Raw genomic sequence first — 144,179 nt, 5'->3', positions numbered from 1 at the left:
GGAAAAACCATGGGCTTTTTACGTTAATACTTATTGAGAGATTCTGCCATCAGCCACTAGGGGGAGCATTCAGTAGAAGCTTACAGAAGAAAACGCTTTGCTAAAATCCTTGAAAAACGGCAGTGCTGCAAAGTCTCCAGACATCCCCTGTTAGTATGTTTGGTACCTACCTGCCCCGGTAATACCACATACAAACAATCTACTGGGGAATCATTTAACCATGAAATAAACCCAATAGGACTGTTCTGCCCCCAATAAGGGGTAATTATATCTTAGTTGGGATCAAGTACAGGTACTGTTTTATTATTACAGAGAAAAGAGAATCATTTAACCATGAAATAAACCCAATAGGGCTGTTCTGCCCCCAATAAGGGGTAATTATATCTTAGTTGGGATCAAGTACAGGTACTGTTTTATTATTACAGAGAAAAGGGAATCATTTAACCATTAAATAAACCCAATAGGGCTGTTCTGCCCCCAATAAGGGGTAATTATATCTTAGTTGGGATCAAGTACAGGTACTGTTTTATTATTACAGAGAAAAGGGAATCATTTAACCATCAAATAAACCCAATAGGGCTGTTCTGCCCCAATAAGGGGTAATTATATCTTAGTTGGGATCAAGTACAGGTACTGTTTTATTATTACAGAGAAAAGGGAATCATTTAACCATTACATAAACCCAATAGGGCTGTTCTGCCCCAATAAGGGGTAATTATATCTTAGTTGGGATCAAGTACAGGTACTGTTTTATTATTACAGAGAAAAGGGAATCATTTAACCATTAAATAAACCCAATAGGGCTGTTCTGTCCCAATAAGGGGTAATTATATCTTAGTTGGGATCAAGTACAGGTACTGTTTTATTATTACAGAGAAAAGGGAATCGTTTAACCATGAAATAAACCCAATAGGGCTGTTCTGCCCCAATAAGGGGTAATTATATCTTAGTTGGGATCAAGTACAGGTACTGTTTTATTATTACAGAGAAAAGGGAATCATTTAACCATGAAATAAACCCAATAGGGCTGTTCTGTCCCAATAAGGGGTAATTATATCTTAGTTGGGATCAAGTACAGGTACTGTTTTATTATTACAGAGAAAAGGGAATCATTTAACCATTAAATAAACCCAATAGGGCTGTTCTGCCCCCAATAAGGGGTAATTATATCTTAGTTGGGATCAAGTACAGGTACTGTTTTATTATTACAGAGAAAAGGGAATCATTTAACCATTAAATAAACCCAATAGGGCTGTTCTGCCCCCAATAAGGGGCAATTATATCTTAGTTGGGATCAAGTACAGGTTCTGTTTTATTATTACAGAGACAAAGGAAATCATTTTTAAAAATTATTTGCTTATAATAGAGTCTGTGGGAGACCTTCCCGTAATTCAGAACTTTCTGGATAACGGGTTTCTGGATAACGGATCCCATACCTGTATATATAGGCCTATATATATGACCAACTTAACATGCAGTATATGGAATAGCCCAATCAGATGGGGCTATTGCGTTTCCATACACTGGAGCAGTAAGTAGCTTGTAATGATTTCCCCAGGCCTCAGACCCCGGAAGTTTTTGGAGATAAAAAAAAGCTTTCGGATAATTCTCGGATTTCTGCATTTTCACTTTGGGATATTCCGCTGCCAATTAAGCAGAGCTTGTCGAACAAGAGGCAGAATTATCTCCGCGCTTAATCCTGCCGGCCCCCGTTTGCCCTCTCCTTCCTCCTCATTAAAGGCAGAGCAGGTATCGGAGCAGAGCCGAGAAACATCTGTTGCAGGAAGCCTGTTCTCTGCGGGGACCTTCCACAAACATTGGCTGCCTGGGCCCCTTATCCTGCCAGCGGGGGGGGGGGGGGGGGTTGCACGGCATGATGGGAATATCAGGAGCAGGAAGTTAATAAGAGCTGACACTTATTAAGACTTCGCCGCTATCATGGGTGGGAATACCAAGACTACTATAGTTTATATAAATACCCCGCTGTGTAGCCCCGGGGCAGCCGTTCCTGCACTGGTACAGCTGGGGTGTTTGCTACAGAAACCCTACTATAGTTTATATAAATACCCCGCTGTGTAGCCCCGGGGGCAGCCATTCCTGCACTGGTACAGCTGGGGTGTTTGCTACAGAAACCCTACTATAGTTTATATAAATACCCTGCTGTGTAGCCCCGGGGGCAGCCATTCCTGCACTGGTACAGCTGGGGTGTTTGCTACAGAAACCCTACTATAGTTTATATAAATACCCCGCTGTGTAGCCCCGGGGGCAGCCGTTCCTGCACTGGTACAGCTGGGGTGTTTGCTACAGAAACCCTACTATAGTTTATATAAATACCCCGCTGTGTAGCCCCGGGGGCAGCCATTCCTGCACTGGTACAGCTGGGGTGTTTGCTACAGAAACCCTACTATAGTTTATATAAATACCCTGCTGTGTAGCCCCGGGGGCAGCCGTTCCTGCACTGGTACAGCTGGGGTGTTTGCTACAGAAACCCTACTATAGTTTATATAAATACCCCGCTGTGTAGCCCCGGGGCAGCCGTTCCTGCACTGGTACAGCTGGGGTGTTTGCTACAGAAACCCTACTATAGTTTATATAAATACCCTGCTGTGTAGCCCCGGGGGCAGCCATTCCTGCACCGGTACAGCTGGGGTGTTTGCTACAGAAACCCTACTATAGTTTATATAAATACCCCGCTGTGTAGCCCCGGGGCAGCCATTCCTGCACTGGTACAGCTGGGGTGTTTGCTACAGAAACCCTACTATAGTTTATATAAATACCCCGCTGTGTATCCCCGGGGGCAGCCATTCCTGCACTGGTACAGCTGGGGTGTTTGCTACAGAAACCCTACTATAGTTTATATAAATACCCCGCTGTGTAGCCCCGGGGGCAGCCATTCCTGCACCGGTACAGCTGGGGTGTTTGCTACAGAAACCCTACTATAGTTTATATAAATACCCCGCTGTGTAGCCCCGGGGGCAGCCGTTCCTGCACTGGTACAGCTGGGGTGTTTGCTACAGAAACCCTACTATAGTTTATATAAATACCCTGCTGTGTAGCCCCGGGGGCAGCCGTTCCTGCACTGGTACAGCTGGGGTGTTTGCTACAGAAACCCTACTATAGTTTATATAAATACCCCGCTGTGTAGCCCCGGGGGCAGCCGTTCCTGCACCGGTACAGCTGGGGTGTTTGCTACAGAAACCCTACTATAGTTTATATAAATACCCCGCTGTGTAGCCCCGGGGGCAGCCATTCCTGCACCGGTACAGCTGGGGTGTTTGCTACAGAAACCCTACTATAGTTTATATAAATACCCCGCTGTGTAGCCCCGGGGGCAGCCGTTCCTGCACTGGTACAGCTGGGGTGTTTGCTACAGAAACCCTACTATAGTTTATATAAATACCCCGCTGTGTAGCCCCGGGGGCAGCCGTTCCTGCACCGGTACAGCTGGGGTGTTTGCTACAGAAACCCTACTATAGTTTATATAAATACCCCGCTGTGTAGCCCCGGGGGCAGCCATTCCTGCACTGGTACAGCTGGGGTGTTTGCTACAGAAACCCTACTATAGTTTATATAAATACCCCGCTGTGTAGCCCCGGGGGCAGCCATTCCTGCACTGGTACAGCTGGGGTGTTTGCTACAGAAATCCTACTATAGTTTATATAAATACCCCGCTGTGTAGCCCCGGGGGCAGCCATTCCTGCACTGGTACAGCTGGGGTGTTTGCTACAGAAACCCTACTATAGTTTATATAAATACCCCGCTGTGTAGCCCCGGGGGGCAGCCATTCCTGCACTGGTAAAGCTGGGGTGTTTGCTACAGAAACCCTACTATAGTTTATATAAATACCCTGTTGTGTAGCCCCGGGGGCAGCCATTCCTGCACTGGTACAGCTGGGGTGTTTGCTACAGAAACCCTACTATAGTTTATATAAATACCCCGCTGTGTAGCCCCGGGGGCAGCCATTCCTGCACTGGTACAGCTGGGGTGTTTGCTACAGAAACCCTACTATAGTTTATATAAATACCCTGTTGTGTAGCCCCGGGGGCAGCCATTCCTGCACTGGTACAGCTGGGGTGTTTGCTACAGAAACCCTACTATAGTTTATATAAATACCCCGCTGTGTAGCCCCAGGGCAGCCGTTCCTGCACTGGTACAGCTGGGGTGTTTGCTACAGAAACCCTACTATAGTTTATATAAATACCCCGCTGTGTAGCCCCAGGGGCAGCCGTTCCTGCACTGGTACAGCTGGGGTGTTTGCTACAGAAACCCTACTATAGTTTATATAAATACCCCGCTGTGTAGCCCCGGGGCAGCCATTCCTGCACTGGTACAGCTGGGGTGTTTGCTACAGAAACCCTACTATAGTTTATATAAATACCCCGCTGTGTAGCCCCGGGGGCAGCCATTCCTGCACTGGTACAGCTGGGGTGTTTGCTACAGAAACCCTACTATAGTTTATATAAATACCCCGCTGTGTAGCCCCGGGGGCAGCCATTCCTGCACTGGTACAGCTGGGGTGTTTGCTACAGAAACCCTACTATAGTTTATATAAATACCCTGCTGTGTAGCCCCGGGGGCAGCCGTTCCTGCACTGGTACAGCTGGGGTGTTTGCTACAGAAACCCTACTATAGTTTATATAAATACCCCGCTGTGTAGCCCCGGGGGCAGCCGTTCCTGCACCGGTACAGCTGGGGTGTTTGCTACAGAAACCCTACTATAGTTTATATAAATACCCGCTGTGTAACCCCGGGGCAGCCATTCCTGCACCGGTACAGCTGGGGTGTTTGCTACAGAAACCCTACTATAGTTTATATAAATACCCCGCTGTGTAGCCCCGGGGGCAGCCGTTCCTGCACCGGTACAGCTGGGGTGTTTGCTACAGAAACCCTACTATAGTTTATATAAATACCCGCTGTGTAACCCCGGGGCAGCCATTCCTGCACTGGTACAGCTGGGGTGTTTGCTACAGAAACCCTACTATAGTTTATATAAATACCCCGCTGTGTAGCCCCGGGGCAGTCATTCCTGCACTGGTACAGCTGGGGTGTTTGCTACAGAAACCCTACTATAGTTTATATAAATACCCCGCTGTGTAGCCCCGGGGGCAGCCGTTCCTGCACCGGTACAGCTGGGGTGTTTGCTACAGAAACCCTACTATAGTTTATATAAATACCCCGCTGTGTAGCCCCGGGGCAGCCATTCCTGCACTGGTACAGCTGGGGTGTTTGCTACAGAAACCCTACTATAGTTTATATAAATACCCCGCTGTGTAGCCCCGGGGGCAGCCATTCCTGCACTGGTACAGCTGGGGTGTTTGCTACAGAAACCCTACTATAGTTTATATAAATACCCCGCTGTGTAGCCCCGGGGGCAGCCATTCCTGCACTGGTACAGCTGGGGTGTTTGCTACAGAAACCCTACTATAGTTTATATAAATACCCCGCTGTGTAGCCCCGGGGGCAGCCATTCCTGCACTGGTACAGCTGGGGTGTTTGCTACAGAAACCCTACTATAGTTTATATAAATACCCCGCTGTGTAGCCCCGGGGGCAGCCGTTCCTGCACCGGTACAGCTGGGGTGTTTGCTACAGAAACCCTACTATAGTTTATATAAATACCCCGCTGTGTAGCCCCGGGGGCAGCCATTCCTGCACTGGTACAGCTGGGGTGTTTGCTACAGAAACCCTACTATAGTTTATATAAATACCCCGCTGTGTAGCCCCGGGGGCAGCCATTCCTGCACTGGTACAGCTGGGGTGTTTGCTACAGAAACCCTACTATAGTTTATATAAATACCCCGCTGTGTAGTGATGGGAATGTGGGAAAGTGGGCGGGGTTTAGGCACATTGGGCGCCAGGGTATTACTGCGAGGGGGGAACAGGGTTGTGATCTAATTTATCGCTCATTTGATATTTCAGAGGTAAGGGTGTAATATTGCTAATATTGTTTCCTTTTTATGCCCTTCAGCTGTTTCATTTGATTTTTCAAGATATAAGCCGGATCATCCCAACCCCAGGGGGGGTTCTGCGCTATAACCTTGTGGCGCTGTTGGTTTGGGCTCTGGGCCGGATGCCTTTCAGAGACATGACGGGTGATTCTTATCTGCCTAATAAGCTGCTCTGACAGATGAGCCCCGCTCAGTACTAAACACAAGCAGCGAGGGCAAAGGGGTTTGGCAAATAGTGAGGCTGAGTCTCATCCGGCAATGTGAGTCAGGGCTGCCATTAAGGGGGGTACCCCTCAGTCACTGAGGGGTTCTGTGTCCATATAAAGGCACAAGGCTGCAGGCTGAGTTATACAGGGAACTCTGAGTATCACTCATGTATTATAAGGGATAATGTACCCCCTACTGTAAATGATAAGGATATTAGCAGTCACTGAGGGGTTCTGTGCCCATATAAAGGCACAAGGCTGCAGGCTGAGTTATACAGGGAACTCTGAGTATCACTCATGTATTATAAGGGATAATGTACCCCCTACTGTAAATGATAAGGATATTAGCAGTCACTGAGGGGTTCTGTGCCCATATAAAGGCACAAGGCTGCAGGCTGAGTTATACAGGGAACTCTCAGTATCACTCATGTATTATAAGGGATAATGTACCCCCTACTGTAAATGATAAGGATATTAGCAGTCACTGAGGGGTTCTGTGCCCATATAAAGGCACAAGGCTGCAGGCTGAGTTATACAGGGAACTCTGAGTATCACTCATGTATTATAAGGGATAATGTACCCCCTACTGTAAATGATAAGGATATTAGCAGTCACTGAGGGGTTCTGTGCTCCCCATATAAAGGCACAAGGCTGCAGGCTGAGTTATACAGGGAACTCTGAGTATCACTCATGTATTATAAGGGATAATGTGCCCCCTACTGTAAATGATAAGGATATTAGCAGTCACTGAGGGGTTCTGTGCCCATATAAAGGCATAAGGCTGCAGGCTGAGTTATACAGGGAACTCTGAGTATCACTCATGTATTATAAGGGATAATGTACCCCCTACTGTAAATGATAAGGATATTAGCAGTCACTGAGGGGTTCTGTGCCCCCCATATAAAGGCACAAGGCTGCAGGCTGAGTTATACAGGGAACTCTGAATATCACTCATGTATTATAAGGGATACTGTACCCCCTACTGTAAATGATAAGGATATTAGCAGTCACTGAGGGGTTCTGTGCCCCCCATATAAAGGCACAAGGCTGCAGGCTGAGTTATACAGGGAACTCTGAATATCACTCATGTATTATAAGGGATACTGTACCCCCTACTGTAAATGATAAGGATATTAGCAGTCACTGAGGGGTTCTGTGCCCCCCATATAAAGGCACAAGGCTGCAGGCTGAGTTATACAGGGAACTCTGAGTATCACTCATGTATTATAAGGGATAATGTACCCCCTACTGTAAATGATAAGGATATTAGCAGTCACTGAGGGGTTCTGTGCCCCCCATATAAAGGCACAAGGCTGCAGGCTGAGTTATACAGGGAACTCTGAGTATCACTCATGTATTATAAGGGATAATGTACCCCCTACTGTAAATGATAAGGATATTAGCAGTCACTGAGGGGTTCTGTGCCCATATAAAGGCACAAGGCTGCAGGCTGAGTTATACAGGGAACTCTGAGTATCACTCATGTATTATAAGGGATAATGTACCCCCTACTGTAAATGATAAGGATATTAGCAGTCACTGAGGGGTTCTGTGCCCATATAGAGGCACAAGGCTGCAGGCTGAGTTATACAGGGAACTCTGGGTATCACTCATGTATTATAAGGGATAATGTACCCCCTACTGTAAATGATAAGGATATTAGCAGTCACTGAGGGGTTCTGTGACCATATAGAGGCACAAGGCTGCAGGCTGAGTTATACAGGGAACTCTGAGTATCACTCATGTATTATAAGGGATAATGTACCCCCTACTGTAAATGATAAGGATATTAGCAGTCACTGAGGGGTTCTGTGCCCATATAAAGGCACAAGGCTGCAGGCTGAGTTATACAGGGAACTCTGAGTATCACTCATGTATTATAAGGGATAATGTACCCCCTACTGTAAATGATAAGGATATTAGCAGTCACTGAGGGGTTCTGTGCCCATATAAAGTCACAAGGCTGCAGGCTGAGTTATACAGGGAACTCTGAGTATCACTCATGTATTATAAGGGATAATGTACCCCCTACTGTAAATGATAAGGATATTAGCAGTCACTGAGGGGTTCTGTGCCCATATAAAGTCACAAGGCTGCAGGCTGAGTTATACAGGGAACTCTGAGTATCACTCATGTATTATAAGGGATAATGTACCCCCTACTGTAAATGATAAGGATATTAGCAGTCACTGAGGGGTTCTGTGCCCATATAAAGTCACAAGGCTGCAGGCTGAGTTATACAGGGAACTCTGAGTATCACTCATGTATTTCCCACACCTATAGCATTCCTGTTACCTGTAATCCCCCCATAACTGTCACTATATAACAGGAAGGCTTTATTCCCGTGGGAGCCCCCCCCCAGCTTGGGCACAGAGCGTATCTGCTTGCTCATTGCTTATTCACACAGTTCCGTTAATACAATGTATGGCGCTACAGTAACAGCCAGGGATGTATAAATAAGCAACAATAATAGGAATAATATTTGAATTCATTCCGAGCTGTAGGCTGTTAGTCAGCGTGTGGGGAAGCCATTTTAATTTGCGCTTTGTCACAAATCTGTGATTTCTTTCCCAGTCATGTTGGTTTGGAGCAGCGATTGCACAGGATTAACCTGGGTGGCCCGTAGCAACCAATCACTGATTAGCTCATACTGGCCTAATATTGATAGAAATATATAAACAAGTCACTGATTGGTTCTTATGCCTTGCTGAAGTGAGACCAGCTTTCCCCTAGCAACTCCCTGTTGCTTTCTGCTCTATTGATGCCATGGGGCCCCCCCCCACCCGGTGGGCCCCAGCCCAGACCTGATCCCCGCAGGGCACTATGCCGAGCCGCCGGTCTCCCACCTCCCCAAATGCACTGACCGTTAGTTTCATTTAGGCTCACTCGGGGGAGGGGGTCAGACAGGTGGGGGGGGGAATTTAAAGGCTGTGGTGGGTGCCATTGGGGGTGCAGGGGCCCCTGAGGCAGAAGCCACGGTGGGCTCTGCAACCCCATATTTTTCCTTCCGCAGGTCCCTCCACGAACCCTGATTCTACCCTTATCTTTCCTGTTCCTTGCAGAATCTGACCCATGACCCACCCATTACATCAGAAATCATGGGGCCCCTCACAACAAAACTTTCTGGCCCCTCCCCTCAGCCCCTCCATTAGTACAAAGGGCACACAGACAGACTCCTCCGGCATCTTCTTCCTTCTGTGACTCCTCAGACATCTTCTTCCTTCTGTGACTCCTCAGACATCTTCTTCCTTCTGCGACTCCTCCAGCATCTTCTTCCTTCTGTGACTCCTCCGACATCTTCTTCCTTTTGTGACTCCTCCGGCATCTTCTTCCTTCTTGCGACTCCTCCGGCATCTTCTTCCTTCTGCGACTCCTCCGGCATCTTCTTCCTTCTACGACTCCTCCGGCATCTTCTTCCTTCTTGCGACTCCTCCGGCATCTTCTTCCTTCTTGCGACTCCTCCGGCATCTTCTTCCTTCTGTGACTCCTCCAGCATCTTCTTCCTTCTGCGACTCCTCCAGCATCTTCTTCCTTCTTGCGACTCCTCCGGCATCTTCTTCCTTCTGGGACTCCTCCGACATCTTCTTCCTTCTGGAACTCCTCCGACATCTTCTTCCTTCTGCGACTCCTCAGACATCTTCTTCCTTCAGCAGCTCCTCCGGCGTCTTCTTCCTTCAACGGCTCCTCCGGCATCTTCTTCCTTCTGCGACTGCTCCGGCGTCTTCTTCCTTCTATGACTCCTTCGGCATCTTCTTCCTTTTGCGGCTCCTCCGGCATCTTCTTCCTTCTGCGACTCCTCCGGCATCTTCTTCCTTCTGCGACTCCTCCGGCATCTTCTTCTTTTTGTGACTCCTCCGGCATCTTCTTCCTTCTGCGACTCCTCCGACATCTTCTTCCTTCTGCGACTCTTCCGGCATCTTCTTCCTTCTGCGACTCCTCCGGCGTCTTCTTCCCTTTTGTGACTCCTCCGGCATCTTCTTCCTTCTGCGACTCCTCCGGCATCTTCTTCCTTCTGCGACTCTTCCGGCATCTTCTTCCTTCTGCGACTCCTCCGGCGTCTTCTTCCTTTTGTGACTCCTCCGGCATCTTCTTCCTTCTGCGACTCCTCTGACATCTTCTTCCTTCTGCGACTCCTCTGACATCTTCTTCCTTTTGTGACTCCTCCGGCATCTTCTTCCTTCTGTGACTCCTCCGGCGTCTTCTTCCTTTTGTGACTCCTCCGACATCTTCTTCCTTCTATGACTCCTTCGGCATCTTCTTCCTTCTGCGACTCCTCTGACATCTTCTTCCTTTTGTGACTCCTCCGGCATCTTCTTCCTTTTGCGACTCCTCCGGCATCTTCTTCCTTTTGCGACTCCTCCGGCATCTTCTTCCTTTTGTGACTCCTCCGACATCTTCTTCCTTTTGTGACTCCTCCGACATCTTCTTCCTTTTGTGACTCCTCCGGCATCTTCTTCCTTCTGCGACTCCTCCGACATCTTCTTCCTTTTGTGACTCCTCCGACATCTTCTTCCTTTTGTGACTCCTCCGGCATCTTCTTCCTTCTGCGACTCCTCCGACATCTTCTTCCTTTTGTGACTCCTCCGACATCTTCTTCCTTTTGTGACTCCTCCGGCATCTTCTTCCTTCTGCGACTCCTCCGACATCTTCTTCCTTTTGTGACTCCTCCGGCATCTTCTTCCTTTTGTGACTCCTCCGACATCTTCTTCCTTTTGTGACTCCTCCGACATCTTCTTCCTTCTGCGACTCCTCCGGCATCTTCTTCCTTTTGTGACTCCTCCAGCATCTTCTTCCTTCTGCGACTCCTCCGACATCTTCTTCCTTTTGTGACTCCTCCAGCATCTTCTTCCTTCTGCGACTCCTCCGGCATCTTCTTCCTTTTGTGACTCCTTCGGCAGCGACAGGTCCTTCATCTGTGGCTCCTCTGGCCGCAGCAGCATCTTCAGCGAGAAGATCCCCTGAAGACGCCTCTTCACTTCTGTCTCCATGCAACAGGAGACAGACCCTCTTATCGGGTTGCCTATCAGATTAGTTGCTGACCACCAATAAAAATTTAAGATGACCAATGTTAAGGACATGGGCCCGTACTTGATTAAAGGGGTTCCCAGCTAATCAGAAAAATTTAGCACGGCCGTGCCCGGGACGACTGTCCCCCCTGTGCGCCCCTGATAGCGGCTCTGCATTACATCATTACTCCGCCTCATCACATCTTCACTCCGCCTCTTTACATTCTGCCACCCATAGCCCAGCTGGTACAATCCTTTCCGGAAAAACCCTAGCAGCTCCCTGGTATAAATGCCATTATACATAGAATGTTCTGGGCACACAATAAGCCGTACCCTTATCCTGTATCTGTCTAATGGAAACAAGATGGCGGCTCCCAGCCAAGTGTATTTCAGAGATGGAATGTTGTGTGTTTCCCCTTTAATCCCGGGTACAAACCAATCCAGCGAATGACTGGGCTGAATAAGGGGAATACAAGCGGCTGAGCATTCAGCCCAGGAAAAGCTTTGCTTGCTGTTTTTGTTGACTACAAGAAGTCTTATTTCCTCAGTGCAGAAAAGCGCCAAGGAATAAATCAGCGGTTTCGCACATTCGCCAGCTTTCTGCCTTAAATCACAACACGCGCTCGCTAACAAATGCCACAAACAACTTGTTTACTGCCATCCGCACCCAATACGCACTTGCCTTTTTTTTTTTTTTAATATATCAAATAAAATTAATTATCAGCTGTTACCGGGCAGATGGTCGGATCCCAGACGGCGCTTTATCATTCCCAGTCTGTCATTAAAATGATTTCTCTTACCTACGAGACTTGCTAGGGAGGCAAATGGGGGATGGGGAGGGGGCAGGGCAGGTGGGGATGTGGGGATCGGCACTGGGACGAGGGCATTGGGTCTGTTACAGTCGTATATAAAACCCTGCTTCATCTAAATAAACCATTTTTATATAAATATACTTTTTAGTAGTATGTGCCATTGGGTAATCCTAAATAGGAAACTGCCATTTTATGTACTAAGGGCCGCCCCCTGGGATCATAGGAGTCACAGTGCACACAAACAAGCCAAGGCACACATACATGCTAGGCCCCATCAGCCAATGAATGGGCAGAGTTCTGCCTTTTGCTCCAACACTACTTCCTGTTACAGTTAGAGCTGCATCACTTCCTGTCAGCTGATCTCTGAGGGAGCACACAGCCCATCACTAGTGATGAGCGAATCTGTCCCATTTTGCAACGGCAAGAAAATTCGCAAAACGGTAAAAAAAATCGAGAAACACATTCGTCGCTCGATTTTTTTTGTCATTCACGCTTTTTGCTGCGCCCGAGCCCTATTTTTGACGCGACCGAGCCTTTTTTTGGACGCAACCGTGCCCTTTTTTGACGCTACCGTGCCCTTTTGTTGATGCAGCCGAGCCCTTTTTTTGACGCGACCGTGCCCTTTTTCTGATGGACTGAGCCCTTTTTTGACACGACCGAGTCCTTTTTTTGACGCGACCGAGCCCTTTTTTTGACGCGACCGAGCCCTTTTTTTGATGCAACCAAGCCTTTTTTCTGATGCAACCGTGCCCTTTTTTTGACGCGACCAAGCCCTTTTTTGACGCCACCGTGCCCTTTTGTTGATGCAGCCGAGCCCTTTTTTGGACGCGACCGTGCCCTTTTTTTGACGAGTCCGTGCTCTTTTTCTGACGCGACCGAGCCCTTTTTTTGACGCGACCGAGCCCTTTTTTGACGCGACCGAGCCCTTTTTTTGACGCGACCGAGCCCTTTTTTTGACGCGACCGTGCCCTTTTTTGACGCGACCGAGCCCTTTTTTTGACGCGACTGTGCCCTTTTTTGACTTAACCGAGCCCTTTTTTTGACGCGACCGAGCCCTTTTTTGACGCCACCAAGCCCTTTTTTGACGCGACTGAGCCCTTTTTTTGACGCGACCGAGCCCTTTTTTTGACGCGACCGAGCCCCTTTTTTTGACGCGACCGAGCCCTTTTTTTGACGCGACCGAGCCCCTTTTTTTGACGTGACCGAGCCCTTTTTCGACACGACCGTGCCCCTTTTTTGACGCAACCGTGCCCTTTTTTTGACGCGCCCGCGGCCTTTTTTTGACTGATTTGACGTGACTGCACCCTTTTTTGATGTGCGATCAAAAAAATTCAGTGCAACTAATTTTTCCGCTGCAAATTTTCACGGAAGTTTCGCGAAATTCGCTGCAAATCCATGCCTGCCGAAAAAATTTGCTCATCACTACCCATCACAAAATGGCGGCTCAAGGGAAAGGATGCAAAAGGGCAATATTTACTGATATATATATTCCTGTTTGGGGAGATTCTTTAATAGGCCACTTAACATAATATAAACTGTCTGTTGGTTACATATTCATTCTGGGGGTATAGTTTCCCTTTAAAAAAAATACTTTTTTCACACAAGCTCAGACAGTGCTGCTCCATATTCCAGTTCTTGTACTGGAGACATTTTGTACCACAAAGTGCATTTCATGAATAAATAATCCGCTCGCTGTATTTTGTGCTAACATCGCTCCTTTTTCTCACTGCAAAACACAGAAATCATTTTGTATTCGGAAGATGAATGTCGTTGGCACAGGACTATTTTTAGGACAGAAAATGATATTTGTACCTGACGACATTTATTAGGGGTCGTTTCACATGAAGTGGGATATTTCAGGCATGCAGTTCACTGTGTGTTTCTTTTACCCCTAATGCATTGTTTTCCAGTGGAATTGCTACCATGCAAAAATTGTTGTATTGGGGATTGTGTTATTTCCAGCATTTCCAGCACTGCAGTGGGAACCCTGGAACTGGCATCACGTTCAGGGTGGGGGTGCAAGTATTTTTGGACAAGTGGGTGGTTGGATCTCGGCACCAGCGTCGGACTGGGCCACCGGGGTACCTGGGAAAAATCTCAGTGGGCCCCTGCAGTCCAGATTCGGTCCCCCCAGGGTGCTCCCATGACCCCCTCACGCAGGTAAGTTTCTTTTAGGAGCACTCAGGGGAGGGCGTCGGAGGGTGTTGGGGTCCCCTGTGAGGGGGGTGAAGGCAGTGGGGGCCATTGGGGGCCACAGGGGCCCCTGCGGCAGAAGCCCCGGTGGGCCCTGCACCCCCATGTCCGACCCTGCTTGGCACTTCAATCCCCCCCCCCACTTAGGCCACCTTGTGGGAAGTGGTGGATGGGCTCTGATTGAGAGAAGTTTTGCCATTAGTGCTTTCAAGCTTGGCCTGGCTTTAACCAATGGCATCAATACTCACAACTATTGTCTATTTGTGGTAGGTGCGGTAGCGATCATAAACGATTACCTTCTTTGGTAAAATATTTTTTTGTTCACTGAATGTGTTTTGTGCTTTCAAATTTCTAACTGTGGTCCGAAAAAGAATTTCGTATTCAAGGAAACAATTTTGAGTTCACGCACGTTATTGTGTGAGTAATGAGTATATATAGTGACGCTAAGAACTGAACTTTGTTATGAGTTCTGTTAACACGCATTCTGTGAATGAAAGGTACATATCTGCCACTACAAAATGAGACTATTTTGTCCCGACAATTAATTCTGTGAATATTAAAACGACTCCTGTTCACAGAATGTATTTGGTGCCAAGAATAACCATTTCAGTTTGAGCTGCAACTGTTCACTTTGAGACCTTGATATTCAGATTTTTGTCATAAAGTGCATGAAGCTGGCATTTTACAGAATGTATTATGTGAAACAAAATGTCCCGAGTCTGAAGGGCTGGAATTTGTACTTCAGCAACAGAAGGTTTGCCGGTTGGCCCACTCTGATGTAAAGTGCTACTGCCCCTACGTGCAACTCTTCTGCCCCCAGACATGGTTTGGGCTGCCCCTTGGCTTCTGAACCTCTGAGCGGGGGTGTAAGGGTTAATCTCTTTTTATCTCTGTCTGTGCTTCTCTGCACTGTATCTAAGCAGTCACGAACCGGTTCGACCCTATCAGGGGGGTCAGTGACTAGTTATAAGTATACACAGCAGAGCGGCTTCTCCCGGCACCTCTGGGCCAAGATGGACACTTGTCTTTACTCTGCGCGGTTCCTCGGAGCCTGACACAGGCAGATAATCAAGAAGGAACGTTGGATCAATGAGCTGCTGTCAGAGAGATGCCAAGAATCCCAAACATGGCTCAGAATGACTAAATCCCCCTTCTATCTGCCATTTTCCTGGTGGGATGGGGGGGGGCTTTATCTGGGGCTGGAATAAAGGGTGACCTTCAGCAATGTGCCAGGCGAGGCAGATAAGGTGGGGAGGTCAGGCGAATAGAAGGACTGTCCATTGATGGATAAACAGACGCTTGTGAAGATAATTGTGTTTGTTTAATAATATTCTACAGCCGCGGAGCCCACTCGTGTGGGAGGGAGAGTACGCACGCCGCCTGAATGCCAACGAGGGCGACTACAGAGAGGCCCTGTGTGTGTGCCGCGCTAATTAGTCTGTGCTCTCGGGGCCAATGGCGCACACAGGCCTTCCAGCCGCGGCACAGAGAGGCACCGGGACAATCGACGGACTCGAGAGGGAAGCAGATATCGGCCAACACATGCAAATGCACTATGGGCCCCGGAGCGAAGAAAATTCTGTAATGAAGGAACTGTAACAGCGGCCAAAAGAGTTCCACGGGGCATATTTATAAAGCTCACCGCCGTGCCCGTTAAATAGGGGTAAATCCCCCTCCCCGAATCAGTGGTACTGGCTGATACATTAGATAGGTACAAGGAAGGGGGGTTACAGGGGGGCTGGGAAGTTGTGGGATCCCCCCCTGAATCAGTGGTACTGGCTGATACATTAGATAGGTACAAGGAAGGGGAGTTACAGGGGGAGCTGTGAGGTTGTGGGACCCCCCCCCCCTGAATCAGTGGTACTGGCAGATACATTAGATAGGTACAAGGAAGGGGAGTTACAGGGGGGGCTGGGAAGTTGTGGGACCCCCCCCCTGAATCAGTGGTACTGGCTGATACATTAGATAGGTACAAGGAAGGGGGGTTACAGGGGGGCTGGGAAGTTGTGGGATTCCCTCCCTGAATCAGTGGTACTGGCAGATACATTAGATAGGTACAAGGAAGGGGAGTTACAGGGGGGCTGGGAAGTTGTGGGATCCCCCCCCCTGAATCAGTGGTACTGGCTGATACATTAGATAGGTACAAGGAAGGGGAGTTACTGGGGGGGCTGGGAAGTTGTGGGATCCCCCCCCGAATCAGTGGTACTGGCTGATACATTATATAGGTACAAGGAAGGGGGGTTACAGGGGGGCTGGGAAGTTGTGGGATCCCCCCCCTGAATCAGTGGTACTGGCAGATACATTAGATAGGTACAAGGAAGGGGGGTTACAGGGGGGCTGGGAAGTTGTGGGACCCCCCCCCGAATCAGTGGTACTGGCTGATACATTATATAGGTACAAGGAAGGGGGGTTACAGGGGGGCTGGGAAGTTGTGGGATCCCCCCCCTGAATCAGTGGTACTGGCTGATACATTATATAGGTACAAGGAAGGGGGGTTACAGGGGGGCTGGGAAGTTGTGGGATCCCCCCCCTGAATCAGTGGTACTGGCAGATACATTAGATAGGTACAAGGAAGGGGGGTTACAGGGGGGCTGGGAAGTTGTGGGACCCCCCCCCTGAATCAGTGGTACTGGCTGATACATTATATAGGTACAAGGAAGGGGAGTTACAGGGGGAGCTGTGAGGTTGTGGGACCCCCCCCCCCCTGAATCAGTGGTACTGGCTGATACATTAGATGAATGCGTAGGGGTAACTGTAGGGGTAAATATGACACAAGTTGGGGAACAAGGACTAAATCTCCCTTTCCGACAGCTGAAAACAAACCCATGCTCAGTAGGAATCAGGGAATGTTCCAGAACCCTTTCTAATATCCAATCCAATCGCCCCCTGTAAGATTAATACTTTCCCCGTGTCTCGTATTTAATTGGCCGGCGAGGAACATTCTAATCAGGGTTTTTACCTTTCAACGCGGAACGTTTTATTTCCATTGGAACAGCTGCATCCCATAAACTGTGCCGCTCCATTTAATACCTGTCCATAAACCATTAGCGTCCCGAGTGTTCCGCCGGAATCTTCTGTACTGAGCAGCGATTCTATGAGGAGGGGGGGTCCTGGCAATGCAGGAAAGCAGCCCCCTAGCTGCTGTGAAATACAACTCCCAGAATCCCCTGTTAGCTACCCTTGTAGAGTGTAAGCTCTTTTGGGCAGGGCTCCCTTCCCCTCCTGTATCGGTTACTGATTGCTTTATATGTTACTCTGTATGCCCAATGTATGTAACCCACTTATTGTACAGCGCTGCGGGATATGTTGGCGCTTTATAAATAAATGTTAATAATAATAAATAATAATAATAATAATAATGTAGAGTGTAAGCTCTTTTGGGCAGGGCTCTCTTCCCCTCCTGTATCGGTTACTGATTGCTTTATATGTTACTCTGTATGCCCAATGTATGGAACCCACTTATTGTACAGCGCTGCGGGATATGTTGGCGCTTTATAAATAAATGTTAATAATAATAATAATGTAGAGTGTAAGCTCTTTTGGGCAGGGCTCCCTTCCCCTCTTGTATCGGTTATTGATTGCTTTATATGTTACTCTGTATGTCCAATGTATGGAACCCACTTTTTGTACAGCGCTGCGGGATATGTTGGCGCTTTATAAATAAATGTTAATAATTAGTGATGAGCAAATCTGTTCTTTCAAAAAATCTGCGAAAAATTCGCGAAACGTGAAAATGTCATGCGGCAAAAAAAATTGTCACCCGCGACTATTCTTTTGTCACCTGCGGCTATTATTTTGTCACCTGTGGCTATTATTTTGTCACCCGTGGCTATTATTTTGTCGCACGGCTATTATTTTGTCACCTGCGGCTATTATTTTGTCACCCGTGGCTATTATTTTGTCGCACGGCTATTATTTTGTCACCTGCGGCTATTCTTTTGTCGCATGGCTATTATTTTGTCGCACGGCTATTATTTTGTCGCACGGCTATTCTTTTGTCGCCCGCGGCTATTATTTTATCACCCACGGCTATTATTTTGTCACTCGCAGCTATTATTTTGTCACACGGCTATTCTTTTGTCACCCGCGGCTATTATTTTGTCACCCACAGCTATTATTTTGTCACCCGCGGCTATTATTTTGTCGCACAGCTATTCTTTTGTCGCCCGCAGCTACTATTTCGTCGCGCGGCTATTCTTTTGACGCCTGCGACTATTCTTTTTTGACGCTGGCAACAATTTTTGGATGTGCGGCAAATTTTTCCGCGGCAAATGTTTTCATCCGTTTCACGAAACAATCCGCCAATGGTGAAACGCGGAAATTCGCCGCAAATCCATGCCTTGCGAAACATTTCGCCCATCACTATTAATAATAATAGTAATAATAAGCATGGGAAGGTCTAACGTGCCCTAAGGTGCCATAGGAAACAGTTTCCAGCTTTATTTCTCCCTGTTGCTTCTGGAAGATGGTTTTGCTAAAGGGGAACTTAAACCAAGCAGCAAATCTTGAAACATTGAGAGTCTCCCACGACTCACCATTGGTTTTTTTTTTACCCGCAATGCAGGGTTTTTCCCATAATACCAGTGTTGTTGCGGCCCTGAATGCGTAAAAATTCGCTTCTGTTGCGATTGTGGATTTTGGCAAATGAGATGTTGTTTGCATTCGAATGACATTGAAAAGTCGAAATTCTGCGTTTCACCAGCGGCAAATATTGCTGCAAAAATAAAAAAGTTGCCATGACAAATGGGGGTCACTGACCCCGGCAGCCAAAAGCTGCGGTTTTATTGTTATTGTTACTTTTTATTACTTCTTTTTGTATTCCAGTTGTCTCCTATTCCAGTCTCTCATTATAACCACCCCCTGGTTGCTAAGGTAATTTGGACCCTAGCAACCAGATAGCTACTCTATGCGCTTACAAATGTATTAATATTTCTTTTTATTACTTATCTTACTATTCAGCCCCTCTCCACTTTTTTCATTTAACCCACTGTTTGGTTGCTAAGGTAAACAAAACCATAGCAACCAGATAGTTACTGAAATTCCAAGTCTTGTTTACCTTAGTAACCAGACAGTGGGATAAATGAAAGGCACCAGAATGGCCATGTGGGGGCAGCCTTTGCTAAAGAGATATCCATACCCCGGCTGGTAGCAGACAGGCATTGTTCCGATACGCTCCAGTATCTGAGTATAGGAGAATTACATGGTTCTGTAGGGCAGAGTAATTACGGACCTTATAAGAACCCGACTCCGAGGGGCACAGGCTGTGCTTTAGTGTTATGGGCTCTTTGGCAGCCTGGCATTTTATAAGCCTCGAATGAGCTAGGTGAACTTTGGGATGGCATTTATTGCACCCTCTGCATGGGAAAGTGATGCCAACTATGATTTACCCACGGAGCCAGCACAGGAATATAATACAGTGCTTAGCATTTCATGTATTCTAGTGCCTAGCAACGCGCTTAGAGATGCCAACTCCCGGGCACCATTAACCTATTATTGTGCCTTTGGTGCCTGACGTGGGGGCTCCATACTCTACAACTGCCATTGGCCAGGCTTTATATCCAGAGACCCAACCTCCCGGGCACCATTAACCTATTACTGTGCCTTTGGTGCCTGACATGGGGACAACTGCCATTGGCCAGGCTTTATATCCAGAGACCCAACCTCCCGGGCACCATTAACCTATTACTGTGCCTTTGGTGCCTGACATGGGGACAACTGCCATTGGCCAGGCTTTATATCCAGAGACCCAACCTCCCGGGCACCATTAACCTATTACTGTGTCTTTGGTGCCTGACGTGGGGGCCCCATACTCTATAACTGCCATTGGCCAGGCTTTATATCCAGAGACCCAACCTCCCGGGCACCATTAACCTATTACTGTGCCTTTGGTGCCTGACATGGGGACAACTGCCATTGGCCAGGCTTTATATCCAGAGACCCAACCTCCCGGGCACCATTAACCTATTACTGTGTCTTTGGTGCCTGACGTGGGGGCCCCATACTCTATAACTGCCATTGGCCAGGCTTTATATCCAGAGACCCAACCTCCCGGGCACCATTAACCTATTACTGTGTCTTTGGTGCCTGACGTGGGGGCCCCATACTCTATAACTGCCATTGGCCAGGCTTTATATCCAGAGACCCAACCTCCCGGGCACCATTAACCTATTACTGTGCCTTTGGTGCCTGATGTGGGGCCCCATACTCTACAACTGCCATTGGCCAGGCTTTATATCCAGAGATGCCAACCCCTCAGAGATGATTTTCTGGAAGGTATCGGACCGTATCCTGTTATGCCATGACCACTCCCCAAATCCACTCCCTGGTATATGAATACGGGAGACCCCCTGATACTCCAGTGTACCCCCATAATGACACTGCACCCACGTGCCCCCATGTTTTGTAAGCACCCACAATGGTGTGGTTGCCTTGCACATAGAGTTCTAGGCAACAATAACCCACCATGCCTTAATGGTTCTGATCTAATTAGGACCGTTCCAAATTGCAGACCTCACCCCCAAAAGGAATAGGATTTACCAGATGTTGGTAGGGGATTGGGGCAGGTCAGAGGTGTGTTTAGGGGTGACCTAGATTGTCCCACTTGAGAGGACCATACATATTCTGAAAGCAAGATACAGTTCCCCTATGTAATAAACTAGACAAGAAAACAAAACCTATCTACCCAAGGAGTAAATATTTGAGCCTCTTCTTCTTCTGCCTCCTCCTCTCATCCTTCTCATGTTTAACCTCTGAGCAACCCCCCCCCCTTTATTCTCCTCATCCCTCGGCCCTGTACTGCTCCCCCACGGAACATCAAATGAATACAGGAGCACGTGTGTCTATTGGTCCTCTCTGCCTTGGGCGGCATCAATCCCAGCAGCACCTGGTAGGTCACTGGCCCATCTGCCCACACAGTCTCGTTGGTGTGAGCATTAAACTTTGATTTGAGGTTAATTTGCATTTTAATAACGCTGATCAGCTCCAGGGAGCTCGTGAGTAGATATGTCATGGAGGGAAGGTAAACGTGCCCGGCGACCGACAAATCTGACAAGATGCTTCTCGCCTAAATCCCGCCGGCGGGGCGACAGGGAGAGATATTTACTGCCATCCCTAGCATGGCGCTCATGATGTTGATGGGTTAAAGACTCTAAATAAGAAAGGATCACGTCTTTCTAATTTGGATTCTTCTCCAGTTGTGAAGGTTGGTGAGTTCTAACAAGGAGGCTCCCATCATAGAGGACAACTTGCTCGTTCTTCTTCTGATAGTAGGACCAAGAGGAAGAAACATCATATTCTTCTATTCCAGTGGTTCTCAACCTTTCTAGTGCCGTGACCCTTTAATACAGTTCCTCATGTTGTGGTGACCCCCAACCATAAAATTATTCCTAAGACCATTGGAAATATGTGTTTTCCGATGGTCTTAGGCGACCCCTGTGAAAGGGTCGTTTGGCCCCTAAAGGGGTCCCGACCCACAGGTTGAGAACCGCTGTTCTATTCTGATGGACTCCCCAAATCTCCCATTTTGCTGATTAAACCTTCTAAAGCAGTGGTTCTCAACCTTCCTAATGCTGTGACCCTTTAATACAGTTCCTCATGTTGTGGTGACCCCCAACCATAAAATTATTCCTAAGACCATCGGAAATGTGTGTTTTCCAATGGTCTTAGGCGACCCCTGAGAAAGGGTCATTCGACCCCCAAAGGGGTCCCGACCCACAGGTTGAGAACCGCTGGTCTAAAGCATGAAGGAACATTCCATCTCACCATGTAGTACACACCTACAAAGAGTGGCTACTTTGAAGAACATTGGGTTGACCTACAACTTAGTCCACTTGGAATTTTTCAGCTTGACGTGGGGTATTCCACTGCAATTGGACAACATTCCAGTGGGACCTAGGAAATTTCCATCAGGAACAGAACAACGTTTTTTAAAAATTCTACAACAAGAGTCCATCGAGCGGACCTTCTGGATTTAGGCGTAATGTCAATCTCCAGTTAGACTTCCTGCTATTAGGAGTAGGACTACGATGGTGTTGAGAGAAAAGAATAGAAGAGTTGGTAGGAGGTAATTAGCAATTTTCAAATTCAGGCTGCCCATTGGTTAGGCCCGGGCCCTTGTGGCCTGCCTAGATATCCAAGCCTACCTCTGCCCCCTGCAACTGCAGGGTCTGCTTACTCTGTATTTACACCCCTGTGCTGATTTTCAACCAGATAGGCCCATCAGAGGGCTCCATACACAGGCAGAAAAGCATTCACAAATTGGAAGCTCAAATCTGAGCCAACCTGGCCTTTTGCCATGTTACACCAAAAACAGCTGATGAAGCAAGAAGGATAACATAGGACACACTAAGGCAGACAAGGTCAAGACTTGAGGGCCAATTTATTGCCAATTCTTGATCCCTCTGACCATGTCCTCGTCTCATCAACATTTTCCTGCCCCTGTAGCTCTTTCTCTAGCAGCAGCTCTAGATTTGCTCCACCTTTAGCTTGGGAGTGTTTAGATATGTTCCTTGGCCACTTGTATCTTTCCCTGACTGCTATCCAGAAAGTTCTAGCTAGGAAGGAACATGTGCATTCAGTACCGTTGGGGTCTGATTTAGGAACACACGTTGCATCAAAAGGACTATGATTGGCCAGTGGATTTTGGTGATGAATACTTGGCCAAGGAACATATCTAATCACTCTCCAGTAAAGGTGGAGTAAATCTAGAGTTACTGCAAGAGAAAGAGCTACAGGGGTAGGAAAGTGTTGACGAGACAAGGACACATCAGGGGGATCAAGAAGGGACAGCGGGACACTAAACTGGCCCTCAAGTCTTGACCTTGTCTACCTCAATGTGTCCCATGTTGTCCTTCTTCATTCATCACCTGTTTTTGGGGTAACTTGACAAGGGGCCTGGTTGGCGCTCTATCCAAGTGTTATAAACGTGTTGCTCAAAGTGGTCAAGGTAGTCATTCCTACCATTGGCTTTAGACAGTATTGAGAGCAATAGAGTACAGCAAGCGCTCCATCTACTGGCTGTACAGCAAAGTGGACATTAGTACCCAAGGCTATTGTGATACTAATACCTACAGTTAGTATTAGTGGCTGTATATATAGTTTATGTATGTGAGTGTATAGATTGGTAGGTGTGCATTGTGGGTGCTGGGTTTACTTGGATGGGTTGAACTTGATGGACTCTTTTTTCAACCCTATGTAACTATTAAAGCATCTTCCAATATGGACGCTTCCCTCCCCAGGGAGACAATAAAGGCTGCTACAGGTAGTTGCTGTTTCTACTGTTGGTACAGTACATATCGGTGTGTTTTAATTAATTTTAGGGAGGGCCTGAGGCAGACTTGAACATCTGTAGGTGTTGAACTACAACAGGGAGTTTTTAGTCGACAGCTTAGCTTTCCCTTTATGTCATCGTAAGGACAGAAAGCAGCGGAGAGGAGCAACATTAAGCTTTGTGAGGGCGGAGAGCCGTCTCCAGTCAGCTGAGAAGGTTTAGAGCCTCACACTGGGATCTGATGAGCCGTTTATACAGTACAGCCCGCAGCGGAAGCGCTCTGTAGTCGCATCATATGGGAGCAGCTGATATAAATGTGCCTATTCATGGTCTGCGTGGCGTCGCCATCCCGCCGCCGGCCTTTCTCACACATAAACCAACCAGGGTCTCAAGGATCTGCAATCATCTGATTCAACTTCTGTACCAAAGGGTTAAACTTTCTTTTTCTGCTCGTATTTTAAAATAAAGGGGATGATTTTCCGATGGTGTCTATAGGGTTAAGTAACAAATACACAGCAAAGGGCCCCGCGCTTACGGCCTATGGCTAAAGCTGGTTTTCTATTGAAGCCGAAGCCTCGTTTTCAACTACTGTCCAGAACCAAAGGGTTAAACTTTCCTTTTCTGCTCGTTTTTTTAAATAAAGGGGATGTTTTTCCGATGGTGTCCATAGGGTTAAGTAACAAATACACAGCAAGGGGCCCGCGCTTACGGCCTATGGCTAAAGCTGGTTTTCTATTGAAGCCGAAGCCTCGTTTTCTACTTCTGTCCAGAACCAAAGGGTTAAACTTTCTTTTTCTGCTCGTTTTTTGAAATAAAGGGGATGATTTTCCGATGGTGTCTATAGGGTTAAGTAACAAACACACAGCAAAGGGCCCCGCACTTACGGCCTATGGCTAAAGCTGGTTTTCTATTGAAGCCGGAGCCTCGTTTTCAACTTCTGTCCAGAACCAAAGGGTTAAACATTCTTTTTCTGCTCGTTTTTTGAAATAAAGGGGATGTTTTTCCGATGGCGTCTATAGGGTTAAGTAACAAATACACAGCAAAGGGCCCCGCGCTTACGGCCTATGGCCAAAGCTGGTTTTCTATTGAAGCCGAAGCCTCATTTTCAACTACTGTCCAGAACCAAAGGGTTAAACTTTCCTTTTCTGCTCGTTTTTTTAAATAAAGGGGATGTTTTTCCGATGGTGTCTATAGGGTTAAGTAAGAAACACACAGCAAGGGGCCCGCGCTTACGGCCTATGGCTAAAGCTGGTTTTCTATTGAAGCCGAAGCCTCGTTTTCTACTTCTGTCCAGAACCAAAGGGTTAAACATTCTTTTTCTGCTCGTTTTTTGAAATAAAGGGGATGATTTTCCGATGGTGTCTATAGGGTTAAGTAACAAACACACAGCAAAGGGCCCCGCACTTACGGCCTATGGCTAAAGCTGGTTTTCTATTGAAGCCGGAGCCTCGTTTTCAACTTCTGTCCAGAACCAAAGGGTTAAACATTCTTTTTCTGCTCGTTTTTTTAAATAAAGGGGATGTTTTTCCGATGGTGTCTATAGGGTTAAGTAACAAATACACAGCAAAGGGCCCCGCACTTACGGCCTATGGCTAAAGCTGGTTTTCTATTGAAGCCGGAGCCTCGTTTTCAACTTCTGTCCAGAACCAAAGGGTTAAACATTCTTTTTCTGCTCGTTTTTTTAAATAAAGGGGATGTTTTTCCGATGGTGTCTATAGGGTTAAGTAACAAATACACAGCAAGGGGCCCCGCGCTTACGGCCTATGGCTAAAGCCGGTTTTCTATTGAAGCCGAAGCCTCGTTTTCAACTTCTGTCCAGAACCAAAGGGTTAAACTTTCCTTTTCTACTCGTATTTTATAATAAAGGGGATGTTTTCCGATGGCGTCTATAGGGTTAAGTAACAAATACACAGCAAGGGGCCCCGCGCTTACGGCCTATGGCTAAAGCTGGTTTTCTATTGAAGCCGGAGCCTCGTTTTCAACTTCTGTCCAGAACCAAAGGGTTAAACATTCTTTTTCTGCTCGTTTTTTTAAATAAAGGGGATGTTTTTCCGATGGTGTCTATAGGGTTAAGTAACAAATACACAGCAAGGGGCCCCGCGCTTACGGCCTATGGCTAAAGCCGGTTTTCTATTGAAGCCGAAGCCTCGTTTTCAACTTCTGTCCAGAACCAAAGGGTTAAACTTTCCTTTTCTACTCGTATTTTATAATAAAGGGGATGTTTTCCGATGGCGTCTATAGGGTTAAGTAACAAATACACAGCAAGGGGCCCCGCGCTTACGGCCTATGGCTAAAGCCGCTTTTCTATTGAAGCCGGAGCCTCATTTTCAACTTCTTTCCAGAACCAAAGGGTTAAACTTTCCTTTTCCGCTCGTATTTTATAATAAAGGGTCTGTTTTCCGATGGCGTCTATAGGGTTAAGTAACAAATACACAGCAAGGGGCCCCGCGCTTACGGCCTATGGCTAAAGCCGGTTTTCTATTGAAGCCGGAGCCTCGTTTTCAACTTCTGTCCAGAACCAAAGGGTTAAACTTTCTTTTTTCTGCTCGTATTTTATAATAAAGGGGATGTTTTTCCGATGGTGTCTATAGGGTTAAGTTAGAAACACACAGCAAGGGGCCCCGCGCTTACGGCCTATGGCTAAAGCCGCTTTTCTATTGAAGCCGAAGCCTCGTTTTCAACTTCTTTCCAGAACCAAAGGGTTAAACTTTCCTTTTCCGCTCGTATTTTATAATAAAGGGTCTGTTTTCCGATGGCGTCTATAGGGTTAAGTAACAAATACACAGCAAGGGGCCCCGCGCTTACGGCCTATGGCTAAAGCCGGTTTTCTATTGAAGCCGGAGCCTCGTTTTCTACTTCTGTCCAGAACCAAAGGGTTAAACTTTCCTTTTCTACTCGTATTTTATAATAAAGGGGATGTTTTTCCGATGGCGTCTATAGGGTTAAGTAACAAATACACAGCAAGGGGCCCCGCGCTTACGGCCTATGGCTAAAGCCGGTTTTCTATTGAAGCCGGAGCCTCGTTTTCAACTTCTGTCCAGAACCAAAGGGTTAAACTTTCTTTTTTCTGCTCGTATTTTATAATAAAGGGGATGTTTTTCCGATGGTGTCTATAGGGTTAAGTTAGAAATACGCAGCAAGGGGCCCGCGCTTACGGCCTATGGCTAAAGCCGGTTTTCTATTGAAGCCGGAGCCTCGTTTTAAACCAAAGTCGACGTTTTTTCCCTTAAATGTGACCTTTAATCCCGCGAGCAGCAGGAATCCTGCCTTTATTAGCTTTGCCCTCGGATTAAGTAGCTGAGAATAATACAGTAATGTTCCCACTAAAACAAGTCACTGCAATTATCATCGCCGACGTCGGCCTAATGGGGTTTTAACATTTATTGGTTCTGTTTAACGCGCGTCGGGCAGCGGGATGAGGCGGATGAACTGCGAGTCACTGCAGGCCCAACCCCATAGGGTTATAGGGAGGCACCCCAACATTCCTTATTCTAAAATAAGGGGGGTTGTATAAGTGTGCAAAGTCCCTGGACCACATGAGTGGTCTTGTTACCCATAGCAACCACTGTTAAAAGGGAATTAAGGCTTGCTGAGAACCCCAGCTCCTCTCTAAATGCCTCTCTCCCTTTCCAAACTGCACCACGAGGAGTCTCACAAAGCTCCTAACTCTGTACCTGGCCCCCATCATATGTCCCGCCCCTGTGACCCCCCCCAACGCCACCGTCCACCCCCTGCCCAGACTGCCCCAAACAGAAAGGCAGCAACCCTACCAGGGCAACCAAGATGCCCCCGGATAACTTCAGATCCAGGTTGGCATCTCTGAGCACCCAAAGTGGTGCAACCAACCCCACTTTGCAACTTAGAGTTGCTTAAACACATCTGGTTGCTATGGGTTACAAGACCTGGAAAAACTTAGCACCATTTACAGAGATATGTGCAGTTATGGGACCCCCTGGCAGCGCAGGAGGAGGAGGGAGGCCTGGGGTTGTCAGTAGGCTTTCATTTTCCTTTACGTTTCTGATTGGTTGCTATGGGTTACTAGACCTGGACAAACTTAGCACCATTTACAGAGATATGTGCAGTTATGGGACCCCCTGGCAGCGCAGGAGGAGGAGGGAGGCCTGGGGTTGTCAGTAGGCTTTCATTTTCCTTTACGTTTCTGATTGGTTGCTATGGGTTACTACTAGTAGTGATGAGCGAATCAGTCCCATTTGCCGAAAAATGCCAAAAATGATGTGCATCATTCTGCTCATCACTATTTACTAGACCCTGGGCAAACGTTGCACCATTTATTACAAGGCTTTATAGCTCTGTTTCTTAACCTTCGCTCCGCAGATGTTGTTGAACTACATCTCCCTGTATATCTCTGTTACCGTGACACAGTTGGAAGCTTCGCCGCAGCGTTTCCTTAGCCTGCCTTGCTCCCCAGTCGGCTCTCCATCAGTCCCATTATTCAGGCCTCGCTCGGCAGCTCTGCTGGATGGCAAACAAGGGAAGACATGACGGATGTGGCTTTTGTCAGTCGCCGAGCCGTGACTGCACCTGCGCCCCCAGCTTGCAATGTGCTAATGCCTTCCGGTACCGTGGCTTTAAGGGGAGCAGGCACATTATAGAGCTGGGATCATCTGGGTGCAACTGACAAGTGGCTCTGGGGGGGGGGGGGGTTGCTCAGGTTTCACAAATTGCCCTCCTACTCACTTCCAACAGCAGATACCCCCCCCCCCACTGCTGGAAGGGCATGCAAGGTTAAACATACAGCAGGGAAGGGGTTGTTTAATCAGAGGAAAGACTGGCCACCCACTAGCAGATATTGACTAGTGATGGGAGAAATGTTTTGCCAGGCATGGATTTGCGGTGAATTTCCGCGTTTCGCCATTGGCGGATTGTTTCCCGAAACGGATGAAAATATTCGGAGCAGAAAAATTTGCCGCACGTCCAAAAATTTGTGTGTAATACATTATACATTATACTATTTCATTGCGGCCAAGAATGGGGGGTGTAAGGGACAAATGTTCTGTGTTAATAAAGTTTATTAGGGCTCGTGGAGAGGAAACAGGAAGTGAAGGGAGGAGTCAGTTATGGAAGCCATAGGGAAATGAGCAGAGAAATGAGGGCTAGGGGAGAAATTGTGTTAGGAAGTGTGATATTGTGTGGTTTGGACCTACAGCCTTCCATACACCTTATTCAGTTCTACAAGGGGGGGCGCCACTAGCGCAGGTCTGGGTCACTGGGGTTTCCCTAGGGCTGCCAGTCAGCCTGTAAATCACCCGCTAGGGCCGGGACCGGTATTGGAAATACCAGCAATATTATTGCAGGGAGATTTGTAAATCGCCCTATTTTTAACGTTTCTCCCCCCCCGACCCCCTCTGACCCCGTCTTTATGACCAGGACCTTCCTTCAGACCCAACATGCAACTTCGCCACTAAGACACACCCACTCCTCACCGACACACCCACTCCCCACCCTGACACACCCACTCCCACCCTGACACACCCACTCCCCACCCTGACACACCCACTCCCACCCTGACACACCCACTCCCCACCCTGACACACCCACTCCTCACCCTGACACACCCACTGCTCACCCGACACACCCACTCCTCACCCTGACACACCCACTCCCCACCCTGACACACCCACTCCCCACCCCGACACACCCACTCCCCACCCCGACACACCCACTCCCCACCCTGACACACCCACTCCCCATCCTGACACACCCACTCCCCACCCTGACACACCCACTCCCCACCCTGACACACCCACTCCCACCCTGACACATCCACTCCCCACCCCGACACACCCACTCCCCACCCTGACACACCCACTCCCCACCCCGACACACCCACTCCCCATCCTGACACACCCTCTGACCTTTGCCACCCTAGGCCCAGGCCTGAACCTTACATTCTTATTCCCATGGGGGGGGGGCATAATAACGTCCTGCAGTCCTCCGCCTGTATAAATGTCTGAAAGAGGTCTGTCCCATACCCCGACACACCCACCCCCACCTGACACACCCACTCCCCACCCTGGCACGCCCACTCCCCATCTCCATTATGTCATCACCCCTCCCTCAACACAGGCCAATATACTAGGGGGGAAAAAGTGGCAACCCTATGTCCTGCCTGCCCAGTCCGACCCTGGAGGCGAGCGCCCATATGCGCAGAACACTTGCACCTAAAGAATCATGTTGTGGAATCATGTATGTCTATAATAATAATAACTTTATATACATAATACCCACCTACTATACAAGGGCACAATATGGCAGCTTTAACCCCTACGCATAGGGACAAATATATTAAAAAAAATATATAGCTGCAAATGAAGTTGTACAAGGAAAGTTCATTGTTCATTTATGGGTGTGAATGGGTTAATTGAGAGGCGCCAGTTTGATACCTGACATTGGCACAGGAAGGCACAAGATGTATGAGAGACCAGGCTGCGGCTGTGCGCTGATTTGCCTGCATAGGGAGCACGCTTCCCCCTGGGATAATGTATGCAGGAGCATTGATACACACCATAAATAAAGCAAATCCATCCCGGCACCGTGCTTAGCTGGCACTCAGTCCCCGCAGCTGCTGACACTTTGCTTTAGGAACCTTCCATCAATCCCCCAAGGCTGCAAAGCGTGGAACAGAGGTGCTGGTATGGGAATTATTCTGTTATTCAGATCTGTGGATGTTCTCAGGTTATAGGAGGGAGAAGGGAACAGAGCCGGGTACAAGAACGGAGCACAAAGAGTTGGGCAGTGCCAGGCTTTATGGGGCAATTCTGCCTATAGTGAGAGGTGGGCAACACATGACAACCCCTAGCTTGCTCATAAGCTGGGGAGCCCTATATTTATATTATTATATATATATTTATATATAATATTTTATATTATATTTTGCCCAAATCTATAGGTACACGAGCCCGGTAGCCTGATTTATACAATGAGATGTTACTGGAGCTTCATGCAACTAAATCCTCTAGGGGCTGCACAAGGCAAAGGTGACCATTACCTACCCACCATCTCTTTACCAGGATCTAGTGTTGGGCCTTCTTGCCCCCGCTATGGGACAGACCTATTTCAGACATATATACAGGTGGAGGACTGCAGGACGTTATTATGCCCCCCCCCCAAATGGGAATAAGAATGTAAGGTTCAGGCCTGGGCCTAGGGTGGCAAAGGTCAGGGGGTGGAGAGGCCGAGGGGCCTAGGGGTGTGTATATTTAAAATCCAGTCCTGGTAAGGTTATATTTGTGGTGTGGGGCTTCCTTAACTTCAATAAAGATTTTTTCTAAATGTTTTATAGTGTTTCTTTCTGGTTCCCATAATGTTCCTTATTTGTCCCTAAATCCACATCTCCTAACCATCACAGGGGGTGTGGTCAGTATGAAAAAGGGGCATGGCCTGATGGCATCAGAGGTGTGGTCAGTTGAATGAACTGAACTGTGGTCCAAAGCAGTGAAGTACATCCTTTTGCTCAATGGATTTCTAGTTCCAGATGACCCTCAAGGAGTCTCGTTTGGAGTCCAAAAGGGGCAATTGGACCAGTCCCTGGATCAACTACTACTAAGAGAGTTGATACTAATACTTATTATTAAATAAAAAGCCTATGGTGTAGCCTTGTGCAGCCATTTAATGCGCTGAATTTCCACCATTATTCTTCTGATTTAAGTGGAACACAGAACGTATTAAGGTTCCTCGGCTGCCAAACGCAACAGCTGCTACAGAGCCGTGTCAATTATCTCCGCAACTGAGCCCGGTGTGCGCCGTCCAACCAACCAATCCTACAGCTTGGGAGGGGGAGGGCCGGCATAATGGAGGCTATCAAACTTATCAGGGGTTTTAATGACACCAAAGTCATCAGGGATGTTTATAAAGACGTTATATAGACGGCAGTGAGGGCTGTGATTGGCACTTTACTCCAACACCCCATTTGGTGTCATCTCCCATGATCCACGCCCATAGGCAAAGGGTGGTTTTTATGTTTGGTGAGGCTAGCCAATCAGATTGTTCTCTCCCCCAGGGGAAGGTCCTATGGATTGGCTGCTTCTGTAATAGCTCCATGGAATGCTGGAATTGTGCCATAGGTTAGAATGGATTATGCCACTTTGGAGCACGTGAACAATGTTCGGATAAAAATAAAATATCAATATGAATTTTTTATACAAAAAAATAGAAAAATAGTTATTTTGCCCTAGGTTATAATGGTTTACACCACCTCGGAGCAGGTGGATTTCTGGGGAAAAAAAAAAAGAAACAAAAAAAATAATTTTGCAAAAGATTATAGGGGTTTAAGCTGAATCATTTTTTGGAAAATACAGAAAATTCAGAAAAAAATATGTGAAAATAATCAATTAATTAAAAAATCAATTCGTTATTATTAATTGTGTATAATAATGGTTTAAACCACCTTAGGGCAAGTTAACACTTGAAAAATGTACAAAGAAAAAGAATTATGTAATAAAAAATGGGGCAAAATTTGGAAAAATAGGTAAACGTTTATGAAAGGAAAAAACTAAAGAAATGGGAAAAAACTATGAAAAAAGGGAAAATATTGGACTAATATATCATTTTGCCACGGTTTATGTTGGTTTACACCCACCGTAGAGCAGGATAACAATATTTGGAGAAAAATAAATAAATACATTTGAAAACAAATTGCCCAAAATGTGTATTTTTTTTTCATCATTTTTTACTAGTTACCCTGACCTTATGTCTCAGCCCTCCCTTTTAGAATGTAAGCTCTTGTGAGCAGGTCCCTCCTCCTAGGGGCTGATTTACTAATCCACAAATCCGAATGAGAAAAATTCGGATTGAAAAACGAAAATGTTGCGACTTTTTCGTATTTTTTGCGATTTTTTCGTCGCCGTTACGACTTTTTCGTAACCGTTACGCCTTCCGTGAATTGTCGCGACTTTTGCATAGCTATTATGACTTTCGCGAGTTGTCGCGATTTTCGTATTGAGCGCTCGAAAAAGTCGCGACAATTCGCGAAAAAGTCGCAAAATACCGATCATTACGAAAAAAACGCATTCGGACGCTTTTCGGACGTTCGTGGATTAGTAAATGTGCCCACTAGTGTCTCCGACCCTCATCCAATGTAACTGCAAACCAATTTTGTGAATTGTTTATATGTACATGGTTACTATTATGTCTATTGTACCCCTCTATTTTGTAAAGCGCTGCGTAAATTGATGGCGTTATATATATAAATAATAATAATAATAAATAATAATAATAAATACAATCACAAGGTGAGTTTTTCCTTTACAAATAAAGTGTTTCCGTCTCTATAAAAGCGAATCCGTGTGCGTTTTTTCCCATCACGCCAGGGACATACAAATCCACCCACTTCAATGAGACTGTGTATAATGGGCACGGAAACAGGCAAAACTGCCCGAGGGTGGGAAGGTGCCCCCAGGACACGGCCGATGCCTCTCAGTGGGGCTACTTAACAACCTGTTCCTAGCTGCCCCGCGGTGTACATTGTTTGCGCACAGTTTGTTCTGCACGATGACAGCGGCCAACGGAGCTGAACAATTGTCACAAGTGTCACTTAAGCAGCGGCAGCTGACAGATAGAATGCTGCCCGTGTAAGGCTGATGGCGGCGGCTGGGGAGTTAATGTGCTCTGGATGAATATGATGTTAGCCGGGAATGTTTCCCATGTATTGGTGGGATCATAATTACATGGGACCTTGTACCTCTCTGTCTCTCTGAACCTGGCAAAAGGCACTCGGCTCTTTGTATTAGAGCGCTCTGCTCTCCGCACTCTCTGACCTTGTTCAGCTAACAGCACAGAGACAGGTTTATATAAGAGAATGGTCGAGAGCAAGTGCAGAGACTTAGCCCTGTGGGGCCAAGAAAAGCAAGGGATGATCCATTGCATTCTGTTATTGGGTTTCTGTCCCCCATATTATCCTGATAGGAACCTACCAGCAGTAATGTATGGAAATAAATAGTGAATAAAGTACCCCCTATTGTAAAATATAAGGGTATTATAAGTCACTGAGGGGTTCCATGGCCATATAAAGGTTATTTGTGGCTCCTGTATATTATATAGTGAATAAAGTGCCCCCTATTGTAACATATAGGGATATTATAAGGCACAGAGGGGTTCCATGGCCATATAATGGTTATTTGTGGCTCCTGAATATTATATAGTGAATAAAGTACCCCCTATTGTAACATATAGGGATATTATAAGTCACAGAGGGGTTCCATGGCCATATAAAGGTTATTTGTGGCTCTTGTATATTATATAGTGAATAAAGTACCCCCTATTGTAACATATAGGGATATTATAAGTCACAGAGGGGTTCCATGGCCATATAAAGGTTATTTGTGGCTCCTGTATATTATATAGTGAATAAAGTACCCCCTATTGTAACATATAGGGATATTATAAGTCACAGAGGGGTTCCATGGCCATATAAAGGTTATTTGTGGCTCTTGTATATTATATAGTGAATAAAGTACCCCCTATTGTAACATATAGGGATATTATAAGTCACAGAGGGGTTCCATGGCCATATGAAGGTTATTTGTGGCTCTTGTATATTATATAGTGAATAAAGTACCCCCTATTGTAACATATAGGGATATTATAAGTCACAGAGGGGTTCCATGGCCATATAAAGGTTATCTGTGGCTCCTGTATATTATATAGTGAATAAAGTACCCCCTATTGTAACATATAGGGATATTATAAGTCACAGAGGGGTTCCATGGCCATATAAAGGTTATTTGTGGCTCTTGTATATTATATAGTGAATAAAGTACCCCCTATTGTAACATATAGGGATATTATAAGTCACAGAGGAGTTCCATGGCCCATATAAAGGTTATTTGTGGCTCCTGTATATTATATAGTGAATAAAGTACCCCCTATTGTAACATATAGGGATATTATAAGTCACCGAGGAGTTCCATGGCCATACATGTTAATAATTAAGGTCACCACTGATCGCACCCCAATATTTCCCAAATGGCACCAATGACCATAAATGTAGTAAAGAGAAAGGAGAGTTAAGTGATTCTTTAGCCACAGCCAAGCTAGGGGGCAGTATTGTAGAAGGATATCAGCTCCAGGTATCTCCCACAGGTTTCTCACCAGGGATTCCAGTATATTGTTGGGAGGATCTAGTGTATTATACACTGTGTCACACTTTATCTATATGCAACCTCACGAGCTCTCACTGGCCTTTTCAATCTTCCCAGCCTTGTGCAGATCCCTTTGGGCACCTGTTTGCATTAGAAGGTCCCTCTGTACAAACAACCCCCTCCCTCCTAAGTGAACTGCACAGCTATAGGGCTCATAAACAGGGGATGAGTTATTTGTGTTATGACCCCACCAAGGCATACCCTGCCTTAAATTTCTCCGTCCCCTCCTTGGGCTTCTGCCTGGAGACCCAGACCATGTATAAAGGTTGGGCACGTCTCCCCCCCCACCCAAAGTGCCTCATTTTTACTGCATATATCCATGTTTCCAAACACAAATATCAGCTTTCCCCTGGCAGCCATTTTGACTCGTGTAAACATGTTTCTCCAGCAGCGTGCACAGCTAGAGCAGAGTTTCTATGGAAACCAGCTATGCCATCTCTTCATTGGCTGCTAGACATGAGATGAAAAATACTGAGCATGCTCAGTAGCCAACAGCCAAAGGGAAGGGGGAGGGGTTAGAGAAGGAGAAGGAATCCCAAGTGATTAAGGGGGTGCTACAGCCTTACTATTAACCTTTTAACACCCAGAGTGGCAGGTATTTAAGTATTTCAAAGAAGCTGGTCACTGATTACATTTATTTGGGTTTACATGTCCTTTAACTACATCAAGTGTAGAGTAGCTCCTGCTGCTCTGGGTTAAGCATAAACACTATGCACGCCACTAAGAACCAAAGTGGCATCGGGTCTGCCCAGGGTCGGACTGGGCCGCCGGGACACCGGGAAAAATCCTGGTTGGCCCCGGCCCTAGTGGGCCCAGACCCAACCCTTGCCGGCGCTCCCCCTGCCCGAATGTTGGGTGGGGGACCCTGGTGGGGGGTTAGGGGGGCCCCTGTTGGGGGCGGGGGAACCTGCAGGGCCTCTGGGGTGGGAGCCCTGGTGGGCCCTGCACCCCCCAGTCCGACCCTGAACAGAACTACATACTAGGCAGGAAGTGGGACATTCGGGAAGAATCCAGATTCAGGGCGGTTTCCAGATGACCGCGTCCGTGTAATCGCTCTCCGTAGTCGCTATGATTTCCGCCGGCTGTTGCCATTACCCCCTGACATATCTCTAATAGCCTGTGTGTCTGTGCCAGTTTAATCCAGGTTCAGATGGATCTGGAGGAGATGACCTCGGGCTACAAGGCGCCCCGGCTGCGGGATTCTATTTCCTTGGCTTTGGCCTCATTTTCATTCCGAGGAGTTTGCAATAAATAACACATCGGATGCCGCCAGACTCCTAAAGGACTTTTGTTCCATCTTCTGGCGGATTGTGAGTGACAGCCGCTTCCTGGTTTGGGGACCTTTGTAAGCTGCCTCCCTTAATGTTCCATCAAACGCTGGGGTCCCTGCTCCACAACACATTACTAATTCATGGCCGCCTTCTAAAGCCTTCTCCGAGAGCGCCTTCCAGAAATGAACTCGCTTTTGTTTTAGAAATTAGATCATTACTTTGTGTATGGAAAGAACGAGAGAAAGAAAGCGGGGCTCCGTAACTCCACCAGTCTAACACCTTGCTACCCAGCAGGCTGCTATTACAATCTTGTTAGCCACCACCTTGTCTTCTTCATCATCATTGAGCCTTTACATGACCAAAGAGTCCATCGTGCTGGGGGTCTCAGTGTGGCTTCAATAAATGCATCTTTTCAAATGTTCGAGAGGGGGCACCGGTGGGGGCACGTTTATGGTTAATTTATTTGCTTAGAGCAGTCCAAGAGGTCACATCAAAAGTCTCACCAAAGACTCGGATCAAGGCAGTAGAATCAAAGATGGATGAAGACCACAATAGAAGTCCACACGAGTGTAGAAGAAATATAGTTTTTTGATGATCAAGAGCTGGAGATAAGACTGAACTTGAACCCTGCTAATTCAGCAAGACCATTTCATTGAGGCTTCCAAAACGTTCTCTTGGGAAATACGCAAATACTCAAATGTCTTCCCTTAGCTGGATCTATTGCCCTAAGCAAAAGGGGCGTCAGACCTTTTGGGTTCAGGTTCCCCTTTGCAGTCAGATGTTTAGTGAAGCATCCCATAGCTCATAACAAATACTCCCCTATCATTCAGGGGATATATAGATAGTCTGTAAGCAGTTGTGTACCTTCAACATAGCTGGAAGGAAGCAATTGAGATGCACTGAGATATGATGAAATCAGGATGGACAGCAAAAGGTTCAGGGCAGGCAGCAGAGGTTTAGATACAGTGTATGAAGATAAGATCGGGGCAGGCAGCAGAGGTTTAGATACAGTGTATGAAGATAAGATCAGGGCAGGCAGCAGAGGTTTAGATACAGTGTATGAAGATAAGATCGGGGCAGGCAGCAGAGGTTTAGATACAGTGTATGAAGATAAGATCAGGGCAGGCAGCAGAAGTTTAGATACCGTGTATAAAGATAAGATCAGGGCAGGCAGCAGATGTTTAGATACAGTGTATAATGATAAGATCAGGGCAGGCAGCAGAGGTTTAGATACAGTGTATAAAGATAAGATCAGGGCAGGAAGCAGAGGTTTAGATACAGTGTATAAAGATAAGATCAGGGCAGGCAGCAGAGGTTTAGATACAGCGTATAAAGATAAGATCAGGACGGGCAGCAGAGGTTTAGATACAGTGTATAAAGATAAGATCAGGGCAGGCAGCAGAGGTTTAGATACAGTGTATAAAGATAAGATCAGGGCAGGCAGCAGAGGTTTAGATACAGTGAGTAAAGATAAGATCAGGGCAGGCAGCAGAGGTTCAGATAGATTGAAACTTTATGAGTTATAGGCAGGCAGCAGGATCTTAGGCACATTATAAGATTGCAGGCAGCAAATGTCTAGGTGTACTAAGAGAGTATAAGAACAGGACAGGCAGCAGATATATATGCACACCGTGATAGGCTGAGATCATGACAGGCAGTAGAGGTTTAGATGCACTTAAACAGGATGCGGTATGGGCAGGCAGCATAATATTGGATGCATTATAAGATTAGGGCAGGAAGCAAATGTTCAGGTGCACTAAGATAGAATAAGACACACAGCAGATATTTATATGCACTGTGATAGGCTGACATCAGGGCAGGCAGCAAAAGTTCAGATAAGTTTAAACAGACTGAGGTATAGGCAGGCAGCAGAATATCGGATGCATTATAAGATTAGAGCAGGCAGCAAATCTTCAGGTGCACTAAGATATAATAAGAACAGGACAGACAGCAGATATTTATACACACTGTGATAGGCTACATTCAGTTTCACCGAGAAAGAATAGGGCTGGGGAAAGCAGCACATGTTGAAATTCACAGAAATGGGTCAAACCAGAATCGTGAGCAGCAAAAGTCACACAAAGCTCAATACAAGTTGCCCCAGGGACTGGTCCCATTGCCATCTTGGGGTCAGGATAGAATATTTTCCCCTCTGTGGCAAATTAGAGAGGCTTCAGATGGGGTTTTGCCTTCTTCTGGATCAACTAGCAGTTAGGCAGGTTATATATAGGCATTATGGTTAAACGTGATGGACGTATGTCTTTTTTCAACCCAACTTACTATGTTACTATGTGTATGTTATCGGCACTCTCCCGCCGTAGACTCCTGCAGGTCTGTGGCAAATTAGAGAGGCTTCAGATGGGGTTTTTTCCTTCCTCTGGATCAACTAGCAGTTAGGCAGGTTATATATAGGCATTATGGTTGAACGTGATGGACGTGTGTCTTTTTTCAACCTAACTTACTATGTTACTATGTGTATGTTATCGGCACTCTCCCGCCGTAGACTCCTGCAGGTCTGTGGCAAATTAGAGAGGCTTCAGATGGGGTTTTTGCCTTCCTCTGGATCAACTAGCAGTTAGGCAGGTTATATTTAGGCATTAAGGTTGAACGTGATGGACGTATGTCTTTTTTCAACCTAACTTACTATGTTACTATGTGTATGTTATCTACACCATAGACTCCCGCAGGTCAGATTTAGTCCTTAAGAGGTCTGCGGAGGAAGCCAAGAAACTCCTCGGATCCCCCGGTTCAATCCACAATAAATCTGTCCCCCTATAATTGCTGTTTTCCGAACACCCCGAAACTACAAACACTCCAAGATGAACCCCACGGCTGTACCCGGCCATCTGTTCATTTGGCATGGAACAAACAAAGTGCAGCCGTCACTCAGCCAGCGCTCGGAGGCACTCGTGTTATTAGTATTTTTGGAGCCATTATGGGAGCTGCCACGCTCTGCAGTTGGGTCATTAAGATAATTACAAATTACAGTTACAGACAATATGATTACAAATAATAAGCACTTTCCTGCAGGCCCGCCCGCTCCTTTCTACCCAACTATAAAACCTTTGAACCTGTTTGATCTTTGCCTTTCTTTTATACACAGACATTTCCCATTAGCTGAAATGATTCTTTAATAGGAACGTGTCCCATTTGGATTTGCCATCTCCCCAACTGTGGGAAAGCTATTACTTTACTGCACCGACGTCAAGTCGCTAATTACTATTAATCTACTTGCTGTAAAGCAGCGCCTCCTACTTTGCACTTCCTTTGGCTTTAGCCCTTGACCGGTGACCGGTGAAGACTCTACAATAATGAAAAGAGCTGATACTGCCCAAAAACACATCTCATACATATATATAACAATATATAAAATTAGGAACCTTATCCTGACTCCCCCAGTATCTATAGAATAGGAACTATACCTTTTTATGAGCAAGAGACAAAAATAACCTATAAATGGTGATTGGTAATGTCGTTATAGGGTTAAGTAATTATCCTGCTGTGGGTTCTGGGGTATTATACATGGAATTGGCGCTGTATTTATCCTGCTGTGGGTTCTGGGGTATTATACATGGAATTGGCACTGTATTTATCCTGCTGTGGGTTCTGGGGTATTATACATGGAATTGGCGCTGTATTTATCCTGCTGTGGGTTCTGGGGTATTATACATGGAATTGGCACTGTATTTATCCTGCTGTGTGTTCTGGGGTATTATACATGGAATTGGCACTGTATTTATCCTGCTGTGGGTCTGGGTTTACATGATGGCCTGTATTTCCTGCTGTGGTTGGGTATTATACATGGAATTGGCACTGTATTTATCCTGCTGTGGGTTCTGGGGTATTATACATGGAATTGGCACTGTATTTATCCTGCTGTGGGTTCTGGGGTATTATACATGGAATTGGCACTGTATTTATCCTGCTGTGGGTTCTGGGGTATTATACATGGAATTGGCGCTGTATTTATCCTGCTGTGGTTCTGGGGTAACATGGAATTGGCACTGTATTATCCTGCTGTGGGTTCTGGGGTATTATACATGGAATTGGCACTGTATTTATCCTGCTGTGGGTTCTGGTATTATACATGGAATTGGCACTGTATTTATCCTGCTGTGGGTTCTGGGTATAACATGAATTGGCACTGTATTTATCCTGCTGTGGTTCTGGGGTGTTATACATGGAATTGGCACTGTATTTATCCTGCTGTGGGTTCTGGGGTATTATACATGGAATTGGCGCTGTATTTACCGCTGTGGGTTCTGGGGTATTATACATGGAATGGCGACTTATTGCTGTGGGTTCTGGGGTATTATACATGGAATTGGCACTGTATTTATCCTGCTGTGGGTTCTGGGTATTATACATGGAATTGGCGCTGTATTTATCCTGCTGTGGGTTCTGGGGTATTATACATGGAATTGCGCTGTATTTATCCTGCTGTGGGTTCTGGGGTATTATACATGGGAATTGGCGCTCGTATTTATCCCGCTGTGGGTTCTGGGGTATTATACCATGGAATTGGCGCTGGTATTTATCCTGCTGTGGGGTTCTGGGGTATTATACATGGAATCTGGCACTGTATTTTCCCTGCTGTGGGGTTCTGGGGTATTATACATGGAATTGGCACTGTATTTATCCTGCCTGGTGGTTCTGGGGTATTTATACATGGAACTGGCATCTGTTTATCCCGGCTGTGGGTTCTGGGGTATTATACATGGACTGGCACTTGTACTTTATCCTGCTGTGGGTTCTGGGTATTATACATGGAATTGGCGCTGTATTTATCCCTGCTGTGGGCTTCTGGGTGGATTATACATGGAATTGGCACTGTATTTATCCTGCTTGTTGGGTTCTGGGGTATATACATCGGATATTGGCAACTGTATTTTATCCTGCTGTGCGGTTCTGGGGTATTTATACATGGAATGGCACTGTAATTTACCCGCTGTGGGTTCTGGGGTATTATACATGGAATTGGCACTGGTATTTATCCGCTGTTGGGTTCTGGGGTATTATACATGGAATTGGCACTGTATTTATCCTGCTGTGGGTTCTGGGGTATTATACATGGAATTGGCACTGTATTTATCCTGCTGTGGGTTCTGGGGTATTATACATGGAATTGGCACTGTATTTATCCTGCTGTGTGTTCTGGGTTACTATATATGGTGTTAGCCCTCAAGGAATCAGCATAGACCATGCCTTTCATTAGCCCCTCCCCTCAAATAACAAAAATCACCCTCCTCCCCATGTAAGAATTTACCCCTTGGAACCCCAGCGTAGATTTTGAAGTTTAAATCACCACATCCCTTTGCCACAGCTCAATAGAGAGGTAATGGAAAACCTCAGAGCTTGAGAATACCAACGGCAACATCACTAAAAGGTTAACTTGCCCTTTATGCAGGAATATCAGAAATGACTGGAAGTTGAAGCAATATTCAGACTGGCCTGAGTTAATGGAACCCACTCCAGCCTCCCTCCTATCACTTTGGCCGGACCCCTTCGCTGTATGTATCACTATATGGATGCCTTTCAGATCCACTTAGAGCGATATCTCTCGGAATAAAGGGAAAGCGCCCACGTTCAGCGTATTAAGGGATTCCGCAATCTGCAGGAGGGAAGTGATTTTTAGAGAAATAAATGGCCTAAAACTGAAAGTGTAAGCCAGCCAGCGGCTGATCAATCACCTCTCACTGTAATGTTCCCCCGTCCCATCCATTCCCATGTCACAACACTGCTGAAACTTTTATGAATGCCATCAATCTCTCCCAAGCAGATTACTGTAACTGTGCGGCTAAGCAGCCTCCCTGCCTCCCCCTCAGCCACGTTCTGCCCATAAATCTTTATTTAGATTGGTCTGACTGTCGCTTAAAGCTGCCCCCGGTCGAACAGCGAGCACTTCCCTGGCTTCCCCATGTAATAGAGCCGCTTTTGTCCTTACTCATGATCCTATGTACGGGTATGGGATCCCTTATCCGGGCTGCCATTGGATAATCATGGTCCTCTTAATGTTACTTAGTTGACATGGCCCTCCTGCCCCAGCCAGGGACCTGGCTCATTAGCCTACTGCATCATGGGAAGGGAACCATGCACGCTAAATAGAATGGGACCCCAGTTTTGTTGACCCAAACACCTACCCTATCCAACAAAACTTGGCCGCTGGCATAAACAGATCGAATTAAAGCCCATAGGACCTGTGGGTTTACTTGTGGGTCAGGCTGGTTCAAACCAACCAATTAGCTCTAAAGGTGGTGGGCCTGACTCACCACTAGCCCTGCCCCTCTGGCTTCCCTAGCCCCGCCCTATCCCAACTCACTTTTGCAACTGCCCTACCTCCCCCCCCAGGAACTTTAGAGATGGGCAGGTCAGGTGTGGGTATATAAAGCATCACAATGGTGGACCAGGTTGGTCTTGGGTTGGGTAAAGGTGGCCATACATGCCCATGTATTGCCAGAAACGACGGACCTGCCCGACCAACATCTGGAATCGGCCAGATCTCAATTGGACAGGTTTGATTTTATCGCCCGATTGGGGGCGGCATTGGCTCGTTGAACCAATGGGACAACCTACTTTCACAGGATCTGCTGGTGGCCTTACAGGTAGGGTTACCCTCTCTTCCTGTGGCACAGCAATCAGCGATTGGCCAATCGTCACGTCAATCTAGGCAAGTCCTGCCCAGTTTTCCAAATTAGGAAAACCCAGCAGCCAGTTTTAGCCCTTTTGAAAACCAGATTGTCCAATCCAAACCGGACAGGGGGCAACCCTACCTACAGGTCTCCAGTTCAACCTTCCTTCCTGGTTGCCCTGGGTCAGTAGTGTTTAAAAAAACTGGTACCAATTAGAACATGATTGACTTTGGACTCCCCAGCACATCCAGCTGATGACTGCTCATTGGGCGAGGACCACATCTACCCCGTGTTCTGCACTGCTGGTTCTGACTCTTGAAAGAACAGACCCGTGAAGGAGAATGCATGGCATCGTGGCAACTGGAGTCTTGGCTGGTTCTGGTTTCTGCTACATGGTTTCAAGAGTCAGAACTGAAAGTAGAATTTTTTAATTATTGAATTATTTCAATTATTTACTTTTATTTTGCAAAACACAATGGGAGGGGCATTTCCCCTTTGATAACAATAAAACTTAATTATCAGTTAACCTTGTTCCAATATAAATAAGGAATATTCAATAACAGCTAAGGGAATGATCCCCCTCTTTCTCCCTGAGAGGCTCTGGGCTGGGCTGGGTGCCCTCTGTGCCCGCGTCGGAGAGCCGGCGTCACCAAGAGCCTTTGTCATTAGCCTGGGGGTTAAGGCAGAGGGCGAGTTCAGCTGACGCGTGGCAGATGGAAAACACTCGACCGTAGAGAGGAATAAATACATTTCCATTTCTCAGGGCATTTGTTTTTTCCCGTTCCGCCAGGCAGAATTATACGCGGCGCTGACCCCGGGGGCACGGTTAGATTTGAAGAGCGCCGCTGCTCATAGAGGGGGGGGGGCGGTGTCAGAGGTGCCACAAACATAGGGGAGAAACACTGTGCTGAGAATGTGAGAATGGGCAGGTGATTATCTGGGAGGGGTGGGTAATATTCATTTCTGAATTGGCTTGGGCAGTATTACTGGAATTCTGCCATCTTTGTTTGCCCATGGCGACCCCTACATTTCTTCATAGCCAATGGCACCTTAATATTCTATGGTATGTCTTTATAGAGTGACAGGACCCCTTGTCATTTACAGTAGGGGGTACATTATCCCTTATAATACATGAGTGATACTCAGAGTTCCCTGTATAACTCAGCCTGCAGCCTTGTGCCTTTATATGGGGGGCACAGAACCCCTCAGTGACTGCTAATATCCTTATCATTTACAGTAGGGGGTACATTATCCCTTATAATACATGAGTGATGCTCAGAGTTCCCTGTATAACTCAGCCTGCAGCCTTGTGCCTTTATATGGGCACAGAACCCCTCAGTGACTGCTAATATCCTTATCATTTACAGTAGGGGGTACATTATCCCTTATAATACATGAGTGATACTCAGAGTTCCCTGTATAACTCAGCCTGCAGCCTTGTGCCTTTATATGGGCACAGAACCCCTCAGTGACTGCTAATATCCTTATCATTTACAGTAGGGGGTACATTATCCCTTATAATACATGAGTGATACTCAGAGTTCCCTGTATAACTCAGCCTGCAGCCTTGTGCCTTTATATGGGGGGCACAGAACCCCTCAGTGACTGCTAATATCCTTATCATTTACAGTAGGGGGTACATTATCCCTTATAATACATGAGTGATACTCAGAGTTCCCTGTATAACTCAGCCTGCAGCCTTGTGCCTTTATATGGGCACAGAACCCCTCAGTGACTGCTAATATCCTTATCATTTACAGTAGGGGGTACATTATCCCTTATAATACATGAGTGATACTCAGAGTTCCCTGTATAACTCAGCCTGCAGCCTTGTGCCTTTATATGGGGGGCACAGAACCCCTCAGTGACTGCTAATATCCTTATCATTTACAGTAGGGGGTACATTATCCCTTATAATACATGAGTGATACACATATGTATATATAAAGATTTGGTCACAGAACCCCTCAGTGACTTCACACAAATACCGGAGGTGGGGAAGTCCTTATTATATTATTGATTATAATAGTTATTTATATATTTAATTGACAGTTCCATGGAGCTGGGAAGGCAATGAAGACACAGTGTTGTGGCCGTGAGTGGGTTACTAAGACAGGGCTAAGGGCCACCTCAAGCCTTGGATATAGCCGGCAGGCAGAGCTGCTTTATCCCTGATGTTATAATCATGAAGCCACACTCCCGTGCTGGGCATGTCCATTAATCAGGAGCTTGGGGGTGAATACTGGCCGGCAGATTAGTAAAGCCATTCACTAACCACCCATGTCACATGCAGGGAAGGGAACCAGGACTCCACAGTATCTGTAGCAGGCTGAGCGGCTGAAGTCCCGAGGCGCCGGAGTCCATCACTTTCAGGCATTATCCGGGTTCCCAGCTGCTGGGTATCGGGATCGAAATCTGCTGTTCCAAAAAAAGGCAGAGAAAGAAACAACTGTTGATGGAACCAGGATAAAAGGTCATCAATTTGGAGCAGTAGTTGTTGGACATAATCTGCCCAAGTCCTCCGTTGAGGCCCATCATTCATCTGTCATTCAGCCATAGTTCAAAGAATATTGAGGATCTTGCTCTTATTGTCCTCCAAGATGGGCTTCCAGGAGTATTTGGGAGAGCATACCATTAACTATGATAGCATTAATAGGCATTCTCCCCAAATCTCACCCCCACAAGTGGCCTTCAGGCTGGATACCCCAACCTTAGGAGAGCCAGCCCCACAGTTTGGAAACCATGGCTATAGAGGCATCTGAGGTCCTCTCCATATTAATAGCCATTCTCCGCAAATGTCACCCCCACAAGTGGCCTTCAGGCTGGATACCTCAACCTTAGGAGAGCCAGCCCCACAGTTTTGAACCCATGGCTTTAGAGGCATCTGAGGTCCTCTCCATATTAATAGACATTCAAATCTGTCCCTAACTGGCCTTCAGGCTGGGTCCACCAAGCAAAAAGTAAACCCCCTAGGAGAACCAGCTTCAAAGTTTGAAAACCATGGCTAAAGAGGCATCTGAGGTCCTCTCCATATTAATAGACAGTCTCCCCAAATATGTCCCTAACTGGCCTTTGAGCTGGGTCCTCCAACCAAAGAAGTAAACCCTCTAGGAGAGCCAGCTCCACAGTTTGGAAACCACTATAATAGCTAGGGGCATCTGACAAGTGGCCTTCAGGCTGGATACCCCAACCTTAGGTTGTAGTTTGGAAACCACTGCTATAGAGGCATCAGAGGTCCTCTCCATATTAATAGGCAATCTCCCCAAATCTGTCCCTAATTGGTCTTCAGGCTGGGTCCTCCAGCCAAGGAATAAATCCCCTAGGATATCCAGCCCTACAGTTTGGAAACCACAGCTATAGAGGCATCAGAGGTCCTCTCCATATTAATAGGCATTCTTCCCAAATCTGTCCCTAACTGGCCTTCAGGCTGAGTCCTCTATCCAAGGAAGTAAACCCCTGTAAGGTTACACGTCTTTCAGCGCATACGTCCAGGCAGGCGCCGCACTGGCGCTCAGGTAACGCGCGCAAAGTCGCGCGCACGGTTAAAGAGTGCGCGCGTAAAGCCGCGCGCCCAGTGAAAAGGCGCACGCGTAAAGTCACGTGTTCAATGAAACGGCGCGCGCGTAAAGCCGCGCGCAACGAAAAGGTGCGCGCGCACGTCCGCATGCTGCGGCGTGCGTCTTGACGCCACACGCTATTGCGGCCTGTAAATAGCCGCCATTCACAAGCCATCCTTGCTTGGTTATCAAGTTTTACACTGTGCCTGGCGTTTTCCCTATTCTGATCCCGCTATTGTGACTTCTGCCTGGAAACCGTTGTGAACCTGTTCTGCGTACCCCGACCCGGACCTGCCTGACTATTCTTCTGCCTTATCCCCTTGTTTTCGCGTATTGGCTCTCCGGCCTCTCTCCACTGCCGCGCTTCCTGTCCTCATCCTCAGGCAAGCCTCCGGTTAGTGTGAGACGTTTGTGGGCTTGCTGGCTACGACTGATCCTGCGTCTAGAGCTCCTCCTTCCCGGCCTGACAACCCCCTAGGAGAACCAGCCCCAAAGTTTGGAAACCATGGCTATAGAGGCATCTGAGGCCCTCTCCATATTAATAGGCATTCTTCCCAGATCTGTCCCTAACTGGCCTTCAAGCTGCGTCCTCCAACCAAGGAAGTAAACCCTCTAGGTCTAGGAGAACCAGCCCCACAGTTTGGAAACCACTACTATAGTATGTCCCTAACTGGCCTTCAGGCTGGGTCCTCCAAGCAAGGAAGTAAAAACCCCCTAGGAGAGCCAGTCCCACAGTTTGAAAACCACTACTATAGAGGGATCTGAGGTCCTCTCCATATTAATAGGCATTCTCTCCAAATCTGTCCCTAACTGGCCTTCAGGCTGGGTCCTCCAAGCAAGGAAGTAAACCCCCTAGGAGAGCCAGCCCCACAGTTTGAAAACCACTACTATAGTATGTCCCTAACTGGCCTTCAGGCTGGGTCCTCCAAGCAAGGAAGTAAAAAACCTCTAGGAGAGCCAGCCCCACAGTTTGAAAACCACTACTATAGAGGGATCTGAGGTCCTCTCCATATTAATAGGCATTCTCTCCAAATCTGTCCCTAACTGGCCGTCAGGCTGACTCTTCCAACCAAGGTCTTAAACTTCCTAGGAGAACCAACCTCACAAGTTGGAAACCACAGCTATAGAGGCATCTGACCTCCTCTCCATATTAATAGGCATTCTTCTCAAATTTGTCCCTAACTGGCCTTCAGGCTGAGTCCTCCATCCAAGATTGTAAACCCTCAAAGAGACCCAGCCCTACAGTTTGGCATCTGAGTATCTGCCCATATCAATAGAAATGGTCAACTCATTCACCAAGAGCACTGGATTTGTCCATTTGAGTATAATTCTACCATATTAATATGACAGTGAATGAAAATAGTAAAGCACTTCTTCAATGGAAGACTTGGTCCCATGGTGGTGTCCTATCTAATGGAGCAGAAGACAGTATTGTTTTCCAGTCTCTGTAAGTCTTTATAGATCTCACTAGGTCTTTATAGACATTAGCACCATTAATGATCCTAAGTTGTCCAAATATCTAAGGGTTTGAGCAGGAAAGAACAAACAACAGAACCATGATAGAGTAGAGGACAGTTACCCATATAGACTACTGTTGACCTGCAGCAGATGCCTTTCCAGTAGGAATGACCACCCTGGCACTAGGTTCTTGAGATGCCCATAGACGAGGCAATGTTTACCGGTTAGCAAGGCCAGATGGCAGGAAGTAGAAAGCTTAGTGGATCCATGTAAAGGTTAAGGCCAAGGCAGGCAGTAGACAGAATCAAGAAATGTCATAGAAGTGAATGTAGAAGGTCTACAGAAGACTATAATAGGTTGAAAGCTAAGGGAAAGCTAAAGGCTAAGGGCAAGATGGCAGCCGCCAATCCCACTGGACTACTCTGATTTGCAGAACAAGGAAGAGGAAAGAGCCATGTTTGGAAGGCGCTAAGTGTTCAGTTTGGGAGGGGAGCCCAGTTACTACTAAGGGTTTTGTTCTCCTTGAACCTGAGCAGGCAGTAAGAACAAGGGGGGCTCTGTGTTTTGTGCCTGCCATAGGAAATGATGGGCCCCACTTTGTCTTGGGCAAGGGATTGTGGGTAGCAGAGGATGCCTGAGCTGAAGTTGTGCCCAATAAGAACATCACACAACTCTTTGGTGGTTTCTTGCCATTCTGTGGGGTGAATAAAGAGCCACAAGCAGCCAGGTAATTACCACTTACCCCCATTTATTGCAAAATGACCTAAAGTTGAACATTTTCCCCCCATTAGCCAGCTCTAAGGGCTTCTATTAGCCGCAGGCTGAATGCTATGATGCTCCACAGTTGATCCCCAGGGGGGTGTTAGAAAAAAGCCAAAGGCTCTCCCTGCCTGGATGCTGGAACATTACGGCTAATAATGTGGCTGTGGATGCAGCGGGCAAGCTAATTAGCCACTTCCACCAGAAGCCGAGCTCATTTCCTAAGGTTTGACTCGCAGCAGCCTCAGCCATGGATACAGACCGGCTAATGGGATCAGCTCTCCCAGGATCCGGCATTAGAACAGGCAGTTACTGCCAACCTGCCGGCTCTATAAGCTCTACCTGCTGGATATGGTCCTGTAACCTCCCTGATAGGCCCTTCCCTGCTTCTCTCCTAAATACTGTATCTTTCTAGTCAGTTTGAGAGAGAAATAGCAGAATGTCACAGATAAAGGGCACAATAAACGACATTGTCTTGTTAAATTGTGCTTAGTGTCTTCTAATATCCTTATCATTTACAGTAGGGGGTACATTATCCCTTATAATACATGAGTGATACTCAGAGTTCCCTGTATAACTCAGCCTGCAGCCTTGTGCCTTTATATGGGCACAGAACCCCTCAGTGACTGCTAATATCCTTATCATTTACAGAAGGGGGTACATTATCCCTTATAATACATGAGTGATACTCAGAGTTCCCTGTATAACTCAGCCTGCAGCCTTGTGCCTTTATATGGGGGGCACAGAACCCCTCAGTGACTGCTAATATCCTTATCATTTACAGTAGGGGGCACATTATCCCTTATAATACATGAGTGATACTCGGAGTTCCCTGTATAACTCAGCCTGCAGCCTTGTGCCTTTATATGGGCACAGAGCCCCTCAGTGACTGCTAATATCCTTATCATTTACAGTAGGGGGTACATTATCCCTTATAATACATGAGTGATACTCAGAGTTCCCTGTATAACTCAGCCTGCAGCCTTGTGCCTTTATATGGGCACAGAGCCCCTCAGTGACTGCTAATATCCTTATCATTTACAGTAGGGGGTACATTATCCCTTATAATACATGAGTGATACTCAGAGTTCCCTGTATAACTCAGCCTGCAGCCTTGTGCCTTTATATGGGCACAGAACCCCTCAGTGACTGCTAATATCCTTATCATTTACAGAAGGGGGTACATTATCCCTTATAATACATGAGTGATACTCAGAGTTCCCTGTATAACTCAGCCTGCAGCCTTGTGCCTTTATATGGGGGGCACAGAACCCCTCAGTGACTGCTAATATCCTTATCATTTACAGTAGGGGGTACATTATCCCTTATAATACATGAGTGATACTCGGAGTTCCCTGTATAACTCAGCCTGCAGCCTTGTGCCTTTATATGGGCACAAAACCCCTCAGTGACTGCTAATATCCTTATCATTTACAGTAGGGGGTACATTATCCCTTATAATACATGAGTGATACTCAGAGTTCCCTGTATAACTCAGCCTGCAGCCTTGTGCCTTTATATGGGCACAGAGCCCCTCAGTGACTGCTAATATCCTTATCATTTACAGTAGGGGGTACATTATCCCTTATAATACATGAGTGATACTCAGAGTTCCCTGTATAACTCAGCCTGCAGCCTTGTGCCTTTATATGGGCACAGAACCCCTCAGTGACTGCTAATATCCTTATCATTTACAGTAGGGGGTACACTATCCCTATAATACATGAGTGATACTCAGAGTTCCCTGTATAACTCAGCCTGCAGCCTTGTGCCTTTATATGGGCACAGAACCCCTCAGTGACTGCTAATATCCTTATCATTTACAGTAGGGGGTACATTATCCCTTATAATACATGAGTGATACTCAGAGTTCCCTGTATAACTCAGCCTGCAGCCTTGTGCCTTTATATGGGGGGCACAGAACCCCTCAGTGACTGCTAATATCCTTATCATTTACAGTAGGGGGTACATTATCCCTTATAATATACACGTAGAACTTCTCCTTTGAGTTGGGAGGCAAATAACTCAGAAAGGAAATAAAGAAACACTCATTTATTCAGCATTCACCCCCAGGGGAGCCAATATTACAGAAATAACAATTATTCCCTTTATGTATAAGTTTATATATAGAGAGAGAGAGCGCCGCAGCACTTTACGTAGCTGAAAGGCATAATACACAGGGAATAAACACTCACAATACGAGAGGCGCAAAGCTTTAAGTCTAATTGGCTGAGAGAGACAAAAAGCAGCGGGCCCCAAATGAAGTGCCTATTAGCTGACAAGCAGCGAGTGGAACGGGCACGGCGGGTATTCAGAGTGTTAATAGTCTCAGGAGCTGCCATGTTAGTGCGGGTTTTAGGTTGGAAAGAGAATGCGGGTGAATACAGAGGAAAGGCTCAGAGCAAGCGGTCATGTGATCACTACCCGCGGGAATGCACCACCTGATTTTTAAAGGGGGGGGGGGGTTTCACCTTAAGTTACTTTATAGTATGTTATAGAATGGCCTATTCTAAGCAACTTTTCAATTGGTCTTCATTATTTATTACTTATAGATTTTGATCTATTTGCCTTCTTCTTCTAACTCTTTGCAGCTTTCAAATAGGGGTCACTGACCCCGGCAGCCAAAACACTATTGCTCTGTGAGGCTCCAGTTTTATTGTTATTGTTACTTTATATAACTTATCTTTCTATTCAGCCCCTCTCCTATTCATTTACCATCCTCTCATTCAAACCACACCCTGGTTACTAAGATCATTTGGACCCTAGCAACCAGATAGCAGCTGAAACTTCAAACTGCAGAGCTGCTGAACAAGAAGCGAAATGACTAAAGAACTACAAATAATAAAAAATGAAGACCAATTGCAAGTTGAATATTACTCTCTACATCCTACTAAAGGTTAACTTATAGGTGAACGACCCCCTAACTGCCAGGAAGCGCAGACTACATTACCCATAATTCCTCTGTTTGGGGGCTGGAAAGTTTGGGTGGAGCATGGAGTCACAAGTGCCTAGGAAATAACTGGAGAAAATTTCAGTATAGATGTTAATATTAAATGGTGGGGTAAAAAAAAATAAAAAAGGACCAACTGCATTTTCGGAACATCCTTTTGTCAGAGGGGTTGGACCCAGCAGCACTAGTTGGTAGGGATTCCCACTGCTTTGATCTCAATGTAAACGTTAAAGTCTTTTGGCCACTAGAGGGAGCTCTTATACCATCAAGCTGATTGCTCCTGTCCATCAGAGATCAGTGGGACCACCCTTATTTGCCAAGTCCCTCCCCCTTGCCTGACCATGGGAAAGAGAGCAGCCCAAGAACAAATAATCAGAACGTAAAATGAAAGAAAATATAAATCTAAGCAAATTTCCAATAAACATTGTTTGAAAACTTTATGTTACAGGTACTGTTTTATTATTACAGAGAAAAGGGAATCATTTAACCATGAAATAAACCCAATAGGGCTGTTCTGCCCCAATAAGGGGTAATTATATCTTAGTTGGGATCAAGTACAGGTACTGTTTTATTATTACAGAGAAAAGGGAATCATTTAACCATGAAATAAACCCAATAGGGCTGTTCTGCCCCAATAAGGGGTAATTATATCTTAGTTGGGATCAAGTACAGGTACTGTTTTATTATTACAGAGAAAAGGGAATCATTTAACCATGAAATAAACCCAATAGGGCTGTTCTGCCCCCAATAAGGGGTAATTATATCTTAGTTGGGATCAAGTACAGGTACTGTTTTATTATTACAGAGAAAAGGGAGTCATTTAACCATGAAATAAACCCAATAGGGCTGTTCTGCCCCAATAAGGGGTAATTATATCTTAGTTGGGATCAAGTACAGGTACTGTTTTATTATTACAGAGAAAAGGGAATCATTTAACCATGAAATAAACCCAATAGGGCTGTTCTGCCCCCAATAAGGGGTAATTATATCTTAGTTGGGATCAAGTACAGGTACTGTTTTATTATTACAGAGAAAAGGGAATCATTTAACCATTAAATAAACCCAATAGGGCTGTTCTGCCCCCAATAAGGGGTAATTATATCTTAGTTGGGATCAAGTACAGGTACTGTTTTATTATTACAGAGAAAAGGGAGTCATTTAACCATGAAATAAACCCAATAGGGCTGTTCTGCCCCCAATAAGGGGTAATTATATCTTAGTTGGGATCAAGTACAGGTACTGTTTTATTATTACAGATCCCATACCTGTATAGCAAGTGATTATTATTATTCTTACTGTATAGTAATGTATATTATTTTGTATTAACAATAAATATTATTACTGCGAGTCACATCAGACCACAAATTGCCACCGCATTCCGCGCCATTAGCAGAACACGCGTTCCCATTAACCCCCCGACAGCCGGAACACACTGCCGTTCGTTAATAATTAGCAATATAGCGCCAACACCTTCCATTTGTCAGAAGCTGAGCTTTAATTAAAACTCTGACAAGCAGTGAGTCATTGCTTCGCAATGCATTACCAATTATCGATTAACTACCAACGCGTTTCACACCGTTGATTAAAACCCCCGTGTCACAAATCCTTTTACACCGTGTAAACGACCCCCTTCCCCATAAAGACGCACATTAGAGACACATAAAAACCGTGAATATCTCTCAATGGCAGCAAATTATATCAGAGAGACAGGAATGTATTCGTCTGTAATTATCTGTATCAATCAACAGTGGGGGGGCCCGCCGCATTTCGCCGCATCAGTCATGGAATCCATCTATGCGTCTTACTGTATGTGTAGGAAGCAAAATCCATTAATAGCCCTTTATAAATCACATTGCACAGTGCTATTATAGTTTTATACCATTTAGTAGCCGGGGGTCCAAATTTAATGATATCCTTTTTAAAGGGGAAGTTATCTTTCCTGTTATTAATACAATGATAATAATCCAAACATCCAAACCTCAAACCATACTCACCCAAGGCCAAAATAGTTCCAAGTTTGATGAAAATCCCATCGTTGAGTCCTGTTGGCTCTTGAATATTTTCTTGCCATGAATATTGTTGCCCAAAAAAGACAAAACTTATTGTGCAAATTGAATTATCACGACAATTGCACCTTATAACAGTTATAATGATGGAGGTCATTTCAGAGAAGGCCTTCATTCTGCTAGGGGCACTTTCCCGGGCGTTGACATTGTTATCTAAGGAGCAGGTCAGACATTGGTTGATACAACCTGAGATGGCAGCTTATTGGTCCAATATTGGCCAGGTTTGCCCATTGGTGCTGTCCTCTCCCAGCAGCTCTATATAGGCCTAAATTGGAGTGATCTGATTGTTTGTCCACTAGGCCAATGGGCCTAGTGGACAAACAATCAGATCACTCCAATCTGACCTAGCACATTGGGGCCAAACCAACAAAAATATGACTTTTGGAGACTTTAGCCAATGGGCAGATCTTTATGTGTAGGTCTAGCACCGACTCCATATTGTTTTCTATCACTTCCAACTAATCCTATATCTCCCTGAGACTCACATTATCACTGCATTAAGGGCCGGCCCATCAGTCAGAACTTGATAAGGGGGCGCCAAAAGGTGCTGCCTTTATTCATGAGGGGCTCCCCCCCTAACTTGTGCATTATTTGAGGTGGGTAATGGGATGTGGAACATCTATCTTAGTCCTAAGGACTTGCAACGCCTCAGAAGGTGGCAATGGCACCCTTAATCTTACACTGAGGTCTTTAAAGTCATATTCCATTGTACTTCGGGGAAAGCGATCCATTTGGGCTCAAAAATATGCATCATTTAGGATCTCTAGTGGGCCCTTCAGCTGACCCAAGGGCAGGAATGTGCAAGTGTTTATCCTACTGGTTAAGGTGATCCCCATTCAATGGCTCAGGGGCAACATGTTACTCCCCAACCCCTTGGATGTTGCTCCCAGTGGCCTCAAAGCAGAGGCTTATTTTTGAATTCCTGGCTTGGAGGCAAGTTTTGGAGGCATAACTGCCAATCACAACCTTCTGTAGGCTGCCAGTCCATATGGGGGCTACCAAATAGCCAATCACAGCTCTTATTTGGCACCCCAGGTACATGCTTGTGTTGCTCCCCAGCTTTTTACTGCAGTAAATAAAATTGGGGACCCCTTTTCTAAGGTATAAAGCAAAATCCCTATTCTACAAAAGGGGGTGTGAGTTTGAAGAAGCTCGTTACTTGGGGGCAGGCGTGGGCCAAGCCGACCGGGCGCCCTAAGCAACCCGGTTGGCCACCCCCCCTGCACCCCCCACCCCCTTGCGTGTGCTTAAGCATTCGGCCACTCCCCCTCTCTCCGAACAGCACATTCGCGCCAAAGCAAATGCAAGGGGGGGATGTGATCCGATCGGACATTGCCTCATCCGCTAAGCGACGGGGGCAATGACAAGTAGCAGGACTAGGGGTAGGCTCCTGCCTGGTGCCCCCCAATCGTTGTGCCCTAGGCAGCTGCCTCTTCTGCCTAACCCTAGTTCTGGCCCTGCTTGGGGGCTCGTTACTTCTGCTCGTTAATCAGGCTGGCTCTTATTACATCTTTTTTACTCTTACCTGTTCCAATAATAGAGGAATAAACGAGGTGGAAAGGTTCAGCCGCGTCCCTATAGGTCCCCATACACCTTCAGAGATCTTCTCCCGATATCCCCCACCTCCGGGTGGGCAATATCGGGAGAATCCAGGCTTATTCCATTGTTTGGCCCTGGGGCCAAACAATCAAATATAATGGCGGGCATAGGCAAAGTCGGTCCGGGGACCGCATCAGCGAGCCAATGCAGTCCCCGATTCGACTAAATTTTCTAACCTGCCCGATTCCAGGCCAGATATGGGTCGGGCAGGCCTGTCGGTAGTGCCCCTACACGGGCCGATTAGCTGCCGAATCAGTCTAAGGGACCAATATCGGCAGCTACAATCGGCCCATGTATGGGGACCTTTAGTCCTGCTTCTATAGGACTATACCATTTCACTTTCACCCCTCCTGCCCTTTTATTGCCGGCTATAAACCCCGACTGGAATATTCATCCCTCGCCCTGTCTCTGCCTCTCTCCCCACCAGTTAGTGGATTTTCTTGTTACACAGGAACAACTTCTTTGGTTTTTATTATATAAAAGTACATTTTGGAACACTGAAAGAGAAATTAAAAGCCTTGTTAAAATGAAAGAGAAGCCTCGACTACACCCTAGCTCCGCCCTGATGTGGTTATAAATTTAGGCGACTCCTGAAAAATCCACAAGGCTTGACAGGTCTGTAATAAGGGAAAGGTTAAATACGTTCCCTGAACCGTCCTCAACTCAACCTTTGCTGCTATAACAGCCCCTACTCTTCTGGGAAGGTTCCCACTAGATGGTGGAACAGTGTCGGTGGGATTAATATGAAGTTCCCTTTGCTGCTATAACAGCCTCTACTCTTCTGGGAAGGTTCCCACTAGATGGTGGAACAGTGTCGGTGGGATTAATATGAAGTTCCCTTTGCTGCTATAACAGCCCCTACTCTTCTGGGAAGGTTCCCACTAGATGGCGGAACAGTGTCGGTGGGATTAATATGAAGTTCCCTTTGCTGCTATAACAGCCTCTACTCTTCTGGGAAGGTTCCCACTAGATGGTGGAACAGTGTCGGTGGGATTAATATGAAGTTCCCTTTGCTGCTATAACAGCCCCTACTCTTCTGGGAAGGTTCCCACTAGATGGCGGAACAGTGTCGGTGGGATTAATATGAAGATCCCTTTGCTGCTATAACAGCCTCTACTCTTCTGGGAAGGTTGCCACTAGATGGTGGAACAGTGTCGGTGGGATTAATATGAAGTTCCCTTTGCTGCTATAACTGCCCCTACTCTTCTGGGAAGGTTCCCACTAGATGGCGGAACAGTGTCGGTGGGATTAATATGAAGATCCCTTTGCTGCTATAACAGCCTCTACTCTTCTGGGAAGGTTCCCACTAGATGGTGGAACAGTGTCGGTGGGATTAATATGAAGTTCCCTTTGCTGCTATAACGGCCCCTACTCTTCTGGGAAGGTTCCCACTAGATGGTGGAACAGTGTTGGTGGGATTAATATGAAGTTCCCTTTGCTGCTATAACTGCCCCTACTCTTCTGGGAAGGTTCCCACTAGATGGTGGAACAGTGTTGGTGGGATTAATATGAAGTTCCCTTTGCTGCTATAACTGCCCCTACTCTTCTGGGAAGGTTCCCACTAGATGGTGGAACAGTGTCGGTGGGATTAATATGAAGTTCCCTTTGCTGCTATAATGGCCCCTACTCTTCTGGGAAGGTTCCCACTAGATGGTGGAACAGTGTCGGTGGGATTAATATGAAGTTCCCTTTGCTGCTCTCCTGGTAGTGATCTCTCTCTCCTGGTAGCCATCTCTCTTGCCATGGTAGTGATCTCTCCTTCCTGGTAGACATCTCTCTTGCCATGGTAGTGATCTCTCTCTCCTGGTAGCCCTCTCTTGCCCCAGGTAGCCATTCTTCTCCCTGATAACATGAATTAAGTAAAGGCTCTGAACGTTGAATGTCAAGGAGACATTCGCCTCCTCCCAACCAGAAACGTGCTGAACTTTCCAGCAGAACAATGTATCTTGCGGAACGGCCAACTTCTCTTAACGGATGGTTCTCCTGAGGGTAACGCTACCTGGGTAAACAGAACGCAAGGCCCGTTTCTGCCAGGCTGACCTTCTCACTGATCATCTAGCTCCTCTCCCTGACAAAAAAGGTCATTCTTCTTATTCAGTAACTCCTTACCCTTTATTTGTTTTGGCACTGCTAGGGGATGCTGGGAGCTGTAGTACAGAGGTGCGCATTTGATAGCTGTAATTTTGATAGCATTAAAGGGGAAATAGGGGCTTTTGATAGCTTTAAAGGGGAAATACACCTATTACTATTCTTCTATAAATGTTTTCTAGCAGGATGTCCTGTACTGTGTGCCCCACTTATCTTAGAATTTTAGTGGAAATGCCGATCCTTAATTATGGTTCTTCTGTGGTTCACGGAACATTACACCCGTAATTTTCACTCGGAGGAAGAGAAAGACATCGCTGACCTTGTACGACCTCCCTAAACACTATGGCTAATGCCATTTTTCCAGCTGTCCGTTCCCATCAATGAGCCCACTGTAACATCTCTATAATACAGGCATCGGCATACATATGCTAGAAGCCATTTGTGCTCAGCAGGACTGTAACCCGCTGCAACGCTTAGCCGTAGGGCCTGGGGGAATGGTGCAAGTGCATATAAATGTGACTGGCAGGAAATCAGCCTTCCGTCTATACAGTGGGGATGAATTTTACTCCATTCCCTGCAGCGGCCAACAATGAGGCAAAGCAGAGACTGTTTTTCCATATATTGCAATATATTTAATATGGTCAAGTACAGGACAACAAAAGTCATCTCTGGTTCATTAAAAACTATGAAACAATGCCTAAATGGTTGTCCACCTTACTGGATACAACACGAATCACCTAATAGCAGTCGGGAATGATGGAAGATATGAAAAAGTAATATTATTTTATTTTTTTGCTTGTACACTACAGCAGGATTTGAACTCAGGGCTCTGTTGTGGGAGTCCTGAGTTCGATCCCTATATCCACTTGTTGTGAAATTTTAAAAATATAATCTTTGTGTGCTTCAGGCACCAAGACTACAATGTAAGTGCATATCTAGCCACAATTCAAAGTCCATATGAAATGTTTATGACCCTTTTTATAAAGGGTTGTCCCTTTGTTCTGTTATGTGTTAGATAGGCCATTGCTGACCTTTAGAATTCCATATACTCACTCAGGCTGAATCAGAAGGCCCCAAATGAGTTTGCCTCTTGAGTGGGAATCAGATCAGTTTTTAGATCTTATCCCGATGGTCCCACAGTGTTGCTGCACGCAGAACCTTTGGTTAGAACCAAGGAAATAGGTCAACAATTGTTCATCGAGCCATCTCTGTGTGAATGGTAGTTGAGTAAGGGCTGAAGGGTCACAGCTTGAAGATCCCCGTCCTCTATGAATAATGTTTTACCTGAAACAATGCCTAAATGGTTGTCCATCTTACTGAATACAACACGAATCACCTAATAGCAGTCAGGAATGATGGAAGATATGAAAAAGTATTATTATTATTTTTTTTGCTTGTACACTGCAGCAGGATTTGAACTCAGGGCTCTGCTGTGGGAGTCCTGAGTTCGATCCCTATATCGACTTATTGTGAAATTTTTTAAATATAATCATTGTGTGCTTCAGGCACCAAGACTACATTGTAAGTGCATATCTAGCCACAATTCATAGTCCATATGAAATGTTTATGACCCTTTTTATAAAGGGTTGTCCCTTTGTTCTGCTATATGTTATATAGGCCATTGCCGACCTTTAGAACTCCATAGTGAGATAAGACGCACTCACTCAGGCTGAATCTGAAGGCCCCAAATGAGTTTGCCTCTTGAATGGGAATCAGATCAGTTTTTAGATCTTATACTGATGGTCCCTGCATGCAGAAGCTTTGGTTAGACCCAAGGAAAAAGCCCAACAATTGTTCATCGAGCCATCTCTGCGGGAATGGTAGTTGAGTAAGAGCTGAAGGGTCGCAGTTTGAAGATCTCTGTCCTCTATGAATAAAAGAAGAGAAGGTCAGGGATATTACAAACAATGTATTATGTGTACTCCCCCGTGTAATAACCCTCGCTGTCTTTTCTCTTCCCACTTTCTTGTTCTTCCCCCCATGCTGGTCCCAGCAAGAAACAACACCTCACCTTTGGCGCTCGTCCTCTCTCTCCGGAATATTCTTACACAACTCCATACGGAGCTGAAAATGTCAGAACTGCCGTTCATTGGGCTTGTGCCGTAATAGAGAGAATAATAGAATAAAAAGGTAAGCGGAGTGCAGGAAATATTCATGAAAAACCCGACCCAGTGGCGCCGTGAAGATGGGAGGCAGATCATTCTATAGGTAGGTTACACCTATATATTACATTATGTTATTCCTTCTAAGTCTGGATGGCTTCATATCCACTGCTTGGCAACTATTAAGACCAGAAGACCAACCCCCCCCTCCATATTCATCCCTATCCCACCCCTAAAGCACCCTTTGATGCTGGGGAAGTGGCCCTGACCTAAGGACATTTTGGCTCTGTATGGGCTTCATCAAACCTAAGATCAGGCCCGGACCCCCAGTTTCTATATATCTATAACCTTTTTATGGGCTAAGGGGGCCCAGCCTGAAGGCCAGTTGGGGGGGAATTTGGGGTGAGTGCTTATTTGTGCCTTGGGTACCCCTGGAACTATAGCAGGGTGACTGTTACCCCAATGTTTCTATATATCTGTAACCTTGTTATGGGCTAAGGGGGCCCAGCCTGAAGGCCAGTTAGGGGGGATTTGGGGTGAGTGCTTATTTGTGCCCTGGGTACCCCTGGAACTATAGCGGGGTGACTGTTACCCCAATGTTTCTATATATCTGTAACCTTGTTATGGGCTAAGGGGGCCCAGCCTGAAGGCCAGTTAGGGGGGGATTTGGGGTGAGCGCTTATTTGTGCCTTGGGTACCCCTGGAACTATAGCAGGGTGACTGTTACCCCAATGTTTCTATATATCTGTAACCTTGTTATGGGCTAAGGGGGCCCAGCCTGAAGGCCAGTTAGGGGGGATTTGGGGTGAGTGCTTATTTGTGCCCTGGGTACCCCTGGAACTATAGTGGGGTGACTGTTACCCCAATGTTTCTATATATCTGTAACCTTGTTATGGGCTAAGGGGGCCCAGCCTGAAGGCCAGTTAGGGGGGATTTGGGGTGAGTGCTTATTTGTGCCCTGGGTACCCCTGGAACTATAGCAGGGTGACTGTTACCCCAATGTTTCTATATATCTGTAACCTTGTTATGGGCTAAGGGGGCCCAGCCTGAAGGCCAGTTAGGGGGGGATTTGGAGTGAGTGCTTATTTGTGCCCTGGGTACCCCTGGAACTATAGCAGGGTGACTGTTACCCCAATGTTTCTATATATCTGTAACCTTGTTATGGGCTAAGGGGGCCCAGCCTGAAGGCCAGTTAGGGGGGGATTAGGGGGAGTGCTTATTTGTGCTGAATATAGTGCAGGAAGCCTTAATGCCATGGCTGAAGGGCTGTGTATGCGCTGAATGGCTCAGGAATGTATGTGAGTAGATGGCGTGACGCACAGTTCACCATTAAGAGATATGAGGTCAGTCTCACCCCATAGAGACAGCACAGAAGGTTCCAGGCTCGGAGCGGCACTTGGTAACGCACCCATACACATTCTATGATGCTATTGAGCGCAGGGAGATGGGCCCAGCCTGTTATTGTAGGTGCTTGACATTCAGAGGCGCATTGACAAGCAGCACCGGCCGGGGAGACGCGTCTGGCTCTATAGTAAGTACCGTCTGTACCCAGAGCGGCGGGATGAGCAACGCAGCTCTTAGTGGGGCAAAAGCATGAAAAATAAAGTTTGTGTTTATGCCAGAAAGCATTATATCATGTTTAGTAAGGATTGGGGGAAAATGCACTTACATATAAAATCCTGAAGGTTAAAGAGGGTCACTCCTTGACCCCTTCCCTGCCCACTGACCCCCTTTTATCCCTCCCTGACCCCTTCAATGCCCACTGACCCCCCTTTATCACTCCCTGACCCCTTCCCTGCCCACTGACCCCCCTTTATCACTCCTTGACCCCTTCCCTGCCCACTGACCCCCTTTTATCCCTCCCTGACCCCTTCAATGCCCACTGACCCCCCTTTATCACTCCCTGACCCCTTCCCTGCCCACTGACCCCCTTTTATCCCTCCCTGACCCCTTCAATGCCCACTGACCCCCCTTTATCACTCCTTGACCCCTTCCCTGCCCACTGACCCCCTTTTATCCCTCCCTGACCCCTTCAATGCCCACTGACCCCCCTTTATCACTCCTTGACCCCTTCCCTGCCCACTGACCCCCCTTTATCCCTCCCTGACCCCTTCCCTGCCCACTGACCCCCCTTTATCACTCCCTGACCCCTTCCCTGCCCACTGACCCCCTTTTATCCCTCCCTGACCCCTTCCCTGCCCACTGACCCCCCTTTATCCCTCCCTGACCCCTTCCCTGCCCACTGACCCCCCCTTTATCACTCCCTGACCCCTTCCCTGCCCACTGACCCCCCTTTATCACTCCCTGACCCCTTCCCTGCCCACTGACCCCCTTTATCACTCCCTGACCCCTTCCCTGCCCACTGACCCCCCTTTATTACTCCCTGACCCCTTCCCTGCCCACTCACCCCCCTTTTATCACTCCCTGACCCCTTCCCTGCCCACTGACCCCCCTTTTATCACTCCCTGACCCCTTCAATGCCCACTGACCCCCCTTTATCACTCCCTGACCCCTTCCCTGCCCACTGACCCCCCTTTATCATTCCCTGACCCCTTCAATGCCCACTGACCCCCCTTTATCACTCCCTGACCCCTTCCCTGCCCACTGACCCCCCTTTTATCACTCCCTGACCCCTTCAATGCCCACTGACCCCCCTTTATCACTCCTTGACCCCTTCCCTGCCCACTCACCCCCTTTTTATCACTCCCTGACCCCTTCCCTGCCCACTGACCCCCCTTTATCATTCCCTGACCCCTTCCCTGCCCACTGACCCCCCTTTATCACTCCCTGACCCCTTCAATGCCCACTGACCCCCCTTTATCACTCCCTGACCCCTTCCCTGCCCACTGACCCCCCTTTTATCACTCCCTGACCCCTTCAATGCCCACTGACCCCCCTTTATCACTCCTTGACCCCTTCCCTGCCCACTCACCCCCTTTTTATCACTCCCTGACCCCTTCAATGCCCACTGACCCCCCTTTATCACTCCCTGACCCCTTCCCTGCCCACTGACCCCCTTTATCATTCCCTGACCCCTTCAATGCCCACTGACCCCCCTTTATCACTCCCTGACCCCTTCCCTGCCCACTGACCCCCCTTTTATCACTCCCTGACCCCTTCAATGCCCACTGACCCCCCTTTATCACTCCTTGACCCCTTCCCTGCCCACTCACCCCCTTTTTATCACTCCCTGACCCCTTCCCTGCCCACTGACCCCCCTTTTATCACTCCCTGACCCCTTCCCCGCCCACTGACCCCCCCTTTTATCACTCCCTGACCCCTTCCATGCCCACTGACCCCCCTTTTATCACTCCCTGATCCCTTCAATGCCCACTGACCCCCCTTTATCACTCCCTGACCCCTTCCCTGCCCACTGACCCCCCTTTATCACTCCCTGACCCCTTCCCTGCCCACTGACCCCCCTTTATCACTCCCTGACCCCTTCCCTGCCCACTGACCCCCCTTTTATCACTCCCTGACCCCTTCCCTGCCCACTGACCCCCCTTTATCACTCCCTGACCCCTTCCCTGCCCACTGACCCCCCTTTATCACTCCTTGACCCCTTCCCTGCCCACTGACCCCCCTTTTTTCACTCCCTGACCCCTTCCCTGCCCACTGACCCCCCTTTATCACTCCCTGACCCCTTCCCTGCCCACTGACCCCCTTTTATCACTCCCTGACCCCTTCCCTGCCCACTGACCCCCCTTTATCACTCCCTGACCCCTTCCCTGCCCACTGACCCCCCTTTATCACTCCTTGACCCCTTCCCTGCCCACTGACCCCCCTTTTTTCACTCCCTGACCCCTTCCCTGCCCACTGACCCCCCTTTATCACTCCCTGACCCCTTCCCTGCCCACTGACCCCCTTTTATCACTCCCTGACCCCTTCAATGCCCACTGACCCCCCTTTATCACTCCCTGACCCCTTCCCTGCCCACTGACCCCCCTTTATCATTCCCTGACCCCTTCAATGCCCACTGACCCCCCTTTATCACTCCCTGACCCCTTCCCTGCCCACTGACCCCCCTTTTATCACTCCCTGACCCCTTCAATGCCCACTGACCCCCCTTTATCACTCCTTGACCCCTTCCCTGCCCACTCACCCCCCTTTTATCACTCCCTGACCCCTTCCCTGCCCACTGACCCCCCTTTTATCACTCCCTGACCCCTTCCCTGCCCACTGACCCCCCCTTTTATCACTCCCTGACCCCTTCCCTGCCCACTGACCCCCCTTTTATCACTCCCTGACCCCTTCCCTGCCCACTGACCCCCCTTTATCCCTCCCTGACCCCTTCCCTGCCCACTGACCCCCCTTTATCACTCCTTGACCCCTTCCCTGCCCACTGACCCCCCTTTATCACTCCCTGACCCCTTCCCTGCCCACTGACCCCCCTTTATCACTCCCTGACCCCTTCCCTGCCCACTGACCCCCCCTTTATCACTCCCTGACCCCTTCCCTGCCCACTGACCCCCCTTTATCACTCCTTGACCCCTTCCCTGCCCACTGACCCCCCTTTATCACTCCTTGACCCCTTCCCTGCCCACTGACCCCCCTTTATCACTCCCTGACCCCTTCCCTGCCCACTGACCCCCCTTTATCACTCCCTGACCCCTTCCCTGCCCACTGACCCCCCCTTTATCACCTCCCCTGACCCCTTCCCTGCCCTGACCCCCTTATCACTCCCTGACCCCCTCCCTGCCCCTGCCCCCCTTATCACTCCCTGACCCCTTCCCTGCCCACTGGCCCCCCTTTATCCCTCCCTGACCCCTTCCCTGCCCACTGACCCCCCTTTATCCCTCCCTGACCCCTTCCCTACCCACTGACCCCCCTTTATCACTCCCTGACCCCTTCCCTGCCCACTGACCCCCCTTTATCCCTCCCCAGTGGCGTAGCGTGGGCTTTCGTCGCCTGGGGCGACCGGAAATTTGCCGCCCCTCTATTTAGTTATTCTTAAAAAAAATAGACAAAATAAAAAAAGCAGCATTAAATTTTTTTTTTTGATTGAATTTGAAATGCGGTGCGCATGTCATAATTGTCAAAAGTGGATTCAGCTGAGCGTCCATGGCTGCCCATGGTGGCAGGGCCGCCATCAGAAATCACGGGGCCCCTCCCATCAGTACAGGACACACAGACATAAAAAGTATTAGGGTCACATTACCACAGTGCCCCCTAACATTATGCTGGCCAGGCCCCCCTAACGCTATTCTGGCCACAGTCCCCCCATACAACTGCCCCATAGACAGTACCCCCATACACAGTGCCCCCAATTGCCCCATACACAGTGCCCCCCACACACATTGCCTCCAATTGCCCATAGAAAGTGCCCCAATTTCCCCATAGACAGTGCCTCCAATTGCCCCATACACAGTGTCCCCATAGACAGCCCCCTCCACACAGTGCCCCCAATTGCCCTTAGACAGTGCCCCCAATAGGAAGTGCCCCCATACACAGTGCCCCAATTTCCCCATACACAGTTCCCCCATAGACAGTACCCCCCAAAGACCTTGCCCCCCCCACAGAAAGTGCCCCCATACACAGTGCCCCAATTGCCCCATACACAGTTCCCCCAATAGAAAGTGCCCCCATACACAGTGCCCCCATAAACAGTGCCCCCAATTGCCCCATACAAAGTGCCCCCAATAGGAAGTTCCCCCATACACAGTGCCCCAATTGCCCCATACACAGTGTCCCCATAGACAATACCCCCCAAAGACCTTGCCCCCCAATAGAAAGTGCCCTCATACACAGAGCCCCAATTGCCCCATACACAGTGCCCCCAATAGGAAGTGCCCCCGTACACAATACCACACAAAGACCTGGCCCCCCCCATGGAAAGTGCCCCAATTTCCCCATAGACAGTAGCCCCCACACAGTGCCCCCAATTTCCCCCATAGTACATACCCCCAACAGACCATCGGCGGCGGCTCCTTCTCTCTTACAGGCAACAGGCGCTTCTATAAGGTTGCGCCTCGTCGCTGACGTGTGACGTCATACGCACGGGCGCAACCTTATAAAAGCGCCTGTTGCCTGTAAGAGAGAAGGAGCCGCCGCCGCCCCTTCTGATACGCCGCCCGGGGCCATGGCCCCCTCTGCACCCCCCTCGCTACGCCACTGTCCCTCCCTGACCCCTTCCCTGCCCACTGACCCCCCTTTATCACTCCCTGACCCCTTCCCTGCCCACTGGTCCCCTTTTATCACTTTCTGACCCCTTCCCTGCCCACTGACCCCCCTTTATCACTCCCTGACCCCTTCCCTGCCCACTGACCCCCCTTTATCACTCCCTGACCCCTTCCCTGCCCACTGACCCCCCTTTATCACTCCCTGACCCCTTCCCTGCCCACTGGTCCCCTTTTATCACTTTCTGACCCCTTCCCTGCCCACTGACCCCCCTTTATCACTCCCTGACCCCTTCCCTGCCCACTGACCCCCCTTTATCACTCCCTGACCCCTTCCCTGCCCACTGACCCCCCTTTATCACTCCCTGACCCCTTCCCTGCCCACTGGTCCCCTTTTATCACTTTCTGACCCCTTCCCTACCCACTGACCCCCCTTTATCACTCCCTGACCCCTTCCCTGCCCACTGACCCCCCTTTATCACTCCCTGACCCCTTCCCTGCCCACTGACCCCCCTTTATCACTCCCTGACCCCTTCCCTGCCCACTGACCCCCCTTTATCACTCCCTGACCCCTTCCCTGCCTACTGACCCCCCTTTATCACTCCCTGACCCCTTCCCTGCCCACTGACCCCCCTTTATCACTCCCTGACCCCTTCCCTGCCCACTGACCCCCCTTTATCCCTCCCTGACCCCTTCCCTGCCTACTGACCCCCCTTTATCACTCCCTGACCCCTTCCCTGCCCACTGACCCCCCTTTATCACTCCCTGACCCCTTCCCTGCCCACTGACCCCCCTTTATCACTCCCTAACCTCTTCCCTGCCCACTGACCCCCCTTTATCACTCCCTGACCCCTCCCACGCCGCGCCACGTACATGGGATCACTCCGCCCCCCAATCCTGGACACAGGACAAGCTGAACACATTGAGAGGAAGCTGTCAGCCCAAAATATGTGGGATTTAATGTGCAATAAGGAAAAGCCAAGAGAAATACTGGAATTCCAGAGATTTTATACCCCAGCCCCCCCCCCTCCCTATTGGCCCGGAGCCGGATTGTAAGCGATGGCAGAGAGGGGCATATGGGCGGCTATTTGTCTGCATTAGGGGTCTGTGCCCGTCCTGCCCGTCCCACTCATACACAGGGATACAGAGTGGGGGGGGAATGATGGGCACATGGGCAGCCTGGCGCAGCAGCTGGGGCTCTTTAGATTGCCGGGTGTGAGCCAACATAGCAACAGAGCAGCCCGGGGCCTTCAGAACCTGGAAAGCGGACAGCTCCCTCCCATTAAAGGCCAACTACTCCCCGAATGCTGTTACACAGGATATCTAGCTGTGACTGCCTGTGTCTTTACGTTAACTATTAGTAGGTTATAGAGAGGCCAATTCTAAGCAACTTTTCAATTGGTCTTTATTATTTGTTTTTCATAGTTCTTGAATTATTATTTTTTTCTAACTCTTTGCAGCTTTCAAATGGGGGTCACTGACCCCGGCAACCAAGAGGCTCCAGTTATATTGTTATTGTTACTTTGTATTCCTTAGCTTTCTATTCTGTCCCTCTCCTATTCATATATCAGTCTTTTGTTCAACCCAAACCATGGTTGCTAAGGTAAATTGGATCCTAGCAACCAGATAGCTGCTGAAATTCCAAACTGGAGAGATGCTGAACAAAAACTGATATAATTAAAATATGAAGACCAATTGCAAATTGTTTCAGAATATTACTCTCCCCATCATACTAAAAGCTAACTGGACAACCCCTTTAAACTACAACTCCCAGCATGCCCTGGCAGCAGGGTCGGACTGGGCCAGAATTAATATTCTGAGGGAATTTGCAATTGGTTTTCATGTTTTATTTTTTGTGCTTTTTTAGTTATTTAGTTTTTCTTTTCAGCAGCTATCAGGTTGCTAGGGTCTTCTTTACCTTAGCAACCAGGCAGTAGGTTGAATGAGAGGCAGGAATATGAATAGGAGAGGCACTGAGTAGATCGATAAGTAATGTAAAGTAACAATAATGATACAATTGTAGCCTCACAGAGCGATAGTTTATTGGTGCCGGGGTCAGTGACCCCCATTTGAAAGCTGGAAAGATGCAGCAGAGGAAGGCAAATCATTCAAAAACAAATAAATAATGAAGACCAATTGCAAAGTAGCTGGGAATAGGGCATTCTATAACATAAAGTTAATTTAAAGGTGAACTAGCCCTGATCTCAGGCTTTATATGGGGGTTAATTCCATGCAGGTATTATTTCTGTCACTAGAGGGCAGCATAGTAATGGGTATCCCCAAGCAGTGGGCAGGACTGTTGTCTCAATTCCTGTCTTTTTAGAGGTCCAACCCCAGCAGGGTCCTCTGTGTGCCCCTTAATAACCTATTCAGTGGTGGTCCCTCTGCAGTTGGCCCCATGGGGTCTAAAGCAGCACAGTAAGCTCTAGTCAGTCCCCCCTTTGCCCCCCTCTGTCCAAGGTTCTGTATCTGACCACTCTCTGTCAGCCTCTCCTCCCTCAGCCTCCATTGGGGCGTCATGGCAGAGCCTCCAATCTATACTCCAAGGGGTGGGGTTTGGGTGGCTGGTACCAACCATACCTCCCAACTCTCCCCATTTCTACAGGCTAGTTCCGACTTTCATTACAGAACCAGCAGTCCTGGACTCCAGCTTAATTGTTCTGCTTGGCTCAGATCAAAGATGGCAGTGCCTTCCACTGTGGGCGTTTGTGATATTCTGCTTGTAAGTCTATATGAGCTAATGCCTTCAATCTATCCTGCAGTGACCTTACTGGAATGTCTGGGATTTATGTGTTGCTCCTTGGCCATTTCTGCAGTGATCTTACTGGATTATCTGGGGTTGATGGAGTGCTCTTTGGCCATTTCTGCAGTGATCTTACTGGAATGTCTGGGGATAATGAGTTGCTCATTGGCCATGTCTGCAGTGATCTTACTGGAATGTCTGGGGTTGATGGAGTGCTCATTGGCCATTTCTGCAGTGATCTTACTGGAATGTCTGGGGATAATGAGTTGCTCATTGGCCATTTCTGTAGTGATCTCACTGGAATATCTGGGGTTAATGAAGTGCTCATTGGTCATTTCTGCAGTGATCTTACTGGAATGTCTGGGGTTGATGAGGTGCTTATTGGCCATTTCCGCAGTGATCTTACTGGAATGTCTGGGGTTGATGAGGTTCTTATTGACCAGCTACACAATAGGACAGGGTTCCATCAAAATCCATGGGGTTCCATACTATTTTCCAGAGCTCGTTCCCCCCAATGCCTATATTTAACCACTGCCTGCCCTTGGCCATTGTTGTAAGCCTCTTAATTGCCCATGGTTTGATCTACCCCAGTCCATTCCTTTCAAAGGTCCCATTTTTTTGTGGGACAATCACACACCATGGATCAGGTGAGTTCCAGAACACAACAAGTCCAATCATTCTTTACCCCTTCTAGAGTCTACACCAGGGACATTGGGACCAGTCCATCTCAAGAAAACAAGTGGAGAACCCATCAGGGGCAATTGCTTCGGATGCAGCTTCCCCCGCTGGCTGCAATTGCACTGGAATTGTGGGAAAAATTGTGCATTGTGGGTAAAAAAAATTGCAAAAATTGCACAAGTAAATGCCTCCTATATTCATTAACAGAAGGAACCGATCTACTTTGCTGACTTGACCAATATGTAGTCCCTTTTCCCCCCAATCCACCGTAAATCCCTCATCCAATTCCATTTCATCCCATTAGGATTAATAGAAAATGCTCAGTTTTGTACATGACAATCCCCGTGGCCTGTGTGACCCGACCAATCCTTCCCGGAGTCGGTTCTATAAATCCACCACTCCTTTAGTGCAGCGGGGCACCGGCGCGGCCTCCCACCCCCTTCCAGCTGTGACCTTTTGTGCCGGCAATGCCGGAGACAAATCAAATAAGGAAGGAGATGTTACCGCGGGCAGGGAAAGGGCAGGCCTGGCGGGTAAAGCAGATTTTATCTGTCTCCGCGTTCCGTGTGTTCTGTGATATTGATCTAAGGTGATGCTGAGCAGAGGTTAATTCCATCCCTTGCTCTTTATCAACAACATTAATATCCCATTCCGGCTTCCTCGCCATTTATTCCCTGCGGAGCCGGAGTCAGTCTTCTGTAAAATCAGGGCCCATCTCTCCCGGCTGGGGAAATGATTTCCATTACCCACTCCCCCCCCACCCCTAAGGGGCTGCGGCTTCAACGTGTGAGAAAGTCACAGGTAGCCATGCCCGCTGGAGAGAGCATACAGCTTGGCAGGTCCATGCTTGAGCTTGGGCATGGAAGAACTGCTCAAATGAGCCCAAATGAGCAATGAGTACCTGGTTTATAGGTGAAACAATGGATTCAGGATGCCCAAAACTGGCTGCTTTGGGGGGGGTCAATAACCGTAATCACATAGGGAACCTGTACACTAGTACAGGAGTGCTCATTGGCCATTTCTGCAGTGATCTTACTGGAATGTCTGGGGTTAATGGGGTGTTCATTGGCCATTTCTTACTGGAAAGTCTGGGGTTGATGGGGTGCTTATTGGCAATTTATGCAGTGATCTTACTGGAAAGTCTGGGGTTGATGGGGTGCTTATTGGCAATTTCTGCAGTGATCTTACTGGAAAGTCTGGGGTTGATGGGGTGCTTATTGGCAATTTCTGCAGGAAAGGGTTCCATCAAAAACCATGGGGTTCCATACTATTTTCCAAAGCTCGCCCCACCCCCACCATATGCCTATATTTACCCCTGCCTTGTCTATTGACTATCTAGGTGAGTGAATAGGCTTTCTATCTAAATCCCACCATAATTGACCTTCAAGATGGGCTTTTAGTGGTATCTAGGTGAGCGAATAGGCTTTCTATCTAAATCCCACCATAACTGACCTTCAAGATGGGCTTTCAGGGGTATCTAAGCGAGTGAATAGGCTTTCTATCTAAATCCCACCATAACTGACCTTCAAGATGGGCTTTCAGGGGTATCTAGGCGAGTGTATAGGCTTTCTATCTAAATCCCACCATAACTGACATTCAAGATGGGCTTTCAGGGGTATCTAAGCGAGTGAATAGGCTTTCTATCTAAATCCCACCATAACTGACCTTCAAGATGGGCTTTTAGTGGTATCTAGGTGAGCGAATAGGTTTTCTATCTAAATCCCACCATAACTGACCTTCAAGATGGGCTTTCAGGGGTATCTAAGCGAGTGAATAGGCTTTCTATCTAAATCCCACCATAACTGACCTTCAAGATGGGCTTTCAGGGGTATCTAGGCGAGTGTATAGGCTTTCTATCTAAATCCCACCATAACTGACATTCAAGATGGGCTTTCAGGGGTATCTAAGCGAGTGAATAGGCTTTCTATCTAAATCCCACCATAACTGACCTTCAAGATGGGCTTTCAGGGGTATCTAGGCGAGTGTATAGGCTTTCTATCTAAATCCCACCATAACTGACCTTCAAGATGGGCTTTCAGGGGTATCTAAGTGAGTGAATAGGCTTTCTATCTAAATCCCACCATAACTGACCTTCAAGATGGGCTTTCAGGGGTATCTAGGCGAGTGTATAGGCTTTCTATCTAAATCCCACCATAACTGACCTTCAAGATGGGCTTTCAGGGGTATCTAAGCGAGTGAATAGGCTTTCTATCTAAATCCCACCATAACTGACCTTCAAGATGGGCTTTCAGGGGTATCTAGGCGAGTGTATAGGCTTTCTATCTAAATCCCACCATAACTGACCTTCAAGATGGGCTTTCAGGGGCCCATGGTAATATTTCTGAAATGATGATCAGAGAGGAGTCTTTGCCAACATTCCTGTGTCTCAATTGCCTCCACTGGTGTGATGTTCGGTCCAATAAAACAACAGCTCAGAACAGATGACTCCCAATAGATACTCTAGAGCAGTGATCCCCAACCAGTGGCTCGTGAGCAAAATGTTGCTCTCCAACCCCTTGGATGTTGCTCTCAGTGGCCTTCAAACAGGTGCTTATTTTTGAATTATTGGCTTGAGGCCAAGTTTTGGTTGCAAAAAAACAGATGTACTGCCAAACAGACCTTCCTGTAAGCTTCCAGTCCATACAGGGGCTTCCAAATAGCCAATCACAGCCCTTATTTGGCACCTCCATGAACTTTTTATGGTGCTTGTGTTGCTTCCCAAGTCTTTTTACACTTTAATGTGGCTCACGAGAAAGAAAGGTTGGGGATCCCTGCTCTAGAGTCATACATACATAAAGAACATCTAGAAGTGTCTCACTCTACAATCACATGTTGTGTCCGGTATATGTATGCTAGTCGGACATCTTTGACCAATATCTTTGTACTATGGCTATCAGCTGGTCCAGAGGAAGTGAAGAGGAAAGGTGGACATATCAGGTATCTGTTTGGGCTAATGGCTGAAGGGTCACTGTACAGTATAGGCCAGTGTGCGGTCAAGATGGAAACATTATAAGTTAAATAATATCTATCAGACATATTGGTATTAAGCTGAGATCCCATGCTCTGCTTCCTGCCTGTGGACTGAACCCAACCAATGATCTGGTTAGGGTGCACCCACTATAATATAGGGAGTTCCAAGTCGTTGCGTTTCAGGGCTAGGATCACTTTAAGAAGCCAACTCATTATTCTACCAACGTTGAATGACACAGCCTACAAAGACAGAGAAAAGAGGCTTAATCTTCCCTTATTAATTAATCCAAGGGCCAAGGTAACGATTTGGGAAGCAAACCCAGCAGATCAGGCCGTATCTGAATCATCTCAGAGAAGAAAGCCTCTTGCGAGGTAATTAGGATTAAAATTAGCCTTATTTTTTCCTCATCACGTCCTTGTTAACTCGTTTCCCCCGGATAATGATGAGCTCGTCAGATCTGAAAAAAAACAAAATGGCTTCCAAATCAAAAGGAACATTTTAATTGGCTGATTAAATGTAGAGGTAGAAAGGGACGGGGGAACCGACAATATACGGATGGGCTCAGATCTGTCGGAGGGACGACCTTCTGTTTGCTGGATGGCTCAAGGCTCTGTATTCCGTCTCCGGCAACTGGAGGGTCGGTGCTTTTGTGCAAGGACACGAGACTGATGGAAGAAGCAGCTTATATTGTTGTACTGGCGGCTTCTCCAGGGTTCAATTTGTCTCTTTCACCTCCCGTTCCCCACCGGTTGGAGAAAACACATCTAACATCCAGCTGACACCTGCCCGATTGTCCTGTCAGCTCCTCGGACCCTTGGGCTTTCTGCGGAGAGGATACTCGGTCTATCACAAGACAGAGAAACGCCTGAGGCCTGGAACAAAATAATTGCCATGAAATACAACTTTGATTATATGATGCTGCTGGATGGCTGCAGGCTTCCAAATGCGCAGGACAGCGGCTTAGGTTACGGCAGTGGTTGGCGGAATTTTTCATTATAAGTCCTACTTTGGACATCTAACCTTTGGCCGGGGCTCACCTTTGCTCATAAAAAGGTTATGTAAAGGGAAACTGGTCATAAAAGTCTAAGACAGACAGTTTTCATCCCAAATCCCACCATAACTGACCTTCAAGATGAGCTTTCAGGGGTATCTAGGTGAGGGAATAGGCTTTCTGTCTAAATCCCACCATAACTGACCTTCAAGATGGGCTTTCAGGGGTATCTAGTTGAGCGAATAGGCTTTCTATCTAAATCCCACCATAACTGACCTTCAAGATGGGCTTTAGGGGTATCTAGGTGAGGGAATAGGCTTTCTGTCTAAATCCCACCATAACTGACCTTCAAGATGGGCTTTCAGGGGTATCTATGTGAATGAATAGGCTTTCTAACTAAATCCCACCATAACTGACCTTCAAGATGGGTATTTGGGGGTATCTAGGCAAGTGAATAGGCTTTCTATCTAAATCCTACCATAACTGACCTTCAAGATGGGCTTTTGGGGGTATCTAGGTGAGCAAATAGACTTTATATCTAAATCCCACCTTAACTGACCTTCAAGATGGGCTTTCAGGGGTATCTAGGTGAGCGAATAGGCTTTCTATCTAAATCCAACCTTAACTGACCTTGAAGATGGGCTTTCAAGGGTATCTAGGTGAGCGAATAGGCTTTCTATCTAAATCCCACCATAACTAAACTTCAAGATGGGCTTTTAGTGGTATCTAGGTGAGCGAATAGGCTTTCTATCTAAATCCCACCATAATTGACCATCAAGATGGGCTTTCAGGGGTATCTAGGTGAATGAATAGGCTTTCTATCTAAATCCCACCGTAACTGACCTTCAAGATGGGCTTTCAGGGGTATCTATTGAGCGAATAGGCTTTCTATCTAAATCCCACCGTAACTGACCTTCAAGATGGGCTTTCAGGGGTATCTATTGAGCGAATAGGCTTTCTATCTAAATCCCACGGTAACTGACCTTCAAGATGGGCTTTCAGGGGTATCTATTGAGCGAACAGGCTTTCTATCTAAATCCCACGGTAACTGACCTTCAAGATGGGCTTTCAGGGGTATCTAAGTGAGTGATTAGGCTTTCTATCTAAATCCCACCATAACTGACCTTCAAGATGGGCTTTCAGGGGTATCTAGGTGAGCGAATAGGCTTTCTATCTAAATCCCACCATAACTGACCTTCAAGATGGGCTTTCAGGGGTATCTAGGTGAGCGAATAGGCTTTCTATCTAAATCCAACCTTAACTGACCTTGAAGATGGGCTTTCAGGGGTATCTAGGTGAGTGAATAGGCTTTCTATCTAAATCCCACCATAACTGACCTTCAAGATGGGCTTTCAGGGGTATCTAAGTGAGCGAATAGGCTTTCTATCTAAATTCAACCTTAACTGACCTTGAAGATGGGCTTTCAAGGGTATCTAGGTGAGTGAATAGGCTTTCTATCTAAATCCCACCATAACTGACCTTTAAGATGGGCTTTTGGGGGTATCTAGGTGAGCGAATAGGCTTTCTATCTAAATCACACCATAACTGACCTTCAAGATGGGCTTTCAAGGGTATCTAGGTGAGGGAATAGGCTTTCTATTTAAATCCCACCATAACTGACCTTCAAGATGGGCTTTCAGGGGTATCTAGGCAAGTGAATAGGCTTTCTATCTAAATCACACCAGAATTGACCTTGAAGGTGGGCTTTGGGGTATCTAGGTGAGGGAATAGGCTTTCTATGTAAATCCCACTGTAACTGACCTTCAAGATGGGCTTTCAGGGGTATCTACGTGAGCGAACAGGCTTCCAGTATGCAATGGTTTTCTGGGGCTTCAAGGCAGCCATTTTGGTACAACACCCTCTTTGATGTTGCTCCTAGTGGCTTGGAGGCAAGTTTGGAAACGCACTCCAATCAGAGCCTCTTATTTGGCACCCCCAAGTAATTTTTTTCATGCTTGTGTGGCTCACCAATTCTTTTTACTTCTGATTTTATAATGGGAACCTCGTTCATATGGAACTGGAGTGAATGCTAGTTTGCTGTTTGCAGTCCATAGTTAGATATAATAACATTTATGTTCCTTATGATGGACCAATAAGGGAACATATTTGGACCGCAAAGTGGGACTCAACCCATAAAAAGTCCTAAAATCTCTGCCTTAGAGCTATCCAAACCCAACGGGATACTGGCGCACTCTCGGAACAGATAGCGTAGGCGCTTGGTTTGTTTACGAAGGTCATTTTATGTCACCGAGAAGAACTTAACTCCCCTTTCTTCTTTTTTTTCCCCAGCAAGGAACAGAATAGCTAATGGTGCGTATAATTATAGCAAGCGTATGGTATATTCGCTGGTCAGCATGGCAGACTCCGAAGGGAGTACGGGGAGAGAACAATGTTATTATGGCCATTTATTACAAGGCTACTTTCCGCAGATTATAGGCAGTAACTCTCCTGCTTGTGTGAGATTCAGCCGACGGCTCTTATCTCTCCCTTCCACACCTCGGCAATCTCCTCTCTGCTTCCACAGCAGCCGGCCAGCCCCACTAATATCCCTATCTCCTCACTCTGTGCCAAAGGCAATGCTGGAAGCAACTGGGGCCTGCGGAGAGCTAGGGCCCCATCTATACTGCAGGCCGGAATCATTCAGGAATCCCAGCACTGTTGTGGCGGAGCAGAACTGGATCGTTGAGGCCATTTCCACCTCTTAGTTTAGGACAAGCTGAAATGTGACCCCCTCCCTAGGAAAACATTCTCTCTGATTGATTTTGAAGTGCCCCTTAGCTCTCTGACCAATTATACGGCTGGGTGACTGAGCAGAACTTCACTTTGGCTGTGACACCACTGGAGCTGCCGGCCAAGTCATGTTCCAGAGGGCTGAAAGGTGTTGGGCCATTTAATGCTCCAGTGAACATCCAGCCACGCAACACCGCAGTCATTTCCAGCCACTTCATGGTTGTATTTAGATATACAGGTATGGAATCTGTTATCCGGAAACCCGATATCCAGAAAGATCCAAAATAAGACCCATAGACTCCATTTTAATCAAATAATTCAGATTTTTAAAATTGATTACCTTTTTCTCTGTAATAATAAAACAGTACCTGTACTTGATCCCAACTAAGATATAATTACCCCTTATTGGGGCAGAACAGCCCTATTGGGTTTATTTAATGGTTAAATGATTCCCTTTTCTCTGTAATAATAAAACAGTACCTGTACTTGATCCCAACTAAGATATAATTACCCCTTATTGGGGGCAGAACAGCCCTATTGGGTTTATTTCATGGTTAAATGATTCCCTTTTCTCTGTAATAATAAAACAGTACCTGTACTTGATCCCAACTAAGATATAATTACCCCTTATTGGGGCAGAACAGCCCTATTGGGTTTATTTAATGGTTAAATGATTCCCTTTTCTCTGTAATAATAAAACAGTACCTGTACTTGATCCCAACTAAGATATAATTACCCCTTATTGGGGCAGAACAGCCCTATTGGGTTTATTTAATGGTTAAATGATTCCCTTTTCTCTGTAATAATAAAACAGTACCTGTACTTGATCCCAACTAAGATATAATTACCCCTTATTGGGGCAGAACAGCCCTATTGGGTTTATTTCATGGTTAAATGATTCCCTTTTCTCTGTAATAATAAAACAGTACCTGTACTTGATCCCAACTAAGATATAATTACCCCTTATTGGATGCAAAATAATCCTATTGAGTTTAATTAATGTTGATTTTTTAATAGACTTATGAAGGTATGAAGATCCAAATTACGGAAATACCCCTTATTCGGAATACCCTTGGTCCCGGGTATTCTGGATAACAGGTCCTATACCTGTACACAGTAATGGTATCTCAGGAAAACAGACTTTTTTTTGGTGGTGGGTAGTAAGGACTTGCTGCTTGGCAGTGAAAGGGTTCCCTGTCCCTTTACATGCTCTGGGGCATTGAGAATGGGAGCCGTAATAGGGGGCTAGGAGTTTTTAGAGCAACAGAAGCAGGTGAAATGGAGCAGAATTTGGGGCAAGTGATGGGGGAGAACCAGAAAAAGACAAGGAGGAACAGCTTTGTAGGATCTAAATGAGTGGAAGGGTTGATTCTCTACAGTCGGCAGGTGGGACACTTGACTATGGTGGGGCCTAAGGCCCAGGTTCATGCAGCTAAAAGCATGGTTAGGTCCTCCTCGATCATGGGAGGTCGGCAGAGTTGTTTGCCTGTCTTCAAATGTCCGTCCAATCCACCTGGGCTGCTTCTGCATGTTAAAGAGGTATGGAGGCCCACCTCAAGGTCTTTGGTCCTGTGGTTGAAGAAGACATGTCTGACCCTCTGTTTGCAGGAGAGGACTGAAGGCCACCTCATACATAGATTTGCCCTTCCTCTATAACTCAAGTAATGGGTCCCAGTAGAACACTCTAATGGCAGCTCACAGGGGAAGGGGGATAAAGTTTGTAACTCAAGCAGTGGGCTGGACTACTCAAGTAGGGGGCTGGATCAGGTCATTATAATGGCAGCCTAGAGAGGAAGAGAGTATTTATGTCAAGCGGAGAGTCATAGTAGAACAGTCACTCCAATGGAAGATTACAGGGCAGGGCTAAGGACTCTTCACCTTATGCAATGGGGCAGATTGGGAGAAAAATGCCCTGGAAGATGGCAGAAGATAGTCATAGGAAGAATATACTAGTTAATAATAAAAACACATTGCAGGTTGGACGCGAGATAGCGTACGGTTTAGGTTCCTGCACCAAATAAAATCTCTTTCTTTTCTGATTAGTTTCCCTTTGAAGGTAAAACAGAACCTAAAGAGCAGAAAGAGTCGATGTGCCTCAAGTGCAAACCCGCGTGGTGTGGCTGAGCTCTAGGCTCCCGCTGTCTCCGGATCAATTTCAATTTTTATGCCAGGGAAGAGACACTGGATGAGAGGAACGTGCCCCTTGTATCAATAGGAAAGTCAATAGGTTGTAAGTTACAGTCCCTCGACCTGCTGATCTACCTCTGGCACCAGCGTGGGTTCAACTGACTGCACAAAGGGCAGAGGCGCCAACTGTCAGCTCTCCAAGAACAACATGGGGCTATGGAGAACAAGGATGACTCTCGTTAGAAAGAGCCTGGGTATGGGTACGTATGGGTAAGAAAAACACTGGGTATATAGTAAATTTAGGGGACAGGAGGGGGGCAGCTACGTGCCTCCCCTTTGCCCACCCCTCATGAATGGAGAACAGTCAGGGTAGGGTACAATGTGCAAACAACACGGCAGATTGTGCCCATATTTTTGCATTTTGCACCTAAAAATGACACCTTCTTATATGTCTTGTGTCGCTCTGGGAGGTATATGTAAGCGACCAAGTGCATAAGGTGCAGGTACAGTATTCTGAGGGCATTAATCAGGAAGTACAACTGTAGGGGGAGCCGTCATTGGTGGGGACCAAAGGCCAATACACATTGGATTTGGGTCCCCAAAGGGAGCTGGAGACTGGGTAAGGGAAATGCATGTTAGGGTTACCCCTGAAAAATTGGGTTTTCGTTGACACCTATGAGTCCTGTGCAGGTCTGCTTGGGCAGACTTGGCTCCAACCCGGACCCACTGACCTGCAATCTAACCCGCACCCGCCAGTCTGCTATGTCCTCTACTCAGACCAACTACATGAACCCACCAGCAATGGGTTCACTTACTACTCAACCCAAGGGACCCACAAAACCAGAAGTGGCATCGCCATGGGCCGGAAGCAACATCACTCTGGAGGCAGATCAACCAGGTATAGAGAAAATATTGCTGCTCCATCAGGGGTGGGAGGGAGCGATAACTGCCATAATTAACCCTAATGCCCTAGCAGGGTACCCGCGGAATGCCTACCCAGTTGGTTAATTGGGAACGTCCTGCCAAAAACCCAGCTGCTACCCATTGCCGGTGGGTTCACCTACTACCCAACCCAGGGACCCCCAAAACCAGCGTAGCCGTGGACCAGAAGCGGCATCACTCTGGAGGCAGATCAACCAGGTATAGAGAAAACACTACTGCTCCATCAGGGGTAGGTGGGAGCGATAACTGCCAAGTCAATCAGCACCAGGGGGGACTGGCCTGTTGGCACCAGGAGGGACTGACCTATCAATCAGCACCAGGGGGGACTGGCCTGTTGACACCAGGAGGGACTGACCTATCAATCAGCACCAGGGGGGACTGGCCTGTTGGCACCAGGAGGGACTGACCTATCAATCAGTACCAGGGGGGACTGGCCTGTTGGCAACATGGGGGGGCTGGCCTATCAATCAGCACCAGGGGGGACTGGCCTATCAATCAGTACCAGGGTAGTCTTCATTGCAACTGCCCCCAGTAAAACCATTATATGTTATAGAATGTCCTATGCCTAGCAACTTTGCAATTGGTCTTTTTTTTAATATAGTTTTTAAATTATTTGCCTGACAGCCTAAAACCTACAGCTCTGTGAGGCTTATCATTATTATACTGACCCGCTGCAGGTCAGCAGGTGCTGGTTGTGCCACTTGGACCCCTGTGGCTACAGAATTATATGAGCCAAACAGGTTCCTAGTGGCCACGTGAGCGTGCCATCTGGTGGATACTCACCCTACTAGGGCTCAATATTATTCAGCGTGTGTGACTGAGGTGGCAACACGGCCTACGTATGTCCTCCCTGCCATGGCGTCCGCCCGCTGACCCGAGCGAATAATAACAGGAAGCAGATGGACAGGCCTGAGCGTCGGCCATTATTAATCAACAGGAAATACAGCTGATAAGGTTTGCCAGGTCCCTGCCCCAACAGCTGGGAGCCGGGGCCCCGACTTCCCATGATGCTTTGCGTGCTGCCATGGCAATGGGCCCGTTATGGAAAGACAGGGAGTGTGAAAGTAGCAGGCAGATAACATAACTATACATCACCGTGACAGGTCCCCCGGGGGAAGCCGCTGTCTCTACTACCAGAGAAAAACACACACGCGGGCAGAGGGGAAAACACTCGCTCAGCAGCTCCGCGGCGTCCGGGGGAAACCATTAGTCGCTTTAATGGGGAACGCTGAGTACAATTAACATTTTTAAAGACAGAAATGATTACCTTTTTCTTCCCACAATGCAACGCTTCCCCCCATTATGCTCCCGCCAAAAGAGCGCACAGTGTTGCAGCAGCTACTGAATGATATATGCAATATTATATATACAGGTATAGGACCCATTATCCCTGGGACCAAGGGTATTCCGGATAAGGGGTCTTTCCATAATTTGGATCCAAAATGAGGCCCTCTGAGTACTATTAAAGATTATTTGAAAGGAAAGAGCCACTACTAGGAGAATGTTTCAAAGTGTTTCCCATCTGTCACCACGGAGTCATGGTTCCATGGGCTGGGGGGTGGTTCTACCTTAGAGCACATTGGGTCGCCACCTGTCCAGTTATGAACCAGATAGTCAATACTGTCTATTAAAACTGGTCAGGATTGCTGGAAGATTCAGCTAGTCATGGGCTGCCACTTAATAACCCCATACCCCAGGGGTGGGCAAACTACGTCCCACTGGTCACGTCCGGCCCATTGGTAACATAGTAACATAGTAAGTTGGGTTGAAAAAAGACATACGTCCATCAAGTTCAACCATAATGCCTATACCTAACCTGCCTAACTACAAGTTGATCCAGAGGAAGGCAAAAAACCCCATCTGAAGCCTCTCTAATTTGCCTCAGAGGGGAAAAAATTCCTTCCTGACTCCAAGATGGCAATCGGACCAGTCCCTGGGGCAACTTGTACTAAGAGCTATCTCCCATAACCCTTTATTCCCTCACTTGTACTGAGAGCTATCTCCCATAACCCTGTATTCCCTCACTTGCTAAGAATCCATCCAGCCCCTTCTTAAAGCTATATAATGTATCAGCCAGTACGACTGATTCGGGGAGGGAATTCCACAACTTCACAGCTCTCACTGTAAAAAATCCTTTCCGAATATTTAAATGGAACCTCCCTTCTTCTAAACGGAGTGGGTGCCCTCGTGCCCGTTGGAAGGACCTACTGGTAAATAAAACATTAGAAAGGTTATTATATGATCCCTTTATATATTTATACATAGTTATCATGTCACCTCTTAAGCGCCTCTTCTCCAGTGTAAACAGACCCAACTGGGCCAGTCTTTCTTCATAACCGAGACTTTCCATACCCTTTACCAGCTTAGTTGCCCTTCTCTGGACCCTCTCTAGCTCAATAATGTCCCGTTTGAGCACTGGAGACCAAAACTGAACAGCATATTCTAGATGGTCTTTTTAATCCGGCCCGCCTTGGTGTGTCTCGCTTTGTCCCAACTCCGCAAGTCTCGTCACGCGAGACTTGGCATCAAGACTGCATGTAAGCTTTGGCCCGGCCCGTCTGTCAAATTTTAAATGTCAATGTGGCCCCTGAGCCTAAAAGTTTGCCCACCCCTGCAATACCCTGATTTAATTGGCTGCCTCAAGGCCACCAGCCCACACCCTGATGTCACTAGACTGCCTCTAAACATCATTGTTCCATCCCCCTATGTTGTCATTGTCCGGACAACCCACTGATGAAAGGCGCCAACCCTACCTACATCTGTACCTTAAGGTTGTAGGTCACCAAATGAGCACCTTGAGGTGGGCAATATTGGATTGATCCATTGGGCAAAACCATCTAATCACACTGACAGGATGTAGAACGTTGGGGGGTGATGACCACATCAATAAGCAGATCTTTCCTACCTTGAGGTGGGCAGTATTGGATTGATCCATTGGGCCAAACCATCTAATCCCACTGACAGGATGTAGAACATTGGGGGTAATGACCACATCAATGAGCAGATCTTTCTTACCTTGAGGTGGACAATATTGGATTGATCCATTGGGCCAAACCATCTAATCCCACTGAGGGGATGTAGAACATTAGGGGTAATGACCACATCAATGAGCAGATCTTTCCTACCTTGAGGTGGGCAATATTGGATTGATCCATTGGGCCAAACCATCTAATCCCACTGACGGGATGTAGAACTTTGGGGGGTAATGACCACATCAATGAGCAGATCTTCCCCACCTTGAGGTGGGCAATATTGGATTGATCCATTGGGCAAAACCATCTAATTACACTGACGGGATGTAGAACATTTGGGGTGATGACCACATCAATGAGCAGATTCATTCCTCACCATGATGTTATTTTTAAACCTGCCCGATTTTGGCCAGATATTGCATTGGGAAGCTGCCAACTCGGGTCATCTTCATCTTTCATCGGCCTGTGTATGGCCACCGTTACACTACAGGACTTGGTTGAACCCAGTGTTACAATCTATATGGCCGCTGACGTTGGGCAGAGGTATTTGCCGGCTCCCCAAAGAGGCTCCACCATTATTCCAAGAGTAAATTCTGAATAACAAACCCTATTTGCAGTATTTTTGAAAGGATATATAAACGGCACAATAAATGTAAATCGCAGAGTGTCTCATCCAAACGAGAGCGAGGTACCTGTCTCGCTACAGAACAAATCCATCAAATATTCTCCTTTGAATTAAGATCTTTCCTTCCTGCCAAAATGTCCTCTAAATGCCAAGCTGGTCGCACAGCTCCGGTCAATATAGCTGCCTGGAAATTCTCCTGGAGATCAATCAAGTGTGATATTGTGATTGATCTGAGCCATGGATCTTTCCACAAAGTCGCTTTGACAAGACCCAAGAAAAAACACCTGCAACATCATCATCTCAATGAGAAGCATGAAATGCGCAAGGACAGAGGCGGCCATATTGGGAGAACTGCAGAGTTTCCCCAGCTCTATCAACCAATCAGAGTTGGATTAAATAGTAGAGTATATGCTCCAGTGTAGGGATGATACTATACTAGAAGACATACCTTTCACCATTGTGCCATGTTGGGCGCACAATGTGTTCCGGATGTATCTCTGATAATGTATTGATCCAGGGGATGTTACTGTGACCAGTATATGTAACCCCCCACCAGCATACAGTACAGAAGAACATACTGCCATCTAAGTACAGGTATAGGACCTGTTATCCAGAATGCTCGGGACCAAGGGTATTCCGGATAAGGGATCTTTCCATAATTTGGATCTCCATACCTTAAGTCTACTAAGAAATCAATAAAACATTAATTAAACCCAATAGGATTATTTTACATCCAGTAAAGGTTAATTATATCTTAGTTGGGATCAAATACAAGGTACTGTTTTATTTTTACAGCGAAAAAGGAAATCAATTTAAAAAATCTGAATTATTTGATTAAAATGGGGTCTATGGGAGACAGGCTTTCCGTAATTCGGAGCTTTCTGGATATCGGGTTTCCGGATAAGGGATCCCATACCTGTATTAGAGAAAATAGAATATAGAATATGGTAATATCTTTACCCAACAAGATGAACAACTTATTCCTAATCCAATCTACTTTCCTTCCCTTTGGCATATCAGTTTATCCCACACAGCCACTGGCACACATGGTCACAAAATATAGAAAAGTCTCAGGGGGTATTACTGTACCTATAATCTATATCTATAGTGAGGATCAGACCAGCCTGTCAGAGTACCAGAGTACCTCCCATTGGGCCCAGTCAAGGACAATTGCCACCAGCCCTTTCTTATTTCCACCATAGGTTTATATGACACCAATTACATTAAATGCCCTACAGAGGGTGGGCTATTCAGGTGTGAAGGGGCCTAGGAGGTCCAGTCATCACTGTCTGCAGTCCTTAGGCTAAAAACGAGAGTGGAGTGCTTCTCCCTTGGAGATCCATACTTGGATTTATAGACTCTAGTGATGGGCAAAATGTTTCGCCAGGCATGGATTCGCAGCAAATTTCTGTGTTCTGCCATTGGCGGATTTTTTCGTGATAGGGATGAAAAAATTCACAGTGGAAAATTCGCTGCACGTCCAAAAATCTAGCAGGCGACAAAAGAATAGCCGTGTGACAAAAGAATAGCCGGGTGACAAAAGAATAGCCATGGGCAAAAAAACAATAGTCACGGGTGACAAAACAATAGTCGCGGACGACAAAACAATAGTCGCGGACGACAAAACAATAGTCGCGGGTGACAAAACAATAGTCGCGGGTGACAAAACAATAGTCGCGGGTGACAAAACAATAGTCGCGGGTGACAAAACAATAGTCACGGACGACAAAACAATAGTTGCGGGGGCGACAGAAGAATAGTCGCGGGCGACAAAAGAATAGTCGCGGGTGACAAAAGAATAGCCGGGGACAATACAATAGCCGCGGGCGACAAAACAATAGTCACGGGCAACAAAAGAATAGTTGCGGGCAACAAAACAATAGTCACGGGTGACAAAAAAATAGTCACGGGCGACAAAAGAATAGTCACAGGCGACAAAAGAATAGCCGTTCGACAAAAGAATAGTCGCAGGCGACAATTTTTTTTTGACGCGCAACATTTTCACTGTTTCGCAAATTTTTCGCCGTTTAGCAAATCTTTTGACAGATTCACAAATTTTCCAGCGAAGCGAAACTGGACAGATTCGCTCATCACTAATAGACTCAAATATATTGTAGTTTCTTTTTGAGCCTATACCTCTGCCCCTTTCCCATTCTTCTGGCCACACCCATTTCTTGCTCGTACCCGATGCTTGCAGTCTTCGGAAACCAATTTTTATCCCAACTTGGTGAACCAGAATCAGTGTGAAGAGTTCTAACTGAGCCTGTTCTGATGTGATGGCTTCCCTAGACTGGAAGGTGTCCAGGGTAGGGTTGCAACTTCTTTTGTAATAAAATACCAGCCTTGGTATGAGGGAGTGGGAGGGGACATCACACAGGGGCGGAGAAATGGGCAGTCTGGGTGGGGAAATGGACAGAATGGGTGGGTAAAATGGGCGGGGTTTAGGCAGTGATCCCCAACCAGTGGCTCAGGGCAACATGTTGCTCCCCAACCCCTTGGATGTTGCTCAGTGCCCCCAAACCAGGGAGTTATTTTTGAATTCCTGACTTGGGGGCAAGTTTAGGTTGAATAAAAACAAGATTTCCTACCAAATAAAGCCCCTGTAAGCTGATAGGGTGCATAGAGGCCCCTAATAGCCAATCACAGCCCTTATTTGGCTCCTCCATGAACTTTTATGGTGCTTGTGTTGCTCCCCAAGTCTTTTTACATTTGAAAGGTTGGGGACCCCTGTTTTAAGGGTTAATCCAGCAGCAGAGAGGGTGAGGGAAGGGAGGGATTTATAGGGTGTTACAAATTGGTAATTCTGGCTCTGGCCTTAGCTGGAATCCATAATCCGGGGCCATATTTATATATAAGCACTGAGGGACTGTGCCCAGGGTGGCAGCTTTAGGGAGGCGAGCCTTGTACATGTATAGGACCCATTATCCGGAATGCTCGGGACCAAGGGTGTTCCAGATAAGGGGTCTTTCCGTAGTTTGCATCCAATAAGGATTATTTATATCTTAGTTGGGATCAATTACAGGTACTGTTTTATTATTACAGAGAAAAGGGAATCATTTAACCATGAAATAAACCCAATAGGGCTGTTCTGCCCCAATAAGGGGTAATTATATCTTAGTTGGGATCAAGTACAGGTACTGTTTTATTATTACAGAGAAAAGGGAATCATTTAACCATGAAATAAACCCAATAGGGCTGTTCTGCCCCAATAAGGGGTAATTATATCTTAGTTGGGATCAAGTACAGGTACTGTTTTATTATTACAGAGAAAAGGGAATCATTTAACCATGAAATAAACCCAATAGGGCTGTTCTGCCCCAATAAGGGGTAATTATATCTTAGTTGGGATCAAGTACAGGTACTGTTTTATTATTACAGAGAAAAGGGAATCATTTAACCATTAAATAAACCCAATAGGGCTGTTCTGCCCCAATAAGGGGTAATTATATCTTAGTTGGGATCAAGTACAGGTACTGTTTTATTATTACAGAGAAAAGGGAATCATTTAACCATGAAATAAACCCAATAGGGCTGTTCTGCCCCAATAAGGGGTAATTATATCTTAGTTGGGATCAAGTACAGGTACTGTTTTATTATTACAGAGAAAAGGGAATCATTTAACCATTAAATAAACCCAATAGGGCTGTTCTGCCCCAATAAGGGGTAATTATATCTTAGTTGGGATCAAGTACAGGTACTGTTTTATTATTACAGAGAAAAGGGAATCATTTAACCATTAAATAAACCCAATAGGGCTGTTCTGCCCCCAATAAGGGGTAATTATATCTTAGTTGGGATCAAGTACAGGTACTGTTTTATTATTACAGAGAAAAGGGAATCATTTAACCATTAAATAAACCCAATAGGGCTGTTCTGCCCCAATAAGGGGTAATTATATCTTAGTTGGGATCAAGTACAGGTACTGTTTTATTATTACAGGGAAAAAGGGAATCCGTTTTAAAATTCTGAATTATTTGATTAAAATGGAGTCTATGGGAGACGGGCTTTCCGTAATTCGGAGCTTTCTGGATAACAGGTTTCCAGATAAGTGATTCCATACCTGTAATAGGATTAGGAGCTGGGGGGTTGAGGGGCATCCTGAGAGACACAAGTGACATATTGTGGGGGCACTGGGCCTAAATACAGCCCTGAAGGTATCACTATAAATTAATAATGGCCCCGGCCACAATATAAATATATATAAAACAACGATGCGGTCAGATTTGTGGGAATGTTTAGGCAGGCAGAGGCCGCTGCTGTTACCGGTGGAACGGCGCATTAAACCAATTTCACGACAGAGATCTGAGCGCTCGCACATCAAACACCTATAAAGCGGATTCAACAAGTGAGCTCATTTAATTTCCCAGCAAACCGCCGTGTCATTTTCTTATCCTTTTCACCCCAGACCCCTCATTGTTTCTGCTCTTTTTTTTTTTTATCGACACCATTTATCTGTCTATTTTCTCACTTTTTTTTTTAGAATTATCTGGCAAGTGCCCATGTTCCTGCTGCAAAGCCTTCTGGGAATGTTCCAGCTCTGACATAACAGAAAGTCTCTTTTCATTTCATTCTCATCATTTTAACTCATAGGTCCCCATTTGTCCCTCGTGGGAGCCAAGGCAGAGAGACAGCTGGGTGACATTTTGGGGCCAATGCTTATTTGAAGCCCCCAGAGATCCCTAGAAGCCCAGTTAAGCACAATTTAAGGTGATATTTGACGTACTTTAGTTGCCATTCTTGGAACTGTAGCAGGATGACGGATAACATCAACATATTCATATACAGTATCTGTAAACGAAGTGGGTTCTGACTATAAAGATGGCCTTCAACTCAAACAGCCATAACCCAAAACATCCCACCAACCAGATTTGGGATATGGTCTATCACAGTACTGGAGCTTGATTTGGCCACCAAGGTGACTGCCCGACTTTGACTAGTCCTCATTCAACAATCAGATCTCAGTAAGGGTTGATGTTGACCTATCAAAATGAAAGGTTTAATCACCGGTGTGACCATCCACCCAGTCAATGTGCAGCTTTGCTAAAGTTCTTGAGATGGTTCAGTGCCTGGTGGACCTTCTGGTGGGCCACATCAGGGCAGGACCCAGTGCAGCTGCACCCTATGTGCCTCTGGTATGTATGTTACTGGACCAATGTGGTCTTTGATTTCTAAACCTGCCCATATGATATCTGGCAGTCACCCTGACCAATAATGGGACAACTTTGGAGTAGACAGGTTGGCAGCCAATGTCACCTCATGTATGTTATCCTTAAGATAATGCTAGGGGAAAGGGTGCACCAACATGCCAATCGTTTCTCGGCTAAGATTAAGTTTAGTTTATTCTCTTTTGAGTGGGTGGGATACCTCCTAAGGGAGGTATGGAAGTCCCCATTCCCTATGAGGCAGAGACCAGCTTGATCCTCTAACCAAAGGGCCGGATAGATCATCAAGACTGAGTTGCTAGTGCCCCAGGCCTGGAAACCTGCAGTGTCCTACTTTACCGTCACCTGTCTTATGCCCTGGCCTTTGGCTGAGGCTAAGCAATTTTTATATTCTGGCCCTTAGGCTGGGGCACTAACACTGCCACTTTTTTAATGGATTTTTATAGCACTTTTTTGCACTTTGGTGCAATACCTCTGGGTCTGCCCTAGTCTAGAAGGAATATGTGTGGCCATTAGGCTACTTTTCCCACTGGACCTGGCCTCAATGTGGGCACATTTGTTCTGGGACCTTCTCAGAGGTCTATTGGTTCCGGACCCCTTGCAAGTCTTCGGGCTGGAGGGAGCAGGATAAAAGGTCTCCCCCTAGCCTTTTGGTGAATGTAGCTCGAAGACCCTAGTACCTTTTGGCCAGGAGGGTCAGGGATCCAGGGACCCACCCTAGCTTTGGCGAAAGTGGGTCTGAAGAGCGCCTTTTGGCCGGTTGATCTGGAGTTGTTATGAGACCTTCTTGGACTTTATATAAAAAAACAAAACATGCCAATCTACATCTGCTGTCCTGCATGGGTCCAATATCTGAAACCCCACTCTACAGTCATAGGTAGGTAGGGTCATTAGAGCTTTCACTTATGTCATTACTTTTGCCCAACAGGTATGAGTGCTCTTAGGTTGGTACTGATGGTGTCTTGTTATTATTTCCCCCAACCAACCTTCTAAGCACATAGTGACCTGTTACCAGGGGGCACCCAATTCACAGGTTGATCATAAAAGGGTGTGGATTGGGGGGGTATAACCCTTAATGCCAATTTGTTGGCCGGGCCCACCCCAGAGGCCTTGGGTAGTAGTGGGAGTGGGATAAAACCCTGGACCAAGGGTTGCCACCTTTTCATCTGCTAAAAGCCGGGCAGGGGGGTAGGAGATGACATCATGGTGGGGAGACAGTGACATCACAGGGTGGGGCAGTGAACTCCTCCTTAGTTTTCCAAATGAGGAAAACTGGGCAGGCAGTTTTGACCTGGACAGCCCTACCTGGGCCACCTGTGAGGGAAGCCCCTGTATCTAAGTGGCTTGAACTGGCAGCCCTGGCTATGGTTAGAGCCAGCTCCAGGAGACCATTTGCTTTCCCTTCTGATCCCCCAGCATCTTTTCCCCCCATCTCTGACTTTGCCAATGAAATGAAGCAGCTAATGGCGGCTGTTTAATGGTTTGGACTCACACCTGGTACCCCGGCACAATAACTCTGATTGATTCGCCGTTCCTCATCGTCCCCTGTTGTTCTGCTCAGGCAACAAGAGGATTTGTGCCTGGGAGAATGAGACACAAAGTGGCGCTTGTAAAGGCGAGAGCGGCGGTTAGAGTTTCTTCACCTGCTAATTGTGAATGAATGGGGGGGCGAGCGGCGCAACAGCTGATAAAAGACTCTGCCAACTCTCCTCCAAGATAAAGCTCCTCATTCACATTGCAGAGGCACACTCAGTCCGTAGCCAGCAGCTGCCGAACGCTGCGGGAACAGTAAGTCTTATGGTATAACAGACTGCTCTGTCACTCTCAATGTGAGACGCAAGAGAAAATAGAGGCTGGGGATCCAGCAGGGCACCATGCCCGCAGAATGAATCACCATTACTGTGTTTAGATAGCGACAGGGGCATGGAATAAACAGCCACGGCGCAACAGCTCATCACCAAACAGACGGCTGCCGCAGATGGCACATTTTATAGACGGAGGGTCACTAGGAGTCTGGGTTCGATAGTCCCCAATGGTGCAAAATCAGGCTTTTCCCAAAAGGGCATCTCATCTTCTGCTTCTAGAATCTCAGCCATAAAGCAGGGCAGGACTGCTGCTTACAATGGGGGGATCAGATAGGATCTGTGCCACTGTGACAGAATGCTCTGTTATACAGATAGCTAGAATCTCAGCCATAAAGCAGGGCAGGACTGCTGCTTACAATGGGGGGGATCAGATAGGATCTGTGCCACTATGACAGAATGCTCTGTTATACAGATAGCTAGAATCTCAGCCATAAAGCAGGGCAGGACTGCTGCTTACAATGGGGGGATCAGATAGGATCTGTGCCACTGTGACAGAATGCTCTGTTATACAGATAGCTAGAATCTCAGCCATAAAGCAGGGCAGGACTGCTGCTTACAATGGGGGGGATCAGATAGGATCTGTGCCACTGTGACAGAATGCTCTGTTATACAGATAGCTAGAATCTCAGCCATAAAGCAGGGCAGGACTGCTGCTTACAATGGGGGGGATAGGATCTGTGCCACTGTGACAGAATGCTCTGTTATACAGATAGCTAGAATCTCAGCCATAAAGCAGGGCAGGACTGCTGCTTACAATGGGGGGGATCAGATAGGATCTGTGCCACTGTGACAGAATGCTCTGTTATACAGATAGCTAGAATCTCAGCCATAAAGCAGGGCAGGACTGCTGCTTACAATGGGGGGATCAGATAGGATCTGTGCCACTGTGACAGAATGCTCTGTTATACAGATAGCTAGAATCTCAGCCATAAAGCAGGGCAGGACTGCTGCTTACAATGGGGGGATCAGATAGGATCTGTGCCACTGTGACAGAATGCTCTGTTATACAGATAGCTAGAATCTCAGCCATAAAGCAGGGCAGGACTGCTGCTTACAATGGGGGGGATCAGATAGTATCTGTGCCACTGTGACAGAATGCTCTGTTATACAGATAGCTAGAATCTCAGCCATAAAGCAGGGCAGGACTGCTGCTTACAATGGGGGATCAGATAGGATCTGTGCCACTGTGACAGAATGCTCTGTTATACAGATAGCTAGAATCTCAGCCATAAAGCAGGGCAGGACTGCTGCTTACAATGGGGGGGATCAGATAGGATCTGTGCCACTGTGACAGAATGCTCTGTTATACAGATAGCTAGAATCTCAGCCATAAAGCAGGGCAGGACTGCTGCTTACAATGGGGGGGATCAGATAGGATCTGTGCCACTGTGACAGAATGCTCTGTTATACAAATAGCTAGAATCTCAGCCATAAAGCAGGGCAGGACTGCTGCTTACAATGGGGGGGATCAGATAGGATCTGTGCCACTGTGACAGAATGCTCTGTTATACAAATAGCTAGAATCTCAGCCATAAAGCAGGGCAGGACTGCTGCTTACAATGGGGGGGATCAGATAGGATCTGTGCCACTGTGACAGAATGCTCTGTTATACAGATAGTGACAGTCATTAACTGAGCTCTAGGGAGTTCTGGAGGGTGGGGGTTAGTTTTAAATACTTTAGAAAATAAGTGGTTAGATTAACCTTTGCACATTTTAAAGGGCAACTTGCTTTGGCGCATACAGATTGAAGATCAGATGCTTTTTTGCTGCAAACAGGAAGCCATGAAATTCTTCTAAGAAAAAAAGATTTGAATTCCCGGCCCATAAATCAGATTAGGTTTGTGCAAAGGATTTTCCAGGCAGGGAGGGATGGGGGAGACTCAAGGTGAGCCTGCCTGTAATCAGATTTTCCAAATGCTATTGATAAATGGCTACAGCGAATGCAAACAAATCCGCGGATGTTTTTATCCGATTCGGGACTCGGTGGGCCCTAATTAACTTCATCTGCGCCATAAATCTAATGTTCTTACGCGGCTAAATTAGCCGCACAGACTCCCGGTCTCACAGGCGACTTCTCATATCACATCACCGTCAGCAATAATCATCTTCATACATGCAATTTTATTTGCGCCCCTCGTGTCGTGAATCAAACCCAAATATATGCTGGGGCCTTTGTACAACTGCGGCGCGGCGGCGCCATCGCTACCGACACAGCTTATTCACTCTGAACTCACGGCACCGGCACCTCATGCCTTCCATGGTAACTATACCAACGGCAACAATAAATTGGCCAGAACCCACAGCAGGATAAATACAGTGCCAATTCCATGTATAATACCCCAGAACCCACAGCAGGATAAATACAGCGCCAATTCCATGTATAATACCCCAGAACCCACAGCAGGATAAATACAGCGCCAATTCCATGTATAATACCCCAGAACCCACAGCGGGATAAATACAGTGCCAATTCCATGTATAATACCCCAGAACCCACAGCGGGATAAATACAGTGCCAATTCCATGTATAATACCCCAGAACCCACAGCAGGATAAATGCAGTGCCAATTCCATGTATAATACCCCAGAACCCACAGCAGGATAAATACAGCGCCAATTCCATGTATAATACCCCAGAACCCACAGCGGGATAAATACAGTGCCAATTCCATGTATAATACCCCAGAACCCACAGCAGGATAAATACAGTGCCAATTCCATGTATAATACCCCAGAACCCACAGCAGGATAAATACAGTGCCAATTCCATGTATAATACCCCAGAACCCACAGCAGGATAAATGCAGTGCCAATTCCATGTATAATACCCCAGAACCCACAGCAGGATAAATACAGCGCCAATTCCATGTATAATACCCCAGAACCCACAGCGGGATAAATACAGTGCCAATTCCATGTATAATACCCCAGAACCCACAGCAGGATAAATACAGTGCCAATTCCATGTATAATACCCCAGAACCCACAGCAGGATAAATACAGCGCCAATTCCATGTATAATACCCCAGAACCCACAGCAGGATAAATACAGTGCCAATTCCATGTATAATACCCCAGAACCCACAGCAGGATAAATACAGTGCCAATTCCATGTATAATACCCCAGAACCCACAGCAGGATAAATACAGTGCCAATTCCATGTATAATACCCCAGAACCCACAGCAGGATAAATACAGTGCCAATTCCATGTATAATACCCCAGAACCCACAGCGGGATACATACAGCGCCAATTCCATGTATAATACCCCAGAACCCACAGCGGGATAAATACAGTGCCAATTCCATGTATAACAGGGTTGGGCAAACTACGGCCCGCGGGCCACATCCGGCCCGTTTGCCTTTTTAATCCGGCCCGCCGACGACGCCAAGTCTCATCACGCGAGACTTGGTGTCATTGGCGCGCCGGAATTAAAGAGAGAAGGGGGCCCGCCCTGGCCCGGTCTGGCCTGGTCCGGCCCGGGGGTGAGTAAATGTGGCCCGTGAGCCAAAAAGTTTGCCCACCCCTGATGTATAATACCCCAGAACACACAGCAGGATAAATACAGTGCCAATTCCATGTATAATACCCCAGAACCCACAGCAGGATAAATACAGTGCCAATTCCATGTATAATACCCCAGAACCCACAGCAGGATAAATACAGTGCCAATTCCATGTATAATACCCCAGAACCCACAGCAGGATAAATACAGCGCCAATTCCATGTATAATACCCCAGAACCCACAGCAGGATAAATACAGTGCCAATTCCATGTATAATACCCCAGAACCCACAGCAGGATAAATACAGTGCCAATTCCATGTATAATACCCCAGAACCCACAGCAGGATAAATACAGTGCCAATTCCATGTATAATACCCCAGAACCCACAGCAGGATAAATACAGTGCCAATTCCATGTATAATACCCCAGAACCCACAGCAGGATAAATACAGTGCCAATTCCATGTATAATACCCCAGAACCCACAGCAGGATAAATACAGTGCCAATTCCATGTATAATACCCCAGAACCCACAGCAGGATAAATACAGCGCCAATTCCATGTATAATACCCCAGAACCCACAGCAGGATAAATACAGTGCCAATTCCATGTATAATACCCCAGAACCCACAGCAGGATAAATACAGTGCCAATTCCATGTATAATACCCCAGAACCCACAGCAGGATAAATACAGCGCCAATCCTATGTATCCTATGTTTCATTTGTGATACTTCTGTCCTGTGTGTTGAAAGGATATTAGCTGATGATGTTGATGTGGGTTCAGAGAGATTTTGACCCCCTACAGAATAATGGGGTCTTTATAATAACCTATACCAGGGGACACGCTTCAGTTAATGCCACATATAGGTCTGCAATCTTGACCAGCAGAAGGTAAATGCACTGGGGCTTATTTACCAACACAGGGGCAGTTACGCAGAGCTGCTAATCAGCACACATCTTAATAACCACATATCTTTTCCTAGTGCACTGAATGCTATGTATCATCCCAGCTTCTCTTCCAACACTGTACAAGGTCAACGTGGACATCACCGGTGGGAAGAGGAGCAGATGGACAACCCAACGAAGGCTTGGGAGATGGCTATTTACCGGTAACACATGTATTTCGGGTTGAGGCAAGCTGGAAGGCGGTGCCAGTTAACAAAGAATGTCTCAGTGAATGAATATATTCTCTTTATACTTCTGTGCATTTCTGTTACTCATTGTCATGGGCACAATTGTGGCCTCTGTGTTTCAGGTTCCTCAAAAAAAAAAAAAAAAGACATAAGAGAAAGCTCTCGAGATCCTGATATATTGTAGGTTTGGAAATTCCCAGACTGACAGCTTCTAAATATAGATAAAGGTTACAGACATGTCACTTATACGTGGGACGGCTTCTTCTCCTCAACATCTCGGTACTTTTCTTCTCAGTTCTCCCTTTATGTTGATTTCCAATAAATTTGTATAAGGTTTTTTTTTAGGGGACCTTTTTGATTGTGTCTGATGTCTTCCAGTTTACAGAAAAGGTAATTTTTGATTTCACTGGCCATAACTGTTGAACTTATTGACCTCATTCTTGTGTCTAAATTTCTGTTTTGTTGCGCGAAACGCCATTGTACCCACTCAACTTAATCTGCCTCTTATGCTCAATCATGCACAAATGTCAGCGTTTGCATGATTTTCCTCCGAGGGGCTTCTAATGAAAATTAACCTAGTGGTTGTGTATCTTTTGCAGAGGAAAATAGATGGTAGGCTCCTCAGGGGCGGAGACTGCTGGAAACTCCACATAAAGTGCTACGTAATGTGTCCAGGTTGTATAACACAATAATAATTGTTTCTCCATGTATAGAAACCTGCAGGAGAATAGACTATCAAACCATAAACTGCTTGTGATTGGCTGGGGAGCACATTCAAATCAACAGCCAATCAGGAACAAAGCTACAACACTAGAAAAAAAATATTGTTGCACTAAACGCCATTGTACCCACTCAACTTAATCATGCCGTACTGCCTCTTCTTCTCAATCATGCACAAATGCCATTGGATGTGTCACTTTCCTCTGAGGGGCATATAATGAAAATTAACCTAGTGGTTGTGTATCTTTAGCAGAGGGAAATAGATGGTAGGCTCCTCGGGGGCGGAGACTGCTGGAAATTAAAAACTCCACATAAAGTGCTACGTAATGTGTCCAGGTTGTATAACACAATAATAATTGTTTCTCCATTTATAAAACCTGCTTGTGATTGGCTGGGAAGCACATTCAAATCAACAGCCAATCAGAAACAAAGCTACAACACTAAAAAAAATATTGTTGCACTAAACGCCATTGTTCCCACTCAACTTAATCACGCCGTACTGCCTCTTATGCTCAATCATGCACAAATGCCAGCGTTTGCATGATTTTCCTCTGAGGGGCTTCTAATGAAAATTAACCTAGTGGTTGTGTATCTTTAGCAGAGGAAAATAGATGGAAGGATCCTCGGGGGCGGAGACTGCTAAAACTATTAAAAACTTCACATAAAGTGCTACGTAATGTGTCCAGGTTGTATAACACAATAATAATTGTTTCTCCATATATAGAAACATGCAGGAGAGTAGACTATCAAACCCTAAACTGCTTATGATTGGCTGGGGAGCACATTCAGATCAACAGCCAATCAGAAACAAAGCTACAACACAAAAAAAAAAAACCAATCTTCTCTTCTGAACAGGTTTCTGCAGAAAGCGGAATTTCTCATTTCTTTCCAGAACATAAATCTGGCCCTGGAACGGGGGTGTCTGTTCTTCCTAATTAATATTTTATCCATCGAGGAAGAGGCGGGATACTCTGGCTTCCGTATAGGGCGGGTAAATTGGATACATAGATTACAGGATGCATTATGCACAAGGGATAATTGAGCTTAACGTGTAACAAATATGACTGGCTAATTAACTCATACACTATACATATCCACCCCCCCCCGGGGCACACAAAGGATACAATCTCCTGGGGGGGGGGATGAATACAAGGGTGTGCATGGGAGAGAGCTGATTGGCCAGCTGATTGGCATTGTGTCACAAGGGGGGCATTTTTCAGTTTGCTTTAAAGGAGCCGACTAGGGGCCATACGGAGAGACATGTGACTTTGCGTTTGCTACTTACCCCTCTGAATAAAGTCGGCTCCACCCACTTTTTAAAGGAGAACTGAACATTTTACCCTTTTATTGGCACTTATCTTCCCCTTATATACTCCCCAGCATGGGGCAAGTATGATTTATTGTATTTATTTTCCAAAATGTTCTCACCAGTGGGAGGCGGTGATCAAAGGGGGCTGGACTGTGATGTAAAGGGGAGGGGCAGGATGGAGTGATGACAAAAAGGGGCAGAGCAATGATGTAATGGGTGGGGTAAACGCAGAATTAGGACAGATTAGGGAAGGAAAAGGGTTAAGGTCCCCATACACGGCCGATTCTAGCTGCTGATATGGGTCCCTTAGACAGATTCGGCAGCTAATCAGCCCGTGTATGGGGCACTACCGACGGGCCTGCCCGACCGATATCTGGCCTGAAATCGGCCAGATCTTGATCGGGCAGGTTAGAAAATCTAGTCGTATCAGGGACCAAATTGGCTCGTTGATGACCGACTTTGCCTATACCCGTCGTTATAATTTGATTCGATTGAATTATCCTGGATTCTCCCGATATCACCCACCCGTAGGTCAGGATATCAGGAAAAGATCCGCTTGCTTGGCGACATCGCCAAGCGAGCGGATCGGCCCGTGTATGGGGACCGTAAGATTTGGGCAGATCAGGGCTTAAGTGGGTGGGCCAAAAGGATATAACCAATTTATCAGCAACTACATTGTTAGTAAATTTGTAATAATTAAGGATGCACCGAATCCAGCCTTCAGTTCAGGATTCGTCCAATGACAATCGTGTTTTTCATTTCTCGCTACTTAAACCCTGGCAGAAAAGATGAATTGCCAACGAGAAAATGCTGGGAATGCCGGGCCTTGAATGTGGGTTTTCATTTACTGATCACAAATTAAAACCCCAAATGAAAATTGGCTGCACGACGTATTTGCCTTCCTCTTATGCCATTTTCCAGCTTTCAAATGGGGGTCAGTGACCCCGGCAGTCTCTTATTATAACCACTTCCTGGTTACTAAGGTAATTACTGTAACCATGAGGTGCGGGGGGCCCTAACCCGGTGCTGAAATCTTTATCCAGAGTAACCAAGCAAGGAATAGCTTTAATCACTTTGTCTGCTCCAAACCTATGAAAGCTAACTGCTGATTGGTTGTTGGATAAAAGTTGCCCATTTTATTCCTTCCCCCATGTAACAATGTTTAAGCAAATTCACGTTAAGGTGGGAAGTACTAATGTGTGCTTTGGAAATTTTCTAACCCACACTCACCCTAATCCACCCCTTCATAACCCAAGCTCAACCCAATGTTGAGGGGAGGCTTTTGAAGCCCCTTGCCCAACCTGACCCGACCCCTTAATTGACACAAAATTGGGGGCGGGCTCCAGAATCTATATTCCCCCAACAAAGAGCCCAGTACACAAATAGGGTTGCCACTTTTTTATAACCACTTCCTGGTTACTAAGGTAATTTGGACCCTAGCAACCAGATAGCTGCTGTAATTCCAAACCGGAGTGCTGCTAAAGAGTGATAAGGGCATTTTTCCCAGGCATGGATTCTCTGTAAAATTTCGCATTTCGCCATCGGTGAATCTTCCCGTGAAACAGCAGCAAAAATTTGGCGATTAAAAAAAGTTGCCAAGACAAAAAAAATTCATCAAGAAAAATGTCATTGAGAGAAAAAAGTCGCTGCAAAAAAAAAAAACACCCATTGACTTTGCAGTAAGAACAAAAAGTTGGGCATAACATTTTGTCGCCTATTGACGCATTTCAAGACTTTTTCGCCATTTTGCGAATTTTTCCGCAGTTTTGCAACAGATTTGCTCATCACTGCTGCTAAACAAAAATTCAACTAAATAATAAATAAACCACGACAAATTAAAAAAGACCAATTGCAATATTGGTCTCTACATCATACTAAAGCTTAACCCCGAGCTAACCAACCCCTATAGCATCCAGCTACGGCACAGAATTCATTTAGAGTTTATGAATTTATTATGGTCTATCATGACCAACATTAGATTGTAAGCTCTTTGGACAAGAGCTTCCCTTTTACCAATTAAATTCCTGTATTTCCTATATTATAATATTTTTTCATTGTCCCTTTTTAAACAGAATTTCTCCCCAAATTACAGGCGGATTATTTACTCGGCCTCGCCTGGAAGCGTTGCCCCAACCTCCCTGACCAATACCCTTCCCCATTGGCACAGCTGCGGCCCGTGCCGCCTCCCCTCACCCATGAAACGAGCCAGCGCCGCTGTTTACGGGAAATAAACTGAATTTTCCCTGTTTCTTGATGTCATTAAAGCGGTGGGCAGCGAGTGTGAGAGACAGAGAGAGACAGGAAGAGAGGGAGCGAGAGGGGAAAGAGACGTGTGCTAATTACTGCAGCATGGCTCTACTGCATTCATAAATAAACACAGGGGATCGATACGCCGGCCGATCTGCTAGGGGATGGCAGCTGGATTGTCAGAAGAGACGACAGGTTGTGGGCTGTGAAGCAATAAACACATAACCACAACATGGCACAACCAATAGGATCTTGATTAACACAGTGAGAGACAGGTATAGAGAGTATGGGGGGGGGAGGAAGGGATCGATGTTCCATTTAGGACACAGGTGAGGTAAAAACTGGGTGTTGGCCATATTTGAATTTGCTGCCCCTTGCTGGTCGGAACTTGTGGGTTTATCCGTGGGTCGGGGTCGAAAAATGAGCCACTACTTTGGGAGTGCGTCGAGATATCATTGTAAAGCTTCAGCGCACATACAGTTAAGGTTGTCAAGCAAATGGGTCTTCTACCAATATGCGAACCTATGGGTGGATGATAGTGATGTGTGGGCCGGCCTGATACCCGCGGGTGTTGGGCGGGTTCGGGCCGACCTCAGCACATCTTCTTCGGGTCTCGGGCAGGTTTGGGCCGACCTCAGCACATCTTCTTAGGGTCACGGGTGGGTTTGGGCCAACCTCAGCAGATCTTCTTAGGGTCTTGGGTGGGTTTGGGCCGACCTTAGCACATCTTCTTCGGGTCTTGGGCAGGTTTGGGCCGACCTCAGCACATCTTCTTAGGGTCTCGGGTGGGTTTGGGCCGACCTTAGCACATCTTCTTCGGGTCTCGGGCAGGTTTGGGCCGACCTCAGCACATCTTCTTAGGGTCTCGGGTGGGTTTGGGCCGACCACAGCACATCTTCTTCGGGTCTTGGGCAGGTTTGGGCCGACCTCAGCACATCTTCTTAGGGTCTCGGGTGGGTTTGGGCCGACCTCAGCACATCTTCTTCGGGTCTTGGGCAGGTTTGGGCCGACCTCAGCACATCTTCTTAGGGTCTCGGGCGGGTTTGGGCCGACCTCAGCACATCTTCTTCGGGTCTCGGGTGGGTTTGGGCCGACCTCAGCACATCTTCTTAGGGTCTCGGGCGGGTTTGGGCCGACCTCAGCACATCCCTTCCCACCCCCGACCTAACACTGCCAGCTTTCCGGTTCTGGCTTCTGAATATATAGAAGGGCGCCCCGACATGCCCCACCCGGGCACGGGTCTATAAATGAAGGAGAGAAGCCAGGTCGGTTAAGGGTTGGCAGCGGGTGGGTTAGGGTCGGGTGCTGGTTGAGTATTTCTCAACCCACACATTACTTGTGGGTGATATCAGGCTAATAGGGCCAAACGACAGAATTGAAATGGCGGGCATAAAGTTTGGGGACCACATCAACGAGCAGATGCAAACTCCAATGGAAAAATCAAACCTGCCTGATTGAGATCTGCCTGATTTCAGGCCAGATGTCAGTCGGGAAAGGCCCATTGCTGGTGCCCATACACGAGCAGATAAGCTGCAAATTGATCTAAAGGACCGATATTGGCAGCTCAAATCATCCCGTGTATGGGCACCTTAACTAGTCATTTGTGCATAGGGGGGCCACCTGGCTGGTTTCACTGCCCACCCCCTAATTCCCTCTCCTAGCTTGCCCCTCTACCCCCAGCTCCTCACTATGGTTGCTTGATGTGACTGGTGACATCATAGCTCCACCCCCATTGATGTCAGACCACCAGCATTATTGACCCACCCTCTCACAGACACACCCCCACACTGGTCGGTATTAGACGAGACAAAAAGTTGCAACCATATTTGTGCACTGGCCTCTTTGTTTGGGGAATAGAGTTTATGGAGCCCCCCCCAATTCTGACATCATATCTGGTGTCAATTAAAGGGTCGGCCAGGTTGGGGAAGGGGCTTCAAAAGCCCCTTCTGAATGTCGGGTCGAGCTTGGGTTATGAAGGGGTGGATAAGGGCGAGTGTAGGTTGGAAAATTTCCAAACCAAACATTAGTACTTCCCACCTTTTTGCTTAAACATGGGGGAAGGAATAAAATGGGCAACTTTTATCCAGTAATCCATAACAACCAATCAGCAGTTAGCTTTCATAGGTTTGGAGCGGATAAAGTGATTAAAGCTATTCCTTGGTTGGTTACTCTGGATAAAGATTTCAGAATGCGACTGCCTTTCTGTGTTTATGTTCTGGCCTGGGTTAGGGCCCCCCCCGCACCTCAAGGTTACAGTAATCTCTACCTAAAACTGAATATCTGGCCTTTCTGCTCCAGCCACTTGTCTACTCAGGGAGGCACCGAAATGGTAAAACTGAATGTGGAACCCGATAAATGGCTGAACAGGAATCAGCGTCCCTTCTCCAAACCCAATTCAGCTGAGCGAGAGACAGATACGAGATATTGATTTCCCCTTCATGGCTGCGCAGCCAGCGACTCCGGCGTCAGCTTCGTATTTACACAAAACTTTCCCTTTTTATTCTAGGGTGGGAGGGAGAAAAACATTCACATAATTAGTTTACAAACTGCAACTGAGTCTCAAATTTGTGCTGCTGGCAAAAGAGAATAAATTAATTTGAAATTCAAAATAATAGCCTCTGGGAAGGGACTGGGGCTGTGGGATAGCAGGTATAGTAGGGAGAGATGGTGCCTATAGTAGCAGTGGGATTATAGCCTCTGGGAAGGGACTGGGGCTGTGGGATAGCAGGTATAGTAGGGAGAGATGGTGCCTATAGTAGCAGTGGGGGGATAATAGCCTCTGGGAAGGGACTGGGGCTGTGGGATAGCAGGTATAGTAGGGAGAGATGGTGCCTATAGTAGCAGTGGGGGATAATAGCCTCTGGGAAGGGACTGGGGCTGTGGGATAGCAGGTATAGTAGGGAGAGATGGTGCCTATAGTAGCAGTTGGGGGGATAATAGCCTCTGGGAAGGGACTGGGGCTGTGGGATAGCAGGTATAGTAGGGAGAGATGGTGCCTATAGTAGCAGTGGGGGATAATAGCCTCTGGGAAGGGACTGGGGCTGTGGGATAGCAGGTATAGTAGGGAGAGATGGTGCCTATAGTAGCAGTGGGATAATAACCTCTGGGCAGGGACTGGGGCTGTGGGATAGCAGGTATAGTAGGGAGAGATGGTGCCTATAGTAGCAGTGGGGGGATAATAGCCTCTGGAAGGGACTGGGGCTGTGGGATAGCAGGTTATAGTAGGGAGAGATGGTTCCTATAGTAGCAGTGGGGGATAATAGCCTCTGGAAGGGATATAGTAGGGAGGGCCTAGTAGCAGGGGGAAAGCCTGGGAGGACTGGGGCTGTGGGATAGCAGGTATAGTAGGGAGAGATGGGCCTATAGTAGCAGTGGGGGGATAATAGCCTCTGGGAAGGGACTGGGGCTGTGGGATAGCAGGTAAGTAGGGAGAGATGGTGCCTATAGTAGCAGTGGGGGATAATAGCCTCTGGGAAGGGACTGGGGCTGTGGGATAGCAGGTATAGTAGGGAGAGATGGTGCCTATAGTAGCAGTGGGGGGATAATAGCCTCTGGGAAGGGACTGGGGCTGTGGGATAGCAGGTATAGTAGGGAGAGATGGTGCCTATAGTAGCAGTGGGGGGATAATAGCCTCTGGGCAGGGACTGGGGCTGTGGGATAGCAGGTATAGTAGGGAGAGATGGTGCCTATAGTAGCAGTGGGGGGATAATAGCCTCTGGGAAGGGACTGGGGCTGTGGGATAGCAGGTATAGTAGGGAGAGATGGTGCCTATAGTAGCAGTGGGGGGATAATAGCCTCTGGGAAGGGACTGGGGCTGTGAGATAGCAGGCGTATTAGGGAGAGATAGTATGTGTAGTAGCTTTAAAGCCTGTGGTTGATGGGCCGTTTTGTAATATATAGATAAGAGCAGAGTCTGTTTTGTTTCATTCTCACCACCAACAAGCCAGATATACATTCCCAGTTACATCACTGTATAAAGAAGTAGGGGTAAGCTGAGTGCTGAACAAAGACAAGTAATCTTACGGCTCCTAAAGATGCAGCAATCCCGTGGTCTTCAGCTGATTTCAAGAAAATGAACCCTTTGTTACTGGTCAGAGATTGTTATTGAAGGATAAAACATAAAAATACGATTTCGTGGATCCTGGGGTGGAATTCTCGAAATGAGACACTGTAATGGGAAGCAAAATATTTATAAGACAGTAAGTCAACGAAAGGCTGAAAAAGCTGGAAATCATGTGAATAAAGAAAAACAACATAAAAGGATGTTTGTGTTCTTCTTGCCTCCTACATCAACGGTTCCAAATGAGCCCTAATCTTCAACTTCAGTAACTATCTTCTCCTAGCAACCTTCTTCCAGCCATACTGTGCCCACTAGTGAACACTGGAGCTCTTATGGTTACTGTAACGTCACATCTTGGCTGTGTCATTCTCAGGGACAATCTGAGCCACATTGGTGGGTGTCCTATTCACAGGTTGGGTTCCTGTGTTGCTATATGGAGAAATATATGCCTATAAGGCCTCTGGTTACTGGGAAACCAACATAGCAGCAGCTTTGGGAAGAAGTCCTTGGTAGGCTGGGAGTAGACCTTGAACTATTCCGATCCAATACTTCTTTATCTTTAATGAAAGTCTATAGTGATAACTGATTTAGTGGTTATGTCACTAGGTAGACCTGCCATCATAGCAACACCACCAGTCCCATCCATTTGCCCGTGGAAACCAACAGCTGAGATCTACCTTACTGTATCTCAATGATGGACATGTTGTAAGTGTTTGGCTACAGCTCTAATGAAACTGACCACCACGAAGAGTATCGGACATAGGGAAGTCCTCGTTTGACCCAAAACAATAACTGCCATATATTGTTTTGGTTTCCAGTGTTCAAGAAAAGATACTACATTGAGGATAAGGGTTTATCTTACTATGTGTGCTAGAAGCCAAGTAAATACTACAGGGCGGGAGGGATGTTGAATGAACCAACACGTGTACAGAAAATTCTATGGTAAATCTGTTCCCTTCCCATTACTCATCTGCTGTCCATACCGGGAGGTGTTATTTGCACTGGAATATAATGGATAATGAGTAGTGCTGGCTACTCTACTCTGTGCTGACCAATCGACCATAAGCCACATCCATGGCCCAATGAAGTCCTGAGCTTTTGGGAATTATTGACATGCCCAATCCTACTACAACCAAAGCCATGGGCCCTGGATGTGGCTTATGGTCGATGGGTCAGCATAGAGTAGAGTAGCTGATATTGGGTAAATTTAGGCTAATTCAGGCGTTTGGCCAAATCCTACTACAACCTAAGCCATTGTTTTGTCCCAATTCACTGACAAATAGAATGCCAACTCTGCCAGTACTGGCTAAGTACTGTGCTAGGAAACTGGGAAAAATCCAGGTTGTATCACCAAAGTCATTCCACAGATGTTGACTACAGAGTAAATTAATAATCCCCAACCGGTGGCTCGGGGGCAACATGTTGCTCACCACCCTGTTTGATGTTGTTCCCAGTGGTCTCAAAATAGGTGCCTGTTCAAATTTCTGGCTTGGAGACAAGTTATGGAAGCACAGAGACAATTTTACTCCAATCAGAGCTTCCTGTAGGCAAGCAGTCCACATGGGGCTACCAAATAGCCAATCACAGCCCTTATTTGGCCCCCAAAGACCTTCCTTCGTTGTGTGTTCAAGAAAAGATACCACATTGTGGATAAGGGTTTATCTTACTATGTGTGTCTTACGCAACTAGCCACTAGCTTACACACACATATTGCCTACCCTTGCTGGAGAATGGACACTGTCAAGATATACAGAATTCCTAAAGTCCTCAAAACTCTCTGCTTATAACTTGGGCTGTAATAGCCACACAGAATCCCATAAAGCACTTTAATGAGCCACATGGTTGCTCTTCACTATTCCCTTTGACATGGCCTCAGCCATAAAAGCGACGGCATCTCCATTAATGCCTCTCATCATGTGAATGCCCTGGGCATAAGACGCCAGGATATTTCTCATGCACAAGGCTCCCTCAAAGTGAAGAAGATTGGAAATTGCTTTGTGTCCTTTTACAAAGACAGAAGACATTCATCCTAAAGGGGGGTTGTTTCACTGCAGGGGTCTGTCTGAGTGCTATTAAATACAAACTGCTGGTTGCTAAATACTGCCCAGACGTGTGAGCTGAGCTATATATTCTGGCTATAGAGAGACACAAAGACTTGGGGCAGATTTATGAGACTTGGAGATGTTCTGCCTTAAGCTTGTACTTGGTTTTTTTCCACAAACCAAGGTTTCCTCTGGTTTATCCATTTTCTTGCATTTGCTTCTCACCTCTATAGAGCTCAATGAGGTAACAAGAACTGCTCAAACTAATGGCCACACCAATCATTTCTTGGGGCACCATATTTTTTCCTTAGAGAATTGTCCCTAAACAAACCTCCAGTTACCAAAAATGCACCCAAATGTCCTTTGGGGCAATAGTTCCCCCTCAACCAAAAGAGATTGGTTAGCTTCTTCTGAATGGCCTTCCATTATTCTTCTGTATTGCCTTTGGGGCAATATTTCCCTCTCAAACAAAAGCGATTGGTTACTTCCTCTGATTTGCTTTCTATTATTCTTCTATATTGCCTTTGGGGCAATATTTCCCTCTCAACCAAAAGGGATGTTAGCTGCTTCTGATTGGCCTTCCATTATTCTTCTATATTGCCCTTAGGGCAATATTTCCCTCTCAACCAAAAAGGATTGGTTAGCTTCTTCTGATTGGCCTTCCATTATTCTTCTATATTGCCTTTAGGGCAATATTTCCCTCTCAACCTAAAGGGATTTGTTAGCTTCTTCTGATTGGCCACTGGTACCTTTGTCAGGGTTTCCAATTTGCCCCATAGCCTCCAGACTCTTCTGATTCTTACACTGACTAATGTATTCATTCTTCTCACCGTGCCGCTGGCCTTTTATTGTGTTCATCTGATTCTTGTTCAGAAGTCCATCCATGGATGTCATTAGTTTGCCCTCTGGCTCTGACCCTTGGAATCCTTTAGGGCTCCCTGAAGACCCAACACATCAAAGAGGTTTATTGCTTTCAATTTATATTTACTGGCATCAGTTTTCTCCAATGACTGCCATTGTCACTTCTCCAGTAACACCTTATATCTCAGGAGTTACCAACTGCTTCCAGATGGGCAACCTTTGACTTGACAAATCGTACAGGACTAGGCCATTCCCGCACAAGCTTAGGGACTGAAGGGATTTAGCGCTGGACTGCTCCACACAGATTCTTTCTTCCCCTAAACCTTTGACATTATTCTCTTCTTTCTTGATCCCTTACTGTTGTTTTTTCCCTTTCTTATACAGGAGAAAGGAATGGAGTAGTCACTGGCACAAAAGCCTAATGGTTGGATGAACCAAGAGGCTCACAGATCCCTAGGTCAACCAAGAGAAAAATCCACGCAACTAGCCACTAGTGAGCTTACACACACATATTGCCTACCCTTGCTGGCACTGATGAAGAGAGTGGACACTATCATGGCCTTTGACGTGGCCATAAATACAAGGGACGGCATCTCCATTAATTTCTCTCATCATGAGAATGCCCTGTGCTTAAGACACCAGAATATTCCCAGTAACCAACATAAAGTATAAGCCACTTTAACACTCAATTCCACCTCTGAATATGTCACACACCACCTGTACCCCAAATAATACTCAGTACAAGCCCAACACTATCCCTGTACTAAGGTGGCCATACTCAGGCCAACTGGGTACACTCTTCACTGGACCTTCCCATGTGGTATGAGGGGTCACAAAAGGTATGACTGCCTTTCTATCTTTCAAACAAATGATCAGAACAGCAGGAGGTGGAGAGGAGCTTCACCTTTTCCAATGCACTGGCCAACATGGTGCATCAGAAGACGAAATTTTCAAATCTGCCCAAGTTCCAATAGTTCCAGTAGCTCATAGTCCATTGGTTGAGATCTGAAGGCCATACACATACCAATAATTGTATGTTTGTAAGATATTATTGGTACATGCCTGGCCAGTATGTTTAAGAGTAATGACAGATGAAGCTGTTTGATGACAACCACTCGGATAATAATGCCCAATACTCATGAAACCCTGGTGGCCAGTGTGGACCCGAAAGATGCAGAGACTTGGCGACACTTCAGTTCTAGGATTAGCTATCCTATGGATTAGCCTAACATAAGGACTAACAAACACTAATTTATAATGTATTAAAAAAAAAAAAAAAGGTAGCTTAACCTTTCAACATAGGGAGAGGATAAATGTGTTCAAAGCTCCACCCCCTTTGTATATGCAAAACAGGTATTTTTGAGAGAATGTCACGTTTTTCCTCTCTTATTCTCCATTTTTTCTTGACCCTGATGCTTTCCCAGTGCAAGGGAGGCAGCCATTTGTGCGACTGTAGGTAATACCTGCTACATACAGTGTTATTGTGTTATACCAGGCAAATAAAGAAATAATTAAACGGATAATGTCCAAACTGGCTCCTGTATGTTGGTTCTGGGTAACTCAGAGTTATCGTATTTTTGCAGCCAAAATAAGTATCATTCATGTTCGTTTGTAAACTTATGACATGGGCGCTTTTTTCTTTTGGTTTGTAGAAGACTGACCATTATTTTCAGTTCAGACTCCCCAGTGTAACGGGGATATTGGATTACCTTCAGTGGCTGCCAGGTGGGGACGAACTGATAAGAGAGCAGGGCTTTTCCTATGCAGCTGCCAAGCTCAGAAGCCAAGTAAATACTACAGGGCGGGAGGGATGTTGAATGAACCAACACGTGTACAGAAAATTCTATGGTAAATCTGTTCTCTTCCCATTACTCAACACCGGGAGGTGTTATTTACACTGGGATATAATGGGTAATGTTTATAGTAGTGCTGGCTACTTTACTCTATGCTGACCCATTGACCATAAGCCACATCCATGGCCCAATGAAGTCCTGAGCTTATGGGATTTATTGACATGCCCAATCCTACTACAACCAAAGCCATTGTTTTGTCCCAATTCACTGGAAAATAGGTTACCAACTCAGTATCTGGCTAAAGGTGGCCATACACATTAAGATCCACCCGCTTGGTGAGGTTGCCAAGCAAGCGGATCTTCTCCCGATATCCCCACCTACGGGCCTGCCAGACCCAAAATCTGGCCTAAAATAGTCCAGATATTGATCGGGCAGTTTAAAAAATTTAGTCGGATCGGGGACCGCATTGGCTCGTTGATGCGGTCCCTGAACCAACTGCAACCATTAATGTCATTATAATTTGATTGTTTGGCACCAGGGTCAAATGACAAATGCCCGATATTGGCTACTCTACTCTATGCTGACCCATTGACCATAAACCACATCCATGGCCCAATGAAGTCCTGAGCTGATGGGATTTATTGACAAGCCCAATCCTACCACAACCAAAGCCATAGTTTTGTCCCAATTCACTGGTAAATAGGATACCAACTCTGTCAGTACTGGCTAAAGGTGCCCATACACATTAAGATCTTCTCCCGATATCCCCACCTATGGGTGGGTGATATCGACAGGCCTGCCCAACCGATATCTGGCCTGAAATAGTCCAGATATCGATCAGGCAGATTAAAAAATTTAGTCGGATTAGGGACCGCATCGGCTCGTTGATGCGGTCCCCGAACTGACTGCGCCCATTACCGTCGTTATAATTCGATCGTTTGGCGCCAGGGCCAAATGACCAAATTAACCTAAATTTGCCCGATATTGGCTACTCTACTCTATGCTGACCCATTGACCATAAACCACATCCATGGCCCATGGCTTTGGTTGTAGTAGGATTGGGCATGTCAATAAATCCCATCAGCTCAGGACTTCATTGGGCCATGGATGTGGCTTATGGACGATGGGTCACCATAGAGTAGAGTAGCTGATATTGGGCAAATTTAGGCCAATTCGGTTGTTTGGCCCTGGTGCCAAAAGATCGCATTATAATGACGGTAATGGCTGCAGTCGGTTCGGGGACCGCATTAACAAGCCAATGCGGTCCCTGATCCGACTAAATTTTTTAACCTGCCAGACTGATATCTGGCCGATTTCAGGCCAGATATCGGTCGGGCAGGCCCATCGGTAGTCCCCATACACGGGCCGATAAGCTGCCGAATCTGTCTAAGGGACAGATATCAGCAGCTACAATCGGCCCGTGCATGGGCACCTTAAATACCGTACTGGGAAACTGGGAAAAATCCAGGTTGTATCATCAAAGTCATTCCACATTCCAAATTGATAATCCCCAACCAGTGGCTCGGGGGCAACATGTTGCTCAACACCCTGTTTGATGATGGTCCCAGTGGTCTCATTCAAATTTCTGGCTTGGAGGCAAGTTATGCAAGTACAGAGACAATTTTACTCCAATCAAAGCTTCCTGTAGGCCACATGGAGCTACCAAAGAGCCAATCACAGCCCTTATTTGGTATCCACAACGACTTTGCTTCATGCTTGTGTGGCTCTCCAACACTTTTTACATCTGAATGTGGCTCACAAGTTAAAAAAAAAGGTTGAGGATCCCTGGACTAAATGCTGGCTTTAATCATACCTGAATACACATAAAGCTTTGTGGGAAAAGTGTGGCCCAGACAGGTCTCCAGTGTTTATACCTCTTCTAAAGGTGGCCTTCATGTCCTGCAAGTTGTAGTGCAGATGCGCACACTATAGCAATAACATACGGTAGAGAGGAATATATTCCAGCTCGCTGCTGAAAGTTCCGAAACACAGATATTGCATTTTCCCCGTTGCTGCACGCACTACATTAACTGTAAATCAAGTCAGAACCAAATGTTACTCACTCAGAAGACCCTCAATAATAGAAAAAAGCCCTGTAAAACTAATGAATAAGTATCTGGCAGGGGAACAAGAAGAACGAATGCATTGATGGGTCGGCAACTCCGAATGAGGTCAGAGAATCGATGCGCAAACTTAGAAGCTAAGAAAAGCAATCTTCTGACATTGATTTTAGATGCTGAAGGTATACAAATGGCAAGTCCGGATATGCTGCTAATAAACTCAAGAGCTCACACTTTAATTAATCTCCATCGCTATGTATGGGATCTCTGTGGGTCAATCTACCGCACACGACACATCAATTCAATTCATAAAGGTCGTTAGAGAGTTGGCGTCTGTAGCTACGGCACCGAATCTACATTAGTAACTGAGAGTGGGAACTGCCTGTTCCCCAGTCGGCACAGAGGTACCATTATTTACCCTCAACCCACTAATTCCCATTTTTTAACACAGACCAAGATAAGGTATTTCAGTTCACGCAATGGTTATTTAAAGAGAAAACGGTGAGTTTCTTGTTCTGCAACTTCCTTTACTCTCCCACACTTCTACTAGTGTAAGGCCTTCTACTGCCCAAAACAAAAAGCAGCGGATACACACAGTGCCACCGGCTGAGGAGCAATCCACTTGCTAGTGATGGGCCAGGAAAAGGATAGAAAAGGAGAATATGGGCCTACTATAAGACCAACCGGTACTCTAGTAGGCCAGTGTGACCATGATAAGCAAACTTGAGTAGAGAACCTAGTATTAAGTTACTTGCTGAGGCACTTTCCTCTTTGGTGTGGGAACATCAAGATGCAGCAGCAAGACCATGTGGCCAGACCTAATGGGGAGGTTGGTACTTAGAGTAGCTAGTGATAGCAGAGGTATGCGAGTTCACTCTAGGAGTGAAAGGCAGTGAGGACTGGCTAGAAAGAACAGCCTGTTGTCCCAACGAGGAGTGCTTAGAGAGGGGTAGAGCCCCTGAGGCAAGGTGTGCACCAGAGAGGGAACTGTGTATTAAGGTGTAGGTTATAGGAGAGCCTAGGGATGCCACCTTTCATTGGCCATAAATCTGGGTTGGAGGCGGGGATATGGCATCACGGGGGTGGGGACATGCTATCACATTTGGCGACCCAGTAAAGGAGGCCATACACGGGCAGATTACAGCTGCTGATTCTGGTCCTTCAGATCCTTTTGGCAGCTGATATATGGGCACCCCCAATGGGCCTACCCAACCGATATCTGGCCTTATATTGGGCAGATCTCGATCAGGCAGGTTTGATTTTCCATCGGATTGGGGGCCACATCGGCTTGTTGATGCAGTCCTTGGTCCGATAACACCTATGCCTACCGTTGTAATTCAATCATTTGGCCCTAGAGCCAAACAACCAAATTAGCCCGATATCGGGAAGAAGATCCGAGCGAATCTTACCGTGTATGGCCAGCTTACGGCAGATGATGATGGTACCACAGGGGACCCTCCCGTTGATGTCCCAACTCCCACCAAAAGGCAAATCAATAATAGGGTCCCCCAACTTTGCCCCAAATGCCCAATACCATGGCCCTGGCAACTACTTGCCCAGTTAATCTACACCAATAAGCCCAATGGCCCGGCCCTGGCTTTTAAAGGCTACGGCTACAGCAGGGAGTTAAATTTCCCTCCCCTCCTCTGCGGGAAGGAGGCGCAGGGCACGGTTTTCAATCACTAAAGCAGCAGTTAAACACATTAGCTGCGATTCATTATGAGTGAAGGTTTCTGAATGGTGCCTTGATAAATTAGCCGGGTTTATATATAGCAAATTGTTTTATTTTTCTGCTAGCTTGTACTCCTTTCTTCAAGAGACAAATTAGCATTCCCGGGTCTGCTAGCGAGTCGCACTGCATTAAGTAGAGAAAGCGCTCGGAATCTAATCCCCAGAAAAGAACAGAAAATAAAAAAAAATAAAAAAATATCACACAGCCGCCCCATTCGTATTCCTTATGGCCTAATAGATTTATGAGATGTGATTATGTTGCTGGAATGAGATCCCGGGCAGGCGGGAAAGTGATAGGACGCAGCGAGATGGCGCTCTGCTATATTACTAGAGAGACCAATTTATCAATATCTTTCGGCATCCATATTGGCTGGGTATCACTCTATTTGGGTACAGTATTCAGGATCCACCCGAATGAGGTGCGCTACCCCATAAATATACTGTATAGCCACCATACCAAAAATGAATATGGATATTATTATCATAATAAAATGTTCCTATATTTATGGTCGAATACAGTGTTTAATAAACTAGACGCAGTGTAAGCAGCAGTCCTGCCCTGCTTTATGGCTGAGATTCTAGCTATCTGTATAACAGAGCATTCTGTCACAGTGGCACAGATCCTATCTGATCCCCCCATTGTAAGCAGCAGTCCTGCCCTGCTTTATGGCTGAGATTCTAGCTATCTGTATAACAGAGCATTCTGTCACAGTGGCACAGATCCTATCTGATCCCCCCCATTGTAAGCAGCAGTCCTGCCCTGCTTTATGGCTGAGATTCTAGCTATCTGTATAACAGAGCATTCTGTCACAGTGGCACAGATCCTATCTGATCCCCCCATTGTAAGCAGCAGTCCTGCCCTGCTTTATGGCAGAGATTCTAGCTATCTGTATAACAGAGCATTCTGTCACAGTGGCACAGATCCTATCTGATCCCCCCCATTGTAAGCAGCAGTCCTGCCCTGCTTTATGGCTGAGATTCTAGCTATCTGTATAACAGAGCATTCTGTCACAGTGGCACAGATCCTATCTGATCCCCCCCCATTGTAAGCAGCAGTCCTGCCCTGCTTTATGGCTGAGATTCTAGCTATCTGTATAACAGAGCATTCTGTCACAGTGGCACAGATCCTATCTGATCCCCCCATTGTAAGCAGCAGTCCTGCCCTGCTTTATGGCTGAGATTCTAGCTATCTGTATAACAGAGCATTCTGTCACAGTGGCACAGATCCTATCTGATCCCCCCCCATTGTAAGCAGCAGTCCTGCCCTGCTTTATGGCTGAGATTCTAGCTATCTGTATAACAGAGCATTCTGTCACAGTGGCACAGATCCTATCTGATCCCCCCATTGTAAGCAGCAGTCCTGCCCTGCTTTATGGCTGAGATTCTAGCTATCTGTATAACAGAGCATTCTGTCACAGTGGCACAGATCCTATCTGATCCCCCCCATTGTAAGCAGCAGTCCTGCCCTGCTTTATGGCTGAGATTCTAGCTATCTGTATAACAGAGCATTCTGTCACAGTGGCACAGATCCTATCTGATCCCCCCATTGTAAGCAGCAGTCCTGCCCTGCTTTATGGCTGAGATTCTAGCTGTCTGTATAACAGAGCATTCTGTCACAGTAGGTAGCGTTTCAATGATTAGTTGCTGCAACTAGTTTCTAAAAAAAAATCGCAGCGACTAATTGCCCCGTCTGTCTTTGCCCTTATGGCTGTAGGAGCTACTGATTCCGCCGTGACTGGTATTACTGGTAACCCAGGAATGTATTTACAAGCAGCCTTAATCAGAAGCAAAGAAACACGCAGCGTTCATTTCCATACAGAATGCGCAGCCAGATAATATAGGGTGCCTCTGAATTCTAATGGAAAACCATAGATTAGGTACATTTTGCTCCAATGCGGATGAGAATTTTGTATCATCAATCAATATGTAATTAAATGGCTTTTTTTTTTTTTAATGTAGAAGGGATATTTAGTTTCACGTTTATTTTTCCTGGCAATATTGTATAAAACATACAGACATAAACCATTCCCACCACGCAACTTACTTATTTGTACGCCGCGTTTTATTGAGATTAATGGGAGGTGCCACACTGTTCAGCCACTAAGGGAAAAAGAAAAATATATTGTCCCAATGAAACCGGGCAGCTTACTATGTCTTTACATGTGTGTAATTGCATAGCCTATGTCAGTACCTGGGGCCCATAACATTATTTATTGCTTTTAAATCCAATTTTTAACAAGAATGTGTCGTCCCCTCTACAAATGCATTTCAGGTTCACTTAGAAATGAGTCCAGAGGGGTAAGTTATGGGCGGATAGGCAGGGTGCTAAAAAATAAATAAAGGGGTAGGGGTGCAATATATAGGGGTGGTTGGGGTGGAACATGGGCCTCTCCCCCTCAGACCCCCTACCCACCAACGTGCTAGCTCCCAGTACTACATTCTGCACCTTGTGTTTAGGGTTGGCGCCATTAGTCCAGGTCAATATTGGCTAATGAAGTAAGGGGGAGGGGAACTCAGAGGGGGTGGAGCCATGACTTCATGGGGATGTATCAGGGAGTAGGCAGAGTTACAGAGGCATTGGGTGGGGTAGAGTAAAGGTCCCCATACACGTTAAGATTCGCTCGCTTGGTGAAGTCGCCAAGCTAGTGGATCTTCACCCGATATCCCCACCTACAGGTGGGCAATATTGGGGAGCGTGTAGGCTAATTCGATCATTTGGCCCCAGGCCAAAACGGCAATGGGGCAGTCGGTTCGGGGACTGCATCAACGAGCCAATTTGGTCCCCGATCCGACTGAATTTTCTAACCTGGCCGATTGATATCTGGCCGGTTTCAGGACAGATATCGGTCGGGCAAGCCCCTCGTTTCTGCCCCTACACAGGCCGATTAGCTGCTGAATTGGTCCAAGGGACCCATATCGGCAGCTACAATTGGCCCGTGTATGGGGTTCTTAAGGTGAGGGGATCAAGGCAGATAGGCCAGGAACAGAACAATTTATTGGCTGGTAATTTTGTTATATAGGCCCTGGCCTTATTTTACCATACTGTGTAGGTGGCTAACCTACTTGTGCCAGGTACAATGTATAGAGCGTGGTCAGACCCCAGAAAAAAAATGGTCTCTGTCTGAGCATTAATGGGCACATCCTTCTGGATTATGTCTGTGCCAGTGTTGGGCTAACCCTGCCGGGCACACAAGGCAACCTGGGTGAAGACAGGGATTGTGCTAAGCAGTGTTGGACTGGGGTGTATATGGCTGCAATGGGAGGGGGAGCACTGATGCCTGCAGTTACTGGTGTGGGGGAGCAGGCCTGGGTTGGCCAGGGCCAACCAGGTTTTTCCTGGCGCGTGGGTGTGGTTATAACATGGTGATCACTGATTGGCTGGTCACTGTCAACCTAGAAGAGTCCTGCCCGGTTTCCCTAATTTAGAAAACCAGAGAGGGAGTTTTGACCCGGATAGCACTTCCAAAAACCGGGCTGTCTGAGCAGGTGTCAATCCTAGCCCCACTGGCCCAGTCCAACCCTGGTGGCCTGAACTAGGGGAAGGCATACGGAAGAGATACGTCCCTAGTCTGACTACTGACCCTGGTCTGCGCTCTGCAGCTAGAGTGACAGAAAGTGAGCCTGGAAAGCTTGTTTAGACTATCGTAAACCTTTGTTTTATGATCTATTTTTAAATAAACTATTTAACTGTTTAACTATTGATACAAAAAAAAAACCCTTGTCTGCCAAGTTCCATTGCCCGCCAAGTTCCATTGCCCAGCAGTCAAGTGGTTAAACCTCGATAGGCTTAAAATAAGTGTTGATAACATCCCTTTACAAAATGAGTGAAACTCGCCCTTCCTGAGAGCGTCCTTTCCCTTTCCCCCTCAGAAAAGCAGAGATAATGCTCAGCGCCGAGGGGGGAGCCATCAAGGTTGTTTAGGAAAAGTAACATGAAGACACATCACTGTTCGGATTCGCCAGTCGGCTGCCATTTAATTAGCTTCACATTTCTGGAATGGCATCTCCTTGGCTGCCGACCACGGGGGAGGAAATAAAAAAAAGACACATGGCGCAGGCAACTAACCAAATTTAGTTCATCATTAAGTGCACAGCCAGGGAAAGTCCACTGGTAAATCTTAGTGAGTGGTGCGCAGCAGCCCCCCGGTGCCAACGCTGCCTGGGATTAGCAATGCATTAATGGATCTGTGAAACCGCCGGGGATTAAATCAATATGCTGGAAATGAGAGAAAGACGGAGTAAATCCTACAATTAATTTCCAGAGCTGCTGGGGGGCTCCCGCTCCTGCTCTGCCCCTCGTCCCAATGTCCTCACACCTATGTGATTGCAACTTATATGGGAAAGAACTAGGGGCACTTATAAATAGGGTCAGACTGGAGGGTGCAGGGCCCACTGGGTAGACCCCCCAAGGTGCTAATAGTGATAGTACTGATGCACTGGGGACCTGGGTTCACACCAAGGCAGAAGATGTTTGTATGGTCTCATTCTCCAGTTTCCTCCTATTATTAACATTTATTTATAAAGCTCCAACATATTCCGCAGCACTGTACAATAAGTGGGTTACATACATTGGGCATACAGAGTAACATATAAAGCAATCAGTAACCGATACAGGAGGGGAAGGGAGCCCTGCCCAAAAGAGCTTACACTCTACATTATTATTATTATTATTAACATTTATTTATAAAGCGCCAACATACCCTGCAGCGCTGTACAATAAGTGGGTTCCATACATTGGACATACAGAGTACATATAAAGCAATCAATAACCGATACAAGAGGTGAAGAGAGCCCTGCCCAAAAGAGCTTACAATCTACAGTATTATTATTATTATTAACATTTATTTATAAAGCGCCAACATACCCTGCAGCGCTGTACAATAAGTGGGTTCCATACATTGGACATACAGAGTAACATATAAAGCAATCAATAACCGATACAGGAGGGGAAGAGAGCCCTGCCCAAAAGAGCTTACAATCTACATTATTATTATTATTAACATTTATTTATAAAGCGCCAACATATCCCGCAGCGCTGTACAATAAGTGGGTTCCATACATTGGGCATACAGAGTAACATAAAGCAATCAATAACCGATACAGGAGGGGAAGAGAGCCCTGCCCAAAAGAGCTTACAATCTACAGTATTATTATTATTAACATTTATTTATAAAGCGCCAACATATCCCGCAGCGCTGTACAATAAGTGGGTTACATACATTGGGCATACAGAGTAACATATAAAGCAATCAATAACCGATACAGGAGGGGAAGAGAGCCCTGCCCAAAAGAGCTTACAATCTACAGTATTATTATTAACATTTATTTATAAAGCGCCAACATATCCCGCAGCGCTGTACAATAAGTGGGTTCCATACATTGGGCATACAGAGTAACATATAAAGCAATCAATAACCGATACAGGAGGGGAAGAGAGCCCTGCCCAAAAGAGCTTACAATCTACAGTATTATTATTAACATTTATTTATAAAGCGCCAACATATCCCGCAGCGCTGTACAATAAGTGGGTTACATACATTGGGCATACAGAGTAACATATAAAGCAATCAGTAACCGATACAAGAGGTGAAGAGAGCCCTGCCCAAAAGAGCTTACAATCTACTCCTACACCCCAAAAACCATAGGGTCAGGTTAACAGTAATCTTTAGAACCTCTGCTGGAATTCCACTCCATAAATACAGTCAGTACTGCACATATAAAAAGTGGGACGCATATAGGCATCACCGCTCACCCCCTAACGTGCTCCATATCGATCACAAGGTGCAGAGTGCACCCAAACCTCAGGCGGCATTGTTCTTTGGATGAGTATTAAGGGGCTCGCTTTTGCACCCATTAGTTCTCTAGCACTTCTGTCCAAGGGCTTTGCAAATGTCCCTCCTACCTTACCTAGGGTTGCCACTAGAGATGCACTGAATGGAGGATTCAGTTCAGTATTCAACCTTTTTTGGCAAAAAACTGGGTTGGGTGCAGAGCAGGGGTAGGTCCATGAGGGGGGTGGGTCTGTAAAGTCAGGGGCGGAGCTATGATCTAAATGGGGGCGGGCATGACTTTGGTGGGCCTTATATAAGGGGAAATAGTGAGCAGGGCAGACTAGAAATGGTGCTGGTAGAGTGGAACTGAGGTAGGTTGGGGGTCGTATCAGAGGCAGGCTGGGGTGGAGGACAAGTTATTACAAATTTACATGCAGCTACATTGCTGGTAAATTTGTAATATTGACTCTGGCTGGTATTTTACCAGCTATAACAGAGAAATAACAGCCAGGTGGCAACTCTAGCCTTACCTTACCCTTGGCCATTGCAGTTGGACCTTCTGCCCAATCACAGTGTGTTGTACTCCTGAGCATGACCACCCCATTAAGCATTTTAGGGCCCTGTATAAGTAGGAGTAGGGGCCAATGAATCACCATCAATTACTAGTCTAACTCTTATGGGCCACCACTTTTGTGGCCACGCCCCCATTACCACACCCCATTTTTTCCCCCCAAAAAAATACTCCTTTTATATAGTTGAAATGGCAGGATCATACACAAAATGTGCTATACCCTCATACTGTATTACTTAAGGAAAACAATAACCCCAATAGACAGTACCCCCAATACACAGAGCCCCCCCATAGACAGTAGCCCCCATACACAGTGCCCCCATACACAATGCGCCCATAGAATGTGCCCCAATAGCCCCCATAGACAGTATCCCCCATACACAGTGCCCCCATAGACACCAACCCTCCATAGTAAGTGCCCCCATACACAGTAGCCCCCATACACAGTAGCCCCCATACACAGTAGCCCCCATAGATGCTCCTTCTTCTGCAGTGGCGACAGGCCCTTTAATAAGGTTGTGCCCCATGCGTATTGACGTCACATGTATGCACGGGGTGCAACCCTATAAAAGGGCCTGTCGCCGCCGCACAAGAAGCAGAGCCGCAGAAGAAGCCGGAGTGGCCGGCTACAACCAGCGCATCCCGCAATCTATAACGGAAATGCGGGACATTCATTGAACTATCCGGGACAGCGGAATGCGCTATAAAAACCGGGACTGTGTATGTGGGCAAGATTTATTGAAATTTGTGAGAACAAAACTCACATCAGAAAACTTTAATTGTATTTAACAATGGGTTAAAGTTAGATTTTACCATCTGATAAATACGCTTTTAAAAATCACATAAGAATAAATAGAAAGTGGGTGAATTTTTCTTTGGCAGGGTTGGACTGGTGGGAAAAAACCCTGGAATTCCCTGCCGATCCTGACCCAATCCCGACCCGCGTTTTCCCTGCGTCTGACCGCCCTGCCCCGATCTCTGAAGTACAGTGAAATGTATGTGCATTCAGAGGAGGGGGTTGGACGGGCAGCAGGGGTCCCTGGGGGTGAGAGGGCCCCTGGGCCAGCACCATGCCCCAATCCAACCCTGTGAAAATCTAATAAATCTGCCCCAAAATTAGCCCTAAAGACTTTAGGATTGATGGAGCCCTATAAAGTAGAAACCCTCTTATGGCTGCTCTGCCCTTGAGTTACAAATGAAAAGGAGACCATATGAACAGAAGTGGAGAAAAGGAAAAACTAGACATTTGGAGCAAATAGAAGAGGGGAGACGGAGAAAAATACATAAAGAGAGTCTGACAGGGAGAAGGAATAAGGGAATTTCTAATAATAATAATGAGATTATTGTATCCTCTGCCTAGGTTCTCCTGGTGAAGCCCCACCGGGCCTGCCCATCACTGGCCATTTGTGCCACTTTCAGAAGGGATAGGATTTCAGTGGGATAGGATTTGCCATTCCTAATGGCGACTGCTGGTTCCTCTGTGCTGGGAGAGCCGATTCCTGTGGTGTTTGCCCGTGATTGCAGGAGCAGGGCTGATAGAATAATGAAGGTATCTCTACAATAGGCGGCTAATGATGCCTCTCCTTCAGCCGCGGCTAATGACAATGTGCCATGATTACCTCTCCCTCTCTCCTGCTCCCGCAGAGAAGCCCCCTGTGTTTAAGGCATACACCTCCCCTGTGCCACTTGTGTGTGAGGGACCAGAAGGTGCCACGTCAAGAGCTCTCCTCTCAAGCCTTATCGGGAATGGGGGGGAGCCAGTAGAGGGTACACATTTGCTTAAAGGTTTGTGTGCTTATGGAGTGGAATTCCAGCAGAGGTGGTAAAGGCTACTGTAAGCAAGGAATCCACATTCAGGATCAGCATGCAATTTCATGGCCAACTGTCCAAATAAAATAAAAACAAAACAATTTTGCCTGCTATTTTAGCTGATGGGGGAGTGTGGTCCAAAACTTGTAAAACCAGGTTAACTAACCATGCTATCTCGACAAGGGAACTATAAGGTTTCTGTTCTAGACAAGCCTACCTGTTCTTTATACAGGTGGCATGGGCCTCTAGACAAGCCTACCTGTTCTTCATACAGGTGGCATGGGCCTCTAGACAAGCCTACCTGTTCTTTATACAGGTGGCATGGGCCTCTAGACAAGCCTACCTGTTCTTCATACAGGTGGCATGGGCCTCTAGACAAGCCTACCTGTTCTTCATACAGGTGGCATGGGCCTCTAGACAAGCCTACCTGTTCTTCATACAGGTGGCAAGGACCTCTAGACAAGCCCACCTGTTCTTCATACAGGTGGCAAGGGCTTCTAGACAGGCCTGCTTGTTCCTTATACCTGTAGTACAGCATGTTATAAAGTACTAATAATTGACAAAAAGAATACACACCTTTATAAATATAGGCTAATACTGAAATGATGCCATAAATAGTGTCTTCATAAGGAAACTATAAGGTTTCTGTACTCCCTAGACCCGAATCTATAGTCCAAAGTTCCACTGTACCAAGTCTAGAGGAGCAGAATGGGTGAAAGGTGATTCTAGGGTGAGCTCTGACAAGCGGCCCCAGGAAGGTACTACTGATGGCTAGATGTTCAGTGATTGGTAGGCCGTACAGGTGGCATGGCCCTCCGGAAAGGTCTACCCGTTCCTTATACAGGTGGAATGGGATTCAAGACAGGGCTTCCTGTTCCTCCATAAGGGAACTATAAGGTTTCTGTACTCAAGACCTGAATATCATCTATCTTAGTCCAAAATGGCTTCAGAACTAGAACTATGTAGAGATACATAGATAGGAATTGCATGGAAATATCTCTATACATACAAATATAGGCATAATTCCATATATGGATTCTTTAGTTGAAGAACAGCCACGGGTAGAAAATCATCCTTGGTGTATATTCCTTGCTGAACATGGTCTTCAGTACTTATTGTATTCCTCATTGGGGCCCCTCTTATGATGGGGTCTCAAGGGAAAGAGCAAATGACTAGGTGCATAGACTTATGGCCTAGATTATCTGTTAGTAGCGAAACACAAGGCCTCATGTTGCTGACCGTAATGACTCCCGTACTGCGCCCACCTGTTCTGGTTCAGGCTGGATCATTCTTGTTCCGAAGCAGCTGTCCCCGGGACTCTGTAATCCTACTCGGGATACTGTACATTCATTCTCCTCGTCATATTTCCTCTGGGCTTTTATTTGTAACAATGAATTTGGCGTCTGGGCCTTTTGTGCGGAACATGTGCACTTATTCTACATTATCAGCAAAAAATTAAATCAAAAGGAGACCCCCACCCAAAAACGGTTTTTGCAACTTTTCAATATACATTCAATAAAAACGAATAGACCTGGAGGAGAACTGACTACCGATAATATTGCTTCAAGGGTTGGAACCAGAGAACAGAAAGGGATAAACAAATACTGCTTGCAAAATTGTATAAAAGACTTCAGTGGGTTACACCAGGTCTAAATATATGGTGTTATTTTCAGCGTTAGTCTGTATTTATAAAGGAGTGTATTCTTTTTTTAATTATAATTACTTAGGCCTGTCTAGAAGCCTCTGCCACCTATGTGAGGAACAAGTAGGCTTGTCTAGAATTCAGTGCAACCTGTGTGAGGAAAAAAGTAGGCCTGTCTAGACACCAATGCCACTAGTATAAGGAACAGGTAGCCCTGTCTAGAATTCCATGCCACCATATTTAGGAAAAAGTAAGCCTGTCTAGAAGACCATGCCAACTTTACGAGGACCAGGTAGGCTTGTCTAGAAGTCAGTGTGACCTGTGTGAGGAAAAAAGTAGGCCTGTCTAGAAGCTAAAGCCACTGGTATGAGGAACAGATAGACCTGTCTAGAAGCCCCTACCACCTGTATTAAAGTGATACTGACACAAAAAAATGACTTTTCAAATTATGAATCTACATAAAAAGTTACCTATAGGTCATGTTGATCTTTTTTCACTGTTAGGGCTGGTTTTGTATGCAATTGTTGCTTGAAGTTCCTAAACCTGACTGTTTTGCCAACCTGACTGTCCCTTCTCAGCTTGTCAGTTATAGCTTCTAATGCTAACAGCCTACTGCTGCACAAATATGGCCGCCCCCTCATAGAAGAACATTGTGGATCAGATAAGAAATGGAAAAGCATCAGGAAATACTTTTTTGGCAAAATTATAAAGCTCATGCAAAGACAATGTTATGATAGATGTAAAAAAGGTTTCATTTCTGGCGTCAGTATCACTTTAAGAACAGGTCAACCCATTTAGAAGCCCCTGTCACCTGTATGAGTAACAGCTAGACCTGTCTAGAAGCCCTTGCCAGCTGTGTGAGGAACAGGTAGACTTGTCTGGAAGTCAGGGCGACCTGTGTGAGGAAAAAGTAGGTCTGTCTAGATGCCAATTCCACTAGTATAGTGAAAAGGTATGCATGTCTAGAAGCCTATGCCACCAGTTTGAGGAGCAGGTAGGCTGTCTAGAGGACCATGCCAACTGTATGAGGAACAGGTGTAAGTGTGACCTGCGTGCGGAAAAAGATAGCCCTGTCTAGAAGTCAATGCTACTGGTATAAGGAACATGTAGGCATGTCTAGAAGCCTATGCCACCAGTATGAGGAAGATATAGGCTTGTCTAGAAGTTTGTGCCACCAGTATGAGGAAAATAGACCTGTATGGAAGCCCATCCTGCCTGTATGAGGAGCAGTGTCTAGAAGTCAGTACAACCTGTGTGAGGAAAAAAGTAGGCGTGTATAGAAGCCAATGCCACTTGTATGAGGAACAGGTAGGCCTATCTAGAAACCTGTGGCACCAGTATGAGGAATAAGCAGGCCATCTAAAGGTCCATGCCACAGCTTTGAGGAATAGGTAGGCCTGTTTAGAAGCCCTTGCCACTGGTTTGAGGACCCTATAGGCCTGACTACAAACTGAGCCACCAGTATGATGATCAGATATCCCTATCTTGATGACCATGCTGTCAGTATGAAGAAAAGTGACATCTGTCTAGAAGCCCTTGCTCCAGTGTGAGGAACAGTTAGGACTATCTGTAAGCCTATAAAACAGTCATGAGTAACAGGTAGGACTGTCTAAAAGCCCATGCCACAGCTATGAGAAATAGGTAGGCCTGTTCATAGGCCCATGAAACTGTTATGGGAAACAGGTAGGACTGTCTAAAAGCCCATGCCTCAGCACACAATGATAAAACTGACAGCTACACAAAATACTATAGAAGAGTAGTGCTTTGTCTTTGATTAGACTGGAGGAGGACGTTAAATACCTACAAGCTACGGAGGAGTTAATTCTTCTGAACCAGGGGAAGGTAAGAGAGAGACTTAAGTGGAGGGGAGGCCTCCTGTGGACAGCAGAGATAGAGAGGGAGCTCATTAAAAGTGACTGCAGATAAAAGACGCTCTGTGAAATCTCTTCTCCGATTCCTGGGCGGCTTTGCCTCGAAATACAAGATCATATCTCCTGCCTTAATCTGACACATCTCCATGCTCAAATTAAAGGTGCACCAAAGCCTGCAGAGCTACTTTCCACTTACGGCAAATGAAAGTGATTTGCCTTTGTAATTTGGGGAGGGTCCTAACATGAGAAGAAATTACAGACCTTTCATCCTACACATGCCGTAGGCCTATACACAGAGGTGTAGAAGACCCCCCACACACACACACAACACAAAGACGACTGGTTATAAATATTTCACTTATGTAATAGCTTCATATTTATTAACGTGCAGTAAGGGCTAATGGACAAGTAATGGCAGCTTTTAATCATTTATATTTTATACTAATTAACTAATAAATATATTAACCATTCTTCTTCACTAATGGACACTGAGTGTGGTCACCTAAAAATCCATAATTACGTTGTGATAAATTGGCATTTTCCTGTGTTATCTCTAGAGCTAGGCATTATTGCACTTAAGTAAATTGACAGCAGTTTACATCGATCCATGTTGGTGGCAAAGCAACTCTATTGGGCTAGTAGTAGCCTTGAAGCCATCAATCCTGGAGAACTTGCTTTGCCCACCAGATGTGTAGTCTAACAGAGTATTAATTTAGAAATAGGCCCCGCTGAGTGCTGTGCCCTCTGCACTGGAAGCCATTCCCAGTGCTGGTGGCCATGATGGGGCAATAGTGTTTCCACCTTTTGGCCAGGTCAGTGTTGAACTGGCCCACCAGGATACCAGGAAAACTCCCGGTGGGCCCAGGTGTCAGTGGGCCCTCTTGCTTCTAACTATCCCATCAGGATAACTTCCGGTGGCCTGCTTCATAGTCATTCCCTATTCCTGTATGAGAACAAGTGGAACAAAGAGACTAGGATAATAAAGAGATTAAATGAGGAATAATAGTTTAGGGAGAGGGCCCATGGTCCAAGGTTTTCTGGTGGGCCCCTGGCATCTCAGTCCAACACTGGGGGGTTGGATGACGAGGGCCGGGGGTGGTGGGGACCACGTTGGGCCCTGCACCACCCAGGCCGACCCTAGGCCAGGCAGGGCCGGATTTCAAAACCGGCCGGCCCGAGGCCGCCCCCGGTCGCACGCCCCCCCCCCCCCCCCCAGTGCACATGCGTGAACAGCGGGAGTGCGCATGCGCAAAGGGGGGGTGTTTAGGGGTGCGTGCGCATGCGCGAACAGCGGGGGCGGGCGGTAGGGGTTGGGGATCCAAGCGGCCATGCGCCGTAGGCCAAACTAGCATACGGAGCAGTGGGGAGAAGTCCCCATTGCTCTGTATGGGAACACAAATTTAAAAATTTTGGTGCGGCGGGGCGGCATGCCACCCCCAAGTTTCTGCCGCCCTAGGCCCGGGCCTTTGTGGCCTCTCCACAAATCCGGGCCTGAGGCCAGGTCTATACTGGCAATCTGCTGATTCTGGAAAATGTCAGGGCGGCTGTTTAAGATCTTTAGGGGTCTGTTTCAGGCTCTTGGTACCTGAAATGCCAGGACCTATATTGAATTTCAGTCCAGACCTGCACAAAGGAGCAGGCGAGGGCATAAAGGACATAAAGGAGGGTGGATAAACATTGTAAAAAGGGCGTGGCAGTGATGAAAGTGGGTGGAGATTCGGTAAGTAGGCAGGGTTATAAAGGTGTCAGGAGGATAGAGGTGGAACAAGGAATTGGGTGGATTATTGGCAGAACGGGGGCCAAATGACTAGGGCAGGGGTGCCCAGACTTTTTCCCCCCGCGGTCGAGTTTTGGCCCCTCTCAGGGTACATACGCATACCCAATAAAAGTGTGGAACCGCCGACTTCCGCATTTCCCGGCTTCGACGCGGTCCACCAGAAATCGACTGGTGGACCACGATCGAGGTTTTGGCCACCCCTGGACTAGGGACTACAAATTTACCAGCAAGTACATTAAATCTGAAATACTGACCCCAGCCTTGGCTACTATTTTATCAGTTAGACCAGTAAAATCCTGGCCCGGTGGCAACCATATGTGGCATACACTTGATGAGTGAGTGACCTGGCTTGCCCAATATGCCCAGGCTGTGGCCCTGATGATGCCACCCTTATGGAAGGGGCTGCATCACTAGTTTAGAAAGGACTATTGCCCTGTTTGCACTAGTTAGAGACAAATTTCCATGTGCCCCACCATGTGAACAGGGTGCAAAGGGCACAGGACTCAATGGGGGTCTATTTCTGAAAAAAGAACTATTGTTTACGGTGCCCAGAGTGCAGGCTCCAAACTAGTTCTCTGGAAACCCCCAAGTCCCAGGCCTTCTATATAACAGACCCCCCCACACTTGTGCTGTAGACACAAAAGTCACAACTGGCGCAGTCATTTAACTCTCCAGCTGTTGTTGAACTGCAGGAGAAGAACAAGAACTGTCTATTTCCAGAATAATTACAGAAGAAATCTGCAAACTGATTATAAAACAGCCTCCCCCCCCACACACACGAATGATGCTCAGCCCCCAGCATTATGTATTTATACATAAACCTAAATATATATATATATATATAGTGTTGCTGCAATGTGGGAGGAAGGATGTGTAGCAGAAACACTTCTGTACTCGCACAATTAAACGCTCATTATGAGAATACTGTGATATTGGGGCTCACGGTTCAACACTTCAAAGGCAGTAGTGTTCCGGGGGGGGGGCTCTCTGGTTACTAAAGGGTTAACATAAGAAGTTCTACTGTAATAAGCTGGTAACCCCCCCTTTTTATTAACAAGTGCCTATATGGGGGGCAAATTATCAGCTCCCCCCCCCAAGGAGAACTACCAAGGCAATCAACCCCCTAACCGCTAGCAGAATCAGAGAGATATTTCCTTTCCGACAAGCGGTTGGGGACTGCGCAGGAAGCGAGGTGAAGTTCTGTCTCAGCATCTCGCCTTTAATTAATGAAGTCGTTTTTTTCCTTGCGCTCTCCCCGGCTCTCTCTTTCCCTCGTCTGCACGAAGGCACTGAGGCAGCAAAAGAGGTGTGAGGAGTTACCCAGCACAAAAATCACTTCAATTAATGCTGAGAGGGGAGAAAAATCCCTCTCTCTAATCTTGCCTCATTTACTGCTCTGCAAATATCACTAACTCCTGAGGTGTTCCTCATATCTATTGTCGGTTTTGCCAGATTTATTTTCCCAAACCAGCCAAAGTCAGTTCTGAAACCAGCCCAAAACTAGCCAAAAGCCACTTTGAAAGTAGCCCAAAAATAGCCCAATATGCTATAATAGTTTTGCTACTTCAGGTTCAGTACAGAGGAATAGAAAAGGCAGCTTCTGTCTATAATTGCATGCTGGGTATTGTAGTTTTATATTAAGCTTACCTGTAGGCTAATAGTAAGGTATAAACTACATTACCCAGCATGCACTGGGAAAGGCATGTCAAAGGAAAAAAACTTCAAAGCTAATTCAAAGCTAATTTCAAAGAAACCTTGGCAGGTTTCAAAGCTAGAAACCTGCCAAGGCTCCAAAAACTAGCCCAAATTTCCACCTTGGTGGGTTTGTACTTTTAAAACACACCTGGGCTTTAAATTAGTAGCCCAATTTGGCAGAAAACCTGCCAACCCTGTGACACATATACACAGAGTGATGGCTGTAAGTGGGAGGGGCCTGTAACAAGTAGTTTATATGAGGGGTTCCCCATATCTAGGTGGGTTTTGCCCTCACTGATTCAGTGATACCATGTGACACACACAGAATGATGGGTAAGTGGGAGGGGCCTGTAACAAGTAGTTTATATGAGGGGTTCCCCATATCTAGGTGGGTTTTGCCCTCACTGATTCAGTGATACCATGTGACACACACACAGAATGATGGGTAAGTGGGAGGGGCCTGTAACAAGTAGTTTATATGAGGGGTTCCCCATATCTAGGTGGGTTTTGCCCTCACTGATTCAGTGATACCATGTGACACACACAGAATGATAGGTAAGTGGGAGGGGCCTGTAACAAGTAGTTTATATGAGGGGTTCCCCATATCTAGGTGGGTTTTGCCCTCACTGATTCAGTGATACCATGTGACACACACACAGAATGATGGGTAAGTGGGAGGGGCCTGTAACAAGTAGTTTATATGAGGGGTTCCCCATATCTAGGTGGGTTTTGCCCTCACTGATTCAGTGATACCATGTGACACACAGAATGATGGGTAAGTGGGAGGGGCCTGTAACAAGTAGTTTATATGAGGGGTTCCCCATATCTAGGTGGGTTTTGCCCTCACTGATTCAGTGATACCATGTGACACACACAGAATGATGGGTAAGTGGGAGGGGCCTGTAACAAGTAGTTTATATGAGGGGTTCCCCATATCTAGGTGGGTTTTGCCCTCACTGATTCAGTGATACCATGTGACACACACAGAATGATGGGTAAGTGGGAGGGGCCTGTAACAAGTAGTTTATATGAGGGGTTCCCCATATCTAGGTGGGTTTTGCCCTCACTGATTCAGTGATACCATGCAGGGCTGCCATCAGAAATCATGGGGCCCCTCAGAGCAGAATTTTCTGGGTTCCCACGCCCCACACGCCTCCCCAATGGCCCCTCCCATCAGTACAAAGGGCACAGAGACATTGGTAGCCAGGGCCCCCTAAAACACTGGTAGCCAGGGCCCCCCTAAAACATTGGTAGCCAGGGTAGAGACCCCCTAAAACATTGCTAGCCAGCCGAGGGCCCCCTAAAACATTGCTGGTCCTCCCCCAGCATCCTCATACTATGGCCCGCTCCCCGCTGCAGCATCCTCCAGTTGCCCCCTAGCATCCTCCACAAAATCCTCCAGCTCCCTCCCAGCATCCTCCAGCTTCCTCCAGAGCCCTCATCAGCATCCTCCAGCCCCCCTTACCATCCTCCAGCTTCCCCCAGCGTAGTGATGAGCGAATCTGTTCCGTTTTGCTTCGCCGAAAAATTCGCGAATCTTTCAAAATATCGCGAAACGGCGAAAAATTCGCTAAGCGGCGAAAATGTCGTGCAACAAAAAAATTTGTCGCGCGCGGCTATTGTTTTGTCGCGCGCGGCTATTGTTTCGTCGCGCGCGGCTATTGTTTCGTCGCGCGCGGCTATTGTTTCGTCGCGCGCGGCTATTATTTTGTCGCGCGCGGCTATTATTTTGTCGCCCGCGACTATTCATTTTTGACGCCAGCGACAATTTTTGGACGTGCGCCGAATTTTTTCGCGGCGAAATTTTTCATCCGTTTTGCGAAACAATCTGCCAATGGCGAAACGCGGAAATTCGCCCCGAATCCATGCCTGGTGAAACTTTTCACCCATCACTACCCCAGCGTCCTTCCCAACATCCTCCAGCATCCTCCCCAGCATGCTCCAGCCCCACCTACCATCCTACCCCAGCATCCTCCAGCCCCACCTACCATCATCCAATTTCCCCCAGCATCCTCCAGCCCCCCTTACCATCCTCCAGCTTCCCCCAGCGTCGTCCCCAACATCCTCCAGCCCCCCCTAACATCCTCCCCCCTAACATCCTCCCCCCTAACATCCTCCCCCCTAACATCCTCCTGAGGCATGTCCTGTGGCTCTCCCTGCTCTCCCCAGCACCCGCCTTCTACATCCTCCTCCTCCTCCTCCTCCGCCGCCGCCTGTATCCTCTTCTTATGCCCACCGGCTCGCCGCTGCAGTTTTTATAAGGTTGCGCCCGTGGTCAGCGGGTAATTCAATTGGCTGGGCCCCGTGCGTACTTGTGACGTCAGTACGCACGGGGCCCAGCCAATTGAATTACCCGCTGACCACCAATGACCCAAGGGCCCGTAATTCTTTAAAGGGGGCCCGTGCTTAAAAGCTGTATCACGGCCGGGCCCCCTTTAAAGCAACAATCGGCCGGGCCCGGGACAACAGTCCCCCCTGTGCCCCCCTGATGGCGGCCCTGATACCATGTGACACACACACAGAATGATGGGCAAGTGGGAGGGGCCTGTAACAAGTAGTTTATATGAGGGGTTCCCCATATCTAGGTGGGTTTTGCCCTCACTGATTCAGTGATACCATGTGACACACACACAGAATGATGGGCAAGTGGGAGGGGCCTGTAACAAGTAGTTTATATGAGGGGTTCCCCATATCTAGGGGGGTTTTGCCCTCACTGATTCAGTGATACCATGTGACACACACACACACAGAATGATGGGCAAGTGGGAGGGGCCTGTAACAAGTAGTTTATATGAGGGGTTCCCCATATCTAGGGGGGTTTTGCCCTCACTGATTCAGTGATATCATGTGACACGCAAGCGTTTTTCTTACTCCAAATGCATTAAAGTTAATAGGCGTTTTTTTTACTTCTAATTTATTGAAGTCAATGGGTGTTTTTTTGTGGCGACTTTTTTGTCTTGCCAAAGTTTTCCCACGGCTACATGCCGAGTTTCACAGAAAAAAATCACCAATGGCGAAATGCAGAATTTCACTGCAAATCAACGCCTGGCAAAAAAAATTCGTTCATCACTAGTTCTCTACTAACAAAATACTCCCATGGAGAAAACAGCCCCTCTGCTCTTAAGGCAGGGGTACATGGGGAGATTAGTTGTGACGCAACAAATCTCCTGTGTCGCAGGCTACTTATCTCCCCCTTACACCCCCATGGTTTGCTGCTCGGTGGATGCTGCCCTCCATTACAGCCAGATTATTTGACCATAAGGGCAGTGACACACGGGGGGGATTATTCGCACCACGACAAATCTCCGTTGTAGCGGGTGACTATTCTCTCTGCAATGCCATCCAACCGGCTAGAATGTAAATTGTCTGTGGGATGGCATTCGCGGTGCCGGGATTTGCTGAAGCTGCCTTGGGAGGAAACTTCGGCAAATCACGGCGCCACATTTGCCATCACACCGACGATTTACATTCAAGCCGGGTGGATGGCATTACAGGGAGATTAGTCACCCGCTACAACGGAGATTTGTCATGGTGCGAATAATTCCCCCCGTGTGTCACTGCCCTTATGGTCAAAATAATCTGGCTGTAATGGAGGGCAGCATCCACCGAGCAGCAAACCATGTGGGTGGGGGTAATTCTGGCAATCATACTGTGGCCTATTGCTTTAACACTATACGAGGTAGTCACAGAAAGCGGTAGCCTGAAAGTGTCCCAGAGGCAGCCTCAATTCCTGGGCCAGAAACTAAATAGAAATATCTGGCACAGCATTTTGCCAGTTTTTGCTCTAATTAATGACAGAAATGAAGGAAATTGAGGCTTGAATATTTGGCGCGAGGAGTGAAGGCATGTAACACTGGGAAGTACACAAGGCTTAGGGAACGGCGTGAATACGGGGCCTTGTATAAACTCAAACAAGTGATCCAAGAGGTGTCAGCAAACATTGCAACCCCAACGTAACCACTAGAATTACCGACAGAGCCCTGGGTATTATATAAATGGTTACGGTGCGGTGAGCGTGGATCGAGGTCAGGCAGAGGTACAATTAAATACAACAGCGTTGCTGAGCCAAGAGGAAAGAAATTCACCTCACAGAAACCATAAAGGCATTTTTGTGCCTGACAGGGAAAAAATAGGTGGAAATCATTTTTTTAAATTATGGAGCAGTTTTATAACATTTGCTGACAAATATTCATTTTTAACCTGTTTCTTGGGAATGGGACAAAATAACTGTATATAAAGGTGGGCTTTTTACTTTATCTTACTTTAATGCCATCTTTAGTCATAGAGAAATGTACAAAAACCTTTGCACAACACCATAATCTTGAACTGAGGCCTAGGGGGATCTAAGAGATATATCTAGATCCACTCTAGAGTGGAATGAGAGTCACATGACCCTACCGGTCACATGGGACAGTACAGGTTCCCGCCATTTTTTAACCTCAGGGAAACTGAGGTAAAATTATTCCTAACAAGCAGATTACTCCTGTACTTTGATTACTAGGGGGCAGCACACATAGCAGAAAGCTCACATAAGTTGTTCTTGTTACTACAGATATGGGATACCTTATCTGAAAACCCATTATCCAGAAAGCTCCAAATTACAGAAAGCCTGTCTCCCATAGACTCCATTTTAATCAAATAATTCAGAATTTTAAAACTGATTACCTTTTTCCCTGTAATAATAAAACAACTAAAATATAATTACGTCTTATTGGGGGCAGAACAGCCCTATTGGGTTTATTTAATGGTTAAATGATTCCCTTTTCTCTGTAATAATAAAACAGTACCTGTACTTGATCCCAACTAAGATATAATTACCCCTTATTGGGGGCAGAACAGCCCTATTGGGTTTATTTAATGGTTAAATGATTCCCTTTTCTCTGTAATAATAAAACAGTACCTGTACTTGATCCCAACTAAGATATAATTACCCCTTATTGGGGGCAGAACAGCCCTATTGGGTTTATTTAATGGTTAAATGATTCCCTTTTCTCTGTAATAATAAAACAGTACCTGTACTTGATCCCAACTAAGATATAATTGCCCCTTATTGGGGCAGAACAGCCCTATTGGGTTTATTTCATGGTTAAATGATTCCCTTTTCTCTGTAATAATAAAACAGTACCTGTACTTGATCCCAACTAAGATATAATTACCCCTTATTGGGGGCAGAACAGCCCTATTGGGTTTATTTAATGGTTAAATGATTCCCTTTTCTCTGTAATAATAAAACAGTTCCTGTACTTGATCCCAACTAAGATATAATTACCCCTTATTGGGGGCAGAACAGCCCTATTGGGTTTATTTCATGGTTAAATGATTCCCTTTTCTCTGTAATAATAAAACAGTTCCTGTACTTGATCCCAACTAAGATATAATTGCCCCTTATTGGGGCAGAACAGCCCTATTGGGTTTATTTCATGGTTAAATGATTCCCTTTTCTCTGTAATAATAAAACAGTTCCTGTACTTGATCCCAACTAAGATATAATTACCCCTTATTGGGGGCAGAACAGCCCTATTGGGTTTATTTAATGGTTAAATGATTCCCTTTTCTCTGTAATAATAAAACAGTACCTGTACTTGATCCCAACTAAGATATAATTACCCCTTATTGGGGGCAGAACAGCCCTATTGGGTTTATTTCATGGTTAAATGATTCCCTTTTCTCTGTAATAATAAAACAGTACCTGTACTTGATCCCATCTAAAGATATAATTACCCCTTATTGGGGGCAAAACAATACTATTGGGTTTAATTAATGGTTCATTGATTTTTTTGTAGACTTAAGGTATGGAGATCCAAATTACAGAAAGACCCCTAATCCGGAATACTCTTGGTCCCGAGCATTCTGCATAACGGGTCCTATACCTGTACTTCTTCTGTGGAAAAAATATGCTTATAACAAATTTTATTGATGACGTCTGGTGACTTCAGTCATTATTGGAATTGGCTGCAATAACAAAAGATTGAAGGTTTGCAACCATAGCAAATGCCACAGTGATTCTTACTTTCAAACCATATTCACAAAAAATAAATATTCCGGGCGTGCAAATGCCATTTGTCTTAGTGGAATATTAAATGATTGGTGGAATACAGAATAAATTTATATTTTTTTCTCTATGCAGGCAGGCCTTGGGGGCTTGGCGAACTTGCTAATGGATTATGGACAGAGGGGAGAAGAGCAGCTGTCGTCGATACAGAGGGGTGTGAGTGAGAGGAGAGTGCCCCCTCAGGTATTTGGAGTCGCTGTATAAGGGATGGGGTGTGAGGAGACCATACTCTTGGCAGTGCATGAAAGAGAAGCGGGCGCTTAATAGAGAGAGGCTGCAGCTGTCTCTGCCCATCAGCATCACTGATGAGCTAAAATAGTACAAACTAACTGTATTCACAAACTAGCTTGTTATTCCAATACTCTGCACACAGGCCAGGGGGGATACACAGGTATAATGAGCTATTTGGATAATGAATTATAGCCTCCAGAATGCTGGTCAGTGGAGACTTGTACATACAAAAGAAAAGGACCAATGATACTGTTCTCCCACACTAATCATTACCCTCGATTCCAAGCTGCAGAGAAGACTCAGTAGAAAAATGAAACTTTTTTTTTTACCCAGAGTCCTTTGCTGAAGTAGAAGCTCTGTAAATCCATAGGTCACAACCAAAGCATTCTAAGGCTTTGTAATAAAGAAATAATCAGAGTTCTTAGCTGCAGTAGAAACTGTGCCTAGCTTATATGAAGGTACCAAGAAATCAATAAGTGCCCCACCCCGAAGAATATGAGAGATGTATGTATGTATAACTTTATTTATAAAGCGCCACAAGGGTACGCAGATGGGCAAATGATCACAATGTAGCTGCCGGCCTTGTAGATACTACATACTAAATATAAAGAAGTATCCCTGATGTCTTGTTGGAGTTTTCTGCCAGATTTTCCTTAGTTTAAAGGCGGATTCTAGCTGCCGATATCGGTCCCTTAGACAAACTCGTCCGTTTATTGGCCAGTGTATGGGCACTAACGATGGGCCTGCCCGACTAATATCTGGCCTGAAATTGGCCAGATATCGATCGGGCAGGTTTAAAAATTCGGAATAGTCGGAACCAACTCTGCCTATACCCGTCATTCTAATTTGATTGTTTGGCCCCAGGGCCAAATGACCGGATTGGCCTGTATTAGCCCGATATCGCCCACCCGTAGCTGGGGATATCGGTAGAAGACTCGCTTGGCGGCCTCGCCAAGCGAGTGGATCTATAAGTCCCCATACATGGGCCGATTCCAGCTGCCGATATGGGTCCCTTAGACCGGTTCGGCAGCTAATTGGCCTGTGTATGGGCACTACCGACGGGCCTGCCTGACCGATATCTGGCCTGAAAGCATCCAGATCTCGATCGGGCAGGTTAGAAAATCTAGTCGGATCGGGGACTGCATCAGCTCGTTGATTCAGTTCCCGGACCGACTTTACCTATGCCCGTCATTATAATTCGATCATTTGGCCCCAGGGCCAAACGATCGAATTAGCCTGTATTAGCCCGATATCGCCCACCCGTAGCTGGGGATATCGGGAGAAGACCCACTCACTTGGCGGCCTCGTCAAGCGATTGGATCTTAGTGTGTATGGCCACCTTAAGGGTAAATTGTAGCCTTATTATAGTTCTGTGGGGGTAGAGAAGATGTAAAAATGCAGCAGGTCGGTTTGCCGATTTTTCTTACAGATGTTCTCATTTTGAAGGGCAGGTGGATTTTCACTCTCTAACATAAGGCTGATACTTTCCCTGTAGTAGAAATTCTTTTGTAACATACCTGATGGCTAAAATGGTAATACAGGTATGGGATCAGTTATCCAGAAACCCATTATTCAGAAAGCTCCAAATTACAGGAAGGTCATCTCCCACAGACTACATTTTAATCAGATAATCCAAAGTTTTAAAACCTTTCTACAAAAGGTACAAAACAGTATATAAATATACCCTAAATGCCAAGTAAATATTATCATATAACAGCAACTTTTCAATTTGTCTTCATTTTTAATTACTATTGCCTTCTTTTTCAGGCCCCTTTACACTTTTCAAATGGGGGTCACCGACCCCAGCAGCCAAGAACTATTGCTCTGTGAGGTTACAATTTTAATGTCATTTCTCCCACAATAATAATATCAAAAGATTATTTTACTGAACACCCACAAGAGCCTTTCAGTCAGTTCCCCCGTAAAGTGAAAGTTCTAGTAGCTCACACACACATCTCCATGTAGCTGACCTTTCCGTGTAATTATAAAAATGTGCCCTAGTGGAAACAGGTTCTCAGATATCCCACTCCTGCCACCGGGGGATTTCTTACAAGCCTGTCTGCTCTCTCTTCTGCTTCTCCCTATCTGAGGTGACATTTCTCTAAAGCTCCAAGTTCTGAAATATTTAAAGGTATTCTGTGGTCAAAATGGAAAAAAAAAATACATGTTTCTCATTGGCCTGGAAACAATATTTTAGGGAGAACTTGTCTTAAATGACTTCTGAAAATGCCAGGAACACTTTAATGCTCACTGACAAAAAAATTGGGCAAGGGGCAAGGTTATTTTGCACTTTTTACCAGCCCCAATGCAATTTGCACCCAACGGTGCTCCAGTTACACCGCTGCAAAGGACACAAGGGGTTAAGGCAAAACATGCAGATCTTTCCCTGATATGCTTGAAGTGGGTGATACCAGGCTGATCCAATTGTTTGGGCCTTGGGCCAAATAATTGGATCAAATGACAGGAATGCAGGCTGTTGGGATGAGGATGAACCAATGCGGTCCTTGCCTTACTGGATTTTTAACCTCCCTAATGGATAGGTGGACCAGGGCCCTGCAGGCCCCCACCCAACATCATCCCCTGAGTGTACGTAAATTTAACGTGTCAATAGAGGAACGGTCGGGCAGGGGAGTGCCTGCAAGGGCCGGGTTTGGGCCGCTGGTGATTTTTCCCAGTGTCCCGGCGGCTCAGTCCGACCCTGATCTGGACCTGATCTGTCTGAGCACCCCATACACAGACAGATTAGCTCTCGGTCATGAATTTGTGGCCCTTTGTAGTCTCGCACTTGCCCCTAGCAGGGCCATACTTACTCTCTATATAGGCATCTGAGAGGCGCAAGTGCAACTCCATGACCTGACCCTTGTTGTCCACCTTTTAATTTTTTAATTAGTTACCTTCTTCTACTGACTCTTTCCAGCTTTCAAATGGGGGTCACTGACCCCGGCAGCCAAAAAAAACTATTGCTCTGTGAGGCTCTGGTTTTATTGTTATTGTTACTTTTATTAATTATTTTTCTATTCAGGTCCTTTTCTATTCATTTACCAGTTTTTCATTCAAACCACTCCCTGGTTGCTAAGGTAACTTAAACCCTTGCAACGAGATAACTGCTAAAATGTCAAACTTGACAGTTCCCAAACAAAAAGTGAAATCCTGAAAAAAACACAAGTAATAAAAAAAGTGAGAAAGCCTAGCAAAGGCAGCACATGCAAACCACTATTATGGATACAATATATAAATATCATGCAATGCAAACCAGCTCTCCATTTTGACACTGGGATGTTGTTGCCCTGCTCTATTTTAATGTAGGGAAGCACTGAATCCCTTGTGGGAGGTTGAAATAAATGATTTTCCTACCTGCTGAATAACAAGGGCCCAGAAAATGATCACAAGCGAGCAGATCCCAGAGCTATCAGACAGGAACAGGAAAGCCACTAATGAGTCTTTGCTTGTAAAGCACTTTATCATGGCACCTGTAGGCCCTTTGCCGGCATGTTTATGGGTAACCCTGTGCCCCTCGTGCAACTGGTTTCCTGTTTGACGCTGAGTGCGCTCATTTGTTGCTTTTCCTCCGCCATGAATGCGGCTCTTCTCCTGGCTTTGGATTCCCCGGGTTGCCACATCCTATCTGTCTGCATCCATGTGCGTTCAGGAAACCAAAAATTTGCTGACTGGACTCAGGTGCAGGCCCAGCCGGGTCGGCCTGTTAACCCTAAGCTGCCAATGGAGTGTTTTAGTGGAACAACAACAAAAATGTGATGGGGATAAAATACAAAAAGATTAAAGAGAGACATTAAAATGTTATAAATAAACTAGAGTTAGAAAGAAAGGTTCATTTAATTAGCATAGGCAAGCGTCACAGAGCAACAATTATGTACAGCTTTATGGCTGAGATTCTAGCTATCTGTATAACAGAGCATTCTGTCACAGTGGCACAGATCCTATCTGATCCCCCCCCCCATTGTAAGCAGCAGTCCTGCCCTGCTTTATGGCTGAGATTCTAGCTATCTGTATAACAGAGCATTCCGTCACAGTGGCACAGATCCTATCTGATCCCCCCATTGTAAGCAGCAGTCCTGCCCTGCTTTATGGCTGAGATTCTAGCTATCTGTATAACAGAGCATTCCGTCACAGTGGCACAGATCCTATCCCCCCCCCCCCCCCCCCCATTGTAAGCAGCAGTCCTGTCCTGCTTTATGGCTGAGATTCTAGCTATCTGTATAACAGAGCATTCTGTCACAGTGGCACAGATCCTATCTGATCCCCCCATTGTAAGCAGCAGTCCTGCCCTGCTTTATGGCTGAGATTCTAGCTATCTGTATAACAGAGCATTCTGTCACAGTGGCACAGATCCTATCTGATCCCCCCCATTGTAAGCAGCAGTCCTGCCCTGCTTTATGGCTGAGATTCTAGCTATCTGTATAACAGAGCATTCTGTCACAGTGGCACAGATCCTATCTGATCCCCCCCATTGTAAGCAGCAGTCCTGCCCTGCTTTATGGCTGAGATTCTAGCTATCTGTATAACAGAGCATTCTGTCACAGTGGCACAGATCCAACCCGGGCCTGCTCCCTGCCTGGAAGTGTTGGCACAGGGGGGTTGAGTTGACGTTCGAGTCTGGAGTAGCTTGCAACTGGGGTGAAGGGTCCCTGAGGTGGCTGCTCTAGTGGACCCCATGCACCCCAGTCCGACCTCTCTATTCCCCACTCCCGCAGACAATATCATGGAAGAGTATCCAAGGGCCAGTGCTGTGGAAGGTGCCAAGTTAGGGTTGCCACCTATCTGGTTTTGACCCAGACAGCCTGGTTTTCTGAAGGCCTAAAACCTCCTGCTTGGTTTTCCAAATTAGGAAAACCGGACGGGAGTCACTGAGATTAATGTGGTAATCGGGCAATCTGCGGTCATAACCCCGCCCATGACCCCACCTCTTCCCCCTCCAAAAAAACAGATTGCAGATATAGATATAGGTTACAGCGGTTGCCTCTAGGGTTTTGATCATTTTCCAAGAACCTCGGGGGTGGGCCTTAGCAGACTGGGCTATACGCCACTTCCCATAGGTGTTCTTGTTGCCTTTACTGATCCAGCCATCCGTGCAACATCTCCCAGCCGACACAAATCCCTCAGTGACAGACATCAGGGATTCTCTATTTAATTGTCGCTGAGGAGCGATAAACGAGCATTACGGCTGACGAGATCTGACAGGTTTATACTGAAGCCTTTTTTTTTTTTTTTCATGGCAGAAGCAGCCTGGGAGGCATTTCAGCAGACGGGTCAGAACCAATTCTGTATTAAAGCGCGTATCAGTCTCCTTTTTTCTCTTCTGACTTGCTAAATGGACTATCTGACACTCTTGTCTATGCAGATCCACCGCAGGTGACATATATCCCGGAGAAATGATGGACTTAAATGTATTCCGTATTCACGGTTTGATCTGAGCCTTCAAGTTGGGATAATCATCCTGAAATTACAGTCAATCTGCCTCGCTGCGCAGCTGCCGCTCCGTCCTGAGGGGAGATTTTTATTTCATGTACTAAAAAAGGAAGAACGGGGTTGTTTTGTTTGTATCAACGCTCTAAACAATATTTTCTAATATCATTTATCTGAAAATAGTGTTATAAACGGTAGAAAAAAGTATTTACATGTAAGTTGTAGGGAGTGCTGTTCGGAGACAATTTGCAATTTTTATTATTTGTGGTTTTTGAATTATTTAGCTTTTCGTTCAGCGGCTTTCCAGTTTGGAATTTCGACCGCTTTCTGGTTGCTATGTTAAACGGGACCCTAGCAACCAGATAGCGGCTGATTAATTTGAAAGAGAGGCAAGAATATGAACAGAGGAGGGCCTAAAAAGAAAGAGAAGTAATAAAAGGCACAATGATAAAAAAAATTAGAGCTTCACAGAGCAATAGTTTTGCAATAGTTTTTTGGTTGCCGGGGTCAGTGACCCCCATTAGAGAGTCAGAAGAAGAAGGCAAATAATTCAAAAACTATAAAAAATGAAGACCAATTAATTCTATAACATACTAAACGCTTACTTACTTAACCTGAAGGTGAACCCCCCCTTTAAAGCAAAAAGGTGCAATTTTGGACACAAACAAGTATTTTATTTTACCCATGATGCATTTTTTTCCCAATTGCAGTATAAGGAGTTAGAATTTGCGTCCAATGCGATTGTTCATATTGGGGTTATCATTATTTCTGGCATTTGATCTGCTGCCATGTTCAAGGTGGTGGTAGCTCCCCAGTGCGTTAGGCACAATGGTATCGAGTGCAACTATATGGAAGTTTGTCTGTATGAACTATGCGTCCATATTGGCATGACTGCACTTGTGGTTGGGTTTGTAAATGAGCAGGGGGGGGGGGTCAGGGCATGACAGGACATTGCTGGGACTTTCCAGGGGTGTGGGCAAAGAAACCCCCAGATTTTACTTCTAGGTGGGTGGCATCCATATGACACAGTCGGGGATTTGTATGCCTGCATGGGCACATCTATGTTCCACCCACACCTCACCATTAGTCTGCCCAATCTCCCACTGATGGTGACCCCGTTACCACCCTGCCCAGTAATTTTATAATACTAGTTGACTTAGTTGATGAACTAGAGAAATGTTGTAGGAATATTTAGGCCCAGATTGGTAGGCAGGCTACAAATACCTGGGCCTAGGGCCACATACAGACTGTATAGTTAGTAGCCACATTAAGGCCTAGAGGAGAGACCAAATCTCCTGCCGGCCCAGTCCCTTGAGCAGGTGGAGAGACAGGTGGTTTGTGCGCAGCCAGCCTAGGGGCCGAACATAAATCCACCCCTGGGAAAAATACCAACTTTGCTTACCCTTAAGCTGGCCATATACACACTGATAATACTGTACAAAACTTTGTTTTGTACGATATTCAGTGCGTGTATGGCGGCTCGACAAAGCGACCCATATCGCATGAGGCTGTGGATATCCGGTCGATTCGTTGATCAGCCAGGTTAAAAGGTTTAGATTGGGCGCCATTGAAGGCAGAAGGAGGTAGAATTTCTATTGTTTCTACCTCCATATCTGACGATTCAACCCTGAACACCAGTGGAGGGTGAGAACGATCTTTTGTGGGACCGATGGCCACACACAAGTTTGAAAGTGCTACGTGTGTGGCCACCTTTAGTCTCACAGCATTGGCACCTCAGTCCTTAGTAGGGTTGCCGCCTTTGATCTCGCCAAAAACCAGACAGGGTGGCAGGATAATGACAGCGGAAGCAGAGCAGTGACATGAGAGGGTGGGGTCATGTTTGTGAGTTTTGGGGGTGGGGCCACAACATCAGAGGTAGTGAAACCTGAACAGACCCGAACAGCCCTAAGAAAAACTAAACCGTTGGGGTCAAAACTAAACAGGTGATAAACCTAGTCCATAGTAAATAATCCCTTATAAATCTCAAAGACAAATTTCAGCAAAGCCCAATCTAAATTTCTGCTGGATTTCTATCGCCATGACAATATCCCTTAAAAGCAATTTCATTTTGGGAATTCTTGACAGCAAGCGACTGCTCCATGTGCATGGGGAGATAATGGCATTGTCTTTATCGTAGAACGAAGGGAAAATCCTTTTCCCCTTTACATTGGCATCTTCCCTGCAGAGCCCGGCGCTTTATTGGCGGCCCTGAGTGATTAGAATTGACGGCTAGCAGACATTAGTAGGCGGCATGATGGTTTCAAGGTGAGCCTCGCTCCACCTGCTTTCAAGGGTAATTAAGTTTGAAGCTGAGAGAAGGAAGACGTGGGACGGACGAGGATCGTCATTAATCCTAAACATCATCTAGCAAGTAATAAATATCAGAGAAAGGAAGCGGCCGGCTGTAGCGAAAGCTCAGGGAGAAAAATGACTGATGAGACTGTCAAGGCGGATCAATAAATGACAACGAGGAGAAAGAGATTTGTCCCAAGAGCTCGTGATCTAAAGTTCAGCAAGTAAAGAACCGAAGGGCAAGTAGATTTGCTCGGTGTCAGAAAAACTTAGAAACTGGCAGATCCGCAAGGCATCCATTTTACAACTAATAATAAAACTCTAGGCTTTATAGGGTATGGATATTAACAATAGAAACTGTGTGCCCACATGGGTGCTTATATAATTGGCTGATATAATTTGGGGCATCACTAGCCACCATAACCAGCCCACCAATTCACTCACTGCCCCTCTACAGGTCTATTTCTGCTAGTTTCTGACTACTTATTCTTTATCTCCATTGCCCTGAACATGTAAATGCCTGGGGCCCAAAAAGCCATAGTCGCTCTATTTTTTCTAGGGATGCACCAAATCCCGAATTCGGTATCTGCAGCATGTTGGCCTGGTCCAATTGTCCATTAAAAAACTGGATTATTGTGACCCCCTATTACTGTTTGAGGGATCACTGTTCTCAACCATTGCTGCTCACCCAGATGACTGCAGTTACTTGACCTGAGTCAGTAGATGAAATGACCTCTTGAGGCATCTCCATTCTTGACCATTTCTACTTGCCTGGATCACTGTGGTTATATCACTTGACCTGAGTCTGATGTCAGCATCTTAACATAGGTCCAACCATACAATAATAGAAAAGAAGAGAAGGAACAAGAACAGGAAAAAGGAGATGAGTCCAATTGGTCTAGTTGAGCCCAATGAGTAAAGAGCTAAACGGATAATAGTGCTCACATCAGCCCTGGGGGCTAAGTGTCCAGCCAGGGGCCTCATATCTCTTCGGACTTGTCAGGGCATCCTCGTGCCAAAAATACCAGCTTTTGTTTTTCAGAGGATCATTTACTAGATTCTTCCAAAAAACCCAGGGATGGAGGAGATAGTGACTTCCACTGAAGAAAAAATGTTTTGCATAGTAAATTAGTTGTAGGTAACAAAATTTAGTATAACGGGTAGCACGGGTAGCATTCCCATGATCCCCAGCAGGCACTAACTGGGGGGAACGGATGTTAGGGAGATCTAGAGTATTTTCTATATTTGCCAAGACTTTCCGCCACAATCCTTGTATCAGAGGGGATTCCCAGAGGACATGATTGTAAGTACTCACATCATTTAGACAATGAAGGCATATCTCTGGGGCACCCTGGTATATTGTTGCAATTGTGTGTGAGGTAAGATAAACTCTGTGTAGAAATGTAAAATGAATATATGTGTCTCTAGCTGAAATTGTAATCTGGGGTATCAAGTCTAGCACCTCCTTCATCTCCTCCTTCAGCTCAGGGTTAGCCATCTCCATTCTTGACCATTTCTGCTTACCTGAATCACTGTTCCATAACTTGACCTGTCTCTATATGAAGTAACCTCTTGAGGCATCTCCATTCTTGACCATTTCTGCTTACCAGAATCACTGGTCCATAACTTGACCTGTCTCTATATGAAGTAACCTCTTGAGGCATCTCCATTCTTGACCATTTCTGCTTACCTGAATCACTGGTCCATAACTTGACCTGTCTCTATATGAAGTAACCTATTGAGGCATCTCCATTCTTGACCATTTCTGCTTACCTGAATCACTGTTCCATAACTTGACCTGTCTCTATATGAAGTAACCTCTTGAGGCATCTCCATTCTTGACCATTTCTGCTTACCTGAATCACTGTGGTTACTTCACTTGACCTGAGTCTGTCAATGATACCTCTTGAGGCATCTCCATTCTTGACCATTTCTGTTTATCTGAATCACTATTGTTCCATCACTTGACCTGAGCCTCTATATGAATTTACCTTTTCAGGCATCTCTATTCCTGACCATATTTTGCTTACCTGAATCACTTTGGTTACATTGCTCTCAAAGTCATCTCCATTCCTGACTGTTTCTGTTTACCTAAATCACAGTGGTTACAACCCTTGACCTCAGCCCATATCTGAAATTACCTCTTAAAGGCATCTCCAGTCTTGATCATTTTTGCTAACCTGAATCACCATGGCTACATCACTTGACCTGAGTCTCTATCTGAATTTGCCTCTTAAAGGCATATCCATTCTTGACCATTTATGCTAACTTGAATCACTATGGCTACAGTACTTGACCCAAGTCAGTATCTGAAATTATCTCCTGAAGGATCTCCATTCTTGAACATTTTTGATTGAATCATTGTAGTTACATCACTTGGCCTTAGCTCTTGTATGATCTCTATTCTTAACTATTCCTGCTTACCTGAATGATTGTGATTATACAATTGAACCACAGCCTGTATCTGATATTACCTCTTGAGGGATCTCCATTCTTGATTATTTCTGCTTTCTTGAGGGATTTACAATGTCGAGCATTCCTTCCCTGTGGTACTGTGTAACTATGGTTACATCTTCTGGCCTGAGCCTAACTCAGTATCAGATAGTCCTTCTTTGGGCTATTTTGAGGCCCTTACTGCTCATAGCTACGTTTGACCATTAAGCTAACCCCAAAGGCTAAACTTGATCCTATGTTGGGGTCCTTCCAGCTCTAGAGCAACCAAAAATTCAATCTGAAAACAAAGCTGTATAAATGGCAGACAAGTTCCATGACCATTTCTTCACCTATGGGTCATGGCTCCAAAAGCATGGACCCACTGCTCAAAAATGCTTGAGCATCTTTGCATGGAGATCCAGCTGTTGTTACTCCATATGCTTCACATGCACAGTGCTTGTAAATCAGCAATATGAGCAGCGGTGACCGTGGTACTTTGACTAGTACTGTTTCTTTGCAGTGGTAAACAAAATGTTCCTTGTCCCATAGGCCTTAAAAGCCATAGGTAGGTGGGTGTCACAACCATCTGCTTATGTTTGGTCGTGCCTACTCCATTAAGCAAGATGGCCAGATGGGAAAAGGCCAATGAAAAGATTAGGCTATGCTGTGATACAGTCTTTAACAGATCAGTGGAAGGAGTGACGAATTATAAGTTAACCTTCACAAGATACCATGTTCTAGCAGCTAGGAGGCCACACGGTGACAACATTCACAAACTGCTATTTAATAGAGTTTGTTTGAAGCTCCCCAGTTGTCTCTGAAACGTTCAGGAAAATGTTTTGGGTTTTTTTTTGTGGAAGTTCCAGGATTATGAAAGTCAGATGCACAGGTCCCCAAGGTTCTGTCGGGTTAAGCTCAAGCTATAGAACAGATGTTGGATAAAATGGCTAGACTTAAGCAACTCAATCATAGAGATTAATTGTTATCTCTGACATGTGGACAAGATTAGCCTAGGGAATATGATGGGAAGTCGGATCCAACAAGTACAGCAAATGCCGCAAGAAAAGGCTACAGCTGGAGTTACCTGAAACACGACCCACAAAGCTTGGCAATGGGCAAGTGGAACACTATAAACACCCTTGTGTAGTTTAATGGTACACAAGGCACTTTCAGCCTGCCCACCATATATGTTGATGGAAGCTATGTTGGCCATCACAGGTAAAGTTGGCTCGAAAGCTCCCTGTGTGGCATTAGCCTAAATACTTCTAACAGTTCAACACATCTGTAGCTGGTCAAACATGACCACATGAGTCCTGGAACTGACTTTATAAAGGAAACATGCATGCACACATCCATTTCCCATCACAGCAATGCGTGTTCGATTGTTTCTTTCCTTTGTTTTTTTGTGGCCTTTTTATCTTCTTTCCGTATTTTGAGTTTGCAATTTAACACGCTTCTCTCATAAATGCCCGAGCCCTGACCATATTGCCTTAAAAAGCAAAGCCCCGCGATTGGGGAAAGCGACTGCAAGCGTTATTTACTTGGAAAATAAAGGAATCTTTATCCTTTGTGCAAATGGAAACATGCCAACTCGTTTGTGGCTTTTGGATATATCCTGAGCACTCATTAAACAAGCTTCTCATTTTTTATTTTAATGTTTTCTCTTCCCTTTTAAATATTAAGGATCCAAGGTCCAGAATAATTCCTTCTTTAATTGAGAAAATTTTGAAAATTGTGGCTTGTTCAAGTTATACTGAAAAATTCTACAGTCAATGACGCTGGTCCTCTGGGCCTACATTGGTTCTTTAACTTTACTTATGGAGGAGCCAAACAGAAAGGCACGGGGCCTTATTTTAATAGTTTTTCTATGCTACTTCAACAGGAATGCCACCTAGGCCCCTGAGGACTTTTCTTTGTGGCAATGAAAGAGCTGTAAGCTTGGGGAAGTATGGTGGCTTACAAACCAGGGTCAGACTGCGACACCGGGAAAAATCCCGGTGGGCCATGGCTCTAGTGGGCCCCGGTGGCCCAGACCCGACCCTTGCTGGTGCTCCCCCTCCAGAACGCTCCTCCCCTGACGCATCAAATTTATGCGCTCGGGGGAGGACGTCGGGTGGGGGGCCCTGCAAGAGGGGTTTGGCAAAAAAGCCG

The 144,179-nt window shown here is 46.4% G+C and overlaps 1 long non-coding RNA gene across 1 annotated transcript; it reads right to left on the bottom strand.

Annotated features, from left to right (window-relative positions):
• Positions 1 to 72,055: 72,055 nt before the first annotated feature.
• Positions 72,056 to 135,565, bottom strand: LOC116406759. Its single transcript, XR_004219800.1, has 2 exons — positions 135,234 to 135,565; positions 72,056 to 72,450 (listed from the first exon to the last, which is right to left on the bottom strand). It is a non-coding gene; the product is annotated as an uncharacterized LOC116406759 (long non-coding RNA).
• Positions 135,566 to 144,179: the final 8,614 nt, after the last annotated feature.

The sequence above is a fragment of the Xenopus tropicalis genome, chromosome 8 (assembly GCF_000004195.4).
Source record: "Xenopus tropicalis strain Nigerian chromosome 8, UCB_Xtro_10.0, whole genome shotgun sequence".
In the NCBI taxonomy this organism is placed as follows: Eukaryota; Metazoa; Chordata; class Amphibia; order Anura; family Pipidae; genus Xenopus; species Xenopus tropicalis.
The sequence above is the reverse complement of the archived record's forward strand: the minus strand, read 5'-3'. Positions and strand labels throughout refer to the sequence as shown.